The sequence below is a fragment of the Nerophis lumbriciformis genome, linkage group LG25, assembly GCF_033978685.3.
Source record: "Nerophis lumbriciformis linkage group LG25, RoL_Nlum_v2.1, whole genome shotgun sequence".
In the NCBI taxonomy this organism is placed as follows: domain Eukaryota; kingdom Metazoa; phylum Chordata; class Actinopteri; order Syngnathiformes; family Syngnathidae; genus Nerophis; species Nerophis lumbriciformis.
The window spans coordinates 24,454,692-24,555,953 of NC_084572.2; the positions used below are offsets into that span (position 1 = coordinate 24,454,692).

At 37.1% G+C, this 101,262-nt stretch overlaps 4 protein-coding genes across 5 annotated transcripts; 2 read left to right on the forward strand and 2 right to left on the reverse strand.

The window, feature by feature from the left end:
• The first annotated feature begins 7,333 nt into the window (after positions 1 to 7,333).
• LOC133621719 (N-acyl-aromatic-L-amino acid amidohydrolase (carboxylate-forming) B-like) lies at positions 7,334 to 36,869 on the forward strand. 2 transcript variants are annotated; one of them, XM_061984012.1, is made up of 7 exons: positions 7,334 to 7,451; positions 29,665 to 29,957; positions 30,038 to 30,230; positions 33,233 to 33,326; positions 36,179 to 36,286; positions 36,458 to 36,570; positions 36,643 to 36,869. In XM_061984012.1, the coding sequence occupies exons 2-7, from the start codon at positions 29,731 to 29,733 to the stop codon at positions 36,859 to 36,861; spliced, it is 954 nt and encodes a 317-aa protein (XP_061839996.1). In that variant the 5' UTR covers positions 7,334 to 7,451; positions 29,665 to 29,730; the 3' UTR covers positions 36,862 to 36,869. The 2 variants fall into 2 exon arrangements, with proteins under 2 accessions (XP_061839996.1, XP_061839995.1); XM_061984011.1 differs by lacking the exon at positions 7,334 to 7,451 and adding an exon at positions 20,232 to 20,386.
• Positions 36,870 to 39,201: 2,332 nt separating this feature from the next.
• On the reverse strand, positions 39,202 to 51,903 carry cldnd1b (claudin domain containing 1b). Its single transcript, XM_061984013.1, has 5 exons — positions 51,767 to 51,903; positions 51,152 to 51,492; positions 47,717 to 47,824; positions 42,397 to 42,534; positions 39,202 to 40,103 (listed from the first exon to the last, which is right to left on the reverse strand). Exons 2-5 carry the CDS (start codon positions 51,435 to 51,437, stop codon positions 39,883 to 39,885), a joined length of 753 nt encoding a protein of 250 aa, XP_061839997.1. The 5' UTR covers positions 51,438 to 51,492; positions 51,767 to 51,903; the 3' UTR covers positions 39,202 to 39,882.
• Positions 51,904 to 56,717: 4,814 nt separating this feature from the next.
• On the reverse strand, positions 56,718 to 76,196 carry glb1 (galactosidase, beta 1). The gene is made up of 16 exons (XM_061984015.1): positions 76,010 to 76,196; positions 73,956 to 74,125; positions 72,009 to 72,159; positions 67,542 to 67,602; positions 67,067 to 67,161; positions 65,979 to 66,159; positions 65,843 to 65,901; positions 65,637 to 65,758; positions 63,060 to 63,100; positions 62,872 to 62,984; positions 62,724 to 62,798; positions 62,570 to 62,659; positions 62,383 to 62,496; positions 60,928 to 61,059; positions 60,615 to 60,854; positions 56,718 to 57,427 (listed from the first exon to the last, which is right to left on the reverse strand). Exons 1-16 carry the CDS (start codon positions 76,058 to 76,060, stop codon positions 57,170 to 57,172), a joined length of 1,953 nt encoding a protein of 650 aa, XP_061839999.1. The 5' UTR covers positions 76,061 to 76,196; the 3' UTR covers positions 56,718 to 57,169.
• Positions 76,197 to 79,680: 3,484 nt separating this feature from the next.
• Positions 79,681 to 87,788, forward strand: ccdc86 (coiled-coil domain containing 86). The gene is made up of 4 exons (XM_061984016.1): positions 79,681 to 80,482; positions 84,208 to 84,337; positions 84,430 to 84,504; positions 87,590 to 87,788. Exons 1-4 carry the CDS (start codon positions 79,764 to 79,766, stop codon positions 87,740 to 87,742), a joined length of 1,077 nt encoding a protein of 358 aa, XP_061840000.1. The 5' UTR covers positions 79,681 to 79,763; the 3' UTR covers positions 87,743 to 87,788.
• The last annotated feature ends 13,474 nt before the right edge of the window (positions 87,789 to 101,262 follow it).

Below are 101,262 nucleotides of genomic sequence, written 5' to 3' on the forward strand. Positions count from 1 at the left end.
GTCCAATCGCAGCTGCGGCTTGGAACTTACAAGCTGTTATGAGAGTAGCGTATGTGTGTGTGTGGCCCTTTAATAGGTGAGCATGTGAGGTGAGTGACGTCAGTGAGTGTGTGGGCGAGAGAAGAGAGGGAGCGGTAGCGTGAGTGCGGGCGGGGACTAGTTTGTTTTGTGTTGGATTGGCTGTGTGCAAGCAATCAATAAAGCAAGATTTGCAACTAATCGCCGGACTCAGGCAGGAAAGGTGCAACAAAGCATATTTCTTCATCTTACTCGTCGTCGGCTGTATCTTCCTCGTTCTTCTGCTTCGTCTCCTTGTTGTGTGCGCAGTTGTGCACTGCACTCTCTAAAAGCCGTATATGTTATTGATGCACTAGATGGCAGTATTGTCCTGTTTAAGAGTGTCACAACATTGCTGTTTACGGCAGACGAACTGCTTTACGGTAGACAAAAACATGACTGCTGTTGTTGTGTGTTGTTACCGCACTGGGAGGACGTTAATGAAACTGCCTAACAATAAACCCGCATAAGAAACCATGAACTCGCCCTCCATCATTCTACAGTTATAATGTGTTTGGGCAGGCACACTGTTTATATCGTGGGAAAGCGGACTCAGGTCCGCATGGAGCTGGAGGGGCGCCTGAATTTCGGGAGATTTTCGAGAGAAAATTTGTCCCGGGAGGTTTTCGGGAGAGGCGCTAAATTTCGGGAGGGAGGGTTGGCAAGTATGACCTTGTCTGTATGCACATGTGTAATGTGACCAAATTTTAATGTCGTAAATTTGATGTTTTATGTGTTGTTTACTGTTTTTAATGTAACCTTGCTGCTGCCCTCTTGGCCAGGTCTCCCTTGGAAAAGAGATCTTTAAACTCAACGGGATTTTTACCTGGTTAAATAAAGCCTAAATAAAAAAAATAAAAAAGGTGTGCCCAAACCTTTTGCCTTCAAGGCCTAAAGCGAAAATGTGCCAATAAGCAGCCGTATTGGGGCCTTTACTGTTCCTAATATACATAAACGACTTGTCATCGGCATCCGACTGTGTATTGTTCTTGTTTGCGGATGACTCGGCCTTGCTGGTATCAGACAAGGACAAGTCACAGGTGGAGAAAATCCTCAGTGCTGAACTCTGGAGAACATGTACCTGGCTCGCTGACAACAAGCTATCCATACACTTGGGTAAAACGGAATCCATCCTATTTGGGTCCCACGTCAACCTTAAGAAAGTCAATGACTTCACTATAAAAGTGGGTGACATTGTTATCACCAGGAAAGATGAGGTCACCTACCTAGGTTCCATTCTAGAGGCTAATCTTTCCTGTGATAAAATGGCAACCAAGGTAATCAAAAAGGTCAACCGACGAATGAGATTTCTCCATAGAATCTCCTCTCTGGTCATCAAAAGCACCATGAGGATTCTGGCGGGAACTCTCGTTCAACCCTTTTTCGATTATGCATGCACCTCCTGGTACCCTAGCACCTCCAAAACCCTCAAATCTAAACTCCAAACATCCCAGAACAAGCTAGTTAGATTACTTTTAGACCTCCACCCCAAATTCCACCTCACTCCTACCCACTTCTCCAAAGTGGGCTGGCTCAGGGTGGAGGACAGAGTAAAACAACTTGCACTGAGCCTAGTCTATAAAATCCGCTACACCTCCCTGATACAGAAGTACATGTCAAACTACTTCCTTAACGTAAATGACCACCATAACCACAACACCAGGGGGAGCTCCACTAACCACGTTAAACCCAGATTCCGAACTAACAAAGGTCTTAACTCATTCTCTTTCTATGCCACATCAAGGTGTAAAAGAAAGTGCATCTCTATCCTCCTTCAAAACCGCAATAAAAGTTCACCTCCAGGCAGCTACAACCCTAAACTAACACCCTCCCCGGATTGTTAATAATCAAATGTAAACAATCAAATGCAGATACTTTTTCTTATGCCTTCTGATCTCTCTCTCTCTCTCTCTCTCTTTCTCTCTGCCCACTACTTGCTGTCCATATCCTACCAAGTCAGACCTACACTGTTCCAATATCCATTTCTCTGTTCTCAATTGTTGATGACTGATGTTACAACCAAACCTACCCCCCCCCCCCCCCCCACCTCCACACCCCGGATTGTTAATAATCAAATGTAAACAATCAAATGCAGATACTTTTTCTTATGCCTTCTGATCTCTCTCTCTCTCTCTCTCTTTCTCTCTGCCCACTACTTGCTGTCCATATCCTACCAAGTCAGACCTACACTGTTCCAATATCCATTTCTCTGTTCTCAATTGTTGATGACTGATGTTACAACCAAACCTAACCCCCCCCCCCCCCCCCCCCCCCCCCCACCTCCACACCCCGGATTGTAAATAATGTAAATAATTCAATGTGATTATCTTGTGTGATGACTGTATTATGATGATAGTATATATCTGATAGTATATATCTGTATCATGAATCAATTTAAGTGGACCCCGACTTAAACAAGTTGAAAAACTTATTCAGGTGTTACCATTTAGTGGTCAATTGTACGGAATATGTACTTCACTGTGCAACCTACTAATAAAAGTCTCAATCAATCAAAGTCCAAACAGAGCGATTTTGAATAGCTTTAATAAATCAGAATTTATTTTATTTTATTTGGAATATATTGATCAATCGTCTTATGGATAGATTGCTACTAGGTAACCCTGCGGACATGCCATCAATGATTGTGTGAGCTTGAAAGAGGTTAGTATGAATATATATGGAATTTGCGAAGCCACTCTTTGGTGGGACAAATTTGGCCCCAGGGCCCCACTTTGGGCACCCATGATTTGGGCTATTCAACTGGTGGTGAGTTCAGTTTAAATAATTTTCGAGGGACTCACATTTTTGTAGAAGATTCTCTGAAACACTAAAGTGATGTCTTTGAGATAATCTTTGAATAGCTTTTTTTGCAGAAGGTCCTTCAATACAGCAGAGCGCTCCGGTAACTCTGACAAAATAAATCAAAATCAAAATCGAATTTCTACTGTAAAGGACCCTGTTCCTCCAGAATATACAAAATAAGAATAACAGTGAAGAGAGAAGTGCAGCTCTCCGGTTCATAGATTTCTAGAAATGTGGCCCCCAAAACATTTTAGTTGAATATACCTGGCCTAAAGGAAATGGGATTTAGAATACAGAAAAGCTAAACGAAAGCCGTCATTAACACCTAAACAGAATAATTTTTTTTCCAATGGGCTAATGAAAAGCAATCATGCATATATAAACACACATATATATATATATATATATATATATATATATATATATATATATATATATATATATGTATATATATGCATATATACATACATATGTATACACATTACATACATATATACATACATATACACATATACAGTATATACATACATACATAAACACACACACACACACACACACACACACACACACACACACACACACACACACACACACACACACACACACACACACACACACGTATATTACATTAAGGGTTTGCCCTTAATGTATATGAATTAATGTAATTGAATGTGGCCAGGGCATTTTTATTACCACCACACCTTGAAAATAAGGGCTGTTTTTTTATTTTTTAAATTTATGAAAGGTAATATAATATATTGTAGCCCCCAGAAGAATTTACATAAAATCTGACGCTATTTTTAACTTTTATTACCAATCTTAGAATAACAAACAGCGGCGCAATTCCAACACGTTTTACCTTCCATGAAAACACTTTCGTCTCCTTGAGTCTTTGCTTCTCCCGACACACAACACCACTTCCGCCAGTCACCTTTTAGGCATGGACGGTGTGTTTGTAAACATGGGAAAAACTAAGATCAATTCTAAACCACACGAACATAAAACATCAACACTAGCTGGTCGTTGCAGTATAAACTGATATATATATAGACTATTATTTGCGCACTATTAACAAGTGATGTACCGAAAACTTGACCAGGGAAAAAAATACTTTGATCACCGAAACTGGATGTAAACAAAACACATGCAATTGTCTGGAGCGTTGTGAACGTGATTTTTATATATAATGCAGATATACTCACGCGGACAACCATCTATAAAATGTGCAAATCTTAAGAGGACAGAGGCGGCTTTTAAGAAGAGAAAGTCCAACTGGAGCAACAGCGCGAAGCAAGTGTGACGTCATGCTCGCTTCAGCCTCTTTCGTCAGGGTCATCGAGGGACAGAAGTAAAGTCTCAAACACGAATACATTCATAAAAAAGTCTTTAAAAATCTCAACAAAGTACCTTGTACAAAAAGCAGCAATAATTGAAAATATGGCCAAACGATTAAAAAAAACCGTATGTTAATACTAATGAATGAAAACAGATTTGTTTTAAATGTATGTATATATGTTTTTGAGCCTTTTTAAAAGAAAATCATATCATCAGAGCAAATTACTTGATGCCGTCATTGTGACCACGCCCCCACCGCCACAGGTATCTTGGCAGTTTAGGAGAAACCTGTCAGGGAGTGGCATAGCTGCGGTAGTTGTGACCCCAAGATGCAGGAGACAGGAGGACAATGTACAGGTAAAACAAGTCTTTAATTGTACTCAACACAGGAGGAGCAGTTATGCACACAGCATGCCGCTAAACGTCAGTAACATACCGTACATCAATCCTCGAGCCCTGACTGGAGGGCGAGGCAGGCATAAATAGCAGCCTGATTGGCAACTGCAACCAGGTGCTAATCAGGGACAGTGGAGGGAACGAGCACTCAGGGAGACATGCAGGAAGTGGAACTAAAATAAGAGCGCTGACCAAGAAATAAACACAAAACAAAGGAAACATGACAAAAGATGTGACAGATCGTCACAAAACCCTGATATATATACATACATATATATATATATATATATATATATATATATATATATATATATATATATACACAGAGGTGGGACCAAGTCATTGTTTTGCAAGTCACAAGTAAGTCTCAAGTCTTTGCCCTCAAGTCCGAGTCAAGTCCCGAGTCAAGACAGGCAAGCCCCGAGTCAAGTCCAAAGTCAAGACTGGAAAGTCTCAAGTCAAGTCCTAAGTCCTGCATTTTGAGTTTCGAGTCCTTTCAAGTCCTTTTAACCACAGACTAATATATTAACACAGATTGTGTATGCTTTTCAAACGCTGTATTTATTTATTAAAACAAGTGCATTTTAAATTGCAGGAAAGAAAATTGTGCTGACATTGCACTTTATAATAGCACTATTAACCAGTCATTTTAAACATTAACTCATTCCTTTACAGAACAAACACATTGAAAAATAAAGTGCAAATGTACTTATTTGTACAAAAGTGTTAACATTGAAAAAACATGACATATACGTGAACATAACAAAAAAGTTGTACTTTTTATATGTCAGGGCCCTATGCTGCATTGCATTTGCAAAAGACCAAAATAGCCAAGAGTCTGTCAGTCATTTGTGCACGATGGGGGCGTAGTATTTATTTTACCTTTATTTTACTATTTTTGTCTTTTTTTAGGTGGCTAAAATACGCAGTGCTGCTGACCGCCGTCTAACGTTACGTGTGATATATTGACTAACGTAACCCTGCTTGAAAAAAATCACTGAACAAAAAGTATGAATAAGGTAGTGAACTGCAACAGATTCCCGTGTTTGCAATAACGTTATAACGTTAGCAGTGAGTTTACAGCCTCACTGATTTAACTACACAGCAAATAAAAGTCACGTTACTTAGCCAATAAACGTTATCTTACATTCAAAACTTAACGTTCTTTGTGCAACTTCAAATGCCGGACGAAGTTGGAAGTTGTTGCCTCTCCATCAGTAATTTTCGAACCGCATGTGTTGCATACTGCAAACCGTTTTGTGTTGACCACCTCGTAATTTTTATACCCAAACAAAATTATTTTAGGTATCATTTTTTGTTCACTGGCGTGTGGTTTGGACATGTCTTCTTCGTTGGTTGTCCTGCAATTTGATTGGATGAATGCTGTGTGATGAAAACAAAGTAGATCTAATTTGATTGGCTGTTGTACTGAGACCACACCAGCTGACACACGCAACGCTGATAGACAAGTACACAATGAAAAATACGGAGCGCTCCCGAATAACTTTTTCATCTTTGGGTTTTGGGGAAAGTAGCGAGTCATGTCAAGTCATGTCAATTCAAAAGGCTCAAGTCCAAGTGAAGTCACAAGTCATTGATGTTAAAGTCTAAGTCGAGTTGCAAGTCTTTTTACATTTTGTCAAGTCGAGTCTAAAGTCACCAAATTCATGACTCGAGTCTGACTCGAGTCCAAGTCATGTGACTCGAGTCCACACCTCTGTATATATATATATATATATATATATATATATATATATATATATATATATATATATATATATATATATACATACATACATACATACATACATACATACATATATATATATATATATATACACATATATATGTATATATATATATATATATATATATACACACACATATATATGTATATATATATATATATATATATATATGTATATATATATATATATGTATGTATATATATATATATGTATATATATATATAAACACATATACATATATACGTATATATATATATATACACAGTATCTATCATACATATATCATACATACATACATACATACATAGGTGTACATATATATATATATATATATATATATATATATATATATATGTATATATATATATATGTGTGTGTGTGTATATATATATATATATATAGATATATATATATATACATATACATATACATATACATATATATACATATACATATATATATATATATATATATATATATATATATATATATATATATATATATATATATACATATATAATTTAATATGATTAAAAAATATATATATATATATATAATTTTTAGGTATTCTTTAGCGTGGTTGATGCTGTGTGCTCAGTGCGTGTTCTATTTTATTTTTCTTCTTTTAAACTGGTGTAAAGCACTTTGTGTTGCAACATGCCTGTGTATGAAAAGTGCTATATAAATAAATACAATGACACATATAGTCTATATTTAATTGCCGGTCAAAGGTGAACAGTTCAACTAAATAGTGAAAGCCTAGAGAAAAGCCCAAAAAACATTTTCAAGCTTTCCAGGTATATTCTAATGTACTTTTATTTATGAAAATGTATGTAGGTGGTAATAAAGTAAGCTATTAAATGAATTCAAACTAAGATAAACTGTGGAAGCAAGCAGATTACAGCCAAGTGATTGAGCCAAAAGGATTACATGACTAAACAGAGCTTCAGACTTTGGACAGCCAGAGTACGACATGAGGCTGTTGAAGGTAATAGATTACATATTTAACATCAACCTTTCTAGATCATCATGGAGATATTAATTCGAGTTAGACCGAAATAATTGGCTTTTAAAAAGAACGTGAGAAAAGAAGAAAAAGTACCGGAAATTGAAGTAAGTGGACTTTTGTGAGCACATCTAGCTTGTCCTACATAATAATAATGAAAACATTATTAATGAGATACATGAATAGATGTTACACTACAGTAATTATCTTTGTCACCCATAACACAAATACGATAACATGTTGGATTGGATTGGTTTTAGCATTTTTAATAATAAAGAAGCCCCATATCCTTTCATTTTTAAGTACGGTATTTAGAAATAGTTGAAACAACACTGATCCAAAGCAAACTCCACTTGTAACTTTCGCTTTTTCTTTAGATTTAAAAAAAAAAAAAAAGTAGTAACAAGTGAGGTGGGGTTGGGGACTGTTTACACCGACAAGCAAATTAATTAAAGATAATAGAAGCTAAAATAATCAACATGTTTAAAGCATATGATAAAAATAAAAACATACCCGTTTAATAATTGTCAGAACGTCTCTCATTTGTATTTGACAATAAAACATACAATAAGGATTTAATAGACAGTGAAAAATAACATGTGTATGTTTTAGTCACTAATAAGTAGACAAGAATAATAAATAGCGGTAGTTCACAATAAGTATAGTACTTGTGCCTCGATTGTGTTCATTTCAAACATCCTCAACATTGGTATTAATAATTAATTTAAGGATATAAGAATTAAACGTCCATATACAACGGCCCTGACATGTAAACCTTTTTTTTTTTTTTTATCACTTTGTAGTTTCTCTAAACCAGTGTTTTTCAACCTTTTTTCAGCCAAGGCACATTTTTTGCGTTGAAAAAATGCGGAAGGCACACCACCAGCAGGAATCATTAAAAAACAAAAAACAGTTGACAGTAAAAAGTCGTTGTCGCAATTGTTGGATATGACTTTAAAGCATAACCAAGCATGCATCACTATAGCTCTTGTCTCAAAGTAGGTGTACTGTCACCACCTGTCACATCACACCCTGACATATTTTGAGGTTTTTGCTGTTTTCCTGTGCGTAGTGTTTTAGTTCTTGTATTGCGCTCCTATTTTTGTGGCTTTTTCTCTTTTTTTGGGGGTATTTTCCTGTAGCAGTTTCATGTCTTCCTTTAAGCGATATTTCCCGCATCTACTTTGTTTTAGCAATCAAGAATATTACAGTTGTTTGTATCCGTCTTTGTGGGGACATTGTTGATTGTCATGTCATGTTTGGATGTACATTGCCTTTGCTCCACAGTAAGTCTTTGCTGTCGTCCAGCATTCTGTTTTTGTTTACTTTGTAACCAGTTCAGTGCATAGCCTTCCCTACACTTTAATGCCTTTTCTTAGGGGCACTCACCTTTTGTTTATATAGACAGCACAGACACTCAACAACAACACATCATTTGCAGACTATAATTACTGGTTTGCAGAAAAGATTTTTAACCCAAATAGGTGAAATTAGATAATCTCCCACGGCACACCAGACTGTATCTCACGGCACACTAGTGTGCCGCGGCACAGTGGTTGAAAAACACTGCTCTAAACAGTACAGTAAATAGTGTAAGCACCAAAAAAGTTCATCAAAATAGGTATCTTTTTGTATGTCTCTGATGATCACAACAGCCACGTGTCATTGAAACACATTAAAACTTAAATAGCAGTGGAAAAGTGTAGTTATCAATTTCCTTCCTCGGATGTAACGATAAACGGTATTAATGATAACCGCAGTAAAACTCCCGACGGTTAGTATTACAATTTTAAATAACAATGATCAAAAAAAGGTGATTGATAACTGCACTTTGATAAACTCACAGACTGACTGGCGCCAGCTCGCTATCTTAGATGCTAACATGAAAACAAGAGACATTAACGTTTTTCCCTATTAAGTAGCAACATACCCCAATTGCTGCCTGAGAAACTAAGATATTCAATTGTGCACATTGAACCTACGAGCTGTGCTTTCTTAGAACTGAGTGATCCTTCTATAAAACAAATTGTTTTTACGGTGCGTTCAAGGTTCGCTGAACAGAGTAGGACGCCACCATGCCCGCCAGAAATAATAAATAATAATAATACATTTTATTTGTTGGGCACTTTTCATTTAAATAAATCTTAAAGTGCCACAGTAATAAACAATATTTAAAACAATCAAAGCTTAGCCATTAAAATGGATAAAATACTGAGAATAAAACACTATTATTGAAGCATTAGAAACAGAAACCATGCAAAATAGTAACTTTTATAACAGTGTGTCTATTTATTTCAGTTGTTTAAAAAAACAACTTGGTCAAAAGATTTAAATGTGTGTATAAGTACTTTTGAGCACATTCAACAATACTGCAATAATGATAACCGTGATATTGTTACCTAATTCTTCTGTTTACTGTACTTTACCACATAGCTAAACAAGATAAAATAACAATCACTCCCAACGTATGCCCAACCGTCACATTAGAGATGAGCATAGAAACAGGTACTTCCACATGTACTGTAGGTGTGACACGAGAGGATACCAGATTATTTAATAACTCAGACTTTTTTTTAGTACATGGAGACATACTGACTCTGATCTTTAAAAAAGCAAGCACGATCAGATGAAGTTGTTTCCATGTGTTGTAGAATGCTTATTTTGAGCGAAAATTATTTGAGAAATCAGACTGATTTAGTGCAAGGAACCGTAGTGACTGTGCCACTCAGTGCAGCAGAAGCACTCAATTTCTGTCGGCATGGCCTGGCAAACTCCACATCATGCTTAAAATACGGTATACAGTATATGTTAACATTAATGTGTCTGTTACAGTATTACATACTTAGATGTTAACAAAACATTGTTGGGAGTTTTATAGTGTTGCGTCGGACCAGTTCTTCCTCCAAGGGAATCTAAGTTACTGGTCAATCCCAAATTCTTTTGGATGACATATAATCTGAGTAAGAAGGATCACCAGGACAGAATAGGAATATTTTCTAGTTTATTCCAAAGCTTTGGGAGGTCAACTCAATCAACACATTCGTATCGGCTGCTCGAGTTGATCTGACCCTCTGACTCCTTACACAAAAAAAAAGCCCCCACCTGTCAGGGTAGGAACACGGCCTCTTTGTTCTACTGCAGATAAGATATAAGGGAGTACTCCTACTCCTACATTCCAAGTCTTCAAAGTAACACACACAGTTTACTTGCGGACATAAGATGAAAAAATAGAAAGAGTACAAATGGAAAAACACTGGCTGTTTCAAATATGTCTATGAATAAAAAGAAATAACTCTTAAATATAAATATATATATATATATATATATATATATATATATATATATATGCACTCTTCACAATAGATTAAATAGGTCAATCCCCATTACCTGCATTGTTGGCTGCCTCTCGCTAGCAGTTTATAACTATTTAAAAATAGTGTTTTGTGTTTTAGTCTCACATTAGGTTCTTGAATGATGTGCAAAATGTAAAAATAGCATAAGGAGATAAAACTTGAATAAAGTAAAGCTAGCAACATTATTGCCTATAGTGTTACTTGGTTTTGGTTAGTAATCCGTTACACATTTTACTTTAACATTGCTCATAGCGACCTCTAGGTTTTAAAAATCTATAAAAACATTTCAGATAACGTGAAACTACTTTTCTGACTGCCTTGTTATTTTGTACTTTTGCTCATTTTTGCAAATAAATCAACCGGCCGTGCTTTATTTGTCAGGCTTACCATTGATTAATGAGTTTCTACAATTGACGTCTCAGTCTGGAACACAATTAATTATTGATATGGAGGGAAAAACAATCTTAGAATTAAGAGCAAATGGGTCACCCACTACTAGCTCAACTTAGTTTCCATGAAAAGGCCTGAGGAAACCTTTTAAAAAATATTGTTTGTCAATAAAGGTAAATGTTTCCCTCACAACAAGTCATGTCTGCAGTCCATCAACATATTGCTTGTATTACAAATTAGGGGTGTAACGATTAATCGATATATGGATTTACATTCTTAGATTTAACTACATAGATCTGTGCTCTGCAAATTCACCCTGCAGAAGATAGACACTGCATGGATTCAACATTTTAAAAGGGAACCGATCAATGCTATCGATACCAGAAAAATGAGAAAACATTGGATTTAAGAACAGCAGACTTTAAATGAAGTTTAGCACTTTGAATGATAAGGACGTTAATCGTTATACAAGTCTGTCTGTCTGCCCACTTTATTCAAATAAAATGTGAATGCATTGGCCATTAATTGTTGTTTACTTGCTTGTTTGTATCCATGATTCAATTATACATCATTTCCTTACAATAAATAACAGGAATACTGGAAAGCTCACCTGCAGTGTCTAAAATCAAGTATTCATTTCACAGTATTTTGTCTTTTTGGGCTAAAAAGTTACTGAACAAATTCACTGTATTGTTTCAGATCGTATCGTTGTAAATAATAATATTGTCCCTTAAAACAAATCAAAGTTAAAGGGGAACATTATCACCAGACCTATGTAAGCATCAATATATACCTTGATGTTGCAGAAAAAAGACCATATATTTTTTTAACCGATTTCCGAACTCTAAATGGGTGAATTTTGGCGAATTAAACGCCTTTCTATTATTCGCTCTCGGAGCGATGACGTCACAACGTGGCGTCACATCGGGAAGCAATCCGCCATTTCCTCAAACACCGAGTCAAATCAGCTCTGTTATTTTCCGTTTTTTCGACAGTTTTCCGTACCTTGGAGACATCATGCCTCGTCGGTGTGTTGTCGGAGGGTGTAACAACACGAACAGGGACGGATTCAAGTTGCACCAGTGGCCCAAAGATGCGAAAGTGGCAAGAAATTGGACGTTTGTTCCGCACACTTTACAGACGAAAGCTATGCTACGACAGAGATGGCAAGAATGTGTGGATATCCTGCGACACTCAAAGCAGATGCATTTCCAACGATAAAGTCAAAGAAATCTGCCGCCAGACCCCCATTGAATCTGCCGGAGTGTGTGAGCAATTCAGGGACAAAGGACCTCAGTAGCACGGCAAGCAATGGCGGCAGTTTGTTCCCGCAGACGAGCGAGCTAAACCCCCTATCGACCCTAGCTTCCCTGGCCTGCTGACATCAACTCCAAAACTGGACAGATCAGCTTTCAGGAAAAGAGAGCGGATGAGGGTATGTCTACAGAATATATTAATTGATGAAAATTGGGCTGTCTGCACTCTCAAAGTGCATGTTGTTGCCAAATGTATTTCATATGCTGTAAACCTAGTTCATAGTTGTTAGTTTCCTTTAATGCCAAACAAACACATACCAATCGTTGGTTAGAAGGCGATCGCCGAATTCGTCCTCGCTTTCTCCCGTGTCGCTGGCTGTCGTGTCGTTTTCGTCGGTTTCGCTTGCCTACGGTTCAAACCGATATGGCTCAATAGCTTCAGTTTCTTCTTCAATTTCGTTTTCGCTACCTGCCTCCACACTACAACCATCCGTTTCAATACATTCGTAATCTGTTGAATCGCTTAAGCCGCTGAAATCCGAGTCTGAATCCGAGCTAATGTCGCTATAGCTTGCTGTTTTTTCCGCCATGTTTGTTTGTGTTGGCTTCACTATGTGACGTCACAGGAAAATGGACAGGTGTTTATAACGATGGTTAAAATCAGGCACTTTGAAGCTTTTTTTAGGGATATTGCGTGATGGGTAAAATTTTGAAAAAAACTTTGAAAAATAAAATAAGCCACTGGGAACTGATTTTTAATGGTTTTAACCATTCTGAAATTGTGAAAATGTTCCCCTTTAAAACAACTCATTAAAGTTAAAAGTTAAAGTTAAAGTCCTAATGATTGTCACACACACACTAGGTGTGGTGACATTACCCTCTGCATTTGACCCATTCCCATGTTCAACCCCTGGGAGGTGAGGGGAGCAGTGAGCAGCAGCGATGGCCACGCTCGGGAATCATTTGGTGATTCAACCCCCAATTCCAACCCTTGATACTGAGTGCCAAGCAGGGAGGTAATGGGTCCCATTTTTATAGACTTTGGTATGACTCGGCCGGGGTTTGAACTCACTACCTTCCAGTCTCAGGGTGGACACTCTAACCACTAGGTCCCTAATACAATTACTGTAATAATGGCCGTATCTACTATTGAGGACACCAAGGTCATGACCTCCGTATTTTTTTTAGGTGATAAGAAGATAATCTGACTGACTGCAAATATACTTTGTGTAGGACATCGGACGCTGTACATCACCATGCGGTAGCTCATCCTCTGTGTAAATTACTGAATGTTAAGGCACGTCACTAGAACTTGAAATGGGAATTAAAAGGTGTTGAGTTCAAATCCATGTCGTATTTGAAATTATGTAAAGTCAATGGATTATGGATTTAACAAAAGCATTTGACACAATTAATCATAACATCTTAATAAACAAATTAGAACGGTATGGCATTAGAGGGTTGGTATTGAACTGGGTAAGAAGCTACTTAAACAACAGGAAGCAATATGTGAAGATAGGCAAACACACTTCCACAGAGATAAAAATATCTTGTGGCGTACCTCAGGGATCAATACTCGGACCAAAATTGTTCAATCTCTATATAAATGTCATTTGTAAAGTTACAAAGGACTTCAAGTTAGTATTATTTGCAGATGATACAACAGCATTTAGTTCAGGACAGAAAACACAGAAAATAATACAAATAATAACAGAAGAATTTAACAAATTAAAAAGACGGTTTGACAAAAACAGACTAACTTTGAATCTCAGTAAAACTAAAACAATGCTATTTGGTAACAGTAGAAGAGAAAGTCAAACACAAATACAAATAGTTGGAGTAAATATTGAAAGGGTAAAAGAAAACACATTTTTGAGTGTAACAATAGATGATAAAATGAATTGGAAATCCCATGTAAAAAATATACAACATAAATTGGCAAGAAACACGTCAATAATGAATAAAGCAAAACACGTTCTAGACCAGTGGTTCTTAACCTTGTTGGAGGTACCGAACCCCACCAGTTTCATATGCGCATTCACCGAACCCTTCTTTAGTGAAAAATAAAATGTTTTTTTTTTTTTCCAAATTCAAGAAAAAGTCATGTTTTTTTTTACTGGTGCACAAAATGAACCGTGCATGAACATCACCTTGTTTAAAGAACAAAACCAACACAGTGCATGAACTCACAACAAATTACACACCTAACACACATTACCATGAATTGATTAACATGGACTTAAACAAGTTGAAAAACGTATTCGGGTGTTACCATTTAGTGGTCAATTGTACGGAATATGTACTGTACTGTGTCCTTTGCAATCTACAAGTAAAAGTTTAAATCGATCAATCAAACAACCTGCGAATCAGATGGAAAATCAGAGGGAACATTGTTCGAGGGTATCCATAATACACCGATAGGGAGAAGTTTTTATTTACACGATAAGTCGGATGTGTCTTTACCTCCGTGGCGGAGGCTCCGCCGAACTCCTGAGGCCGACTCACCGAACCCCTAGAGTTCGATCGAACCCAGGTTAAGAACCACTGTTCGAGACCAAATACCACTTCATATTCTCTACTGCTCACAAGTGTTACCATAGCTGAGTTATTGTGCAGAAATATGGGGAAACAACTACAAATGTGCTCTTCATTCACTAACTGTGTTATAAAAAAGATCAATTAGAATAATACATAATGTTGGATATAGAGAACATACAAACCCTTTATTTGTTAAATCACAATTATTGAAATTCAATGGTTTGGTGCATTTGCAAACAGCTAAAGTTATGTATAAAGCAAACTATAACCTGCTCCCTGTCATGACGTGGACTGTGGGATGGTTTGTTTTCCCGGAATGCAAAGGAATTGGAGCGGACGTGGCGTGAAGGTAAATTACATAATTTTATTTTAACACTAACAAAAGGTACAAACTAAAGGTGCGCACAAGGCGGAGCTAAAACTTGGCTATGAACAAAACAATAAACTAGCACTTGGGGAAAAGCTATGGACATGAAAACGAAAACACTTACTGTGACGTGAAAAAACAAACACTTACGTGGCATGGCATGAAGCATAAACAGGGCATGATAATGACAGAGGTATCAGAGTTAATGTCACCAGACCGACCAACAGAAAAAGACAGGCTTAAATAACAGTGACATGGGTGCGTATGTCCAAATGAGCAACAGGTGAAACTAATGGGTAACCATGGAAACAAAACAAGGGAGTGAAAAAGCAGGAACTAAGTGTCCAAAAACCAAACAGGACATAACTAAAACAAAACACGATCAAAAGACATGACACTATCCAAGAATGTACAACAATTCTTCTCAACAAAAGAGGAGAAAAATCTAATATACAACATTTGTATGCGAGTACAACACTTAAAACCTTTAGCATATCCGTATGTAGAATTAAATTATGGAACGCATTAACCAAAGAAATAAAACAAAGCACCAATGTGATTCAGTTTAAGAGACTGTTCAAACTACAAGTGTTTTTTTCCTTTTATTGAGACAAATACTACTGCGATGAGGTGGCGACTTGTCCAGGGTGTACCCCGCCTTCCGCCCGATTGTAGCTGAGATAGGCTCTAGCGCCCCCTGCGACCCCAAAGGGAATAAGCAGTAGAAAATGGATGGATGGATGGAGACAAATACTATTTATGTATTTAATATTTGCATGCTTACTATGGTATATTATTTATTTGTTCACTGTTCTGTTACAGAAAACAGGGAAATTGGATAAAATTTAGGGATGTCCGATAATATCGGCCTGCCATACAGGTCACATTGAGGGTGACCGTATAAACAACTTTAACACTGTTACAAATATGCGCCACACTGTGAACCCACACCAAACAAGAATGACAAACACATTGTGGGAGAAGATCTGCACCGTAACACAACATAAACACAACAGAACAAATACCCAGAACCCCTTGCAGGACTAACTCTTCCGGGATGCTACATTATACACCCCCCCGTACCTCACCGCACCCTGCATCCGTGTCGACAGCGAACGTCTGTTTAGTGCTGCCGCCCATATCATCGACAAGAACAGAAATCGCATACATTGTGACAATGCTGAGATGCTTGTTTTCATTCAGAAAAATCTACCTTTCACACGGGATGACAAGGAGAAAAATAATTAGCCCACTCTTTGAGCTTCATCTGTTGCACAAATAAACTAATAGTCTGGACTTAGTGAAACTGTTTTATTTATGTTTTGTGCCTTTTTTCCCTATGCACTTTAAAGGATGGCTGTGTTTTCTACTAGTCTCAACTGAAGCAGTTTTATTAATGTTCATGCACTTTAAAGGATGGCTGTGTTATCTACTAGTCTAGACTGAAGCAGTTTTTTATTTTTGTGCCTTTCTTGTTTTTATTTGCACATTTTTGTTACTCATACGAATACGTTAAGAACAGGGCCGATTGAGCCCAGTTTATAGTATACTCTGGACTGAAGCTGTGTGCCTTCATTGTTTTTGTAGCTGTTGTTTTGAGGCATGTTTAAAAAAAAAAAAAGCACTTTGTGAAAGTCAAAGTATAGTGTTTCCCATAGTTGTAGTGGGTATTAGGATTATCTCAGGGAGAGCATGTCCCACATTCCAAGCTGCTGTTTTGAGGCATGTTAAAAAAAATAATGCACTTTGTGACTTCAATAATAAATATGGCAGTGCCATGTTGGCACTTTTTTCCATAACTTGAGTTGATTTATTTTGGAAAACCTTGATACATTGTTTAATGCATCCAGCGGGGCATCACAACAAAATTAGGCATAATAATGTGTTTATTCCACAATTGCATATATCGTATCGGTTGATATCGGTATCGGTAATTAAGAGTTGGACAATATCGGATATCGGCAAAAAAGCCATTATCGGACATCTCTACTAAAATTGCTATGGTATGAAAAGGGGTAGGATTAAATAATCTCAGCTTCTTCCTACTCTTTTTCGGACGTGCTGTAATGAAACAACTGGAATTGTGTGATGCATTACATTGTGTCGTATGCGTGTTCGAAATAAACTGAAACTGAACTGAACTGAAATCATACTTGCTAACCTTGAGACCTCCGATTTCGGAAGGTGGGGGGTGGGGCGCGTGGTCGGGGTGGGGGCGTGGTTGGGGGCGTGGCTAAGAGGGGAGGAGTATATTTACAGCTAGAATTCACCAAGTCAAGTATTTCATATATATATATACAGTATATATATATATATATATATATATATATACATACATATACTGTGTGTGTATATATATATATATATGTATATATATATATATATATATATATACTGTGTGTGTGTATATATATATATATATATATATATATATATATATATATATATATATATACACTGTGTATATATATATATATATATATATATATATATATATATAATAAAATAAATATATATATATATATATATATATATATATATATATATATATATATAGCTAGAATTCACTGAAAGTGAAGTATTTTCTTATATATATATATTCTCCACCAGTTGCAGAAAATGTGCCATCAGTACAACTGGACAGTGCTGTTTCAGTTCCATCACCAGGACCATCAGTGAGTCAGACACAAACTAGTCTCATCATTGAACCAGATTCAAGGGCTGCTGAGTTGCCATCATCAGAACCCAGATCACCCACAACAAAAACCCCACCAGTGATCCGCAGATACCCAGAAAGGTTTCGAGTACCACCAAAAAAACTGAATCTCTGAAGACAGTATACAAATCTGTGTTAAAGATGTACAAATACTGTTTGTATAATAAGCATGTTATTGTTTACAAATGAGGGTTAAGAGTTCAGTACTAAAAAAAAAAAGAATGTGGCTTAAGTACAGTTTTTTAATTGAGCTGCTGCATTTTTTGGTTGGGTTGTTTATTTATTTTGAGTAACTTCTACAATTCTAAAAGGGGAGGACTGTAATAGAGTGATCTATGTTTGTCTGTTGCCATCTCCTGGTGAATGTTGGCTATAGCGTACTGGGGTTACTTTTTGGTTGGCCAACGATTTACGTGGTGTTGCGCACCTGACGTCAAGTGTGTGAGTCTGTTCTGAAGTCTACAGCATACTTGCCAACCCTCCCGGATTTTCCGGGAGACTCCCGAAATTCAGCGCCTCTCCCGAAAACCTCCCGGGACAAATTTTCTCCCGAAAATCTCCCGAAATTCAGGCGGAGCTGGAGGCCACGCCCTCTCCAGCTCTATGCGGACCTGAGTGACGTGTTGACAGCCTGTTCACACGTCCGCTTTCCCACAATATAAACAGCTAATGATGGAGGGCGAGTTCTTGGTTTCTTATGTGGGTTTATTGTTAGGCAGTTTCATTAACGTCCTCCCAGCGTGGCAACAACACACAACAACAGCAGTCAAGTTTTCGTCTACTGTAAAGCAGTTCGTCTGCCGTAAACAGCAATGTTGTGACACTTTTGAACAGGACAATACTGCCATCTACTGTACATGCATATGTGACCCACCCATAATGTGTCACATTTTTGTGTTGATTTATTTATTTTATTTTGTGGTTTGAATTCGTTTTTGGAGCTGTCATTACACATTTATCAGTATTCACATTGGTCAGTAGGGGGCAGTAGGGCGTTTCTTCCCAATTGAATGCTATCACCTGCAGACCGGAAGTGTCTTGTCATTCTGATGAGCGCGACCAGTCTGTGAACAATTGAAACGTCCTGTGTGCTTTTTCCTCCTGTATAACAGGTTAGTTTTGGTGAATCAACTCACTGAATAATATCCATGTGATCTTTATAAGTTTAAGTACACATTCTGATGGTGGAGCCTAACTCTAAAGTGTTTGTGAGTTGTAGTTTGTATTTGTGAATGAATCCAGTGCACAGCTGCAGTAATCAATACAAAATGGCGACGTGAGTGTGCAATGTTTATATAGGAACTTCTGATCCTAATTCAGACTCCCAAATTAGAGCTCCCGTTTTCTTATTGATTTTATAATGTATATTTGTATAATGTGTGTGTTCTGAAATAGTGACAGAGAATAGAACAAGGATGGACAATTCAACCCTTAACTCAACAATGAGTAGATGAGTGTTATGTGTGTGTATAGGTGTAAATAAATGAACACTGAAATTCAAGTATTTATTTTATTTATTTATATATATATGTATATATATATATACATATATGTAATAAAATATATATATATATATATATAGCTAGAATTCACTGAAAGTCAAGTATTTCTTATATATATATCTTAACCATGCCCCCAAACACGCCCCCCGCCCTACCCCGACCACGCCCCCCACCCCCCACCTCCTGAAATCGGAGGTCTCAAGGTTGGCAAGTATGGTCTACAGTAAAGCGACGTACTTCATCACCTCCCCAATATATTACAACAACATTGCTCCATGCGGACCTGGAGAGAAAATTTATCCCGGGAGGTTTTCGGGAGAGGCGCTGAATTTCGGGAGTCTCCCGGAAAATCCGGGAGGGTTGGCAAGTATGACTGAAATGATGTTAACATTGTGTAATATGCTTAACTTCAGCAAAGTCATTTTTAAAAAGTGCATTGTTCATTGCGTTGCTCCAGGCAATATTATTCATATAGGGCCGCGATACCAATGATTTCAGCCTTTCAAAGCTCTCCGTGGACCACCAATTTTTGACCTCGGCATAGTCAAAACCTGGTAACGGTCCTGATCGTAATTACTCTGTCTGCTCTTTAAAGTTCTACTCTGACTCTTATTGGTTTGGCGGACGAAAACACACACAGGCGTACACACGCACTCTGTGAGAGCGAGTCCTTTCTCTCTTGCATCACAAAGTGAAACTTGAGCTAAAAGGGGAGTGCCTTTCAAGGGAGGACATAACGCAAGTAAGGATGTGGGTAGACTGGATCAGAGAACACTCAACTGTACTCGGGGAAAATGTTCTTGGCACGTGTACTGCCGCGTACTCCATGAGGCATTCTTTTGTGGAATACAGCGACACTGAATTGTGGCGGGTTAACAAAACACTGTGACGGGTTACTGAAGCTGAGTGTTGGCAGACAGGTAAGCCAAATAAAATACATTTACTTGGCAATATGTAACTTATTGTGAACCAGAGTCTAGTGGACTTTAGGACTTGGGTGTACGGTCTTGCAATTAACTGAAATGTCCCTAAAAAGCTGTCCCCTCTCTGACAGGTCAACGTGTGATCCAGTTCAAATCCACTACAACCAAACACTAGTGTAAACTAAATCCAGCTTCGGTGACAAGCTGGGATATCCTCACATGTTCAAGATGCAACGTGCGTTTTAATTGGAATGTGGGGCTGCGTGTGTGAATGCCTTCCCACTGAGGCCCCTCGGGAGCAGCAGGATGGTCCGACTGGTGTGCCGGTGTTGATGTTTAGCATGTGAGGCTCTTTCCCAACACCGGCTTGTTTACGCAGCATGAAGCTGTTTTGACTTAGGATGAAACTCGGGACAGATGCGGACAGACGTGACTTTGGGGTCCTTTGCGTTTAGGTATTAGAAAGGCAGGTCTCTGTATTTGCGAGGTTGTACTCCAAGACCACGGGCAAACGGCAAAAAAATGTGAGTAATTGAGAAGCCCATAAAAAATTTCTATTTTTGACACAAGTCTGGCTTCCCCCACACCTCCAAACCCTCCTGCTCTCCTTCGATTTCGGATCAACATTTGCTATAACACTTGTAATTAGGATCACCGTATTTTCCGGACTATAAGCTGCTACTTTTTTTCCCGCGCTTCGATCCCTGTGATTAATAGAACTGCGCGGCTCATCTATGGATTTTTCTTCTAACAGCGACACTGATAAGGTGTGTTATTGTTTGTGCTATAGCGCCATGATTTGGACGCGTTCGCTCACTGCAGGTGCTGTGGGCTGAAAGTCTACAGTTTTTCCTTCTGTTTAGTGTCTTATATCTGAAGGACAAGTGCCGTTCCGTCTACCAGCCGCCCAACTTGGCACTCAGCATCAAGGGTTGGAATTGGGGGTTAAATCACCAAAAAATATTCCCAGGCACGGCCACAGCTGTTGCTCACTGCTCCCCTCACCTCCCAGGGGGTGAACAAGGGTGATGGGTCAAATGCAGAGGATAATTTACCACACCTAGTGTGTGTGTGTGACAATCATTGCTACTTTTAACTTTTATAGCCTTTCTACTCCTATGGTTTCTTCATTTATCACTCTGAGCAATGTTTTTAAGTTTTACAATATAACTAAAACCATTCATACTTACAAAACTGCCACGTTTGATAGTAGTGTTGTTGCATATTTGCACGTGCTATCGCAATGTAATGACACTAGCGTCGTTAGCATTAGCTCATATACTAACACATTTACAAGTGTCTGTGCTAGTATTATCAACTTACAATGGCATTCTTTTTGTATTGTTTCAATTTCAAAAATTCCTCAGTGAATTCACCAAAACGTCACCGTGGAGTTATTGAGTCGGTTTAGCTGATTGGAAAGCTAGCTTAGACAGCTAGTGGGTCCATGACGAGGACTTCTGTTTTGTTTGATCAGCCGTTTTACTGCCGTGCAGTGACGTGCGGTGAGGTTGATGGCTGGTGAGGCACTGACTTCATCACAGTCAGATTTACAAACATATGAACCCTAAAGAGTATCTTATTCACCATTTGATTGGCAGCAGTTAACGGGTTATGTTTAAAAGCTCATACCAGCATTCTTCCCTGCTTGGCACTCAGCATCAAGGGTTGGAATTGGGGGTTAAATCACCAAAAATTATTCCCGGGCGCGGCGCCGCTGCTGCCCACTGCTCCCCTCACCTCCCAGGGGGTGATCAAGGGATGGGTCGAATGCAGAGGACAAATTTCACCACACCTAGTGTGTGTGACAATCATTGGTACTTTAACTTAACTTTAACTTTACACATACAAACTGTAGCACACAAAAAAGCACATTTAATTAAAAAAACGTTATTATGGTCTTACCTTTACTTATAAGTGCGGGAACAGTGGTGTTGGTGTTGGAGGAGTTGTGAATGAATGAAATATGAAATCCGTGCTGCAGTCTGCAGGTGTACCTAATGTTGTGTCCCTGCAGTCGTTCACGGCTCCTCCGGCGCGAGCATTGTTGTTTTTGCACTTTTTGGCTTCTTGTTAAGTGACTTTTTTTTGGGTGGATTCGGTCTTGCACGTGGAGGGTTTGGGTGTGGGCTTTGGTTGGTGTGGCGCTCCTGTCGTGGGGTGCATTCTGCGGCGGGGGTGTATTAACCGGCACCAGGAGGCGGGATCACTGCGAGCCTCACACAGTGCGTCTTCGCAGCAGTTTTATGATTGCTCAGCACAAGAAATACTTTACACACATACAGTTGTTGACAAAATACACTGTACATTATATACCTCAGCTAACTAAACTATGGAAATGTATAATATAATTCATATAGCAATACGGTCTCACTGCGCAGCAGGCCAGCAGTTAGCCGAGTCCGCAATCCATGGTGAGGCACAACTGAGTGACGTGCCTCAACTGGCTGCTGATCACCGCACCGTCTCTTCTCAGTATTTGAACGGCAAATGTGAAAATTCAGCGATTTTGAATAAAAATAATCGAAAACTGGTGAAGTTAAATGAAAAATAACTTTATAGTATAATCACTGGATACATATAACAATTTCATTAATTTGTTTTCTTTTTACATTTTTTTTCTTTCTATGATGGCGTCACTGCTGCCGTGTGACAGGCACCGTTTGGAAACAATTAAGTTATGTAAATAAACATTGACAAAATCTTCCTCATTTCACAAAGTATATATCTGCGGCCTATAGTCCCATGCGGCTAATATATGGAAACATGTTTGATTTTTCTCAAATTTCGTGGGTGCGGCTTATATACACCGGTGTGCTCTGTAGTCCGGAAAATACGGTACTTCCATCTTCGATTAAGGACTTCTTTCATAGTCGACTCTGATTCGTTAGATTTTGCCCATGGTTCGAATCTATGGCATTATTTTTAGGGGCGCCGTCAAAAAAATCTGCATTATGAATTGGTTCTTCTTTTTTTTTTTAATAGTTTTTAGGCAATCTCTGCTCTCACTTGCTGCACATATACAGATGCAAACATTCATTGCAAGCAAGAAGAGCTTTTGTAACTTGTTTTGAAAAGTTTTTATCATATTCTATGCATCAAGGTTGCAACGATTAATCCATTCATTCGATTATCACTTTGATTGATCGTTTCAGTGTATCTAATAAAAATGTATTTAAATGTAATTAATGCACACATGTTCAAAAAGTGCAATTTCAAAGTTTATTAGAAAAAAATGGCAAGCAGAAAATGTATTATTATTTCAACTATTTTACCTAAAATACGCATTGAGGCTATGAAGTGCATTTTATCCGCTTAAAGTGATTACCGTATTTTTCGGACAATAAGTCGCAGTTTTTTTTACTTATACTCAGGAGCGACTTATGTGTGAAATTATTAACACATTACCGTAAAATATCAAATAATATTATTTAGCTCATTCACGTAAGAGACTAGATGTATAAGATTTCATGGGATTTAGCGATTAGGAGTGACAGATTGTTTGGTAAACGTATAGCATGTTCTATATGTTATAGTTATTTGAATGACTCTTACCATAATATGTTACGTTAACATACCAGGCACGTTCTCAGTTGGTTATTTATGCCTCATATAACGTACACTTATTCAGCCTGTTGTTCACTATTCTTTATTTATTTTAAATTGCCTTTCAAATGTCTATTCTTGGTGTTGGGTTTTATCAAATAAATTTCCCCCAAAAATGCGACTTATATGTTTTTTTCCTTCTTTATTATGCATTTTCGGCCTGTGCGACTTATACTCCGAAAAATACGGTACTAAAATAATCAGTAGCTGCAGCCCTACCAAATAATGTATTGGAAGAATCTGTTAGAATCAAGAATCGTGTTGAATCGAACCGTCACCCTCAGAATCAGAATCAAATTGAGTTGTGACTTGTAAGATTCACATCACTAGTTGCAGAGAGAAACAAACAAATGATATGTAGCGGTTTATTGTATGCATTATTTTCATGGACCAGCATTCTACATGGGGCAGTTAAAAACAGCAAAGAAATGAGCATGCAAAATTAGCCTTTGGCCACAATCTGGTACATTAACATTTTATATGTCCATTAATGTGCACTGTCCCATGTACTATAACAAGGGGTTGTAATACACATCTATTAACAAGCTTATTGGTGTGTTTAGTGGGATAGGCGAAAGTTAAGTCGGAGAAAATGCGGTAGTTTATACATTAATTATTGTTTCTGTGCGGCCCGGTAGCAAATACGTCACGGACCGGTACCGGTCCCCGGACCGGTGGTTGGGGACCACTGCGAAATGACACGAAAGGAGTCAGGGGAATTCAAAGGTAGCGTTCTCAAACTGCAAGTACCGGCACTGACTGAAATTAAAGGCAAGAATGTTTATTTAACATGCACGCTATGGCCAGGAGAAAGCATTTATCCCTGTATTTTTATTTATGTATTTATTTTAATCAGATTCAGCACATTTTTGAATTTGGATTAATCATGATTAATCACAGGTAGATACTCTCTTGCATTATTAAAATTAGCTTAAGAAAAGACCCCAATATTTGTAAACAAATGCAATTTTATTGTCAGAATGTCATTGAGTAAATGTTTTTGAACATTTTACTGGAATGCATGTAATTTATTTGTCCAAAACTTGTAAACAGTTTTATCTAAGGTTCTTTTGATTGATTGATTTATTGATTAATTGAAACTTTTATTAGTAGATTGCACAGTACAGTACATATTCCGTACAATTGACCACTAAATGGTAACACCCGAATAAGTTTGTCAACTTGTTGAAGTCGGGGTCCACGTCAATCAATTCATGGTACAAATATATAATAGCAGCATAATACAGTCATCACACAAGTTAATCATCAGAGTATATACCGTATTTTTCGGAGTATAAGTCGCACCGGAGTATAAGTCGCACCTGCCGAAAATGCATAATAAAGAAGGAAAAAAAACATATATAAATCGCACTGGAGCCCGGCCAAACTATGAAAAAAACTGCGACTTATAGTCCGAAAAACACGGTACATTGAATTATGGGTGGGATGTGGAGGGGGTAGAGGGAGTTAGGTTAGGTTGCTATCAGCATATTTCAGTCATCATACAAGTTTTTTAGGATGTATTTTAGCATACAGGTGCAGAGACTTGCACTACTTAAAGACCAAATGTTCCTTTGAGTCTTTTTACCTAAGTTTACATTTTTGGTACATATTGAGTTTTGTACCTTCAATATTTAATGTTGTTACTTTACGGGAGATTTATTTTGTGTAAATTTTTATTTCTGTGCATATCATACGGCACACTGCAATCTACTGAGATAAATGCCAAATGTTCCAAAATACTGCATAGAGTGTTTTTATTCTTCAATCAGTTAATATCTTTGACGTTAAAGATGTTGTTTCATACGCTATTACGTTGGATAACGATATAAAAAATAACGTCACAGTTACTTTGCTGAGTAACTAGTAACTTGTGCAATGAGGTAACTGAATTACTAACTCAATTACTTTTTGAAAGAAGTAATTTGTAACTATAACCAATTACTTTTTAACCGAAAATGACCAACACTGACCATTCCTTTTGTATACATTCCACTGGGGTACACTCCAGCTCACCCATAACCCTAAAGAGGATACGCCGTATAGAAAACAGGTGGAACAGGTGTGGTTCATCGCAATAAGTTCCATATCCCGTTCTCTGGTTTTTGTCTTTGCCTTCACGTGGTGGTATTAAAAACATGCAATCCCAAAAATAATCTCCCTTGCTTCTTCACCTCCTATCTTGTGTCCTGTTTGCTTGGTGCCACCTTTTTTTTTTTAATTTTGGCTTAAAAGTTCATTTTAAAAACATGTATTTAGTTTGCTCATCAGTCCCAACAGATAATTTCTCTTTTGGGACTGGGAAAACTTGAATAACTGGAGCAATTACCCTGTCTGCCAATGCTGCAAATACTAATGTCAGCATGAAAGAAAATCAAATAAGACGCAACGTCCTATTTGACATAGTACAAGGTAAACAAAAAGATGTCAAGCACAGAGCTGCACCCTTACATTAAGAAGGAACTCCCTACTTCACACCCAAAGTCTGGTGTGAGTGCTCCAATACTTGCTCAAACGTGTTACACGTACTCCTTAAACGTGGGAAACCATAGAAAATGAAAACATCACAAATATTCGAAAAGTTAAAATCGACCGAGACGACATTTGTGAGCGTAGTAAAAAATGTATCGTTTAATATCTCACAATAATGACTGTCACCTTCCACAATACAAATGATCCCAAAGACTCGTAAATAAGCCGTTAAGTTAGGGAAATTGTGAAGTGATGGGACAAAAAAAATGGCACATATTCTTACGTTGAGCAGGGGCAAGGAGAGGGAAGGGGTATCGTACTCGTACAGCACGGTGCGAATGCATGTCATGTCAAATATTGCTACAATTCAAGCAAATTCAACCAATCCCTGCACACTATGAATGGCCTCGCAACTTTGTCCAATTCCCGCAACGTCTCCACACATTTTTGCCAATGGAATTTGTCGTTGAGCGGCACTCATACCTCAACTGTCTAATCAAAGCTTAGCTTTGTTTCTTGGGTAGACGAAGCAGAAACAGCAAAGTGTACCAATATACAGTCGTGGTCAAAAGTTTACATACACTTGTGAAGGACATAATGTCATGGCTTTCTTGAGTTTCCAATCATTTCTACACCCCCTTGATTTGAGCACATACTTGTTTGTCATAAAAAACATTCATGAAGTTTGGTTCTTTAATGAATTTATTATGGGTCTACTGAACATGTGACCAAATCTGCTGGGTCAAAAGTATACATACAGCAATGTTAATATTTGCTTACATGTCCCTTGGCAAGTTTCACTGCAATAAGGCGCTTTTGGTAGCCATCCACAAGCTTCTGCTTGAATTTTTGACCACTCCTCTTGACACAATTGGTGCAGTTCAGCTAAATTTGTTGGTTTTCTGACATGGACTTGTTTCTTCTTAAGTCAGGACTTTGGGAAGGCCATTCTAAAACCTTAATTCTAGCCTGATGTAGCCATTCCTTTACCACTTTTGACGTTTGTTTGGGGTCATTGTCCTGTTGGAACACCCAACTGTGCCCAAGACCCAACCTCAAACACACGTCAAAAGTGGTAAAGGAATGGTTAAATCAGGCTACAATTAAGATTTTGGGATGGCCTTCCCAAAGTCCTAAACGTGTGGACAATGCTGAAGAAACAAGTCCACCGCATATAAACGTGTGGACAATGCTGAAGAAACAAGTCCACCGCATATAAAAATTTAGCAACACACCGGCATTCAAGGTTCAAGGTTCAACTTTATTGTCCCCGCGGGGAAATTTGTCTTGGGCACAGTGCATCATTGCTTTCTTAACATACCCAAAAACAACAGAACAAAAACACAAGCACAGACACAACCACAACCATACAACTAACATTTAAACATCAGAACATGGAGCTTGATAGACATAGGTGAATCATTTTGGTGATTTAACACCCAATTCCAACCCTTGATGCTGAGTGACAAGCAGGGAGGTATTGGGTCCCATTTTTATAGTCTTTGGTATGACTCGGCCGGGGTTTGAACTCACGACCTACCGATCTCAGGGCGGACACTCTAACCACAAGGCAACTGAGCAGAGTTCTACGCCGCAACAATCACAAAAAAAAAAAAGCCTGTGAAATCCAGGAGGGACTGTGTAGTGTGAGCACGGCCTTAAGTCAATATCTAAGGGCATTAAATTAATAGCAACTGGACTATTCAGGTTGTCTTAAAAGGACATTGCCTTCAAGACTACTGGATAGGATAGCTGTAGTCTGAGAGTATAGTACTGGAACTAGGGCTGCAACTAACGATTAATTTGATAATCGATTAATCTGTTGATTATTACTTCGATTAATCGATTAATAATCGGATAAAGGAGACAAACTACATTTCTATCATTTCCAGTATTTTATTGGGGGAAAAACAGCATACTGGCACCAGACTTATTTTGATTATTGTTTCTCAGCTGTTTGTACATGTTGCAGTTTATAAATAAAGGTTTATAAAAATATATATATATATATATATATTAAAAAAATAAATAAATAAAAATTGCCTCTGCGCATGCGAATCGATGACTAAATTAATCACCAACTATTTTTAGAATAGATTTTAATCGATTTAATTGATTAGTTGTTGCAGCCCTAGCTAGAACCAAGCTGTCCTAACTGGTCTTTGCATATGAACTGATGAAGCCTGCCCGAATGAGAAGTGAAAGGTCTTTTAAAACAAATTGAACAATCCAGTTCCCATCGATTGAGTGCCCTGAGAATATAATGCCATGGATGAGTGAGACTATTCTCGTTGTGAGCAAGTATGGACTTCAGTGGCTATTCATTCCCAATGAATAGATGTGTACCGGTAACTAACTGTGAGCACGGCCTTAAGTCAATATCTAAGGGCATTGAATTAATAGCAACTGGACTATTCAGGTTGTCTTAAAAGGACATTGCCTTGAAGACTACTAGATAGGATAGCTGTAGTCTGAGAGTATAGTACTGGAACTAGGGCTGCAACTAACGATTAATTTGATAATCGGTTAATCTGTTGATTATTACTTCGATTAATAATCGGATAAAGGAGACAAACTACATTTCTATCCTTTACAGTATTTTATTGGGGGGGGGAAACAGCATACTGGCACCATACTTATTTTGATTATTGTTTCTCAGCTGTTTGTACATGTTGCAGTTTATAAATAAAGGTATATTAAAAAATATATATATATTAAAAAAATAAATAAATAAAAATTGCCTCTGCGCATGCGCATAGCATAGATCCAACAAACGATGACTAAATTAATCGCCAACTATTTTTATAATCGATTTAATTGATTAGTTGTTGCAGCCCTAGCTGGAACCAAGCTGTCCTAACTGGTCTTTGCATATGAACTGATGAAGCCTGCCCGAATGAGAAGTGAAAGGTCTTTTAAAACAAATTGAACAGTCCAGTTCCCATCGATTGAGTGCCCTGAGAATATAATGCCATGGATGAGTGAGACTATTCTCGTTGTCAGCGAGTATGGACTTCAGTGGCTATTCATTCCCAATGAATAGATGTGTAACTAGACACGACAGTCCAATGATGAACATTAAATCTCTTCCTCTGGGTCACTCATTAAAGCCAATGGCTCACTAAAAAGACTTTGGCACTCTACACACACACGTTTCTGTAGCCTAATTGCTTGAACATGTGTATCCTTTAAAACAGGCTCGAGGCACAAGCAGGAGGACCACACAGTTGAGTACCAAAGTGAAGTTTGCAAGGACTCGTCAGATGGAGCACCTCTCTCTCCCGCCGCTGACCCGCTTCGCCGTGTGCGGCGGCACCCACGGCAACGAGATGACGGGGGTGCACGTGGTGCGACAAATGGAGAAAAATAAGGTCGATAAAGTCGGGAATGCGTCTGTAATGGCGGTGCTTTCGAATCCTGACGCTGTGAAAGAATGTAGACGGTACATCGAAAAAGATCTCAATCGTTGCTTCACATATGCTATGCTGAGGTATGTTGGAGAGGAAACTGCTACCTGAGTATTTCAATGATCTATATGCTCACTTGTGTCAATTTGTTTGGGACTTGCAGTGCACCCTTAGGGCCCTCATCGACTCAGGAGATGAAGCGAGCTCACGAGCTGAACGCTCTGCTGGGGCCCAAAGGGAGCCCAGAAGCCGTGGACTTGATATGTGATCTCCACAACACCACCTCCAACACGGGCCCCTGCTTCATTTTGTGCAAGGTCGACTGGATCGTCATGCACATTTGTAAATATGTACAGGTGAATTGTACACTTAAACAGTTTTGTGTGTACACCCTTTTAATCGGTATCCATTTTAGATGAGCAAAAATGAGTAAAACGGTAATGATGAAAATGGAACTTAAAAACAAGAAGTGAAAGATGAATACTGCTTATTACCTAAAAAATTAATACTGCTTACAACCAGTATTCGTCAAAGGAAAAGTTTAATGAATACTGCGTACCTGCCAACTTTTGAAATCAGAAAAACCTAGTAGCCAGGGTCCAGGGGCCGCAGGCCCCGGTAGGTCCAGGACAAAGTTCTGGTGGGGGATTCAGGTTCGCCCCCCGACGCAAAATGATTATTAGCATTCAGACAGGTTAAAATGTTGCTAAAACCATCACTTTTCTATCAGTCACAGTGACTTTTCAAAACAAAAACATTACAGCAAAAATCATATGGGTTGATTGACATGTTTATTCTGTAAGCTAACTTCAATAGTTTGAAATTATTTTGACAGTTAATGCCAGTTATCCTGTCAACCTTTCACAAGACTTCAATTTGTTAATTGAAAGTATAAACAGTATAAACACTTTTTACAGTAAACAAATGGTAAAACAGTACTAAATTCCATTAAAAAAAAAATTGGTGTCATTATTAACTTTCTGTCCAAGCTTGTATAATCTACTGCCTTGTTCAATTGTAAAAAAATATTCTGTGCCTAAAATTCACATTTCTATCACAATTATCATACTGTAAACATGGTAAGCTAACTTCACTAAAATTAATAGTCCTGTCAATAGCATGGAATTACAATTCAAATGTAGTTTTTTTGTAAGCCTTTCAAAAGAATTCAAAATATGAAAAATTATTGAAAATTCATTTAAGCCATCAGACACTTGAAAAGTGGCTCATCACATCTCTAATGTAATCATTTTAACTTTTCAACAGAAATAGCACTGCAAAAATATTAAGGACATACTTCTGTATTTTGGTAGTTATGCTGTCAACATTTAACAAGATTTCTTCAACTTGGACTTGAAAGCATAAATAGTATAAACACTTTTAACAGTATAACAGTACTAAACAATTCCAATAGATAACATTGGTGTCATTACCTTTTTGTGGCTAAAATCCGAAAAACGTTGAAAGTTTTCCCACTTGTATCGCTAGCAACGGCATTAGACTTGTGTTTTTTTGTCCCAACGTGGTCTTTTACATCGCTAATTCCTCCGTGTCCGATCGAAAAATCTTGTCTGCACAAGGTACAATTCGCGTAGTTTTCACCCTTTTTGGAACGGATAATTATTCCCGGATAGGCTTTTGAATATTCTTCACGGAATGACTGCAGTTTTCTTTTCGGTTTAAGACTCGTTTGCGATTTTTCTCCGGCTGATTCCATGATCGTTCGCTCGTTTGGAAACAATGGCAACAGGTGCCTCGTGCTTGGCAGCGGTGCTATAAATAGCCTCGCGCATGGCATTCGGAATGGCTCGATAGGAAGTTACGGGAAGCAGTGTCGATTGTCATTGTTGTTAAGCGATTTCGTGAATAAAACTTTAAAAAAAATATTTTTTAATGAAAAAACGTATTTTTTATCACTGCAACCGTAGGTTGATGAAAACTGTACTAATTACGGGAAAACCGGAGTAGTTGGCAGGTATGATACTGTGTACAACCAGTATTCATCAAAATAAATATTTAATGATGAATACTGTGTACAACCAGAATTCTTCAAAAGAAAAGTTTAAAGATGAATACTACCAACTAGTATTCAAAAAGGAAAAGTTAAAATGATGAACACTGTGTACAACCAGTATTCTTAAAAAGAAAAGTGTAATGATGAATACTGTGTACAACCAGTATTCTTAAAAAGAAAAGTTTAATGATGTACAACCAGTATTCATCAAAGTAAAAATTCAATGATGAAGATTGCGTGCAACCGGCATTTATCAAAATAAAAGTTGAATGATAAATACAGCTAACAACCAGTATTTATCAAAGGAAATGTTTAATGGTATTCATCAAAGGAAAGGTTTCATGATAAATACTGTGTACAACCAGTATTCTTCAAAAGTTTAATATTGAATACTGTCTATAGCCAGTATTCTTAAAAAGAAACGTTTAATAATGAATACTGCGTACAACCAGTATTCTTCAAAGGGAAAGTTTATTGATGAATACTGCAACCAAACCATTATTCATCAAAGTAAAAATTCAATGATGAACACTGCGTACAACCGGCATTTATCAAAATAAAAGTTTAATGATAAACACAGCTAACAACCAGTATTTATCAAAGGAAATTTTTAATGGTATTCGTCAAAGGAAAGGTTTCATGATAAATATTGTGTCTGTTCAAAAGCTTAATAATAAATACTGTGTACAACCAGTATTTTTCAAAGGTTTAATAAAGAATACTGCTTATAACCAGTATTCTTGAAAGGGAATGAATAATGTGTGCAACTAGTAATTGTCAAAAGAAAGGTTTAATAATGAATATGGCTTACAACTAGTAGATATCAAAGTAAAGGATTATTGTATTCGGCAAAGGAAATGTTTAATGATTAATACAGCTTAAAAACAGTATTCTAAGGAAAATATTGTTACTGCTTTGTTTACTACATTTATATACATTTTATATTGACGTTTCTATTTACTATAAACAACTGTTACTTGGCTAAGTTATTTTTGCACTTGCATAATAAATTTAATTCTAATCCACATATTGATGTGTACAGTATTTTATGTTTTATAATGAGAATAGTGAACGCTTGCAATTAATTTCTTATTTGTAACCTGAAGAAGTCAAAACTTAAATGTAATTCATGAATTGTGGTCAGATACAAAATAAACAACAAAAATTCACATGGGACATAAAAGTTACTTATTTTGGCTCAAACATTACGATTCTCAACAGATTTTCCTCACTGCTCATTAGTGATTACAATTCAAGTTGTGTTTACTTCACAATTGTGTTGTCCTTTATTTGCTTTATTTTATTATCAAATGCATAAAAAGATATTATTATTATTTTTTACAGAGTAAAGCCTTGCATTGGCCCGTGGCAATAATCCAGATGGATGCAGATGAATCTGAGACCTACTCACTTGATACTGTAGGCAAACATGGCTTCTGTAAGTGTGTGAGTGTGTGTGTGTGTGTACACACATAAGCATAGGTGTGTCTGCATGACAATGTACTATATTTGCGGAGGCAAAGTATTTATCCTCTGCAGCTCTGACAGCTGAAGATAAAAACTTTGGATCCTGCACCAGGCTCTCAGACTAGAGCTACCCTATATAAATCTGTGAGCTTGAACTGATGAGTCCTGCTCGGAAGAAAAGCGAAACGTCTTCTAAGACAACTTGAACATTCCAGATGTGATGGATTGAGTCTGCCTGAGAATACAATAATGACCTGGATAAATGGGCAGTCCCTCCGTGAATTTGCAATATCGCGTTTGAACCATTCAACCATTCCCCGTAAATTATTTGTCCAATTCCTGCAACTTTCCAGAATATTTTGGCCAATGAGAATTATTTTTGCTAATCTAATTCTAGTTCCAGTTTATGCATTCAACATTTTTATTTGTAAACAGATTTTAATTTGCAATGCTGACCTAGCAAAGAACGTGGCAGACATGTTGATAATAATCTCTCATTATCTTTCATTTACCAGCGAAATTTGCGCGATATAGAGAGGTCTCAACGGTTCACAAATCCTCTTAAGATGCGTCAAATGAGTTGGAACATAAATGAATGTTTAAGATGGAAAAACACTTGGTGTAAAACATACACAGAGAATGTCTGCAGCACGTGGACAACAAAGCAGACGGCGGACAATAAGGAGGTCTTTGGTGGTGTTACTTTTTGTAATTATAATGAATCATTACTATTATTAGTTATAATTAATTAAAACAGTGTAGTGTCAAGGAGCTTTGAATATGTGCTTTCACTGCCAGCCAGTGTTTACTTTTATAAAACCAGTAATTCATTAAAAAAAATTCATAAAATCATAAAACAAACGCCTCAAAATATTTAAACTGCAGCAACTTTCTAAAAATCTGCAACGATTTTAGGCATTTAAGGACTAAACCAGACCTGGGCATTCTGCGGCCCGCGGGCCACATCCGGCCCTTTGTGCGTCCCTGTCCGGCCCGCGTGAGGCCAATCGTAAATTACAAAATACATTTTAAAAAGTATCTATGTCGAGTGTGCAATACAACGGTGCTGCTTTTGTTTTGAAAAGCGTTATTTGTATTACTTCCGTGTGGACGTATGCGCGTGCGTGATTGTGAGTGAATGTGAACAGCTGCAATCACAAATGACAAAATAAAGTTGAAAAAACATCTATGTTGTACGCGCCATACAACTGTGCTGTTTTTATTTTGAAAATTGTTATTTATGGGCGTATGTCCGTGTGTAACCTGTGAGTGAAGGTGCACAGCGACAAGAGATGCACGGTTTACACCCGAGACGCTAAAAAGAGAAAAGTTGATGACGAATGGCGTGTTTTCAACAAGACATGGACTGCCATGCAACGTTCCCTCTAAGGTGCGCGCCTGCGCAATTGCGCACTGCTCAAGCGTCCTCTGCGCACAGCAAATATATGCCACGCACCAAATCAAATCCCATCTGAATTCTAAACAAAATAAACACATGTATTCGGTGTAATTTTGCAATGCAACTCTGAGTGACAGTGACAACAAGCGGCCCTAACGGTGTTCTTCAACACCGTTCAATTGAACACCGTTCAATTATTGTAACGTCTATCGAGATGCTTCGAGGCCAGGAATTATATCGATCACTGTATTGAGCAAAACTGTTTATATTCGGCCATAACCACACCAAAAACATGAGTAAAACACTTCTATCTCGAAAAACTAGTCATTTTCTGCCGTACAAAGCAGGCCAAAACCAACTTGTCATCTGTCACCAACACATAGCACTAAGCCACTGGTGCGTTTAGGGCCACACAAAAAGTCGGACAACTCAAACACCACACAAAGTTACACTATGACTCCTCAGTCATACATATGCTTATTCTACTGTCATTTATTCCATGATCCATCCATTTTCTACCGCTTATTCCCTTTGGAGTCGCGGGGGGCGCTGGAGCCTATCTCAGCTACAATCGGGCGGAAGGCGGGGTACACCCTGGACAAGTCGCCACCTCATCGCAGGGCCAACACAGATAGACAGACAACATTCACACTCACATCCACACACTAAGGCCAATTTAGTGTTGCCAATCAACCTATCCCCAGGCGCATGTCTTTGGAGGTGGGAGGAAGCCGGAGTACCCGGAGGGAACCCACGCAGTCACGGGGAGAACATGCAAACTCCACACAGAAAGATCCCGAGCCCGGGATTGAACCCAAGACTACTCAGAACCTTCGTATTGTGAGGCAGATGCACTAACCCCTCTTCCACCGTGCTGCCTCTGTCATTTATTATTAATGTTAATTTATTTATATTAATCATGGAATACTGTTACTAGAGAAAGTTACAGGAATGCACACTTTCATCCTATGCTTACATTTCATTGTGCAACATGAGGATGTTTAAGGGCAACTAAATGTGATCTCTGAAAGGGGTACAAATGATTTCCAAAGCAGTGCTTTTGGTATAAAGTTAAGTTAGGTTAAATGAAAGTATTATTATTATTTATCTTACGGTATATATCAAAAATAATATTGAGCAAAAGTTAATAGAAATATTGTCGATGTGGCCCTCCAGCAGTGCTCGGGTTGCTCATGCGGCCCCCGGTAAAAATGAATTGCCCACCCCTGTACTAAACAATAACAACAACAACAACAAAAAGACTGAAATCCTGGAGGCACTCAATGAGAATAGTTACTGGCAAATTACAGTATAACGACTGGACGACCATTTAACCATAGTGTAAAAGAAAATAGCCATGTATCATACTATCTTTCAAGGGTACAATGTGGGTTTATTGTCTTGTTTTGTTTTCTTGTATATAGCGTTAGAAGTCGGCCCTCAACCCACTGGGGTAGTCAGAGCTGACATCTACAACATGGTGAAGGAAATATTGGAACTCATCTTGGAGTGGCTACAAAAGTTCAATTCAGGTGAATATTATGAATTTATCTACATAGAAATTTTTTTACATTTTCTAAATATATTTTGTCAGGAAATTCACTTAATTTTTGTTGTTATTTTTCCTCTTTTCAATGCGGCCCTTATGCACCTTTGTAGTTTTACACACATTGCTAAGACATTAACTGTCTTCAATTTGACAGGATTTATTTTTGAAGGCGGACAGTTGGAGGCATTCAACTGGACCAAGACCATCGACTACCCGAGAGATCCCACCACCAATGAGATCACAGCTGCTATTCATCCCCAGTTACAAGTACTGTACTTTGTGTTCCACCCCTGACATTATAGTAAGCGCAAGTATCAGAGAGCTACTCTTGTTCTGCAGGACAACGACTTCAAACTCCTTCGTCCTGGGGATCCCATTTTCCTGTCGTTTACCGGGGAGACCATCACGCACCAGGGAGAGGCGGCCTACCCGTTTTTTGTGAATGAATGTGCCTACTATGAGAAGAAGATTGCCTTCCACTTAGCTGAGAAGATCAGCGTCAGCATCCCGTCCATCAGTATGGAGAAAAGCATGAGCATCAATAAAAAAAACATTTGAAATTGTTATTATATATTCCACTTTTTTTATTGATCACACAAAAGCCAAGCAATTGAGTTCCACTTTGCCACGGAACCAGATGACAGCCATGAATTTGGCTTGGGTTACGACAGTTATGGTCACTACCAATCAACAGGCTTTAAAACTTTTAACTCTCCTATTTTTTTAAGAAACAGGATGATAGAATAAATGTATGCTCTACTTAAAACATTTACATATCCTACAAAGAACCTGCGTCCACTGCAATTGACATTTGTTTTTTGTACTGTGCTGTCAAACGATTACATTGCTAGATCAGATTCACCACACTTTTGCATTTTGATTATTCGCGATTAATCACAGTAAATTACTACATATAAATACATACATATACACACACATATATGTATATATATTAATATACATGTGTATATTCATTCATAACAGTAATTAGTATGATTTTTTAAATTAATAACACTTATTTTTTTTATTTGATTGAAGGCAATTAATTTCAGTAAATTGCTCGCTTGCATAATTAGTAAATCAATTAATTAGTGCGGTCAAAATATACATTTTTAAAATCAGATTAATCCCAATTTTGAATTTTTATGAATAGCAAATAATGAAATTGCAAAATCGACTTTCAAAAAGACCCCATATTTTGACACAAATGCTATCTATAGTCAGAATGTCAGAAACAGTTTAATTTAAATAGCCGCATGGGTGTATTTTGAAGTGGAATGTGCCATCGAACACAGCAGTCACCAGCTATTGATTATTTTAGAAATTGATTAATCTCATAACGTTTTACTTTTGTTACTGTATGTAAAAACCTGCACTGCAACAGCGTAATTTCCCCATGGTGGGATTAATAAAAGTCTTATCCTATGCTAAATAAGTTGATATGAACAATGTTTTTTCTTTATACCCTTCATTCTTTTTTTCTAAAAAATGCACGTCATCATAGAAACTTCATTTTTCACATGTGTAGTAATACAAAATTTTTAATACATATAAATCTTAGCTGTTTGTTGCCACACACACCATTGTCTCGTGTCGCTCTATTGCAATGGTGGAAACTGATCTCATAGTTTAAGTTCCCGGCACTCTATGCAATTTGGATTTTATCAATTTGTAATAGTATTTACAATCATAAATCGATGCCACAGAGTATAAATCGAATCTTTTTTGTACCGTAGTTGAATTAATCCATTAATCGTAATGACCTGAGAAGCAAATAAGTGCTATGTATAATGTGCTATAACCATAACTGGACATACACGACATCAGACTGTTGTGCCTTTTTAGCTGCCTTAATACGCAGAAGAAACTGAGACTTGCAGAAGCTAAACCATGAATTAGTTTTTAAGATCGCAATCAAAAATACAAAAGGGCTAACCAATGCAATTATTCTTAACTGTGAAGCTTTAACCTGTCTTAACTGATTTCACAATTATTTATTGCTGACCAAATGTAAATGTAAATGGGTTATACTTGTATAGCGCTTTTCTACCTTCAAGGTACCGTATTTTTCGAAGTATAAGTCGCACCGGTCGAAAATGCATAATAAAGAAGGAAAAAAAAAACATATATATACCGTAAGTCGCACTGGAGTAAAAGTCGCATTTTTGGGGGAATTTTTTTTGACAAAACCCAACACCAAGAATAGACATTTGAAAGGCAATTTAAAATAAATAAAGAATAGTGAACAACAGGCTGAATAAGTGTACGTTATATGAGGCATAAATAACCAACTGAGAACGTGCCTGGTATGTTAACGTAACATATTATGGTAAGAGTCATTCAAATAACTATAACATATAGAACATGTTATACGTTTACCAAACAATCTGTCACTCCTAAACGCTAAATCCCATGTAATCTTATACGTCTAGTCTCTTACGTGAATGAGCTAAATAATATTATTTGATATTTTACGGTAATGTGTTAATAATTTCACACATAAGTGATTCCACAATATAAGTCGCACCCCCGGCCATACTATGAAAAAACGTGCGACTTATAGTCCGAAAAATACGGTACTCAAAGTGCTTTGACACTATTTCCACATTCACACACTGATGGTGGGAGCTGCCATGCAAGGCCCTAACCACGACCCATCAAGGTGCTTTTTGTTGCCTGAAACTTGAATTACTTGCAACACACATGCTTAATAAAACAATAATGAATTTTAGCTAAAACTTTGTTTTTTTCTTTTAGAATGTACAATGTTTGTATATTGTATATAGATTGTGCTTATTTACTTCAAATGAACATGAATAAATATCAAAATGTGAATGAAAGACAGTGGCGGTGTTATTTTGAACATGTTTTCCACAAACAATCACACAAACTGCACAATTCAGCAAAAGTCCAATTTATTTTTTACAGAAAAAAGTGTGCTGGTGAATAACCTAAAAAACAGAGTGTACGCGTAACAAAACATGGACATTGAAAACAAATTCTTATTTTAGAATTTACAGTACATTCTCATATAAATTGTTTTTTTCACTCCACAAAATGTCAGCCTCTTTAACAAGTGGTTTTACAAAAAAGCAATTTGTCGCAGTATCATGCGGAAGCCATTTTTTTTCTTGTTTTAATCACTGCGATTAGATACAATAGGTATTTTAAATGCAGGGTTTTGAGTGGTTACAATTAACCACAGGTTGGATTTACAGTATAAGTATCTCCTTTAAGCATGCACAAACCCATGTTGTACATATTCATGACGCTTTGACAAAAGCAACACTTGGGGGGGTGCAACTCGAAAGTCTTAGTAAAGTCAAGAGCAAGGGGAGATAAACGATGGCAACCAAAAAGAAGGCAACATTCACAGCAACCCCAGGATTAATAAATAATTCAACATTATTAAGCATGCACTATAGGAAGTAAGACTGCAAAGAAGCAATATGGATGTTGCATAACTGCCATTAACAGCATTTATGATTGGCTACAAATGGACTTGTCCTGCCTTCAGATGTCCTGAGACAGCATGGAATTGTTTTTTTTGTTTTGTTTTTTTAATGACTTTTCTCCCTTTTAGGCCACCCGGTAAGCGACCATGCGGGTGTAGTTCTTGCGGTGGCTGCGAGCCGCCCAGAGGAACAAAGCGGCCGCCATCATCTGCAGAGGGAAGGAGATGAGGGCGAGGTAGAGGGACCAGCCCATGGAGGACTCCACCCCCTCGGGGGGCGTGGCGTACTGGTGGAGAAGATCCATGCCGGCCCGGAAGCAGCAGACGCAACCAAGAGTGCACAGAGCTAACGAGGTAGAGGACGGATGTCAACAATGAGACTCTGTGATGCTGCTTGCCTTCCCAATTTTGATTTAGTAAAAAATGTGCTTTCTGTGTATGCACCCATACACACACACAATCCTTGACACATTGAAAATAAACTACAACCACCTTTTTTAGATTAGTTTAGCTTGCTATGCGATGATCTGGAACGGTAAATCCTGATCTGGCGTTGCATTTACGAAAATGGAGCTACATCGACATAGCGACGCAACACAATGTAAAATGGTTTGTCTTCTTCCCAAACCAACCACCACAAACTGATTGCAGTCCTGTAGTAATGTAACGATAAATGGTATTAGTGATAAACTGCAGTAAAACCTCAGACGGTTACCATTACCTTTTTAATTTTAAATTTATTGAAAAACATGATTGATAACTGCAATTTGGTAAACTCACGGACTAACTGGCGCAAGCTCACGTTTTTGTGTCTATTTGTTTAGGATAATAAATACATGTATTCTCCAACTACAGTACAATGGTAAACAATTCTACAGTAATGAAAAATAAAATGTTATATCCTTTCAAATGGTTACTTGCATTATTATTAGAGATGTCCGATAATGGCTTTTTTGCCGATATCCGATATTCCGATATTGTCCAACTCTTAATTACCGATTCCGATATAAACCGATACCGATATATACAGTCGTGGAATTAACACATTATTATGCCTGATTTTGTTGTGATGCCCCGCTGGATGCATTAAACAAAGTAACAAGGTTTTCCAAAATAAATCAACTCAAGTTATGGAAAAAAATGCCAACATGGCACTGCCATATTTATTATTGAAGTCACAAAGTGCTTTTTTTTTTAACATGCCTCAAAACAGCAGCTTGGAATTTGGGACATACGTGAGATTTTTTTTAAATATTCTAAAAATAGCAACAATTCAAAAATCCTTTATAAATATATTTATTGAATAATACTCCAACAAAATATGAATGTAAGTTCCTAAACTCAGTGAAGCACAAGCTCGGGTTTCTCACTAAAATGTCTGTCAAAAAGAACTGTGAAAAGAAATGCAACAATGCAATATTCAGTGTTGACAGCTAGATTTTTTGTGGAAATGTTCCAAAAAAAAATTTATGTTAAAGATTTCTTTTTTTTGTGAAGAAATGTTTAGAATTAAGTTCATGAATCCAGATGGATCTCTATTACAATCCCCAAAGAGGGCACGTTAAGTTGATGATTACTTCTATGTGTAGAAATCTTTATTTATAATTGAATCACTTTTTTATTTTTCATCAAGTTTTTAGTTATTTTTATATCTTCTTTTCCAAATAGTTCAAGAAAGACCACTACATATGAGCAATATTTTGCACTGTTATACAATTTAATAAATCAGAAACTGATGACATAGTGCTGTATTTTACTGCTGTATCTCTTTTTTTCAACCAAAAATGCTTTGCTCTGATTAGGGGGTACTTGAATTAAAAACATGTTCACAGGGGGTACATCACTGAAAAAAGGTTGAGAACCACTGCTCTAAAACATAAAAATAGCAAATTGAATCGCAATCACAATTATGGAGGGGAAAAACGCAATTAGGTTTTTTTCTCAGAACTGTGCAGCCCTCCTGTTTATATAATTTTAAAATGGGCTATGTCGTTTCTAAATGGGGAAAGACGTTAATGTCTCTTGTGTTCACAAGCTAGCACTAGTGTGGTTATCAATCATGGTTTTTTGATTATTTTCAACGGTAATACTAACCGTCAGGAGATTTACTGTGTTTTTCATTATTACCATTTATCGTTACATCCCTACAGTTTGTTAACACTGCATATATAAATATTTTTCAATGATACTTATTTTTTTAAAGTGTATTAGAATAACTACAATTTAGTGTTGAAATGTTTAGCAGCTTTTTTATCCGAAATGACCTGCGTGCTAGTTACCCTGAGAACTTCTGCTTTACAGATGCCATGTCAGCAGTAAGTGCATGTTGTGGTAAAGATGTCAACTATGGTATCAGTCATGGTAAAAGGTAAATACAACCACCCAGCGCTAAAAGTTTTTTATTTTTTATTTCAGGGTACTAAAGGTGTCTTATTTAAGGTGACGGTTTTATCTAATCAAGTGAAATCCAGTCCAGGCCGCAGATTTATTGAGGCCCTGCATCTATTTTACCGAGCAATAAGAGTAAATACTTTTTTTAAGTATATGTGTTATGAACATAACCAGTTTCACTGTGTTCAACTCTAACTCATTTTCTTTCTGTCATGCTTTTATGTACGTTGCCATGTGTGCAGTCTCACCTGCAAGCAGATGCAGCACTCCTACACCCACGGTGGGCGTAAAGCTGCGGCACAGGCAAGCGCAGACGCCAACAAGGCCGCTGAGGAACACCAAGGCCAGCGACACCAGAGGCAGGAGAAACTGACACCTCCACAAATCTACAACAAAGATAATACAATAATGCATGGTAGAAACAACAGTGAGCATTTAGACCTTTACAAAGGTCTTAACTCTACCTCTGCTGACATGTTTTATGTTGAAGTGCAACTTTGTCAATACTTTATTTAGCCATTTTATCTATTGTTTCAGTTGTGTATATTTGAGGGTCTCCCATCACCTCCTTAACATTGCTTTTTGTGTGATTTTATTCAAGGGAAAATGTTGCTATTAATATATTGTATTTTTTATTTGTTTTATTAACCTTGGAGATTTTCAAGTTTTCATATCAATTACAATGTTAAATATACGAGAAATACAAGTTTATTGCATTTGAAAGGGTATACTTGCATTATTATTATCCGATAATGGCTTTTTTGCCGATATCCGATATTCCGATATTGTCCAACTCTTAATTACCGATTCCAATATCAACCGATACCGATATATAGTCGTGGAATTGACACATTATTATGCCTAATTTTGTTGTGATGCCCCGCTGGATGCATTAAACAAGGTTTTCCAAAATAAATCAACTCAAGTTATGGAAAAAAATGCCAACATGGCACTGCCATATTTATCATTGAAGTCACAAAGTGCATTATTTTTTTTAACATGCCTCAAAACAGCAGCTTGGAATTTGGGACATGCTCTCAGTGTGACCTGTATGGCTGTTGACCAAGTATGCATGCATTCACTTGTGTGTGTGAAAAGCCGTATGTATTATGTGATTGGGCCGGCACGCAAAGGCAGTGCCTTTAGGGTTTATTGGCGCTCTGTACTTCTCCCTATGTCCGTGTACCACTCCGTACAGCGGCGTTTTAAAAAGTCATACATTTTACTTTTTGAAACCGATACCGATAATTTCCAATATTGCATTTTAAAGCATTTATCGGCTGATAATATCGGCAGCCCGATATTATCGGACATCTCTAATTATTATGTAACATTATTACATCAGTAGTTAATTTGGTCTCAAAATATTGTTTATCGGCAATAATGTGTAAGTCAATATATCGTCAAGAATAAATGTATCGGCCCAGGCCTACTTATAAAGTCCAAAATACTGTAAATATTACATGTTATCTTGAATGTGCCTGTTACTACATTACATATATACTTATAGAATGTAAATAAAACCTTGTTTGAGGTTTTTAAAGGGCTTGGCGCGGTTGGGAGAGTGGCCGTGCCAGAAACCTGAGGGTTCCTGGTTCGATCCCCACCTTCTACCAACCTCGTCACGTCCGTTGTGTCCTTGAGCAAGACACTTCACCCTTGCCCCTGATGGGTCGTGGTTAGGGCCTTGCATGGCAGCTCCCGCCATCAGTGTGCGAATATGTGTGTGAATGGGTGAATGTGGAAATAGTGTCAAAGCGCTTTGAGTACCTTGAAGGTAGAAAAGCGCTATACAAGTATAACCCATTTACCATTTATAAGCAGACTAAATCATATACCGTTTAGCTGCATCTAGCTATAGTTTTCACTAGTTAGAACACACAGGAAAGGAAAGATGAATGTGTGTCACATAAGGATTGTGGATAATGGACAAAATTTTTACCGCAACTTTTTTCCACGGCGCATTGATTTCACAGAGCGCAGCGTAAAGAATGCTACTTGCGTCAACAACAAGAGTGTGTTCTGTGTTTGATACCACAAAATCATGGCAGACTATGAAAGAGCCGCAGACAACGACTATCTTATCTTTTTGAGCCTAAATATTTAAAATATTTAAAGCCCGGCGGGCAAAAAAGAGAGGGTGAAATGTCAGAGCAGACGGGGGCCGAGAGCGTCACAACACCAACTGTGGAACTTTCCAAGCCATGCCAAAAAACATCAGAGTACTTTTGCGTCACACGGTGTTGCAGTCGATGCAAAAGGCCTTATGTATCTGCCAAAGAGGACACTGCTTCAAGACTGCATCACGACAAATTAAAAATGGTTTGCGCTAACAAACTGGGTTACCCCTCAAAAAATAAAATAACTGGAAAAAACGAGCCAGGCGGGCAACTGTCCATTTTGAGTAAGTCACCATGATATTGGTTGTTAAACATGGAGCACAGAGTGCTTGATATAACCGCTATATACACAGTTGATCTAGCTGTGTACAAACAAAACATGAAAAGTGTGCTAATACTTTACAGATATGTTTATATTCGTAGTATTTGATATGATTGTTCGTGTTTCTCAGTCAGTACTGACTTTTGTTCGCATTGTATTGCAAGTGAGGAGCAAGGGGCTGTGTCACGACTAGGGCTGCAACAACTAATCGATTAAAATCGATTATAAAAATAGTTGGCGATTAATTTAGTCATCGATTCCTTGGATCTATGCTATGCGCATGCGCAGAGGCAATTTTTATTTATTTTATTTTATTCATTTTTTATAAACCTTTATTTATAAACTGCAACATGTACAAACAGCTGAGAATCAATAATCAAAATAAGTATGGTGCCAGTATGCTGTTTTTTCCCCCCAATAAAATACCGGAAAGGATAGAAATGTAGTTTGTCTCTTTTATCCGATTATTAATCGATTAATCGAAGTAATAATCGACAGATTAATCGATGATCAAATTAATCGTTAGTTGCAGCCCTAGTCACGATGCCAGAAAATAAATTATTCGGCGTTAGCTCCTACAATAACAATGTTGATATAACTTAGATAATATGCATGTCACAGGTTTTGGTTGTTTTTAGGGGGCTCTATAGGCAGAATAGTTTTTTGCTATTTAAAACGCACAGAAAATGAAAAGACGTGTGTCCTTGTCTCACATAAGGATTGTGGAAGATGGCAAAATTAAAAAAGGGCAGTTTTTCTTAATTATAAAGAGCTTTGAAGTAGGGCTGAAACGACGCGTCGACGTCATCGGTTACGTAAATACGTCGAGGACGTTTTTGTTCGTCGACGCGTCGCATATTTACGTCACACTACCGTCATGGCGGAGCGCAAAGCAGACGATGCGAGCGGTGCGAGCGAGGGGAAAAAAGCACGCCAAAAGTCGTCAAAAGTGTGGGAGTATTTCAATAAACGGCCTAAGAAGAAACGCTACTTTTACTCCGCTACTTTTATCTACATTCAGCTCGCTACTCGCTACTAATTTTTATCGATTTGTTAATGCACGCTTTGTTTGTTTTGGTCTGTCAGACAGACCTTCATAGTGCCTGCCTTACTGGTGACGTTTCACTTCGTTCCACCAATCAGATGCAGTCACTGGTGACGTTGGACCAATCAAACAGAGCCAGGGGTCACATGACCTGACTGGCTCCGAGCTAACTTCGGGTGTTACCATTTAGTGGTCAATTGTACGGAATATGTACTGTACTGTGCAATCTACTAATAAAAGTTCCAATCAATCAATCAAAAGTGTGAAGGAAAAAAGACCCTTTTTTTATTTCAACCGTAAAGACTGACTGCACAGTTCCTGTCTTCACAATAAAAGTCCCGCTCCATCGCGCCTGCGCTTTCAAAATAAAAGTCTCCGAAAGCCAGCGCAAACAAGCTAGCAAGCTACGGAGTTTGCCGCCAATGTATTTCTTGTAAAGGGTATAAAAACGAATATGGAAGGTGGACAAATAAGATGCCAAATAACAACCACTTTCATGTGGTATTAGACAGAAAGGAGGAACTTTTTTTCTCCTCCATTTGAAAACGTGGACGTTAACAGCACTACTTCCTGATTACAATCAATGCAAGTCATCAGAATCAGGTAATACACCAACTTATATTCTTGTCTTCATGAAAGAAAGGAATCTATATGTTAAACATGCATGTATATTCATTAAAACACCTTTAACATGTAAACAAAAACGGCAAAATAAATAAATATAAATTATATACTGTATATATCAATGTATGTATATATATATATATATATATATATATATATATATATGTGTGTGTGTGTGTGTGTGTGTGTATATATATACACACACATATATATATATATATATATATATATATATATATATATATATATATATATATATATATATATATATATATATATATATGATATGTGTGTGTATGTTACTCAGTACTTGAGTAGTTTTTTCACAACATACTTTTTACTTTTACTCAAGTAAATATTTGGGTGACTACTCCTTACTTTTACTTGAGTAATAAATCTCTAAAGTAACAGTACTCTTACTTGAGTACAATTTCTGGCTACTCTACCCACCTCTGCTAATAATGTTGTTGTATGCACACTGTGTCGAGCGGAAATGGCCTATCATAGCAGCACAACGGCAGCGTTCTTGCCATCACCATCAACTAGTCAATCGTCCGCGTGAGTATACGTTGTCATCATTACACAAAAACATGAATGTGTCATTTGTATCTGCGTTGTAAATTCATAAACTAAAGCACCGTTTCGCTCTGAGAGGAGCGTTTGGCGTGCCTGTTCAGTGTTTACAAAGACGCGCTCCTCTTTAAAGCAAACGTTAATTAGTTGTGCAAATACCTTTTACAACATTAACAATTACGTATACTATGTACAAACGAACAATTAACTTTCACTTTAATCATACTATCATTGTTGTGTTATTAAGCAAAATAAGCAAAAGTTTTACTTTTGTTGAAATGTTTACACTGTTGTTACAGAATATTTCGTTTTGCACTTTTTTGTATTGGATGTTTATCTTTATTTTTGCACATTTTAGCAAATAAGCAATACTTTTACTTTTGTTGAAATGTTTACACTGTTGTTACAGAATATTTCCGTTTTGCACCTTTTTGAATTGGCTGTTTATCTTTATTTTTGCACATTTTAAAGCAAAATAAGCAATACTTTTACTTTTGAAATGCTTATACTATTGCAGAATATTAAGATTTGCACTGGATGTTTACTTTTATATTTGCACATTAACAGCAAATAAGCTACTTTTAATTTTGTTAAATGTTTATATTGTTACAGAATATTGTGTCATGTTGTTGTCAATGTTGACTGAGTGGCCATACTTTTTTTTTTGTAAATAAAAGCCATGCCTTTTGAAAAAACTGGCCTACATTTATTTTTTCATCTTCATTTTAAATAAAAAAAATAATCGGTAAAAGGAAAAATAATCTATAGATTAATCGAAAAAAAAAAAAATCTATAGATTAACCGATTAATCGAAAAAATAATCTATAGATTAATCGATAGAAAAATAATCGTTAGCTGCAGCCTTAGTTTGAAGCAGTACTCACATGTCCTAAGTAGATCCTCGTCACTGTTGTGGTTTCCAGGATGTTTGTACTTTGGCAAAAACTGCTGAGGAAGAGTGAAGCTCACACACTGCAACCTTAACTGGGGATCTAGAAGGAGTCAAAAAAGATGGGATCCAATTAGAGATGTTTTACATGATCCCAAACAAATGTATAAGTACATAACAGGGGTGGGCGATATTCCCTAAAATCGATATCGCAATACAGTATATATTGCAGCCTCTTGCATTAACGATACTTATCATAAATATATTATTTGGTATAATAGAAGAATTTCAAAACGTTTTACAAAGACTCTTAATTAGACTGCTGACATATGCGATAACATATTGCGTCAATTCCGGTTGTACTATTTTCTCAAAATAATTATTAATCTACGTGCTAATCTGATATCTGGTTACTTTCTGTTGCAACATGGTTGTATCCACACTTCTGTTAAAATGTAATAATCACTTATTCTTCTGTTGTTTAGATACTTCACATTAGTTTTGGGCGATACTACAAATTTGGGTATCGATCTGATACCAGCTAGTTACAGGGGCAGTATTGGTCATACCAATGCTGATACTTCAAAATTTCAAGATCGAACTATTCTATCTTTGATCATAATTATATACAGATAAAAACAATATCATATATCTATTTGAATTATTTCCTACCATTGGCTCTGATCTCTTACCCCCACCCAATCAGGGGCCCCCGATTGTGACGTCAGAGTGCAATGATTGACAGCTCAGCTTCGTGTAGCGATTGTGTACTCGCTATCTTGGCTGTGTTGTTTTTCCTACTGTACCGAGCGGGGCTCAAACCCAGGTCACCGGAGTGAGAGGCGAGCATGCTGACTACTGAGCTAAAAGCATTGGCAATCTCGCAGAACAATAGCCCTATTCTTGAAGTTGACTGGCTTTTGTTAAACTCGCAGAACAAAATTATTTAAAAAAATATATAATATTTTGCGTTGTTAATGTTCTGTTGCGTAAAATCCATTGATCCACTCGACATCCATTGCACCGGTCGCCCACTGGGGGGGTCCCCCACATCTGCGGTCCCCTCCAAGGTTTCTCATTGGGTTGAGTTTTTTCTGGCCCTGATGTGGGATCTGAGCCGAGGATGTCGTTGCGGCTTGTGCAGCCCTTTGAGACACTTGGGATTAAAGGCTATATAAATAAACTGTGATTGATTGATTGAAAATCATGTTTTTGTTTGGGGGTTGCCCCATAAACCCCCTAAGCCCTGGATCCCTGGACCTTTGTTTTCTGTTCAAGAGCATGGCTTACTGTATCCTCCTATGGTGTAGTGAAGCATATTTGTTTATTCCTCGTCCTCCAGTGATAATGGTACTTGTGCGAAACGTTTATTTACCACTATGGAGGCGAGTATTGCCGACTTAGAAACAGGTTCGTTATAGTGCGTTGAGGAAGCATGCTACCGACATGCATTATCACGATATATTGGTAGTATTAAAAGCTATCGTCTGCCAAATTTATATGATTTATATCAGGGGTGTCAAACGTACGGCTCGAGGGCCGGATCAGGCCCGCGAACAGGTTTTATCCGGCCTGCGGGATGAGTTTGCTAAACATAAAAATTAACCTGGAATTTTTGAATGAAAAAAACGGCTGTTCTAAATGTGTCCACTGGATGTCGCAATAGCAATTTTTTGTATCTTTGTAGATGATGCTACATATGTACAAAATAAACCACATGATGTTAGTACAGTAGAGGGAAATTATCAAACTACATAAGATAACATCTTGTAATTTGATTTTGATATTTTTTTTTTAACTTGATAGATTGATGAATATTATCACATAATTTATTCAGAAAATATAAATAACGACAAATAAATTATTAACCGCAACATGTAAGTGTAATAAAACCCCAACAACATTATGATTTGTACATTTGTTCTTGTTCTATTTTTAAACAAATAAAACACTCTGAATTTGTCTTTATTTCTAAGTTATCGTGACGTTATTTTACCAGTTCGGCCCACTTTGGAGTACAAACCCCGTTTCCATACGAGTTGGGAAATTGTGTTAGATGTAAATATAAACGGAATACAATGATTTGCAAATCATTTTCAACCCATATTCAGTTGAATATGCTACAAAGACAACCTATTTGATGTTCAAACTGATAAACATTTTTTTTTTTTTGCAAATAATCATTAACTTTAGAATTTGATGCCAGCAACACATGACAAAGAAGTTGGGAAAGGTGGCAATAAATATCACCACATGTGCTCAGGAACACTTCAGAAACCCACTGTCAGTAACTACAGTTGGTCGCTACATCTGTAAGTGCAAGTTAAAACTCTCCTATGCAAGGCGAAAACCGTTCATCAACAACACCCAGGAACTCCCTCGGCTTCGCTGGGCCTGAGCTCATCTAAGATGGACTGATACAAAGTGGAAAAGTGTTCTGTGGTCTGACGAGTCCACATTTCAAATTGTTTTTGGAACCTGTGGACGTCGTGTCCTCCGCACCAAAGAGGAAAAGAACCATCCGGATTGTTATAGGCGCAAAGTTGAAAAGCCAGCATGTGTGATGGTATGGGGGTGTATTAGTGCCCAAGACATGGGTAACTTACACATCTGTGAAGGCGCCATTAATGCTAAAAGGTACATACAGGTTTTGGAGCAACATATGTTGCCATCCAAGCAACGTTACCATGGACGCCCCTGCTTATTTCAGCAAGACAATGCCAAGCCACGTGTTACATCAACGTGGCTTCATAGTAAAAGAGTGCGGGTACTAGACTGGTCTGCCTGTAGTCCAGACCTGTCTCCCATTGAAAATGTGTGGCGCATTATGAAGCCTAAAATACCACAACGGAGACCCCCGGACTGTTGAACAACTTAAGCTGTACATCAAGCAAGAATGGGAAAGAATTCCACCTGAGAAGCTTCAAAAATGTGTCTCCTCAGTTCCCAAACGTTTACTGAGTGTTGTTAAAAGGAAAGGCCATGTAACACAGTGGTGAACATGCCCTTTCCCAACTACTTTGGCACGTGTTGCAGCCATGAAATTCTAAGTTAATTATTATTTGCAAAAAAAAAAAGAAAAGTTTATGAGTTTGAACATCAAATATCTTGTCTTTGTAGTGCATTCAATTGAATAAGGGTTGAAAAGGATTTGCAAATCATTGTATTCCGTTTATATTTACATCTAACACAATTTCCCAACTCATATGGAAACAGGGTTTGTAGATTTTTCTCCATGTGGCCCCTGATCTAAAATGAGTTTGACACCCCTGATTTATATCATCTATATCGTGCAACCTAAGAGGGATTCCTTACAATTGTTCGCAGGGGAAAAAAAACCTAAGGATGTTTTTGCAGTCTTGCGTGCAAAGTTTCTAGACCAAAGTAACAAAACAAAAAAAAGCAGAAACATGTATCTAGTATCTCCAACCTGGTTCCTTGTACCAGTGGGTCCGTCCGGGCACCAGGATGCACCTCCACCACAGCCCCAGGGTGCCATTGAGGCGGTACAAGGTCTCGCTGGAGGTCTTCTCATCAAACTCTCCGTCGATGAAGTCCTTCCTCAGCACGGAGGCGTTGGTGTCGCCATGTCCGCCTGCCGGGCTACTGTACTGGAACCAGTGCTGGGTCCCCACGGCTACGGAGAGGTAAACGGCCGCCAGCAAACTCAGCACGGAGCCGATGACCAGAGCTGTAGCATATCGGTTATCGACCATGGTATCGGTGGAGTCGGCTCACTAGGAATCCGTGTCGATTCGGTGGAACTGCTCCCTGGTGTGGAACACAAATGGAGTTCGATTGCTACTACGTGGAATAAATAAACAGCACATTTTGACTTAACTGACCTAAATAATAAAATGACACAATTATCTTGTCAGCAAACTGGGCGGTACAGTATTTACAGTTGTGTGTACGTTAGCATGCAGGCTAGTATTTGGAGCTAACCATTAAAAACGCCGAAAACAATCGGTTTGTTGGCTAATCATAACCCCACCGGCATCTTTTAACACACTATCCGACAAAACATACATTTATTTTTGTTTACCTCATTACTGAAGAAAGAGCAGTTTCTATCGCGAAACTGTAAAAAAAAATGTATATACAAGCCAGGCCTTCGGTTCTTCTTCTTCGACGCTGGTTAGACTTCTTCTTCGTCTGTTGGAATTGAAACCAGTGTGACAGCTGACACTGCCAACTAGTGGTGAAAATGTAAATGCATCGATGGCTGCTAGTGGCTCATCGACATAGGATAGGATAGATCAGGGGTCCCTAAACTTTTTGACTCGGAGGCCGCATTGGGTTAAAACAATTTGACCGTGGGCCGGGCTGTTTGTGTGTGTGTGTGTGTGTGTGTGTGTGTGTGTGTGTGTGTGTGTGTGTGTGTGTGTGTGTGTGTGTGTGTGTGTGTGTGTGTGTGTGTGTGTGTGTGTGTGTGTGTGTGTGTGTGTATATATATATATATATATACAGGGACGTGCACATGATTATAGAGGGGCAGGGGCTCAAAGTCAGAAAAGGGCAGGAAAAAATGTTGTGGTCCTTTGCACAATATGGAAATTAATGTAGAATTAAATTTGCTAATGGGAAGCTAACTACTGCTGTGTGTCCTTTGTAGGTAAAAGTGATTGCCACTTCTTTTGTGTCAACAAATTATTGTCATAATGAGTTAATTCACATTATCATAGGCTTGGAAGACATGAAAAGCAACAAAACACTGGTTTATTATTAGGCTATTTATTGTTAAAGATAAGCACTTTAATATTGAACATTGAACAGTGCAACATGAACTTTGAAAAAAAATACAAAAATAAATACTCAAATGGAAAAAAATTCAATGAGAAAATCTGTCCTTCTTCCCTTAACTTGATGAAAACACCATCAAGTTGTAACTTATGGTCTTTCTCACTTAATGCTCAGACTAAACAACTGAAACGCAATACAGGCCCAAAAATATGGACCAGGGGCCAGTAGAGGGCTGTAGAATGGAGGCCACCCATACCCAAATATGCTCCTCAATGTAAATTCAGGGCTTCCATGATGCTAGTACTTGGTTTTAGCCATGCATTAAGAGGTCTGCTACCCTTAGCTGCTTCCTGGCGCTCCTTCTCCTTCCTTTTCTGTATCCTTTCTTTTTTTGGCATTGTGCTGCAGGCATAATCAACATGAATCAAGTTTAAATACAGATGGTAATATTCCTAACAGATAACCTACATCTTATATCCCCAGAATGCTGAAATTATTATTATTAATAATAATAATAATCATTATTATTATTATTATTATTATTACTTTAATTATTATTATTATTATCATTATCATTATCATTATTCTTCTTATTATTATCATTATTATTATTATTATTATTTTGTTAACCCACACAGTAATAGCAAAGTCACAATAAACTTTATATCTAAACCTCTACTGTGAGAGAAATGTGATCCGCCGTAAACACAGTGCATTTTATTTTGAAAATTAACCTGGTGTTTTATTTTGTATTTTGTACACTACTTCCTGTCCCGCACGATCCGTTCTGCTCTGTGCGGACTTGATGTGCCGTGCTCAATTGATGCGCCGTGCTCCGACGTCCGGCAAAAACAGAAACTGACACATTGAATAATAGAATAATACAGCGTTTTTCTGAAATATTACCCATATTAGATGCTGAATAAGTGGACGGCGACTAGACCATAACTCACAGGTTCAAGTTGCTCCACTGTCACGTGACGTCTCCTCAGGGGCGCAGTTGGCTCTCTCTCCTCTCACTTACTCACTCACTCGCCCTCTCTCTCTCTCCCTCTCTGGCGGAAGCGGCAGGGTCAAACAACCCGGTATTACAAGAAAACGTGGAGCTTTTGTACCGCTGTTTTTTTTACATCCCTGACAGGAATTTATTAATGTTATTTAAAAAAAAAAAAAAAAAAAAAACACACACAGGCAAAGGGCACTTTTTAAGACGAGGTGAAAAAGGGCAGGGGCTCAAGCACCCATAGGGCCCTATGTGTGCACGTGCCTGTATATATATATATATATATATATATATATATATATATATATATATATATATATATATATATATATATATATATATATATATATATATATATATATATTAGGGGTGTGGGAAAAAATCGATTCGAATTCGAATCGCGATTCTCACGTTGTGCGATTCAGAATCGATTCTCATTTTTTTTAAATCGATTTTTTTTTTAAATTTATTAATTTATTTAAAAACTTTTTTTTTTTTTTTTTAATTAATCAATCCAACAAAACAATACACAGCAATACCATAACAATGCAATCCAATTCCAAAACCAAACCCGACCCAGCAACACTCAGAACTGCAATAAACAGAGCAATTGAGAGGAGACACAAACACCACACAGAACAAACCAAAAGTAGTGAAACAAATATGAATATTATCAACAACAGTATCAATATTAGTTACAATTTCAACATAGCGGTGATTAAAAATCCCTCATTGACATTATCATTAGACATTTATAAAAAAAAAAAAAAAGAACAATAGTGTCACAGTGGCTTACACTTGCATCGCATCTCATAAGTTTGACAACACACTGTGTCCAATATTTTCACAAAGATAAAATAAGTCATATTTTTGGTTCATTTAATAGTTAAAACAAATTTACATTATTGCAATCAGTTGATAAAACATTGTCCTATACAATTATAAAACCTTTTTACAAAAATCTACTACTCTGCTTGCATGTCAGCAGACTGGGGTCGATCCTGCTGAAATCCTATGTATTGAATAAATAGAGAATCGTTTTGAATCGGGAAAAAAATCGTTTTTGAATCGAGAATCATGTTGAATTGAAAAAAAAAAATCGATTTTGAATCGAATCGTGACCCCAAGAATCGATATTGAATCGAATCGTGGGACACCCAAAGATTCACAGCCCTAATATATATATACATATATATACACGTTATGTCAGGGAAAAAAATACAGAGCCTATATCATCCCTACAAGCCTGTTTCGCAGGTTTCCCTGCTCGTCAGGGGATTTAAAATTTTTTCAAAAAGGGGAAAAAAATAAAATATCCCCTGACGAGCAGAAAAACCTTGCTTGTAGGGATGTTTTTTCCTGACCTAACGTATATTCCGCTCTACCACAGAAACCTTGACATATATATATATATATATATATATATATATATATATATATATATATATATATATATATATATATATATATATATATATATACACACACATATATATATATATATATATATATATATATATATATATATATATATATATATATATATATAATCCTTGAGCACTAATTGACTAAAAGAGCGCACATTTGCCGCTAAGATGTTACGTTAAAGATGAGAAAATGCATTTTTAGACAATATGATTTGTCTGAGCAGCTAGGAGAAACCGAGAGTAACAAGCGGTAGAAAATGAATTAGAAAGGACAGATTTAAAATAATAATAAACAGGCTCCAGCACCCCCCGCGACCCCGAAAGGGACAAGCGGTAGAAAATAGATGGATGGAAAATAAAAAAATATATATATATTATCTAAAAAACATTTTTATTTAAACTTGGGACTTCCCGCGGGCCAGATTTTGGACGCTGGCGGGCCATATCCGCCACGAAGGCCGTAGTTTGGGGACCCCTGGGATAGACTTTATTTATTCCATAATGGGGAATATATATGGTTGCAGTGCAGATACAAAAAGTCCACAAAAATAAGGTACAAAACACATGAAAACAAGAGGGAACATGGAAGGAAATAAAGGACATAAAAGACATTAAATAATAAATAAAATTAAATTAAATAAGGTACAAAACACATGAAAACAAGAGGGAACATGGAAGGAAATAAAGGACATAAAAGACATTAAAGGGTTAATTTTATGATATTTTATACATACTGTATAAAACTCTTCCTTGTGGTCTACATAACATTTAATGGTGTTTTTTTGGTCCAAATATCCATTCATCCATTTTCTTCCGTTCTTTTTGCGCAGCGCCACCCCAAAAAGGCAAAATCACATGAAAACAAGAGGGAAACATCAGAAACAAGAAGGAGGATACGCAAAAAGGACAGAGCTCCTGCAACCAGCAGCCACCACAGCGGGGCCATATCGGAAAAATAACATACATAAATAAATATAAATAAATCATATATAATAAACTCGAGATTAATTCCAAAATATATTAAAAGTCAATTCATGTTTTAAACCAGGGGTTTTGAACCTTTTTGACCTCGTGGCTCAACTTTTCCACTAAAAAGGAGCCCGGGCCCCACTCAAATGTTAACACTGAATTAGTAATCGTATTCAATAATCATATCCAACCTACTTACAGTTTACTCCCTTGTCAAATGATACGAAAGCATGTGTTAATCACAAATATGATCTATTTAGCAAATAAGTGAATTATTTAGTACTAAAGTAAATGAACTCAATTAATATTAAATAATAATAATTAATATGTTTCTTTAAGTGAAAATAAAAAACAGCTTCACCACTTAAGTCATAATTTTTGCGCTTATGAAACTTCTTTATATGACTTTACCTCCAGACTTCTTCTATTTGTTTGAGACAGACTGTGGTTTTGATTATCATTAACGCCATTAACTTACACATTATTGCCGATAAACAATCACATACTTTTTGGCGTCCCTCTTGGGGCCCTATGGTTAAGAAGTAACATTTTCACATTAAAGGTTGTAAAAATACTGTAGTCCACAACCACATTTAATCTTGTATGTCCAAAATGCGGCACGGGGACAATTTGCGGCCTGCAGCTAATTCTTTAACGGCATTCTGAAACTACTCTTAAAAAAAAAAAAACTGGATTAAAAGGGCAAACAGGAGCACCGTATTTTTCGGCGTATAAGTCGCACTGGAGTATAAGTCGCACCTGCCGAAAATGCATAATAAAGAAGGGAAAAAACATATATAAGTCGCACTGGAGCCTGGCCAAACTATGAAAAAAACTGCGACTTATAGTCCGAAAAATACGGTAATTGAAATGTTGACACTAGTAACAGAAAGCTTACATGCAGGCTGTTTTTTTCTTGAAAAAATCTATACACAGTACTGGTTTTGAAAGTGAAACATATCAAAATCTTTTGATTTTTCAGAAGAAAATGTTTGGACACATTTGGGTCAATACTCCTCATATAAAGCTGGTGTAAAATAAATTTTTATTAAAAATCATACGCTTCACAAATGAGCTTCCAACATTTGTTTGTAAATGCATTTGCTTCCCTGATATGCATTTGCATTATCAACACAATTAAAAAAACAAAAAAAACAGAAACATTTGGCAAAATAATTTCATAAAAACATGTGAAAGTGTCATGAAGTGATCAAGTATTTCTGCATATTTTTTTTTACCATCAATCCCACAAGAGAGTGATTTTGAGGTTTGTGTTATAGTGCAAATTGTGAGGCGTTTACTTCCCTTAAAGTCTGAACAAATCCCGTGTAAACATCGGCCAGCGCTGCGTGGGCTGATGCGTCACTGTTCCGTTCAGAATAGGCGTGGCGGTAAACTCCACCACGCACGAGGTGGAGAGGCAGGGAGCGGCTTCCAGCTCCAGGACCGTCACGTTGTTGGGAGCGACGGTGCTGAGGATGGTAGCGGGCACAAAAAGAGTCACCTGAGGGCCCTTTGAAGGCCAGTAGCGCCCCAGGTTAAAGCCGTTGATCCAAACCTGCCCCTGAAAAGTAAAGACATGATCAGTGACACTAAAGCTACGTCCACACTGCAGGGTCGGATGTCTAATTGGGATTTTTTTTGGTCAAATTCGATCTTTTTAGTGGCCGTTCACATGACAAAAAAAAAAGGGATTTCTTATGTGAATGCAAACTGACCCGCATGCGGACATGACATCATGGCATCGCACATACTGCAGTAGTTAAAGTTAAAGTTAAAGTACCACTAATAGTCACACACACGTTATGGGTGGTGAAATTACTCTCTGCATTCGACCCATCCCCTTGTTCCACGCCCTGGGAGGTGAGGGGAGCAGTGAGCAGCCCTCTTTGCCTCGCCCCTCCGGACTGATGAAGGGATTCATCCAACACGCACTTACAACAACCCTGGTCACATTTACATTGTTAATTCTACACATCGTCTTCACTCATTCACTTGAAGTAGCATACACACCCGACACACTCATCAAAGGTTTCAATAAACCTGGTAAACCGCAGCTCTGCCGTGGTGTCGTCTCCTTCCCTTTCCCGGTACACAACACATTTTGGCGAATAATTATGACGCTAATCACTTTTTGATGACATTCTGGTCGGGAGTGTTCTCATTAAGGATGCATCGCATATACACTATATTGCCAAAAGTATTTGGCCACCCATCCAAATGATCAGAATCAGGCGTCCTAATCCACAGGTGTATAAAATCAAGCACTTAGGCATGGAGACAGTTTCTACAAACATTTGTGAAAGAATGAGTCGCTCTCAGGAGCTCAGTGATTTACAGCGTGGAACTGTCATAGGATGCCACCTGGAGTGATGAATCTAAGGCTGCAGCTAACGATTATTTTTCTATCGATTAATCTATAGATTTTTTCCGATTAATCGGTTAATCTATAGATTTTTTTCCCGATTAATCTATAGATTATTTTTCCTTTTACCGATTTTTTTTTAATTTAAAATGAAGATGAAAAAATAAATGTAGGCCAGTTTTTTCAAAAGGCATGGCTTTTATTTACAAAAAAAAAGTATGGCCAGTCAACATTGACAACAACATGACAAAATATTCTGTAACAATGTGAACATTTAAAACTTTTAACATTTAACAAAATTAAAAGTAGCTTATTTGCTTTTTAATGTGCAAATATAAAAGTAAACATCCAATGCAAATCTTAATATTCTGCAATAGTATAAGCATTTCAAAAGTAAAAGTATTGCTTATTTTGCTTTAAAATGTGCAAAAATAAAGATAAACATCCAATACAAAAAAGTGCAAAACGGAAATATTCTGTAACAACAGTGTAAACATTTCAACAAAAGTAAAAGTATTGCTTATTTGCTAAAATGTGCAAAAATAAAGATAAACATCCAATACAAAAAAGTGCAAAACGAAATATTCTGTAACAGTGTAAACATTTCAACAAAAGTAAAAGTATTGCTTATTTTGCTTAATAACACAACAATGATAGTATGATTAAAGTGAAAGTTAATTGTTCGTTTATACATAGTATATGTAACTGTTAATGTTGTAAAAGGTATTTGCACAACTAATTAACGTTAGCGTTTGTGACACGTCTTGTGCCGTGGTGTTCTTTCAGGGCCGACAGACTGAACGCCAGACGGCTTTGCCAGGTTTACAATCTTTTAATTTTACACAAAGTCTTTTCTCTTCCAACTCTTTTCTCTTTCTTTCCTCGCTTTTCAGCTCCTCTTCCTCACGCGCTCGTCATCCTCTGTCTCTGGCTCTTCTCCTCTCTCGCTCCACATCAGCTTCACTCTGGCTCCTTCCAGTCTCTCTTCCCTCTCTCTCTGCTGCTCCCCTTTTCTTCAGCGAGAGGAGATTGGATGATGATTGCGGCGTCGCTCCCGGCGCGCCCCGCCTCGCCGCTCGCCGGCCCCGCCTTTCCACAGCGTTAAAGAGGAGCGCGTCTTTGTAAACACTGAACAGGCACGCCAAACGCACGTCTCAGAGCGAAACGGTGCTTTAGTTTATGAATTTACAACGCAGATACAAATGACTCATTCATGTTTTTGTGTAATGATGACAACGTATACTCACGCGGACGATTGACTAGTTGATGGTGATGGCAAGAACGCTGTCGGGTGTTTTCTTTTCAAATGTTTGTTCATAGCCGTTGTGCTGCTATGATAGGCCATTTCCGCTCGACACAGTGTGCATACAACAACATTATTAGGCCGTTTATTGAAATACTCCCACACTTTTGACGACTTTTGGCATGCTTTTTTCCCCTCGCTCGCACCGCTCGCATCGTCTGCTTTGCGCTCCGCCATGACAGTAGTGTGACGTAAATATGCGACGCGTCGACGCACAAAAACGGCGTCGACGTATTTACGTAACCGATGACGTCGACGCGTCGTTTCAGCCTTAGATGAATCACGCATTCCCATCTGGCAATCTGATGGACGAGTCTGGGTTTTGAGGTTGCCAGGAGAACGCTACATTTTGGACTGCATTGTGCTGAGTGTGAAATTTGGTGGAGGAGGAATTATGGTGTGGGGTTGTTTTTCAGGAATTGGCTTGGCCCCTTAGTTCCAGTGAAAGGAACTTTGAATGCTCCAGGATACCAAAACATTTTGGACAATTCCATGCTCCCAACCTTGTGGGAACAGTTTGGAGCGGGCCCCTTCCTCTTCCAACATGACTGTGCACCAGTGCACACAGCAAGGTCCATAAAGACATGGATGACAGAGTCTGGTGTGGATGAACTTGACTGGCCTGCACAGAGTCCTGACCTGAACCCGATATAACACATTTGGGATGAATTACAACGGAGACTGAGAGCCAGGCCTTCTCAACCAACATCAGTGTGTGAACTCGCCATTCCTATAAACACACTCTGCAACCTTGTGGACAGCCTTCTTAGAAGACTTGAAGCTGTAATAGCTGCAAAAGGAGGACGGACATCATATTGAACCCTATGGGTTAGGAATGGGATGGCACTTCAAGTTCACGTGAGTCAAGGCAGGTGGCCAAATACTTTTGGCAATATAGTGTATATCCGATTCATATCCACATTCGTAAGCGGCCTGGGTCGGATATAAGATAATCGGAATTGCACTGTTCACACAGACATGAAAGAATCAGATACAGGTTGCATATGGGCGAAAAAATCGGAATTGATCTCTCGTGTGAACATAGCATTAGAATGACAACTGTTGGACGTAATGTTGCCATACCTTTCGCCACCCGGGCAGGCGGATGTAGGTATCCTGAGGCAGGTCCGGAATTCCGCCGGGAATGATGAAACTTCCTCCGTAGAAAGCAGGAAGTGACAGTGAAGCAGGCGGAAGCGGGTCAGCCGAATTGGTGTTTGTGTCCCAGAAGACGCCCTGGTCGATGGCTTGGTCGATACTGAGGCTGTACATGGTCCATCTTTTTAGAACAACATTGGCCAAAGTCAGGTTGGCTACGAGGCCCTGTGCAAAGACAACAAAGTGATTTTTTCTACTTTGATTCTAAAGATTCCCATTTTTCAATCAAGGGTAAAACCTTGAAATCGTTGATGTTTTTCCCATAGTTGATGCGGCCCATGTTCTCCACCAGCACGTCCACCCGACTCCCGGCTTGTCCTGTCACATTAATGGACAGGACTTTGTTTCTTTCAAGGATCCCGGCGGCCATCTTGACAAACAGAACAACCAGCATGAATATGTCACAACACTTTTTATATTTTGGAAAGTCCCACTGCTCAAGCCGTTTGCTATTTCCCCGTTGAAAAGTAATGGAAATCCACTTAATCTGTTATTATCTGTAAGCAATGTTTAAAGTGACATTCAAATATTCTTGGTGATGAAGAAGACTTCATGAACAGTTTTACTGCACACAACTAGAGATGTCCGATAATGGCTTTTTTGCCGATATTACGATATTGTCCAACTCTTAATTACCGATTTCGATATCAACCGATACCGATATATACAGTCGTGGAATTAACATATTATTATGCCTAATTTTGTCGTGATGCCCCGCTGGATGCATTAAACAATGTAACAAGGTTTTCCAAAATAAATCAACTCAAGTTATGGAAAAAAATGCCAACATGGCACTGCCATATTTATTATTGAAGTCACAAAGTGTATTATTTTTTTTAACATGCCTCAAAACAGCAGCTTGGAATTTGGGACATGCTCTCCCTGAGAGAGCATGAGGAGGTTGAGGTGGGCGGGGTTGGGGGTGTATATTGTAGCGTCCCGGAAGAGTTAGTGCTGCAAGGGGTTCTGGGTATTTGTTCTGTTGTGTTTATGTTGTGTTACGGTGCGGATGTTCTCCCGAAATGTGTTTGTCATTCTTGTTTGGTGTGGGTTCACAGTGTGGCGCATACTTTTAACAGTGTTAAAGTTGTTTATACGGCCACCCTCAGTGTGACCTGTATGGCTGTTGACCAAGTATGCATGCATTCACTTGTGTGTGTAAAAAGCCGTAGATATTATTTGACTGGGCCGGCACGCAAAGGCAGTGCCTTTAAGGTTTATTGGCGCTCTGTACTTCTCCCTACGTCCGTGTACACAGCGGCGTTTTAAAAAGTCATACATTTTACTTTTTGAAACCGATAACGATAATTTTGAAACCGATACCGATAATAAACAAGTTGAAAAACTTATTCGGGTGTTACTATTTAGTGGTCAATTGTACGGAATATGTACTGTACTGTGCAATCTACTAATAAAAGTTTCAATCAATCAATCAATCAATCTTTAAAAACAGCAGAGCGCGCTTGTAACGCTGACAAAATAAATAGATGAAAATCCAATGTCCACTGTAGAGGACACTGGTTCTCTGGAATATACAGGGCTCATAGTGAAGTTAGCAACTTAAAGCGTAACAAAACATGGAGGAGAGCGCAAGCTGAGGTACCTGTACAGTACTATCATAAACAAACTCGTAATACCACCTTCGACCTCAGGGGGAAATAGCGAGTCGCGCATCGTGTGCTGCTGGACTCACCCCATTAACCGACACATACGCTCGGTCATGGACCCCGTTCAGCGGCGAGGACAGCGGCGTGGGCGTGCTGCAGTCTACCGGTAGCTCAGTTCTGTACAGCATGTAGCCAAATGCCTACAAGACAAGACGAGGAGGCCATTTAAGAAAATAAGACAACATAATAACGTGAATAAAGTGTAAAAGATACCTGGTTGAGGTCAGTGAACGTCTGAGGGAAGGTGCTCACCACCGGGCCAGAGAAGGAGAGAGACTCTAAAGCTTCTGACACGGTTTGTAGCTGTGGGAAAAAATCTCCTACTAATAAGAAAACAGAAAGCCTAAGGTTAAGATTGTGTGCATACCGGCTTCATTTTAACAGCACCATATGCAAACTTTGGAGAGGATGGTGGTATTATCCCGTCCGGTATCTTGCGGTACTGTTATACAGCAGTTATACAGCATTAGTAACCAAACATGGTCCACTGTATATGTTCTCTTTTTCGTACATACCATTTTTATCACCTCTCGGATGGAAAAGTACTTCTCCGTGAGGTCTCCTGCCTCAGTGAGCGGAGCGTCATAGTCGTAGCTGGTAGGCTGTGAACTGTACGGCGCAAGGGCACCTAGGGGAGACCCAATTGTAATCAGACACCGAGAAGTTATTCTTATTAAAATAGTTTTCTTTGCGGTCTACTGACCATTCCAGTATCCAAAGTTGGTCCCTCCTGTAAACATGTACCTGTGAGGACACAACGATTGGTTTTCATGGCTGCATAGACAAACACTTCCAGTATATTGTACAGCAATTATGATTCAATTTAGTCTCACACAGTTTATTGCCATTACATTCTTAATTGATTAACATATATTCTCACATAAGATAGAGTTATTGTCTTATAATTATGACTTAATGCAAAACAAATTTACTTTTTAAACATCATTTTATGACCTTTTTTGTGATATTACATCTTCTTTCGAGCAAAAGCATGACCCTCTGCGAAATTATTACTTTTTTTTATTACACCTTTTTTTTTTTTTTTTACTACCACTTTATTCCCATCAACTTTTAATGTACACATAGTAAAATTAGAATGTTATTCTTTTAATCTTAACTAGAATTCTTCCTATAAATGTATGTGTATAATTGTAAAATTATGACATTATTCTAGAAATATTATGACTTTATTTTCTTAAAGCTACAACATCACGCTCATAAAATGCCAAAATCTTTACATATAACAATAACGTTATTGTCACATCGGACTATTTTCTTATTCCTATAAAATGACAATAACATTATTACTTTGTTTTTTTATTATAATAAGTTGATTCTCACAAAATGCACAACTTTTTCCATGTAATATTATTACATTATTCTTATGAAATTTGAACTTTACTGTTGTAAAATTTTAATGTTCTTGTTTTATTACAGTAACTTATTTTATTACTGTAAAAAAAATTCAACAGCTTCAACTTTACTCTCATAACATTGATTAAACTGTAATAACACACTTTTGTCTAATATAACAATGTATAATGTCTACTTGAATTGTCATTACACATCATTTTTAAAATAATTTACTACACCAATTATTAAATAAATAAAAAATGATTGAAAAAATTGGGCGTTATTCTTTTGATGTTAAAAAAAAACATGGGTTAATTTTGTGACTGTATTGTTGTAAAATTCTAGCACATTTACACGGCTGTGTCATAACATTACCCCTTGCGAAATGATTATTTAATTATTTTTTTTAATTGCACCTATTTTCAAGTGATATTACCGCGAAACGATTATTACCGTATTTTTCGGACTATAAGTCGCAGTTTTTTTCATAGTTTGGCCGGGGGTGCGACTTATACTCAGGAGCGACTTATGTGTGAAATTATTAACACATTACCATAAAATATCAAATGATATTATTTAGCTCATTCACGTAAGAGACTAGACGTATAAGATTTCATGGGATTTAGCGATTAGGAGTGACAGATTGTTTGGTAAACGTATAGCATGTTCTATATGTTATAGTTATTTGAATGACTCTTACCATGATATGTTACGTTAATATACCAGGCACGTTCTCAGTTGGTTATTTATGCCTCATATAACGTACACTTATTCAGCCTGTTGTTCACTATTCTTTATTTTAAATTGCCTTTCAAATGTCTATTCTTGGTGTTGGGTTTTATAAAATAAATTTCCCCCAAAAATGCGACTTATACTCCAGTGCGACTTATATGTTTTTTCCCTTCTTTATAATGCATTTTCGGCCGGTGCGACTTATACTCCGGAGCGACTTATACTCCGAAAAATACGGTAATTTTTTTTTTTTAATTGCACCTATTTTTATGTGATATTACCACTTTATTCCCATAAAATTTAAATGTATATATCATAAAATTAGGATGCTATTCTTTTAGTCTTATGACTTTATTCTTGCACAATTTAATCCATGTTAAGTACATATTTTGTCATAATACTAGAATGTTATTCCTATAAATGTATAACTTTATAATTGTAAAAATATGACATTATTCTCTAAATATCATGACTTTATTTTCTTAAAGCTGAAACTTTACGCTCATAATTTCCCCCCAAAATTTAATGTAACAATATCGTTATTGTCACTTAAGACTATATCCATTTTATTTATTCCTATAAAATGACAGTAAAGAGATTACATTGTGCTTTGAACATATTGAGTTTATTCTCACAAAATGTTTAACTTTTTCCACATAATTATATCACATTATTCCTGTAAAATTACAACAATATTGTTAAAATTTAACAAATAAAAAATATATGTTATTCTTTTATTACTGTAACGCAATTCTCTTAAAGCTACAACTTTACTCTCATAATATTTAATACAATTAAATAACACACATTTCCCTAATATAACAAACAATATGTAATGTCCAATTGTAGTGATATTATATAATCAATTTATCACAAAAATATTAGAGGAATAATATTGAAAAAATATGGCATTATTCTATGAACATAATTTTTTACCTCTAAAATTTAAAATGTATTTTATTATTTTTTGTAAACAACTTTATTGTCACTTATTATGACTTAATTCCTGTAAAATTACAATTGCTATAAAATGTGTTCCTTATACTAAAAAAAATACATCTTTTGTCTCAATGTTTTATTTTAAAAATTCTATAATTGTCATTTTTTTGTGAGTAATATTGTAACTTCATTGTCAGGGCTACCTGTGTAATCCAAAATGTTGTGAGCATCTCCTCAGAGAAAATGGCTAACTTACATGTTGACGTTTGCCCCCATGGCCAGCATCTCATTGAGGGTCTTGACCACTTTAGTGGTCGAAACAACAGAGTGAGGCGAGCCCCACACGTCCAACCAACCAGTGTAGTATTCAGAGTTCACCTGGTGTGGATGGAAGCAACCCGGTGAGGGTCATGGAGTAAAGAACCAACAGAAAAAGGAGACAGCAACGAGAGGGATGCTTACCAAAGGTCCGTGAGGTTCAGCGTATCGCTGCGCGTTAAATGCTGCAGACACATTAGCACCTAGGTGGAAGAAAACATAAATAGACACATACTATACTCAAATGTGTGATGGTAATAAAAACGTAGCGAAAACCAACCCGCGCCAAAATCGACGGTGGCGTAGACGCCTTGAATAGGGCCACACTTGAGGAAGCCGAGCGCGCCGCCGTCGGTGGTGAAGAGCACCGTCTCCTCGCCGAGGTAGGAGCGCATGAGCCTGGAGAGGTGGCGCATGTAGTTGTAATCGCAGGCAAAGTAGCTGCCGTACTCGTTCTCCACCTGAACAACACAGTGTGTGTGAAGCATTTCAACACATTTCCTGGACGGACAATAGGGAAAGATGACATTTACACGTATTTGGAAAAAGAGATGGGAGATTTTCCAAATGGGCTAATTCATGCACAGCATCATGTCGCCCAGAGAAGTTGCGGAATAGTGGAAGGTCTGCAGTTCTAGGTCGATACTTCATACGTCCCGATACAACTTTTTCACTTGCGATACGATACCGATATTGGGGCGTAGGGTATTGGCCCTTACCAATATTAATCCGATATGACATCAGCACGATTCATAGTGTAGTATTATTCTATAGTGTGGAACGTTAAAAAGAGCTCAGAGAACTCATAGTAAATATGAAAAACACTAACCTTATGATTAAGGATGTCCGATAATATCGGACTGCCGATATTATCGACCGATAAATGCTTTATAATGTAATATCGGTATCGGTTTCAAAAAGTAAAATTTATGACTTTTTAAAACGCCGCTGTGTACACGGACGTAGGGAGAAGTACAGAGCGCCAATAAATCTTAAAGGCACTGCGTTTGCGTGCCGGCCTAGTCACATAATATCTACGGCTTTTCACACACACAAGTGAATGCAATGCATACTTGGTCAACAGCCATACAGGTCACACTGAGGGTGGCCGTATAAACAACTTTAACACTGTTACAAATATGCGCCACACTGTGAACCCACACCAAACAAGAATGACAAACACAATTCGGGGGAACAAATACCCAGAACCCCTTGCAGCACTAACTCTTCCGGGACACTACAATATACACCCCCCGCTACCCCCCACACCAAGTACTACACTCCATTTTGCCATTAATTGTCCATCATTAGCACACAATTTATGAAATACTTCATTAGGTACTACAGTAGTCATAGAAATGTCATTACCTGCACGCTGATGATGGGGCCGCCGTTCTGATAGAGGTAAGGCTTCACCGTTGGCAGGAGCTTCCCCATCCAGCTGTCTACCGCTGCTATGTAGTCTGAAATAGAAAAAGTTATTACCGTATTTTTCGGAGTATAAGTCGCACCGGCCGAAAATGCATAATAAAGAAGGAAAAAAACATATATAAGTCGCATTTTTTGGGGAAATTTATTTGATAAAACCCAGCAACAAGAATAGACATTTGAAAGGCAATTTAAAATAAATAAAGAATAGTGAACAACAGGCTGAATAAGTGTACGTTATATGAGGCATAAATAACCAACTGAGAACGTGCCTGGTATGTTAACGTAACATATTATGGTAAGAGTCATTCAATTAACTATAACATATAGAACATGCTATACGCTAAATTTCCTGCCATCGCATGTGTGCTGGTATGGCAATAAAGTTCCCTGAATCCTTTTCCAGGCTTCTCACCTGGATCTGAAGACCGCAGTACAATGTCTTTCTTCTGGAGAAGCCAGGCAGGCAGCCCACCCTGGTAGCAAACACATGTGTATTATTAGTTAAATACAGTGTACAAATATTTTAAAAACACAGAATTTCTCAACTGTTGTTTGATGATCACCGTCACCATCACTCCTTGCTAACTTTATAACAATCTTTGAGACACTTTTTTCCGGCGGCTCTTTGTATCATAGCTACAGTATAAAACTCCAGGTTACCGGTGTGCGCGCCTGTCTGTGTGTAAGTGACAGCCCGAAAAGCTCCAACTCCAAACTAGAATACGTTTTTTGGTGAGTGTATAAATCTGTAAATTGTGAATTTAGGACGTTATTGTGGCCAAAATGATCACGGATATCATTATTATCGCGGCATTTTAAAATGTGCTCAATATTTTCAAAAACTACTTATACTACAATCTTTTAACCAAGTTTTATTTAAAAAAAACAAAAAAACTCAAAATGATAATCTTTGTAGGAGAAACATTGTACCGTAGATAAAAACACTGTCTCATGAACCTCAAGTAGAAATTGAATGTGCACATGAAAACAACACAAACATTATAAACAAAGTATCATGGCAGAAACAAAATAATATAAATAGATCAAAATAAATGTGAAAATCGTGCAAGATGGCCCCTTATGGACAAAATAAATAAACAATTATTGATGATCCATTGCCCGGATCATGTTTTGTTTTAGTTTAAGACTCTCTTAGTTGTTTCAGCACCCATGGGTTTGTTTCTTTGTTGCCATGGGTGCTGATTATTTCCACCTGCCTCTGATTAGTGTTCAGGACGCTCACCTGCTCCCGGGCACTAATCAGAGAGCTATTTATTCCTGCCTTTCGCCACACGTTAGTACTCCTTTGAGTCCTGTTTCTATGTTAGCTTTCCAGTGCTAGTTTTCTGCCTTATCTCCCTGTGTAATCGGCACGCTCTTCTTGTGTTTGTTTGTATTTTTCCTGCATTTTTGTATTATGGACTGATTTATGGGGAAAAAATTGGACTGATTTATGAAAAATAAATCATTGTCTTACTGCCTCCGGAGTTCCGTCAGCATCTTGGGGAAACCACCCGCGCACAAACACGAAGGATTTTGCAAGGTGGCACCTGAATAAGATGTAACTGCACTTTTTTATCCACATAGATAAAAATAGTGTTCATATATGAGATCTAGTCATAAATAAATTTTTCTTTTACACCCTATCACGGTGTGGCTTGGTTGGGAGAGCGACCGTGCCAGCAACCTGAGGGTTCTTGGTTCGGTCCCCGGCTTCCACCAACCTAGTCACGTTTATTGCGTCCTTAGGCAAGACACTTCACCCTTGCTCCTGATGGGTAGTGGTTAGGGCCTTGTACGGCAGCTCCCGCCATCAGTGTGTGAATGGGTGAATGTGGAAATAGTGTCAAAGCGCTTTGAGTACATTGAAGGTAGAAAAGCGCTATACAAGCATACTTGCCAACCCTCCCGGATTTTCCGGGAGACTCACGAAATTCAGCGCCTCTCCCGAAAACCTCCCGGGACAAATTTTCTCCCGAAAATCTCCCGAAATTCAGGCGGAGCTGGAGGCCACGCCCCCTCCAGCTCCATGCGGATCTGAGTGACGTGTTGACAGCCTGTTCACACGTCCGCTTTCCCACAATATAAACAGCTAATGATCGAGGGCGAGTTCTTGGTTTCTTATGTGGGTTTATTGTTAGGCAGTTTCATTAACGTCCTCCCAGCGCGGTAACAACACACAACAACAGCAGTCAAGTTTTCGTCTACCGTAAAGCAGTTCGTCTGCCGTAAACAGCAATGTTGTGATACTTTTAAACAGGACAATACTGCCATCTACTGTACATGCATATGTGACCCACCCATAATGTGTCACATTTTTGTGTTGATTTATTTATTTTATTTTGTGGTTTGAATTCGTTTTTGGAGCTGTCATTACACATTTATCAGTATTCACATTGGTCAGTAGGGGGCAGTAGGGCGTTTCTTCCCAATTGAATGCTATCACCTGCAGACCGGAAGTGTCTTGTCATTCTGATGAGCGCGACCAGTCTGTGAACAATTGAAACGTCCTGTGTGCTTTTTCCTCCTGTATAACAGGTTAGTTTGAATAATATCCATGTGATCTTTATAAGTTTAAGTACACATTCTGATGGTGGAGCCTAACTCTAAAGTGTTTGTGAGTTGTAGTTTGTATTTGTGAATGAATCCAGTGCACAGCTGCAGTAATCAATACAAAAAGGCGACGTGAGTGCGCACTGTTTATGGAGAAACTTCTGATCCTAATTCAGACTCCCAAATTAGAGCTCCCGTTTTCTTATTGATTTAATAATGTATATTTTTATAATGTGTGTGTTCTGAAATAGTGACAGAGAATAGAACAAGGATGGACAATTCAACCCTTAACTCAACAATGAGTAGATGAGTGTTATGTGTGTGTATATGTGTAAATAAATGAACACTGAAATTCAAGTATTTCTTTTATTTATTTATTTATATATATATATATATATATATATATATATATATATATATATATATATATATATATATATATATATATATATATATATATATATATATGTAATAATATATATATATATATATATATATATATATATAGCTAGAATTCACTGAAAGTCAAGTATTTCTTATATATATATATATCTTAACCACACCCCCAACCACGCCCCCCCCCCCCCACCCCCACCCCCCACCTCCCGAAATCGGAGGTCTCAAGGTTGGCAAATATGTATACAAGTATAACCCATTTACCATTTATCCTGAGTCTCTAAATTCAATTAGGTCACTTTGGGGAGAGTATTTAGGAGTGACACTATCTGAGGATAGCTGGACATAGAGTTTAAGTAGAGTTCATATGTCTTCTTTTTTTGCAAGACACATCCTCATCAAATGCAAGCTATTACATCGTACTTATTATAGCAAGGTTCGACTAGCTAAGATGTATGGCGGAATATCTGAATCGTGTGATCGGTGCCAACAGTCTCCAGCTAACTTAATACATATGTTTATCCATGTTTAGTTATTGGACAGAAATGTTTAATACTTTGGTAATTAAGTAAGTGGACTATTAGAGGTAGCCCCTCTGTCATCTTCTCTCAGCAAATCCAAAAAGAATCTGGTGGCATTCACTCCGTTGTTGGCTAGAAGACTTATTGCGCTTAACTGGAAGGCTGCAGCGCCTCCTTACCACACCCGCTGGAACACAGATATTCTTTATTTCCTTAAATTGGAGAAAATTAGGCTGACATTGAATAGTTGTTCTGTAAAATTTCAAGATGATGGGGTGCTTTCTTAAAATATTTCAAGTAGACTGATCTCCAGTTTGGCCTCGTGGTTGAATTATGGATGATTAATGAGCCTTTTGTTTGCGTTAGTGTATAGCTGCACCATGTTGGGGCCATTTGGAAGTGCAGTTGTCCGTGGCTTTGTATCAATATTTGTCACCTTATTTATTTATTTAGTTTTTTGTTGTTGGGGGGAAACAAAGAACATTTGATTTGTATTGTATTTTATTTCCGTTAACAAAAAATGTCAATAAACAAAATGTTTAAAAAAAAATAGATAAATTGTCAATTTTGGCTATTTTAGGGGGTCCTTCACAAAATAACTAGACCTAAAGATATTTGATTATTGTTACCAAATTTGACCCACATATGCAAGACAGATGGGTGGTGCCTAATTTAGAAAATGTTGAGGTTTCCTCATTGCATATGTAAAGCAAAGCTTGATGACTCTCATGAAACTCAAAACAATAAAAAAGTGGATTTTTGATGCAGCTTTTGCACTGGATTTCTTTACATTATGCAGGTGCCCCAAATAAAGTGACGAGCGAGTGTCTGATAAATCCAATACATTAGGGGTGCACTATAATTATCCGGCAGATAATATTAGGAGTTATGACGTCAAACCAACAAATATGATACTCCGAAATCCGAAAAACTGACAAAAAAAACGCTCCAATAAGCAAAATATGGTGGGTTAGGGTGAACAAATCAAGCGCTCCTACCTCGTAGGAGGTCCTAAACGCTAGGCCCCCACCATCGCTGTAGATACTGGACCAAGTCGGCCAGAAGACCACCTGGAGCTTCGGTTTGTACTTCTTTGCTAGCAAAATATGACGTGATCGCCACACTGATAAATGGACATAAGGACATAAGCTTCACTATTGATTTAAAGGATGTGAGGATAGCACTATCATAGTAGTCAAATCAAGGAGTTAGTCAAATGCACCTTTGTTTAAGTTATTCTTACCTCCAGGTGTGCGCTAACTACACTGTAAATCTGAATGAAAAAACATTTATATAAATATGTTATCTGTTATCAGTGTCGGTCTTGAGAAGCAGGAAGTTATCTGTATCGACTTGAAAATACTAATACTGTGCACCCCCAAAATCTATTTAATGTCAGCGTCTCTCACCATGTCCCACTCAGCACAAATGTAAGGGCCTGGCCGTAGGATAACGAGTAGTCCGATATCCTGAGCCAGCTGAAGGAAATGTTCCAAATCTCTGTCCCCGCTGAAATTATATTGACCCGGAGACTCCTCGTGGAAGTTCCAGGGAATGTACCTGCAACAGGAAATGATTGTATGATCTTAAAATAATATATGTGTGTATATATATATATATATATATATATATATATATATATATATATATATATATGTATATATCTATATTAGAGATGTCCGATAATGTTTTTTTTTGCCGATATCCGATATTCGGGGGGGTGTATATTGTAGCGTCCCGGTAGAATTAGTGCTGCAAGGAGTTCTGGGTATTTGTTCTGTTGTGTTTATGTTGTGTTACGGTGCGGATGTTCTCCCGAAATGTGTTTGTCATTCTTGTTTGGTGTGGGTTCATAGTGTGGCGCATATTTGCAACAGTGTTAAAGTTGTTTATACGGCCACCCTCAAAAAAAAAAGTGACCTGTATGGCTGTTGACCAAGTATGCCTTACATTCACTTGTGTGTGTGAAAAGCCGTAGATACTATGTGACTGGGCCGGCACGCAAAGGCAGTGCCTTTAAGGTTTATTGGCGCTCTATACTTCTCCCTACGTCTGTGTACACAGCGGCGTTTTAGAAAGTCATAAATGTTACTTTTTGAAACCGATACCGATCATTTTGAAACCGATAATTTCCGACATTACATTTTAAAGCATTTATCGGTCAATAATATTGGCAGTCCAATCTTATCGGACATCTCTAATAAATATAAATATATATATGTGTATATATATGTGTGTATAAATATATATATATATATATATATATATATATATATATATATATATTATGTTCTTTACAAGTGTATGTAAACTTTTGATCAAAAATCAAAAGTTCACATGCACCTGTAAAGAACATAATGTCATGGCTGTCTTGAGTGTCCAATGATTTCTACAACTCTTATTTTTTTGTGATAGAGTGATTGGAGCACATACTTGTTGGTCACAAAAAACATTCATGAAGTTTGGTTCTTTTATGAATTTATTATGAGTCTACTGAAAATGTGACCAAATCTGCTGGGTCAAAAGTATACATACAGCAATGTTAATATTTGCTTACATGTCCCTTGGCAAGTTTCACTACAATAAGGCGCTTTTGGTAGCCATCCACAAGCTTCTGGTTGAAATTTTGACCACTCCTCTTGACAAAATTGGTGCAGTTCAGCTAAATTTGTTGGTTTTCTGACATGGACTTGTTTCTTCAGCATTGTCCACATGTTTAAGTCAGGACTTTGGGAAGGCCATTCCAAAAGCTTAATTCTAGCCTGATTTAGCCATTCCTTAACCACTTTTGACGTGTGTTTGGGGTCATTGTCCAGTTGGAACACTCAACTGCGCCCAAGACCCAAACTCCGGGCTGATGATTTTAGGTTGTCCTGAAGAATTTGGAGGTAATCCTCCTTTTCATTGTTCCATTTACTCTCTGTAAAGCACCAGTTCCATTGGCAGCAAAACAGGCCCTGAGCATAATACTACCACCACCATGCTTGACGGTAGGCCTGGTGTTCCTGAGATTAAAGGCCTCACCTTTTCTTGCCAAACATATTGCTGGGTATTGTGGCCAAACAGCTTAATTGTTGTTTCATCTGACATCACATGGACAAAGATAAGACCTTCTGGAGGAAAGTTCTGTGGTCAGATGAAATAAAAATGTTGCTTTTTGGCCACAATACCCAGCAATATGTTTAGAGGCTAACTTATTTTTACACTTGTGTGACAATCAAGAACGTTACTTGGTTACGATTATTTACAGTTTCATAATTGCCTATTAGAAAAATTTATTCCAAATGACTCCACAAAGAAATCTCAGTTATGTTGTTTTACCATAAGCAGAATTGAAAAACAAAGAGTATACATACGTCTGAATGGCGTTCAGGCCCGCCATGTACATTTTGAGTAGCCTGTCCTTCCAGTAGGCCCTGGGGATCCTGCTGTAATGGATACTGCCCGAGATGTAGCGAAATGGTTCTCCATCTTTGCGAAAACAGTCGTTCTCATAGTCCACGCTGAAGGAACGGGAGGCGGAGATCTGCAAACACAATTATTGACACAAATTAGGGCTGCATGATTATGCAAAAAATGTAAATCTCAATTGTTTTGCTTAAAATTGAGATTCTATGGGACATTTTTCCCCCCACACACACACACACACAATATTCGTGGTCATGTAATTTTGTTTGAAAGAAATTACAGTTGTATTAGTATTGTCATTATTATTAGACTCCTCATTGTTTTGATTTGCTTTACAGAAAATTTCAATTTTCTTTAAGCCGCTTTTCATGGAAGGTTCCAGAAGGACAGCAGACTAGGTAAAAACCCCCCCCCCCCAAAAAAAAACATGCATGACATGATAGCCAGCGCGCCTCCAGGGCGAGTTGTCTCCACCACCCTGGCCAGCGAGGCTCCTCCCTGATTGTTACATAAAATGTCATTACCATTTATTATATTTTTCACTGCTGCATAATGACAAAAAAAAAAAAAAAAATATGTATGAAATATGTAAGTATGAAAAAATGTATTAAAAATACAAATTATAATGTTTTTGTTAAAGATTATAACTACAGCAGAAAATGTCATTTCACAGTTATTGTCACCATAATTACCTCATTATTGTTGATTGTGCTCATAAAGTACTCATTACAGGCTTATAACTAAGTTTTATTTTAAAAATGTAAATACAATAAAATCGCCACTTGGCAGTTATATAATAATATTATTCTGGCTACTCAAAAAAATATTTTTTCTTGCGTATTTGATTCAGGATTTATGTTTATCTGCTTCCGTTTTAATTTGTGAAGGTTTTTAGTGGTATTTAAAAAATTAAGAATAAAACGTGTGTTGTGCATCACAGCGGCTTATGTGACGTCACGCAAGTTCACTTCCTGTTGTCATATTGCTTCGAGTAGGGATCGATCTCTCTGTCTAAGACTGTAGGTTTAATGTGCACAATTGAATATTTTAGTTGTTCAGACAGTAATGTGTGTAGATTGAGGTATGCCATTTTTTAATGTAGAACAACATTAATGTCTCTTGTTTTCATATTAGCATTTACTTCTGCAGTGCATGAGCACTGTCACCGGTTCCGTGAGTTTATCCAAGTGTTATTAATCACGGTTTTATGATTATTTCAATTTAAAACGGTAATACTAACTGTGGGAAGTTTTACCGCGGTTTAACAATACACCGTTTATCGTTACATTCAGTTGACTTTGTAAAAATGACTATATGAAAAAAGGAAATAAAATAACATTTATAACAAAGGTTAAAAAGCACTGTACTGTACTTAAAAATTCTGAAATCTGGACTAGATTATCCCGCAGACCCAGAAAAACACAGTTTGGTCAACATGGTAATAAAAAGGGTTACATGTGCTTTATTGGATTTTTACAATTAGATGAACGGTTTGACAAACCATAGACTTTGTTAAAAATTAATCTTTACAAAATATTTATATTTGTTTTTTTTGTCGTTATTTTTCACAAGTGACACAATAATTCCATGGTTATAAATTACATTTTCAAGTTAAAAAAAAAAAGAGGCTAGTTTCGGGTTATTGGTATCTTTTTATTATTGCATCTCAGCTGACTTGTCACGTGACCTGAGTCAGGCTTTTGTGCTAACACAAGTCTTCCAATAAGTATTTTAACACATTCTGACATAACTACTTTACATTTATGATGGCAAATTATGACAAATAAACCTATTCAACACCTTTAATTGTTATATGTAAGTACAAATATAATATCCATGAAATGACAACAATATTAGCCTTCACGAGCCGTTTATGCCCAGTTTTGAAGGACCCCTATCTGAAATGTATTAATTTAGTTACCCCGAACGGGACAAGCGGTAGGAAATGGATGAATGGATGCCATTATTATGGTGCAATATTCATGTAAACACAAGTTCTTACTGAGAGTCCATTGAGCAGCAGCAGGAAGCTTCCAAGTCTCACAAGAGACATGACGACTCCTCGCCAAAAAAAACTGTTTCTGGTTCTTGTAAAACTACATACAATTATAAATCCAAACAGCTTTTAAGCAGTTTAAAAGAACCCGTTTAAGATTTAGCTAAAGAAAGTCTGACGCTGCATGTCGAGATGCGGAAGTCAAATCACGTGATTTAGTTTTTTTTTTAAAATATATATATCATGTAATTACGCTTGTTATCCAAAGAGTGGCAGTGTTGCTTTGGTGAGACAACGAGGAGCAGCTTTTGAAACCAACGAGGAAGAAAAGCGTCAACAAACCGTGAATAACTATGTATGGAGATATAACAGAATATATTTTATGATAATATTTCTGATTTGAGTAGTTAACTTTGTATTTAGATTCACAAACATTAGAAACAATATAATCCAATCCAATCCACTTTACTTATATAGCACATTTAAATGTTTCCAAAGTGCTGCACAAAAATATTAAAAACAAGATTCAAACACTATCCTTAATTAGCTCCACTAATGACTGAATAAAAACAAAATAAATACATATAAAACCAATATAAAAATAAATATGATTAAAAACGATTTTAAAGGATAAAACTAATTAAAACAATAAATAGAAATACAAATTTAAAAACACAGAGGACCACACAACTCACGTAGCGTTAAAAGCCAGAGAATAAAAGTGGGTCTTAAGACGAGACTAATCAGAAGAGTTGTATGAAAACTGTACAAGTTGTATAAAACTGTACAAGTATATCATTACAAGAATAATACATTTAGCTGTAAGAGAGGGATTCATTCAACAATATGTTGGATGTTTGCATTAGGGATTTAATTTTAATTGTTTTTTTTTGAAGCAAAATAGATTAAATACATCATATTAAATTGCACAAGTGTACTTGAATAAGTAGCCACTAAAATATATGTGTGTTGTAGTCTATAAGGTATAAATATGTTTCAAATTGTTTACTATTAACGGTTCAGAAATTACTTAGCTATGCCATTTTTTTATTTCGTTCCGAATTGAGTAACAATATTAAACAAATACATATTTAAAATAGTTCATAAAGTGTGTCATTACGTGATTGTAAATGGAATCAAATACAAACTTTTCTGAATACTTATCCATCCATTTCTACCGCTTGTCTCTTTCGGGGTCACGGGGGGCTGGAGCCTATCCCGGCTGCTTTCAGTGTGATTCATTTATTGAGTGCAAACGTACATTTTGTCATTTAGTCATTTAATAAAGTATTTAAAAATGTAATTAATGATTTAATTATTTCAACACTACCCACTTAGATGGCTGAGTTTTTGAAATCCATGAAAGGCCATGAAATAATTCAAACATTAAATCATGACATAATGAAATCAGTAATATACTTAAATGATTCAATAATTAATTATTAAAATAATTAAACCATTAAACAAAATAAATTGTACTTTTACACAAAATACATTTATGACATATTTAAAAACACATGAATGTTTTAATTTATCCATCCATCCATCCATTTTCTACCATTTGTCCCGTTCGGGGTTACGGGGGGTGCTGGAGCCAATCTCAGCTGCATTCGGGCGGAAGGCGGGGTACACCATGGACAAGTCCCCTCCTCATTACAGGGCCAACACAGATAGACAGACAACATTCACACTCTAGGGCCAATTTAGTGTTGCCAATCCATTTATATTATATATAGTTAGTGACATGTTCAAATAATTACTGAAATGTTATTAACTAATTAATTATAATATGAATTAAATGAGTAAACCATTAATTAAGTAATTATTTGAATGATTTAATAATGTAAGGTAAATAAAAATAATTTCCCTATCATGGTATACATAAAAGTATATCCTAACAAAGTATTTAATTCCAATTATAATTAATAAAAGACACATTCAAGTAATTGTTAAAAGATCCATCCATCCACCCTATTCCCTTTCGGGGACACAGGGGGCGCTGGAGCCTATCTCAGCTACAATCGGGTGGAAGGCGGGGTACACCCTGGACAAGTTGCCATCTCATCGCAGGGCCAACATTTATTTAATTTATGCCCTTTTTGTGAAAGAAAACTTTTGTTTTTTATATGGCGAACACACAAAATATGCAATATTTAGCCCCCCCCCCCCCACTCCAAAAAAAACCGTTATGGTGGAATATTTGATGTGAGGTAATTGAAGCCTTAAATCAGGGGTCCCCAAACTTTTTGACTCGGGGGCCGCATTGGGTTAAAAAAATTTGGCCGGGGGCCAGGCTGTATGTATATATATATATATACATTATCTTTATAATCCGTTTTGTCATTTGATGTTCATCAACATTTAACATTGTCCCGTTATCGATGGGAAAATTCATTTGTAGACAATATGATTGGCCTGAACGGCTAGGAGACACCGAGAGTAACAAGCGGTAGAAAATGGATTAGAAAGGAAAGATTAAAAATAAATAAATAAATAAATAAAATTAATTTAACTTGGGACTTCCCTCGGGCCGGATTTTGGATGCCCGGGGGCCGGATCCGGCCCGCGGGCCGTAGTTTGGGGACCCCTGCCTTAAATAGTTAAATAATTCATATCATCATTTATTTTAATTATTTTTTTTTTTTTTAACAATGACAGGTTATAAAAAAAATCCCACTAAGATTCTTAGGGATCCAAAAGGGAAGTTAATATATTAATTTATTTTAGGAAGATAATTACAAGTTTAATTTGTTGTCATCCGGTCTGCCTACTCCAGGGGTCGGCAACCCAAAATGTTGAAAGAGCCATATAGGACCAAAAATACAAAAACAAAATTTGTCTGGAGCAGCAAAAAATTAAAAGCCATATTACATACAGATAGTGTGTCATGAGATATAAATTGAATTAAGAGGACTTAAAGGAAACTAAATGACCTCAAATATAGCTACAAATGAGGCATTATGATGCAATATGTACATATAGCTAGCCTAAATAGCATGTTAGCATCGATTAGCTTGCAGTCATGCAGTGACCAAATATGTCTGATTAGCACTCCAACAAGTCAATAACATCAACAAAACTCACTTTTCATGCACAACCTTAAAAGTTTGGTGGACAAAATGAGACAGAAAAAGAAGTGGCATAAAACACGTCATAGAAAGTTATATATGTAAACAAACTACGGTGAGTTCAAGGACCACCAAAATTAGTAGGACAAAACGGCGCTCGCCAAATACTCGAATCAGTGAAGCATGTTTAGTATAAACAGTGTGCTTTATAACAATTAGGGAGGTTTGTGTCATGTTTGTCCTCCTACAGAAACCATATTAAAACAAAAAATAGATTGTTTTTCATACATTTCTGAAAAAGCTCCAGAGAGCCACTAGGACGGCGCTAAAGAGCCGCATGCGGGTCTAGAGCCGCGGGTTGCCGACCCCTGGCCTACTCCATCTAACTCACCATATACCCTTGCCCTATTTTTTATTATATCGTGTTGTTTACTTATATGCCTTGGTTTTATTGTATTGTATACTGTTGTAAGGCGACCTTGAGTTTCCTGAAAGGCGCTATGAATTTAAATTCATTATTATTTTTATCATCTCAAAAGATAGCGTCGCGTTCCTGTGCAGTTCATCCTTCCGACCATGTGGTGGCGATAGCGAAAACACAAGTTATTTACAATCACCGCCACTACACGGAAGTGCTTGACGTCTTTCCGGCCAAGCGGCGAGCACACACGTGTAGTGCGGTGGGAAAAAACATGTCGAAAAAACAAAGTTCTACTTCTTTAGCGACGGAAAAGCCGGACTCGCCACCTATCACCGGACGGACCCGTAGCGGCCGCGCTATCCGTGCTCCACCAACACTTCATGCCTCTGAAACTCCGGCGAAGAGTTCCAGTCGTAGGACGACCAGGAGGTCTGTTATACCGGAGCAGAACGAGAAAGAACCGGAGGATGAGGTGAAGCCCACGATAGAATGTGTAGAACCTACATTAGTGGAGCTAATGGAGGAGAAGCCCACGATAGAATGTGTAGAAACTACATTAATGGAGCCAATGGAGGAGAAACCCACGATAGAATGTGTAGAAACTACATTAGTGGAGCCAATGGAGGAGAAGCCCACGATAGAATGTGTAGAAACTACCTTAGTGGAGGACAAGCCCACAATAGAATGTGTAGAACCTACCTTAGTGGAGGACAAGCCCACAATAGAATGTGTAGAACCTACGTTAGTGGAGCTGGTGGAGGAGAAGCCCATGGAAGTCTGCGTGAAACCCACCCCAGCGGCGCCGTGCACAGAAGCCGCACCAGACGGCCAAGTGTCCAGGCCTTCACCGGCGGGGAGAGGGGCATCGATCCCGACATCTCAGCCCAAGAAGAAGCCTCGTCTGGGGCAAAGCGAGAAGCCCAAAGCCGTCGTTATTCCTCTGGGGAAGCCCAAATCAGGACGAGTGTGGAAGAATCGTAACAAACAGCGGTAAAGTTTTACACATTTATGTGAATCAGGAATTTATACATTTGTTTCTTCACACATGAACATTTAATACTTTTTCCACTATTGCATAATGACCAAAAAAAAAAAAAAAAGTATGAAAAAATGTATCTAAAATATAAATTCAAATGTTTTTTTAAAAGATTATAACTATGGCAGAAAATTTCATATCAGTCATTGTCACCAAAATTATCATTATTACCTCAGTAATGTTGAATGTGCTCATAAAGTACTCATTACAGACTTATAACTAAGTTTTATTTAAAAAAAAAAAATGTCAATACTTTAAATAAATAGCCACTTGGCAGAAGAAATATGTTGTATACTAATATTATTCTGGCTACTTAAAATACATATTTTTATTTGCATTTTTGAATCAGGATTTTTGATTATCTGCTTCCGTTTTAATTTGTAAAGGTTTTAGTGGTATTTAAAAAATAAAGATTTAAAATTTCATATCACAGTTATTGTCACCAAAATGATCATTATTACCTCAGTATTGTTGAATGTGCTCATAAAGTACTCATTACAGACTTATAACTAAGTTTTATTTAATAAATGACAATACTATAAATAAATAGCCACTTGGCAGACGAAATATGTTGTATAATAATATTATTCTTGCTACTTAAAAGACATATGATTTTTATTTGCGTTTTTGAATCAGGATTTTTGATTATCTGCTTCTGTTTTAATTTGTAAAGATTTTAGTGGTATTTAAAAAAAATAAAGATTTAAAATTTCATATCACAGTCATTGTCACCGGAATTATCATTACCACAGTATTGTTGAATGTGCTCTTAAAGTACTCATTACAGACTCATAACTTAAGTTTTATTTAAAAAATGACAATACTATAAATAAATAGCCACTTGGCAGACGAAATATGTTGTATAATAATATTATTCTTGCTACTTAAAAGACATATCATTTTTATTTGCGTTTTTGAATCAGGATTTTTGATTATATGCTTCTGTTTTAATTTGTAAAGATTTTAGTGGTATTTAAAAAAATAAAGATTTAAAATTTCATATCACAGTCATTGTCACCGGAATTATCATTACCACAGTATTGTTGAATGTGCTCTTAAAGTACTCATTACAGACTCATAACTTAAGTTTTATTTAAAAAATGTAAATTCAATAAATAAATAGCCACTTGGCGGAAGAAATATGTTATATAATAATATTATTCTGGCTATTTAAAAGACATATTATTTTTATTTGCGTTTTTGAATTAGGATTTTTGATTATCTGCTTCCGTATTCATTTGTAAAGGTTTTAGTGGTATTTAAAAAAATAAAGATTTAAAATTTCATATCACAGTCATTGTCACCAAAATTATCAATATTACCTCAGTATTGTTGAATGTGCTCATAAAGTACTCATTACAGTCTTATAACTAAGTTTTATTTAAAAAATGTAAATACAATGAATAAATAGCCACTTGGCGGAAGAAATATGTTATATGATAATATTATTCTGGCTGCTTCCATCTCGGGCTGGGCGATGTGGCCTTTTATTAATATCTCGATATTTTTAGGCCATGTCACGATACACGATATATATCTCGATATTTTGCCTTAGCCTTGAATGAACACTTGATGCATATAATACCAGTATGATGATTCTATGTGTCTACATTAATATATTCTTGTTCATACTGCATTAATATATGCTCATTTTAAACTTTCATGCAGAGATGGAAATCAAAACTAAGTCAATTTACCAAAACTGTATTTATTAAACAGTGGCACAAACATTCATGTCATTTCCAAAACAGAAAGTGCAAGATTGTCAGAGACATTTTAAAACAAGCTATGAGTGCACTTTTGTGCATGATGTCACTAAGATGACATATCAAAACAACACTAAATTAAAGTGCACTTTTTGGACAGAACACCACTACAATAGTATAAAACAAATAAAGTGCACTTTAGTGCATGATGTCACACAAGATATTTCAATAACTGTCAAATAAAAATGAGCTGCATAATAGGAAATCAAATAATGTATGTCCTTCGCTATGCGGTAGGTTCCTGCGGACGTTATCACTATTTTTTTCATACGGTGTTGATGTGGAAATGGTTGCCTCGGCATTTTGTTGGTGTGGCACCGAACGGAGATGTTTACTTGCGGAGTTTCAAGCACTCTTCATTCTCTAGCAGGTGCTGGAATGTTTCAGTTTAAGATGTTTCAAACCAGTCCATCCATTTATTAATTACCGCTCTGCCCCAATGGAGCCAATATATATTACATAATATTCACATGAAACTAATCTGGCTGAGAGCAGTATGAAATATAATTTTTGTAAATTACAGAAATTTTATTTATATTAGGGCTAATCACCGTCAGCCACCTCTGCCAAGGTTTTTATCATTAAATAAGCTCTGCTTCTAGCTACTCCTTTTCAGGCGTGCTGTATTTAAACAACTAGAAATATGTGATGCATTACATTGTATCGTATGCATGTTCGAAATAAACTGAACCTTCCCTACTCATGGAGCAAAACACATGCAACCAACATAAAAGTCAACATGGTCACACAACAATTTGCTCACTGAACTTAGTGGATATTGTGAAAGTAAAACACGTCCTAGCATAGTTAAAAAACAATAAAATCACCAATTTAAATACAATGCATAATGGGAAAAATGCAAAACACTCTCCACACTTATCCATGTTTGGCACATTTTAGCTGCTTGATATTTGTGATTGTTTACACAAGTTAGGAGTTGAACTTTCAGTTACTGGAAATATCCAATGATATTAATTAAATATATATATATACATATATATACATATCTGTTTATATTCTTTTTTATTTCTGATTATTATTATGTATTATTTATTTTTTCTTTAAATAATTGATGTATTTGCAAATACTACTTTGTTTTTCTGCTGTTTCTTTCTTTTTTTGGGGGGGAGGGTGGTATGGTTGGGATATAAACAAAAAATATTTTGACATTTAGGGCAGACAACAGATATATGATGTATGCGAATATGATGTAATGGATAGGAATGTCTGATGCTGGATGTCAATAAAAATAAAATGAAAAAAAAAGATATTAAATACCATACTAATAACATATACACATGTATAGGTTTTATATATATATATATATATATACACACCGTATTTTTCGGAGTATAAGTCGCACCTGCCGATAATGCATAATAAAGAAGGAAAAAAACATTATGCCACTTTCATAAACTATGAAAAAAACTGCGACTTATAGTCCGAAAAATACGGTATATATGAACTTTACATGGTCAGTTTTTTTTTTGTTTTTTTTTGCCAATGCAGCCTCCAAGTCAAAAAGTTTGACACCCCTGATTTAGTGGTGCGCCAAAAATTTTATTAATTATTTAAGTGCAGTGTGTTATTTTCCTATATTCAAACGGTGTTACTGTTCAAACTCGTGAGTAGTGTTACAGTGGCCAAAAACATTAACTATTTTTGAAGTGTCATTTCTAATGAGTACTTGGGCCTACTACGCTACTGTATGTTAATGTTGCTCATTATGGCGGTACTTGGAGAGCCAGGTGCTTTCTGAGGTGGTGCTCGGTAAAAAAAAGTTTGAAAACCACAGCTTTGGACACTTACTACTTCTCAAACAAAGACCAAGTTCTCACTCCTTTTGAGTAAATAAACAGACGAAGGATGAATAAAAAGTTGACGTGGACTAACATGTTTCTGGGTGTTTGCAGGTTCTCAGCGGTGGTCAGAGACTCGTCACTGTGCTCGTCCTGGGAGAAGAAGATGGCGGCCAAGCGAGAGAAGCAGCTGGTGAAGCAATATTCTTTGCAGCTGAAAGAGCAGAAAGCCAAACAGAAGGAGGTGAAACATTTGAATGCAACTGTTGGCTCATGATTGAGAAGCACTGTCACCCTGCAAGGACTCGTGAAAATGTCCGTGTGTCTACTACGCAGGACAAGAGGAAACGCAGAGAGGACAACTTGAAACGACGCGAGGAGAACGAGCGCAAAGCGGAGATCGTGCAAGTGGTACGTGAGCGTGGCCCTCAGATGCAGACATTGTTTGGCAAAATAAGCAGAAAGTATTACAGTATAGTTGGTAGTACCATATTACCATCTACAATGTATAAACTTTCATACATTTTTCCATTCATTTTATTGAGTTTCATGAAAATTAAAACACATTTTCAAAAAGAAGGTTACAGTGCAGAATAAGATACAAATAATTTAACTCTAAAAATTGTTCATATGATTAAAAAAAAAAAAATGAATTGGATGAGAATTTTTTTTTTTAAATTCCAAAAATGTGTATAATTTAATAAATATCAAATAAAATAAAAACATGATATAATGGGAATATAATTACATGTAAACTTGTAATTGATTTCTTTATTCAAGGCTGAAATGATTAAAAGGATTAGAAAAATGCTTTAATTTATATTTTGCTGCTTTGATTAGTCGTTTAATGAGTACCGTATTTTCCGCACTATAAGGCGCACCGGATTATTAGCCGCACCTTCAATGAATGGCATATTTCATAACTTTGTCCACCAATAAGCCGCCCCGGACTATAAGCCGCGCCTACGCTGCGCTAAAGGGAATGTCAAAAAAACAGTCAGATAGGTCAGTCAAACTTTAATAATATATTAAAAACCAGCGTTCTAACAACTCTGTTCACTCCCAAAATGTACGCAAATGTGCAATCACAAACATAGTAAAATTCAAAATAGTGCAGAGCAATAGCAACATAATGTTGCTCGAACATTAATGTCACAACACACAAAATAAACATAGCGCTCACTTTCTGAAGTTATTCTTCATTCGTAAATCCTTCGTCTTCGGTGTCCGAAGTGAAAAGTTGGGCAAATTTACAATCCACTGGCAGATGTTGGCGTCGTCTGGCGCTGCCTCCTCTTCTTAGTGAAGGTGTGTTCGCCTTCTGTCATCCATTGTTCCCACGCAGTTAGCAGTCTAGCTTCGAATGCCCTGTTGACACCAACATCTAGCGGCTGGAGGTCTTTTGTCAATCCACCCGGAATGACGGCGAGTATTGAATTAAGCGCGTAAGCGTGTCTCTCAATGTGCTGTTATGAGCTAGCAAATATAACAACTACACTACCCAGCATGCAACGATAGTGACGAGCATGCGCGGTAGCCCTGAGAAGCGTTGTTGTATGCTGGGAGTTAGAATGTGGTTATGAGCACGCTGCGAGTAAACGTTGAGAACTCAGTTAACACGCCTCGTCTGCATTATTTATAATTAGACAGACAACACACTTAATAGGAGCCATTTTGGGGTCTTTACATAAACACACAAATGGAAATGAAACGTCACATATCCCAGCATGCACCGCGCGCTTCTTCGTCGTCCACTGTTCCCACGCAGTTAGCAGTCTAGCTTCGAATGCCCTGTTGACACCAATATCTAGCGGCTGGAGGTCTTTTGTCAATCCACCCGGAATGACGGCGAGTATTGAATTAAGCGCGTAAGCGTGTCTCTCAATGTGCTGTTATGAGCTAGCAAATATAACAACTACACTACCCAGCATGCAACGATAGTTACGAGCATGCGCGGTAGCCCTGAGAAGCGATGTTGTATGCTGGGAGTTAGAATGTGGTTATGAGCACGCTGTGAGTAAACGTTGAGAACTCAGTTAACACGCCTCGTCTGCATTATTTATAATTAGACAGACAACACACTTAATAGGAGCCATTTTGGGGTCTTTACATAAACACACAAATGGAAATGAAACGTCACATATCCCAGCATGCACCGCGCGCTTCTTCTACGGGGAAAAAAGATGGCGGCTGTTTACCGTAGTTGCGAGACCTAAACTTTATGAAAATGAATCTTAATATTTATCCATATATAAAGCGCACCGGGTTATAAGGCGCACTGTCAGCTTTTGAGAAAATTTGTGGTTTTTAGGTGCGCCTTATAGTGCGGAAAATACGGTAACTAATAAAAATGTAGGAAATCCAGACAGCATGTAGCGCCCGGAACTTTAAATATGTGGACATAGTTTCCACACGGCTGCTGCATCAGAGCGGACATAAGTAGTAGTGTGAGGTACCGAGATCTGTGTGAAGGCCAACAGCAGAGATTTTAATTTTTCAAAATGTGTTTTTACAAATGTTAAGTGCAATTTCATGATTTTTTTTTTTTATTAATGCACAAATGTAAGTGCAATTTCATGATTGTTTTATAAATGCATATTTGTTAAGTGCAATTTTGTTTTTTAATTGTTTTAATTTTTATTAATGCATAATTAAGTGCAATTTCATTATTTTTTTTAATTAATGCATAATTGTTAAGTGCAATTTCATGATTTTTTATATTTTTATTAATGCACAAATGTCAAAAGTGCAATTTCATGATTTATTTTTAATTTTTAATAATGCACAAACATTAAAAGTGCAATTTCAGTTTTACTTTATTGTATATTTTTATTAATGGACAATCTCATGATTTATTTTTATTAATGCACAAATGTTAAAAGTACAATTTCATGATTATTTCTTTTCAATAATGCACAAATGTTAAAAGTGCAATTTTATGATTTTTTGTTAATTTGTTAAAAGGTAAAAATGCAGTTCCATAATAATTTTTAAAATTTTCATTAACACATACAGGTATGTTTAAAACACAATTTCAGTGTTGATACGTATTTATTGGAGAGAAAAAAGGAAGGTTAAAACAGAAAAATTGTGGTCTATTTAAACTATTATTCCTAAAATACACATTAAGGCTTTTAAGTGTTTTATCCAATAACTCAATTAATTGAACAAACTAATCAATAGCTGCAGCCTTCGTTTTATTTGAAGACACTCAATCACTTTACAGGATAAGAAATATAAAAAATGTAACAAGCTATGCAGTGTAAAATTTAAATGAATCATTTAAGATGATAATTAGTCTGCAGAGTTACAGCTGGTACTAATATTTGGACCTTAGGGAGGTAAGTATGTCTTATCTAATCATTATGTTAGGATTATTATTATTATTATTATTATTATTTTTATTATAGGAACCACCAAGCTTCCTACTAAGTCGTAATGACAACCTTTTATCTTATTATTCCAAATGGCATTTAACATAGTTTTGTGTTGTCAGATACGGAACACGGCGAAGATCAAGCGGATGAAGAAGAAGCACCTGAGGAAGATCGAGAAGCGGGACACGCTCGCTCTAATGGAGAACAACAAAGACAAGAACAAGGTCAAAAGCAAACCGGCAAAGAAAAACCAGACTGAAAAGTCGACCTGAGGACTGACGTACACACACACAAAATTCATTATTATTGAAAAAATAATTTATTTTTTTTCAAACAATTTTTGGAATAGATTCATCTATTAAGAATGTGGATGGATTGTTTTGTGCACCCCTACACAAATCTCTTATTCCTAAAACTGTTGCTGTACTTTAACATGAATGACCTTCTATTAAAGTAAAGACTGAAATAAATATGTATATTTTTTATGATATTGAAATAGCAAGTACAGACAATGAATGAGATCCTCCTGATTCATTATTTTCTGTTACGCCTCCTTAGGAAGAAGAAAACATTCCCTCCACCACGCCTACAAATAGTATGATTTGTATATAAAAATGGTTATAAGTACACTTCTGCATAACACCGCATCCTTATTCACATTGGTTTTTAGTCTTTTACAGAAAAGACTTAAAGTGCATGAAATAAAATGCATCCTTATTTAAACTACAAACATTTTTGACCAACTTCATTTGATACTAAAAATCTAATTAAACTGAATCAGCAACATTACCTCAGGTATATCAAACACTTTTTACCTACAGAACAAAAACTATTGAAACAATTGATGAATTCAGGATGAATGGCTCCAACGAGCACGTTTTGTAGTGCACACCTTTTCACAGCCGGGTCTGAAGCATGATACTGATAAAGCACGTTTCCAGGGGTCACTGGCATCACACCGCACCCCCAAAAGGGACGCTTCCTACATCGGGGCCCTGAGCATAATTTTATTTGTTTGTTCTCACTTTTTTATTTATGTGAAACAATTGTCATACTTTTAAAAAAATGAAACTTGAATTTAATCTGATGCATTTCAGTGTTTTTTTTTTTACATATCTTTCTGTGGCATGGGGGTGTGATCAATATGACGTCTAATTATAATTGGCTGTAACATGTTTTATAAAAGGCTAAACCCAAAAACATTCATATAATAGTATCGACACGTATTTTTCTTGTTACGTCGTTTTGCCCAATTTGTAATTGTTGCTGCTTATTTAATGACTACAAACATTGTAATTTGAGATTTTTTTTATGATTTTACGAGGAACACTGCATATTACTAAAATTAATTCATGGGAAATTCGGTAATTCTTTTTTTGTGTGTGCAAAATACCACATCTAAGACAATTAAAGCATATATACTGTATGTGTGCCCGATATACATTCTATATTCTTATCAGTGACAGAGCAGGAAGGGGCTGGAAACACACAGTAAAGTTTCACATAAAACGCCCTGTCATTCATTTGACATTTTACATGCGCTTATTTATGCAAAACGGGGCCGCCCACAGATTTACTGTAGTAAAATGTTTTAATGCTATATTATTCTCATTAAATAGTTTTTGTATTATTATGACTTGCTTCTTTCAATTGTCCAACATTTTGCATCTGTAATACATTTTTTAAAAATTAAATGTACAATGTTTTTCTACTCAGTGGCCTAGTGGTTAGAGTGTCCGCCCTGAGATCGGTAGGTTGTGAGTTCAAATCCCGGCCGAGTCATACCAAAGACTATAAAAATGGGACCCATTACCTCCCTGCTTGGCACTCAGCATCAAGGGTTGGAATTGGGGGTTAAATCACCAAAATGATTCCCGGGCGCGGCCACCGCTGCTGCCCACTGCTCCCCTCACCTCCCAGGGGGTGATCAAGGGTGATGGGTCAAATGCAGAGAATAATCTCGCCACACCTAGTGTGTGTGTGTGACAATCATTGGTACTTTAACTTTAACTTGATAATTTGTTCATAACATTCTGCCATTATTCTCATCATACTATTTTAAACAATTTTTGTTTCATCTGACCACAGAACTTGCCTCCAGAAGGTCTTATCTTTGTCCATGTGATGTCAGATGAAACAAAAATGGAGGTGTTTGGCCACAATACCCAGCAATATGTTGGGAGGAGAAAAGATGAGGTCTTTAATCCCAGGAACAGCCTACTGTCAAGCATGGTGGTGGTAGTATTATGCTCTGGGCCTGATTTGCTGCCAATGGAACTGGTGCTTTACAGAGAGTAAATGGGACAATGAAAAAGGAGGATTACCTCCAAATTCTTCAGGACAACCTAAAATCATCAGCCAGGAGGTTGGGTCTGGGGCACAGTTGGGTGTTCCAACAGGACAATGACCCCAAACACACGTCAAAAGTGGTAAAGGAATGGCTAAATCAGGCTCGAATTAAGGTTTTAGAATGGCCTTCCCAAAGTCGTGTGGACAATGCTGAAGAAACAAGTCCATGTCAGAAAATCAACACATTTGGCTGAACTGCACCAATTTTGTCAAGAGGAGTGGTCAACAATTCAAGCAGAAGCTTGTGGATGGCTACCAAAAGCGCCTTATTGCAGTGAAACTTGCCAAGGGACATGTAAGCAAATATTAACATTGCTGTATGTTGTCGCGCTTGCTTTAAGGACATCATTCACCACACCTGTTTACTTGACTTTGTCATCATTTTTCACTGTCATTGTTCTATTGTGCACATAACACTGTTGTTCTTGTTTAGCATTCAAATATGCAGTTAAGAGTGAGTAATTCGGAGCGGCCCCATTTAATAAGTGACCGTCAGGAGATTCTCCCAAAGGTGGGGGTTTGTTGTGACCGCCATTTAGATTCCTTCGATGTTAGTAGTCATTCATTCTCGTCTTTTGATGAATGAACGACGCGCACATTTTTTGTGTGTCAAACGATACTTCAAGTTGTCTTGCTCTCACGCTACAAGCGCCACAACGTATACTTTGACCCAGCAGATTTGGTCACATTTTCAGTAGACCCATAATAAATTCATTAGAGATGTCCGATAATGGCTTTTTTGCCGATATTCCGATATTGTCCAACTCTTAATTACCGATTCCGATATCAACCGATACCGATATATACAGTCGTGGAATTAACACATTATTATGCCTAATTTTGTTGTGATGCCCCGCTGGATGCATTAAACAATGTAACAAGGTTTTCCAAAATAAATCAACTCAAGTTATGCACTGCCCTATTTATTATTGAAGTCACAAAGTGCATTATTTTGATTGATACCGATAATTTCCGATATTACATTTTAAAGCATTTATCGGCCGATAATATCGGCAGTCCGATATTATCGGACATCTCTAATAAATATATATATATATATATATATATAATATATAAAATTACAATTAAAAATAATTGATATTATGCAAACAAAGCTATAAAAAAGGAAACTATTGGTTAAACCTAGTATAAGAACATCAACATTTTATGAGAATAAAGTTATATTAATAGAATTTTTTTTTTTTTTTTACAAAAGTGTAAAAATCATAACATTTATAGAAATAACTCAAAATCCCTTTTTGATTTTTCCTTGTAATATGTCAACTTTATTCTTGTAACTTGCTGACTTTTTTTTTTCTTCTAACTAAGATTATGAGAATGTGAAATAATTCCATGAACTGAACTAATTTTGTTGTGATGCCCCGCTGGATGCATTAAACAACGTAACAAGGTTTTTCTAAATAAATCAACTCAAGTTATGGGAAAAAAAAAAATGCCAACATGGCACTGCCATATTTATTATTGAAGTCACAAAGTGCATTATTTATTTTTTTAACATACCTCAAAACAGCAGCTTGGAATTTGGGACATGCTCTCCCTGAGAGAGCATGCGGAGGTTGAGATGGGCGGGGTTGAGGTTGCGGGGGGGGTGTGTGTATATTGTAGCGTCCCGGAAGAGTTAGTGCTGCAAGGGGTTCTGGGTATTTGTTCTGTTGTGTTTATGTTGTGTTACGGTGCGGTTGTGTTTGTCATTCTTGTTTGGTGTGGGTTCACAGTGTGGCGCATATTTGCAACAGTGTTAAAGTTGTTTATACGGCCACCCTCAGCGTGACCTGTATAACTGTTGACCAAGTATGTATTGCATTCACTTGTGTGTGTGAAAAGCCGTAGATATTATGTGATTGGGCCGGCACGCAAAGGCACGCCCCCAATATTGTTGTCTGGGTCGAAATACGAGAGAACGGTTGCCCCGGGAGATTTTCGGGAGGGGCACTGAAATTCGGGAGGGTTGGCAAGTATGACTGGGAGAGTCATAAATTTTACTTTTTGAAACAGATACCGATAATTTCCGATATTACATTTTAAAGCATTTATCGGCCGATAATAATAGTATGTGCTCCACTCTTATCACAAAAAAATAAGAGTTGTAGAAATGATTGGAAACTCAAGACAGCCATGACATTATGTTCTTAACAAGTGTATGCAAACTTTTGACCACGACTGTATACTCACAAGTGGCCCTCTGAGGGGCAGACGAAACTGCGATGTGGCCCTCGATGCAAACAAGTTTGACACCCCTGGCTTAGAGGTGGCCATTGTCAGTGGCGTCGGTACCCCGACCGTCTCACGTGTGCAACCTCCACACCTGTGACACAGACAGCAGGTGCGGCGCGTGGAAGAAAAGAAAAAGGACAGAAGAGTTATGCGGACATGTCGGAGACAAAAGCGTCCACACCTTCGCTCTCGTTCCGCGGACTTGACCTGTCGGGGACAAACAAGACACCGGTGTGTGTCACATAGTGGCGTCTTTTGTGCCACACAGTGGCGTCTTTTGTGCCACCTGTTTGCACTGGCAAATCCCAGAGAATGGGAGGGTGGACGTCACTGACCGGTGAGTAAAGAGGATGGAATGATGCTGGGCGGCCTATATAGAGCGAGAGGTCGGCAGCTGGGAGGAAGACGTGGACCAGCGCGGAGGACTTGGTAAGTAGCGCTTGACCACTTCTAATCTCTCCATCTCGTGGTTACGGTTGGAAGTTTGTTTCACGCCAACAAACAAATAACGACGCAACTTCACAGAAGCAAAATCAGGAAAAACTAAGGCAGCTTATTAGCATTTTTTATTTATTAAGGTAAATATAAATAAGTGAACGTCAGAATGAAATGGTAAATGGGTTATACTTGTATCGCGCTTTTCTACCTTCAAGGTACTCAAAGCGCTTTGACACCATTTCCACAAGGTCCTAACCACGACCCATCAGGAGTAAGGGTGAAGTGTCTTGCTCAAGGACACAACGGACGTGGCAAGGTTGGTAGAAGGTGGGGATTGAACCAGGAACCCTCAGGTTGCTGGCACGGCCACTCTCCCAACCGCGCCAAGCCCTCTAAAAACCTCAAACAAGGTTTTATTTACATTCTATAAGTACCGTATTTTTTCGGACTATAAGTCGCAGTTTTTTTCATAGTTTGGCCGGGCTCCAGTGCGACTTATATATGTTTTTTTCCGTCTTTATCATGCATTTTCGGCAGGTGCGACTTATACTCCGAAAAATACGATATATATGTAATGTAGTAACAGGCACATTCATAATAACATGTACAATTTACAGGACCGTATTTTTCGGACTATAAGTCGCAGTTTTTTTCATAGCTCCAGTGCGACTTATATATGTTTTTTTCCTTCTTTATCATGCATTTTCGGCAGGTGCGACTTATACTCCGAAAAATACGATATATATGTAATGTAGTAACAGGCACGTTCATGATAACATGTAATATTTACAGTACCGTATTTTTTGGACTATAAGTCGCAGTTATTTTCATAGTTTGGCCGAGCTCCAGTGCGACTTATATATGTTTTTTTCCTTCTTTATCATGCATTTTCGGCAGGTGCGACTTATACTCCGGTGCGACTTATACTCCGAAAAATATGATATATATGTAATGTAGTGACAGGCACATTCACGATAACATGTAATATTTACAGGACCGTATTTTTCGGACTATAAGTCGCAGTTATTTTCATAGTTTGGCCGGGCTACAGTGCGACTTATATATGTTTTTTTCCTTCTTTATTATGCATTTTCAGCAGGTGCGACTTATACTCCGAAAAATACGATATATATGTAATGTAGTAACAGGCACATTAATGATAACATGTAAAATTTACAGGACCGTATTTTTCGGACTATAAGTCGCAGTTATTTTCATAGTTTGGCCGGGCTCCAGTGCGACTTATATATGTTTTTTTCCTTCTTTATCATGCATTTTCGGCAGGTGCGACTTATACTCCGGTGCGACTTATACTCCGAAAAATACGATATATATGTAATGTAGTAACAGGCACGTTCATGATAACATGTAATATTTACAGGACCGTATTTTTCGGACTATAAGTTGCAGTTATTTTCATAGTTTGGCCGGGCTCCAGTGCGACTTATATATGTTTTTTTCCTTCTTTATTATGCATTTTCAGCAGGTGCGACTTATACTCCGAAAAATACGATATATATGTAATGTAGTAACAGGCACATTCATGATAACATGTAAAATTTACAGGACCGTATTTTTCGGACTATAAGTCGCAGTTATTTTCATAGTTTGGCCGGGCTCCAGTGCGACTTATATATGTTTTTTTCCTTCTTTATCATGCATTTTCGGCAGGTGCGACTTATACTCCGGTGCGACTTGTACTCCGAAAAATACGATATATATGTAATGTAGTAACAGGCACGTTCATGATAACATGTAATATTTACAGGACCGTATTTTTCGGACTATAAGTCGCAGTTATTTTCATAGTTTGGCCGGGCTCCAGTGCGACTTATATATGTTTTTTTCCTTCTTTATTATGCATTTTCAGCAGGTGCGGCTTATACTCCGGTGCGACTTATACTCGGAAAAATACGATATATATGTAATGTAGTAACAGGCACATTCATGATAACATGTAAAATTTACAGGACCGTATTTTTCGGACTATAAGTCACAGTTATTATCATAGTTTGGCCGGGCTCCAGTGCGACTTATATATGTTTTTTTCCTTCTTTATCATGCATTTTCGGCAGGTGCGACTTATACTCCGGTGCGACTTATACTCTGAAAAATACGGTATTTTGGTCTTTATAAGTAGGCCTGGGCCGATACATTTTTCTTGACGATAGGTGGACAACGGACGTGACGAGGTTGGTAGAAGGTGGGGATCGAACCAGGAACCCTCAGGTCGCTGGCACGGCCACTCTCTCCACCGCGCCAAGCCCTCTAAAAACCTCAAACAAGGTTTTATTTACATTCTATAAGTATATATGTAATGTAGTAACAGGCACATTCACGATAACATGTAATATTTACAGTACCGTATTTTTCGGACTATAAGTCGCAGTTATTTTCATAGTTTGGCCGGGCTCCAGTGCGACTTATATATGTTTTTTTCCGTCTTTATTATGCATTTTCGGCAGGTGCGACTTATACTCTGAAAAATATGGTATTTTGGTCTTTATAAGTAGGCCTGGGCCGATACATTTTTCTTGACGATAGGTGCACAACGGACGTGACGAGGTTGGTAGAAGGTGGGGATCGAACCAGGAACCCTCAGGTCGCTGGCACGGCCACTCTCCCCACGCCGTCTAACTTCGGTCATTTTTAAGTTGAATTAAGTTTGAGTTTATTTCGAACATGCACTGCAAAAACTGAAATCTAAGTAAGATTAAATATCTCAAATAAGGGTGATATTTGCTTATTTTCTGTCTGATAAGATCATTCTTCTCACTAAGCAGATTTTATGTTAGAGTGTTTTACTTGTTTTAAGGGTTTTGGTCCTAAATGATCTCAGTAAGATATGTCAGCTTGTTGCTGAGATTTGATGACCTATATTGAGTAAAACACGCTTGAAACTAGAATATCAAGTGTTGCAAAGCTGTATCATCAACACTCACAAGTATAAAACTACTTTTTTAAAGTCATAATTTCTTATTCCAAGCATGAAAAAAAAAAAACATGTCTTTGACACAATTGTGTCTCATAATTAAAACAGATGACAGCCAAATGGACTTTTGCCGTTTTATTTTCAATGAAACACTAGAAAATACGTACTAATATAGTAGTACAGTTGTTATTAGTGAGAATATACTTATTTTAAGGTATTTTTGGGTTCATTGAGGTTAGCTAATTTTAGTTGTTTTGGAAAGTCTTGACAAGCCAAATTTTCTTGTTCTATTGGCAGATAATTTTGCTTAGTTCAAATAAAATACCCCTCATTTTTGTATTTTTTTTTCTTGTTTTTGAACACTGACTTTTTGCAGTGCAACCGCGCCACGCCGTCTAACATTGGTCATTTTTAAGGGATTCATTCGTAGAGTGGCAGTGCCAGCAACTTGAAGGTTCCATGTTCGATTCCCGCGTCCACCACCTTAATGTAAATAATTCAATGTATATACTCTGATGATTAACTTGTGTGATGACTGTTTTAAGCTGATAGTATATATTTGTACCATGAATTGATTAACATGGACCCCGACTTAAACAAGTTGAAAAACTTATTTGGGTGTTACCATTTAGTGGTCAATTGTACTGAATATGTACTGTACTGTGCAATCTACTAATAAAATCAATCAAAGTCACTGCCGTCGTGTCCTTGGGCAAGACGCTCTACCCGCCAAATGGGACTTAAAGATGTACATGAGCCACTAGAGAAAAAGCACTATATAAATATTATTCACTTCACTAATAGTTCAATTATTATTATTTTCACACATTTTATTGTATTATTCCTTTGTGAACAAAATAATCCACCTGTAATATTCTGACTTCCCTCTCACAAAAAACTGTTTTTTTTTAAACTGTATTGAGTTTCTCATATTTCTTTACTCACATAATATTTTGACTTTTTTCTTGATTCTGTGTTATTATTATCATCATTATTCTGTATGTTTCAGTATTCTGACCTTATTTTCACATAATTAGAAAATGTTTTCTCACGATATTAAAACTTTATTCATGGGCATCTTTCTTGTTAATTATTTTTCTCCTGTAATATTCTGACTTTTTTCACATATCTAATTCATACGCTTTCTCATAAAGAATATGAATATATTTACATACCATTTGAACTTTTTTTCCTGTAATATTCTGACTTTTTTCAAATATCTCATTCATACGCTTTCTCATAAAATTATTTATTTATTTACATAACATTTGAACTTTTTTTCCTGTAATATTCTGACTTTTTTCACATCTCATTCATACGCTTTCTCATAAAATTATTTATTTATTTACATAACATTTGAACTTTTTTTCCTGTAATATTCTGACTTTTTTTCCACATATCAAATTTATATGCTGTCTCATAAAATTATTTCTTTATTTACATAACATTTGCATACATACATTCTTGCAATATTCTGACTTTATTCTTATTTTATTTAAAATTTTCTCATCGTGATTATCTTTCGCATACATCAAAATTTAGATTTTTTTTTCTTGTAATCATCTGACATTTTTACATGATTTTTTTTCCCCCATAACAACATTTAATTTGTTTTCTCGTATTATTCCTTCATAAACATCGTTTCTTGTAATATTCTGACTTTATTCTCACATAATTTTCTTATGTTTTTTCCCTTGCAATATTATCCCTTTAATCACATAAACTTTGCCATTAACTACTTTTTTCTAGTAAAATAACATAATTGTTGTCAAAATTAAATGTACCCCCCTGGTAATATTACAGCTTTTTTCCTACTAGTATTGCGACTTAATTTTTTTTTTTTTTTTTTAATTATAATGTAACAACTTTATTCTTGTAAAAATGTCAACTTCTTTTCATATTATGTAAAAGTTAATTTTGTTTTCTTCTGATATTACAACTGTATTAATCATGTATTAATCAACATTATTAATAAGTCATAATCAGTCATTAGAAATATTGACAAATGTTAAATGATGCAAGAAAAAAGTAACTTTTGATTGTCAGGGCATTTAAAAAGTCGCTGTTCAGTTCATGGAATTATTTCACATTCTAAAAAAACATGTCAATCTTAGTAAAAAAAAAAAAAGTCAGCAAGTTACAAGAACAAAGTTGACATATTAGAAGGAAAAATCATAAAGAGATTTTGAGTTATTTCTATAAATGTTATGATTTTTACACTTTTGTAAAAATGTTTTATTTTCAATTAATATAACTTTATTCTCATAAAATGTTGATGTTCTTATACTAGGTTTAACCAGTAGGTTCCTTTTTTATAGCTTTGTTTGCATAATATCAATTATTTTTAGCTTTAATTTTTTATATATATATATATATATATATATATATATATATATATATATATATATATATATATATAAATATTAAATTAAAGTTAAAAATTATTTATATTATGCAAACAAAGCTAATAATTTAATATATATATATATATATATATATATATATATATATATACATACATATATTAAATTAAAACAACAACAGACAAACAAACAAATAATAATAATAATAATAACTGGGATTTATATAGCGCTTTTCTAAGTACCCAAAGTCGCTTTACATGTAGAACCCATCATTCACACCTGGTGGTGGTAAGCTACTTTCATAGCCACAGCTGCCCTGGGGTAGACTGACAGAAGCGTGGCTGCAATTTGCGCCAACGGCCCCTCCGACCACCACCTATCATTCATCATTCAATTCACCGGTGTGAGTGGCACCGGGGGCAAAGGGTGAAGTGTCCCGCCCAAGGACACAACGGCAGCGATTTTTGGATGGTAAGAGGCGGGGAGCGAACCTGCAACCCTCAGGTTTCTGGCACGGTTGCTCTACCCACTACGCCATGCCGCCCCCACAAAGCTAATAATGTAATATATGTATATATATATATATTTATTTATATATATATATATATATATATATATACATATATTAAATTAAAACAACAACAGACAAACAAACAAAGCTAATAATTTAATATATATATATATATATATATATATATATATATATATATATATATATATATATATATATATAAAATTATTAGCTTTGTTTGCATAATATAAATAAATTTTAACTGTAATTTTATATATATATATATATATATAAAATGAAAGTTACAAATAATTGATATTATGCAAACAAAGCTAATATATATATATATATATATATATATATATATATATATATATATATATATATATATATATATATATATATATAAAATTAAAGTTAAAATATTTATATCAACCGATACCGATATATACAGTTGTGGAATTAACACATTATTATGTCCCGCTGGATGCATTAAACAATGTAACAAGGTTTTCCAAAATAAATCAACTCAAGTTATGGAAAAAAATGCCAACATGGCACTGCCATATTTATTATTGAAGTCACAAAGTACATTATTTTTTTTTAACATACCTCAAAACAGCAGCTTGGAATTTGGGACATGCTCTCCCTGAGAGAGCATGAGGAGGTTGGAGGTTGAGGTGGACGGGGTTGATGTGGGGGGGTAGGGGGTAGCGGGGGGTGTATATTGTAGCGTCCCGGAAGAGTTAGTGCTGCAAGGGGTTCTGGGTATTTGTCCTGTAGTGTTTATGGGACGGCGTGGCGCAGTGGAAGAGTGGCCGTGCGCGACCCGAGGGTCCCTGGTTCAATCCCCACCTAGTACCAACCTCGTCATGTCCGTTGTGTCCTGAGCAAGACACTTCACCCTTGCTCCTGATGGGTGCTGGTAGCGCCTTGCATGGCAGCTCCCTCCATCAGTGTGTGAATGTGTGTGTGAATGGGTAAATGTGGAAGTAGTGTCAAAGCGCTTTGGGTACCTTGAAGGTAGAAAAGCGCTATACAAGTACAACCCATATGTTGTGTTACGGTGCGGATGTTCTCCCGAAATGTGTTTGTCATTCTTGTTTGGTGTGGGTTCACAGTGTGGCGCATATTTGTAACAGTGCTAAAGTTGTTTATACGGCCACCCTCAGTGTGACCTGCATGGCTGTTGACCGAGTATGCATTGCATTCACTTGTGTGTGTGAAAAGCCGTACATATGTGACTGGGCCGGCACGCAAAGGCCGTGCCTTTAAGGTTTATTGGCGCTCTGTACTTCTCCGTACGTCCGTGTACACAGCGGCGTTATAAAAAGTCATTAATTTTACTTTTTGAAACCGATACCGATCATTTCCGATATTATAATTTAAAACATTTATCGGCCGATAATATCGGATATCTCTAGCTGTAACATAAAAAAATGTGGAAAACGGAATACTTTCTGGATGCACTGTGTATATCCTATGTGGTGGTATGGACCGTTTCCAGATCAATGTGTATCATCACACTATTGCTGTTTGCCATCACAAATGTGGTGAAATCTTTGCGTCATCTAAACCTGAACTATTTATTTATTTATTTTTAGACGGCAGAAATATCCAAAAATGCTTGTCCTAATCCTGCTGCAACTCCTGATCATTGGTGAGCTCCTTCTTCATTCCTAGCTCCATTGTCAGTTTACAGCCACACAACTGCTGCTTGTTTCATTCTTTTCAATTGTTACTGTTGTTGTCTCAAAGCATCAGCAAATGGCCAAAGCACGCCTAAGGCCACGACGACCAACGCTGCCCCGGCCGCCAGCAAAGGCGCAACTGGCAACGCGCCGACCACACCAGGCAACAAAGTGACCACACCCGGCAACAAAGTGACCACACCCGGCAACAAAGTGACCACACCCGGCAACAAAGTGACCACACCAGGCAACAAAGTGACCACACCCGGCAACAAAGTGACCACACCCGGCAACGCGGCGACCACGCCTGGCAAGGCGGCCACCACAGCTGGCAACAACGCGACGACAACTGGCGCTCAGGGGAACAACACGACGGCGTCGAGCGCCAACTCGCACACGTCGCTGAGTCACATGGGCGGCGCAGTCATGTGCCACCTGGGTGTGGCGCTCCTTAAATACTACACCATTTAAAAACGTAATACACACCTACTGTAATTTATTTGAAATACGATGCATGTTGATAGACTGGAACACATATCTAGATGATACAGCGTGGTTTGATATTGTAATAATAATAATAACAAAAATGAATTAAATAATATGAATATAAACAAATCTGTTCCATTGTCAAACCGGTGCCATTATTTACTGTGTAAAAAGAAGTTAATACTTTTGTGTCTAAACCAGGGGTGTCGTGGAGAACAGGCTTTATCCGGCCCGCGGGATGAGTTTGTGAAATATAAAAAATGAGCCGAAATTTTTGAATGAAAGAAACCGCTTTTCTAAATGTGTCCACTAGATGTCGCAATAACAATTCTTTGTATCTTATGCTACATATGGAAACAAATAAACCACATGTTAGTGCACAAGTTGAGGAAAATGAGCAAACTACATAAATAACATCCTGTATTTTGATATCATTTTTTTAAATCTTGATTAGGGCTGCAACAACTAATCGATTAAATCGATTATAAAAATAGTTGGCGATTAATTTAGTCATCGATTCGTTGGATCTATGCTATGCGCATGCGCAGAGGCAAATTTTTTATTTATATTTTAATAAACCTTTATTTATAAACTGCAACATGTACAAACAGCTGAGAAACAATAATCAAAATAAGTATGGTGCCAGCATGCTGTTTTTTCTTCTTCAATAAAATACTGGAAAGGATAGAAATGTAGTTTGTCTCTTTTATCCGATTATTAATCGAAGTAGTAATCAACATATTAATCGATTATCAAATTAATCGTTAGTTGCAGCCCTAATCTTGAT

Coding starts and splice junctions, on each gene's coding strand:
- glb1 (XM_061984015.1), bottom strand. CDS start 76,060: ATGTCTCTTGTGAGACTTGGAAGCTTCCTGCTGCTGCTCAATGGACTC. Junction 67,162..67,541: donor ACTGCGGTCTTCAGATCCAG/GTGAGAAGCCTG, acceptor TTTCTATTTCAG/ACTACATAGCAGCGGTAGAC. Junction 62,660..62,723: donor GTGCTGTTAAAATGAAGCCG/GTATGCACACAA, acceptor TTTTTCCCACAG/CTACAAACCGTGTCAGAAGC.
- LOC133621719 (XM_061984012.1), top strand. CDS start 29,731: ATGGAGCACCTCTCTCTCCCGCCGCTGACCCGCTTCGCCGTGTGCGGC. Junction 29,958..30,037: donor TTCACATATGCTATGCTGAG/GTATGTTGGAGA, acceptor TGGGACTTGCAG/TGCACCCTTAGGGCCCTCAT. Junction 30,231..33,232: donor ACATTTGTAAATATGTACAG/GTGAATTGTACA, acceptor TATTTTTTACAG/AGTAAAGCCTTGCATTGGCC.
- ccdc86 (XM_061984016.1), top strand. CDS start 79,764: ATGTCGAAAAAACAAAGTTCTACTTCTTTAGCGACGGAAAAGCCGGAC. Junction 84,338..84,429: donor AGAAAGCCAAACAGAAGGAG/GTGAAACATTTG, acceptor TCTACTACGCAG/GACAAGAGGAAACGCAGAGA. Junction 84,505..87,589: donor AAGCGGAGATCGTGCAAGTG/GTACGTGAGCGT, acceptor TTGTGTTGTCAG/ATACGGAACACGGCGAAGAT.
- cldnd1b (XM_061984013.1), bottom strand. CDS start 51,437: ATGGTCGATAACCGATATGCTACAGCTCTGGTCATCGGCTCCGTGCTG. Junction 47,825..51,151: donor CCACTGGTACAAGGAACCAG/GTTGGAGATACT, acceptor GACTCCTTCTAG/ATCCCCAGTTAAGGTTGCAG. Junction 42,535..47,716: donor CGAGGATCTACTTAGGACAT/GTGAGTACTGCT, acceptor TCTTTGTTGTAG/ATTTGTGGAGGTGTCAGTTT.